This window comes from Sprattus sprattus (assembly GCF_963457725.1).
Source record: "Sprattus sprattus genome assembly, chromosome: 4".
Taxonomy (NCBI): Eukaryota; Metazoa; Chordata; class Actinopteri; order Clupeiformes; family Clupeidae; genus Sprattus; species Sprattus sprattus.
In genome coordinates this window covers 39,059,233-39,190,660 of record NC_137923.1, presented here as the reverse complement: position 1 = coordinate 39,190,660, position 131,428 = coordinate 39,059,233, and the positions used below count along the sequence as shown (strand labels likewise).

Sequence of the window (131,428 nt, the reverse complement as noted above, 5' to 3'; positions counted from 1 at the left end):
TGTTTGCATGCTTTGATGAAGCAGTAGCAGCAGCAGCACGGTAAGGACCAACCAAAACGAACACACACCATTTGGGTTTCTCTCAGGAGAGGCATCACTGCCCATACACACATGAACAAACACCATTGCTGTTTTGTTTCCTTACTTCACAATGTAAAAGTCGTTCCACCATTGCAATCAGGCCTTACTCCTTGACCCACTCCTGACATTGGGATGAAGGGACACCAAAGAGAGTGGGTGCTGGTGGGTGGAGGTCCAGTTTGATGTGTTTGATATCACCACAGACCTTTCTTTCCAAAGAAACATCTCCTGATTCCATCTCCCGTCCCTTTCCCCCCCACAGCCTCTGCAGGCCATTCCGTGAATCAGCGCCCCCTAGTGTTCAGCAGCCCACCTCCCTACCAACCCCCCCATCAGGCATAGGTGTCTCCCAGCTTGAGGGCCACCAGCTCGCTGTCCTCAGTGGGCCTGCCATTGAGCTCTTCTCCAACTCCACCAGCACCTCCGCAGTCGTGGTGGTACATGAAGCCAGGCACCTCTGTGATGGAGGTGGCTGTATAGGAGGTGGACCGCATGGAGCAGTGCTCTTTCTTTTGCTGGCCCCACTGCATCTTGTACTGCATCCACTGCCTCTTCACTGCCGCCTGGACCTACAGACAGAAACATGGAGGTACAGTTGGGTTTATACCAGAGACCTTTTGATGGAGACGACCAATCACAGAGGGAAAATTAATGGGGGAGTCTTATACATGTACAGTTACATGCTGAATCTGTAACTGTGAGTCGTGCCCTGTAGAGAGCCAATCACATTATCAGAAAAGGCATAACTGATGTTTCGCCTCACCTGAACATTCTGTTTATTTCCACCGTCACTATAGCAATAGCCACAACATTTGGGTAGCACAGTCGCCTTCAGCCTGGTTTTAGCGACTACTGAAAAGTAGTTTTTGCCGTTTATATCAGATTTAAACAGTGATTCCAGTGATTCGGTTTGACCATTTTATGTGGACTTATGGTCTCTCCCCATTCATTTAGATGGGAGCCTGATCTCTCCCCATTCATTTAGATGGGAGCCTGATCTTGTTTGCCAGAAATAGCTGCCCAGAGGCATTACCACGATTGCTGCCGGTTGGTGACACTTGCCTATAAGGACTTTGGTTATATAGCCTAAGATCAGCTGGCAAAGAAACCAACACACACTCAAGGTCAAGGACCTATATGCGAAGGGTTTTGCATTCATCAGGATATAATGCTATACATAATGTTGCATACAGGTAGGACCATGTGTATTTGTGTGTGTGTATTTTCCTGAAATTCAATTCGAATGACCCCAGCCAAACTACTGACTTGGGCTCTGCTCTGCACTGCAGATAAGAGAGCTAAGTGTTGAATATTTAAAGGGCTCAGGGAGGAAGACTCCCCCATGTTGCTGTACCAAAATACATTGTACAGCACAGCATTTAGCAACAAACAACTGACTAAATGTGTGAATTTCTGAACACCCATAAAACACTAAGATAAAGGTAAAACGCACACACACACACACACACACACACACACACACACACACACACACACACACACACACACACACACACACACACTCGTCACTGTTCTTTGAAAAGCGCAAATACGTTTTGCTTGATCAAGCACTTCAACACAGTTCTGTCAGGCATGAAGGCAACCGGTCAAAACAGCCAGTTTCATGCATGTGGTTGTCAAGCTCTGTGTGGACATGCTAGGATAGGACAGGCTGTTTTAGCTCTGAGTTCTCATCTTGAGCGCACAGGTGCCATGTCTGACTAAGCCACGATTTAATTTATTTCTCAAGACTCCCCTCTGAGACCATTAGTCATGTATTTGGTTGCTTTGATACATTCATCTTCGAAAGACTTTGATCAAGAACATTTCTATACTTTCTACATCTTTGATTTATCACTCATTCTGTTACAACCCACTTGTGCAGTCAGGCTTTGGTTAAATGTAAAGGGGTAAAATTTGTTAAAAACAAAATGCTTCGAATAATGACTGCTTTCAACTAAGTATGTCTGTGATATTGCACCTAAAAATATATGACAAACATTGACAACAAATTTCAGTTTTTCACTGGGCCTTAACATCTCAAACCATGTCATCAACCAAAAGACTGACCTATAACCAGAACAGAACTATAAACAATAAACACTATTCCGAAGTTTTCACACATGAATCAGAGTTTGTACAAGGCACAAATACTAAACACAAAAACCTTCATATATCTCTGGATGCACCATGTGCTTGTTTAGTAAGCATTAGCATTCAATATCATTAGCTTGAGTCATAACAGGTCGAACCCAACTAACACAATACCCTGGGTGGAAACACAAGGGGCCCTATTTAGACGATCAGAAACGCAAGTAGGACAGCGCCAAACGCAAGTACCTGTGTGGGCGGCTCTATGGTGCATTTGCTATTATAACGGCAGAAAAAACACACTTTCGTCCGGCGCAAATGTCAAATGGGTTGGTCCAAAGGAGGTTACTCAGCCATAGGTGTGGTTTGGGCGTAATATGCAATAAACCAATCAGAGTGTCATCTCACATTCCCTTTAAGAGCGAGGAGCGCATATTCCATAGCGGCTTGTTATTATAATGGCGGAATTACCTGGAGGAAGACCGGAAAAGTTCACAGCCGAGGAGACCGACGTGAGATTTACACCAATTTTTTGGCAAGCCATATATAATTACAAGGAAAATAAAGTATTTACCACATGAGGAAATCATTGTGATATCCATATCCAAGATATTTAAAAAATAGGCATACATCTAGCGTACACATTGACCCAAATGATTCAGGTTAATTGAAGCTGCGTGACATTTGATTTATTGTATGGCTTTGTAAAAAGCCGGGAGATAGATATATATGGGGATGCGAGAAACCCTCCAAAAGTCAGCAAAGTCAAGCAAGCATGGGAAGATATTGCCGTGATAGTTTCTGCTACGGGGCACCCGAAAACGGCTACACAATGCCGAAAACGCTATAATGACGTCCGGAGATGTGGGAAATCCAAGCAGGTAACACACGTTCTCGTGGCCTCACAGGAGGTGGATCTGCCTCGACCCAGGACCTGACGGCAGCAGAGGACATCGCCACGTCATCCCTCACGCCTGAGAGCGTGCAGGGATTTGGGGGCATGGAAATCGGCACCCAACCCAGTGCACCAGCTGACCAAACCCAAGGTACATAAATAAAGTCCACATACACAGAGATGAGTTTACAAGATTTATAATAATACTGGCATGAAATAAATGCAACAAAGCCATACAATAAATAAAATGTCACGCAGCTTCAATTAACCTGAATCATTTGGGTCAATGTGTACGCTAGATATATGCCTATTTTTAAAATATCTTGGATATGGATATCACAATGATTTCCTCATGTGGTATATACTTTATTTTCCTTATAGTTTTATATGGCTTGCCAAAAAATTGGTGTAAATCTCTCGTGTAGACGACAGAAGTAAAGTGTAGCCTATAGGTCCTATACTGTGCGGCCAAGCACGCGCCCTTAAAATAGCGTCTAAATACGCGCCACAGACTCTACACAATGCGCCTCTGACATTAGACTAGTTTTTTTTTGGTCTACGGTGCACTGTCGTTTTGAAACTGCAAGATACCACAAGGGAAGACTTGCGCCTGAGAAACGCCTTCTCTGTTCCGCCCCGCCCATGTCGGCGCAAGTTCATTTCGACGCGCGCCTCTGGAGGGAAAATCCCGCTCTGCGCCGGGTGCAAGATAGGAATGATACATGCGTCGGTGACAATGACAATTGTGCTGGGTGCAAGATAGGGCCCTAAGAGTTCACACACCAATCAGAAACTCAGTATAGATAAAAAAAAAGGGCAATGAGGCAGTTCACTTGTTTTGGAACTCAATGAACCAATGGATTTACAAAAACCTCTCTTTATGTACAAAGTGTTGGTTAATATTGGTAACTGTTGACTGTATTTTTACAGTGCATTTATTTTTTCATTGACTTTCACTGAATACATGGTTTTGAGAGAAGACTTTGGTTTTGACACGTTTAAGGTTGAAACCTTGTGAAGATGAGTGTCTCGGCAAAAATTTAAAAAAGTTGCATTTCAAACTGGCATCACAGCCAAGTTCAAACCATTGGTCTCTCCCAATTTATTTTAAACTGAACAGATCCAAATGTGTGGATAAATTCAAGACAAAGCCAATAGCCAATAGCCAACTACAAACACCGGGTAAATGAGGGCCAGCAAAGGGGAACCAGACAAACAAACATTTTTGCTGAAAAAACAACAAAAACAAAACAGCATAAGTCAAAGCACGCCTTGATTCCCAAGAAGCTGGAACTGTTTTCGTAGACGCGTCCAAATTGTTTACCAGGCTGCATTGACGCTGATGAGGGGCGACTTTTCATTTATGAGCTAATAACTGACCCACTTCTCTGAATGTGCCCGAAAATAATCCCCATGTATAAAACATAATTTCTCAATGGATCCTTACTGAAAAAGCTGTTTAATTCTGCACGCACCTCTCGCCGAGCCAGAAACCTCATGCTGAGGACCCTAAATTTACTTTTATTTGTTTTTTAGCGGTCCCCGCATTACCCTTAATGTCCCAGGCGAGTCAAGAGGAACACAAAGGGAGACTGTCTGGTCTTTGTTTTGTCTGGGTAAATAATTTGTGACCGGCACTGGCTGTACACAAGCACACTAGCAGAACTGGCACAGGTATAAAAAAGAGGGGTGGGGGATTAAAATGTGGGGTTTGAGTGGACTCACACTGTGCCCCCCTCCTTTTTTATAGACACAGGCACCTTTTAACAACAGGGGTCTATGTGAGAGATGCGTTGGTGTTGCATGCTGGCTGCCTCGCGTTTTGTGTGCTCTGGGTGTGGCTGTGCTTTTGCGGCCTTCACAGCCCAAGCGCCTTGAGGTGAAAAAGCTTTGACTTGACACAGCTTAGCAGCCTACTTCAGACCTGAATAAGTGTGCAATAAGATGAACTGAAAAACACAAGTCTTTTTGTGGACTGACCAATATGATTTATGGAAATCTGAAGTCCAGTATTAGCACCAAATCTAAATTGTCACGGCATAGATTACATCAATAAATGGTTTCCTTGTATTCTACACAACTGTCAAGCAAATAGTAATGGTCTGATGGTAAATTCACAACTATTTCCTTGGCAATAGGTATGATCACACCCAGAAATGGCCCTTAAAATCATGAGAACACATGAAAACAAAAGGTGTTAACCCCCCCCTCCCCCCCGAGCCTATGTGTGTGAGTTGGATTGTGTGTGTATAAGAGAATACATTGAATACATGGATGTGAATACATTTGAGTGATTTGAGAAATGATTGTCAGTGTGTGATCATGTGATGGTGGGTGTGATTTGACAGCATGTGAACAGACATGTGTGTTAATTGTGTACTTGTGTGTGTGTATGTGTGTGTGTGTGTGTGTGTGTGTGTTTGTGTGTGTGTGTGACCATGCGTGCTTGTGAGTGCATGTGAGTGTGTGTGTGTGTGTGTGTGTGTGTGTGTGTGTGTGTGTGTGTGTGTGTGTATGTGTGTACCAGCACGTCCCTCTGAGATGTATGGAAATGTATGGTCCATCTGCGTCTATGAGTCACCCCCCGATCCCCACCCCCTGGTCGCTGAAGTTAAACCAAGTGAACCTCGGTGCTCGTTTGCCACAACATGATGTCACCATGGATTTGAGCCTTCCCCATAACAACCGATGACACAGGTATGCCAGCCGGGACAAGACCTGACCCGGAAAAAGCTGACTGAATGCTTGACTGACCACTGGCTTCATGCATCAGCAGGGATCTGGTTCAGCGAGGATTTTCGCCATGTGAGACTTGGAGCACGGCATCCACCCACACACACACACACACACACACACACACACACACACACACACACACACACACACACACACACACACACACACACACACACACGTGCACGCAAGCAATACGGTTGAGCAAACTTACACGTAGTCGGTTAGCGTCTGCGTCTCTAAACTGCATCAAGCTTATGTTGTGTTGTGTGTTGACATATTGTATGTTGTGTTATTCACTTCAGCATATACAATCTGCACTGTCAGTTTGCTATATATAGAGCCACAAAGACTGTGTTAGTACACTGCATCGAGCCCATATTGTACCGTGTGTTCACATCGGCTGTGTTATTCACTTTAGTATGCATGGAGTTGCTCCTTGGGGAAATATAGTTTATGTGATATTTTATTTACTAGATCTTTATGAGTCTGCCATAGGCAAACAGTCATGCTTACCTCTCCATTGAAAAAGCAGAATATTGTTGCCACCAGCAATCCCTGGGTAGAGAATAAAGCAGAAGTGTGATTACTAAGATGAGGGTTTGCTTAAGCAGGTCTTGGGTGTTTCAAAATGGCAATCTGAGAAGAAAATGATTTTCCCTGATACACAATCACAGAACTAACTAGTGAAGAATGCTGCAGAACTTTCTTTTTCATCAGCAATAGCAAGAGAGGGTACAGTGCTGCTGTAGCCTTAGCTGTTTGACAGTTATTCATGGTTAGGGCAAACGCATTCGGCTGACCAGTTACAAAACAAAAGTTTACTGTACAGCTGTCAATGACCTCTCCTCTGAACATGTTATGCTTACAATAAAATCTTTGGAAAGCTGCCTTCTCAGTCTCTCTCACTACCTCTTAGTCTGTCTGCTTTTTTCATTTATTCCTTCTCTATCCCTGTATTTCTTAACAGTGACTGTTTTCATTCTCTCTCTCTCTATCTCTCTCTCTCTCTCTCTCACCTGGTAGTGCATGAATATGTTCATGACGACGTCGTAGATTTCGCCGGCCAGCCGGCTCTGCAGTCGCCACGGGAGGATGACAAACTGGATCCCCAGCAGCGGCACCAGGATGAGGAAGGCCCGCACCGCCTTCATGTACATGTTGGATTCGGCCCGGTGAGTGTCCCTCAGCTTGGTCACCAGAACCCGCACAATGTTCAGCAAAAAGAACAGATTCACCTGGGGTAGGGGAGAAAAAGAGGAAAACCAAGAAAATTAAGAGGAAGAGGAAGAAGAAAAAGCAAAAAGAGAAAGAAAATGAATAATAAGAACAACATGAAAAGAAGAAGAAGAAGAAAAAGAAGATATATGACTGTCTTTACAAAGCCCATTTACGTCTGTGAGACCCCATTTGAACAGGGATATTCGCCAACTATAAAAAACACACCTGCATCTGAAAATGATTTATGAGGGTGCAAACAGTACTCTAAGAGGAATCCATAAAAGCTGGATAAGTCATTAAATGCCTTCTTTTCCCTTCCACACAAACTTCAGGTCAAAGCCATTAAAGATGCCACAAAAAGAATAATATGCTGGTACTACCAGTGAGCAGTTTCACACTCATACTAGAGGAGCCATTTCAGACAATGGATTTACCTCAGCATTTGAAGCGAATGGAAGATAACGCACAAGAGGTCTAACTCACCACCAGTGCTGCCATAATAGGGCCGTGCACCACGTAAAGCAGATGGGTGTCTGCACTCAGCCAGCAGCTAGATGGTAAGGAGTGAAAACAAACATAGACACAACAAACAAACATAGACACAAACAAACAAACTTGATTAACAATGAATCATGCCTTGGCTCTCTCTACTCTGTGCTGTTAATGTCTTGCCTTAAAGTTAAATTATACTGTATTCTATTATTATTATTATTATATATTTATTTTGTCTAGTATAGTGGTAGTTGTGTATGCATATCGAAATAAATATATATACTCTATATGTTATTCAGTGTTATGTCTTTTTACCAATCTCATTGGGTTCAGCTTGTATTTACTTTTTAAAAGACAAAACTTGGGGGGGGGGGGGGGGGGGGGGACTCACTTGTCATCGAAGTATTGCTTCCTGGCAACAGCATGGATGACTGTGGGGACTAATGGGAATCCTACATTGGGAAAGAGAGAAGGAGGAGGGGTGGGAGACAGAGAGAGGGGAGACAGAGAAAGAGAAAGAGAAAGAGAGAGGAGCAAAGAGAAGAGTGAAGGACAGAGATCTTGTTAGTGTGACACTCAGAGCATCAATGTCACAATGACCGGTAAAATCACGAGCCGCCACCACCACAATGTCAAAACAGCGGGCGCACTGCCCAGGTACAAACTAAATTTGCAGCAGCAAGGTATGCACGGCGCAGTACAACAAAGTTCAGCAAAATTGTACTGTGTGAGTTACTGTGGCACAAGTAGCGTTGCTGAACCGCAAAAAGTCAGCCCACTGGAATAAAAATCCAGTTTCAAACAATCCGTGTTAGGATGTTGGGCTGTTCTTTTTTGCTCCACTGCCGCGCTCCAACAACCCGGCAGCACTCCATTGATGAAGAGAGTAATTAATCATCAGTGGGGCGGACACCATTTATGCTAGCTCTTTTATTTGTAGCACCAGCCATAAACAGATGAGAATGGGCGTCTCGGTTTTAAAAGCCAATGAGGCTTGGCGGTCCAGCAGACTGTTCGCAGATGTACCATGGCTGCCCTTCGCTCATCCTCCTCCCTGCCTCCCTCCCTACCGCTCTCTGTCCCGTCGGAGCTGTGACTGATACTGCCTGAGGTTATCGCGCCATCTTGAATTCCAGCTCACCACTGGTGGCTGATACTGCCCATTTATCTGAAGGGCAGTGGCAGTGGCCAGTCTGGCCACCCTTGGCACATCTCACTTGCAAACACAGCGGAAGTCAGCTAACATTTATTAGTGGGTTTCCCTGTGGCCTAAATGGATAGTGAAGCTGAGGCACGTACAATAAACAGCCATGGAATAAATACTGAGGCAGAGGCGTGAAGTATGACCTCCAAGGGTGGCCCTTGGATATCGAATCGCTATGGTGACCGTGTGGTATGTGTGTCTCCAAGCTGATTTAGCAGCTATATCCTCATTTGTTTGCTTTCCTTTGCTGTCCGTTGTGTATTTGATCTGTATGTATGCATGTGTGTGTGTGTGTGTGTGTGTGTGTGTGTGTGTGTGTGTGTGTGTGTGTTTGTGTGTGTGTGTTTGTGTGTTTGTGTGTGTGTGTGTGTGTGTGAGAACACATGGTGCGGAGCAGTCTTCTGAGCAGTAAATTAGACAAAGCAGGAGGCTTGCAGATGCAGGGTCAGAGGAGAGGGCCCGTCGGATGACTTAAGTTGCAACAGCGAGCTTCACACATGCTCATGATTATATTGGATACGTGAGACAACACTCACAGCGGGATTTTATGGGGATGCTAAATCAAAGCAGAGCTCACTTAAAGAGAAAAAATGGCAGGGTAGAGATGGGAAGGGAGTCACCCATAGAAATGTGTTGGAAAAACTGTCACTGTGTGTATTTGTGTGCGTGTGTGTGTGTGTGTGTTTATTTGTGTGTGTGTGTGTGTGTGTGTGTGTGTGTGTGTATGTGTGTGTGTGTGTGTGTGTGTGTGTGTGTGTGTGTGTATGTGTGTGTGTGTGTGTGTGTGTGTGTGTGTGTGTGTGTGTGTGTGTGTGTGTGCCTCACCCCATCCTAGGAGGTAGTACCAGTGCAGGTGTTGCTCCTCTGCGAACACAGCCACCACGATGAGTGTGTGTAGGTATACACCTTCGCACAGCATCCAGAAGTATGTGCAACCCAGCATGTACAAGTGCAAAATCTGCAGCACCTTGCAGCCCACCTACAGAGAGAGAGAGAGAGAGCGAGAGAGAGAGAGAGAGAGAGAGAGAGAGAGAGAGTTAGGAAGAAAGGAAAACAGGTCAGAATCAGTGGAAGTGTTTTGAATCTTCTGCAAAAGTGCACAGAATTTAGTTTGGTGTGCTGTCAGCTTCTGCTTTAACATAGTGATCCCAATATGTTGCGAGATACATATTTCAATATCATGATAGGATTTATGGGGCTTTTTAAGAGTCATGATTAAATATAATTGTGAGGTCCAAATCTCCAAACCCAATTTATAACAATGTCATCCAGATTTACAACTACCCATCTTCATTAACCTGTAATCACAGCTGTGCCATCCTTAAATAAACTATGTACAGATTCCTGAGAAGGTTTATCACATTTTCACCTGAGACTGAAATTACAGGATGTGTTTTAACAGTTAAGCAGTTTATTGACCTTTAGTTTAAGCACCAGTATTTGTCTACCTATTTAAATGTTCATGGTAACACCAGCGCTGTGATAGGGTTCAATTGTTTTTTCGTGGTCACTGAATTTAATAAATAGTCTGCAATAGTCTTCTATCATAACCCCCCCCCAGTCATTTTAAGCCTCATCACTGCAGTAAATATTGGCATCTGGACTTCCGAGATGTTGCTATAAAACTGTCTTTAAAAGCATTTAAAACCGAGAAATTTCACAGTCTCTACAAGGTATTTCTCCCGTGTTGCGACTCATGTGATCTGCAAGGCCGAGCCTGGCGCTGTTCCCCCTTGGGAGGCTGTGTGGAGATTTAATGAGTGGTTGCTGTGAAGGGTATTAGTCCAGAGTCCCTGAGGCCAGGTTACTGTGCTCCCCCCTGTGCTCCATCAGTCATTCAGCAAACTGTTCCGCCATATGGTTAATAAGCAAGTCATTAACGTGTTTCCCCCATTTAGCTTGCTTGTTTGTTTATTTACCACTAGAAAATGCATTCAGTTCTCTTCGTTCATTAACTATCTCTTTATGCTATCTCAGACAAAAATGAAAATTCCAACATCAGCTGTGTAACCCTTGTAACCAGAGCTGTGAATCAGACTCATTATTCTTCGGAATCTTATATGCAGGTGTCTCTTATAGCTACAATTAGAGTTAAATAGTTATTAGTTTAACATGTTCTCCAAAATGAAGGTGTTCTTATTTAGACTGTCAGGAATGTGTTCTCTGATCCCGTGACTGACATCTGGAAAAGGGCACTTGACGAAGGAAAGACACTTGAGGCAGTGGTCTTGGGAACTCAAAGAGCTCAAATGATCTTGTCTTGTCTTTGTTTCCCCGTCATGCCAGTTGACCCAGGCCCTGAGTGAGTGAATGTGTAAGAAATGGAGTTAGAATGTTTTACCAGGATAAGAAAACATCAAGACAAATACATCTGACCATTGACTTTTTTGAAAGGGGAAATTGTTTGAATTGGTTTTAATTGACATAGAGGAAAAGTTCTCGGAAACCAGACTTTGTCTTTCTGCTTCCTGCTGGCTACATGCTATCTGCCTGCTCTCTGCTTGCTTCTGGCTTTTAGTTCTTTTTCATCTTTCATTTCTTAAGTGTAGACCCAAACAGCAGACGTTGACCTCTCGACGTTGAGAGGCACAGAATTATATAAAACCAGACATTTTTATCAACAGCCATTTGTCCACCAGCCATCAAAACGACAGGACCCATGCACAGCACTCAAGACTGCTGTAAAGGGTCTGCATTATATTCACAATTTCCATCTATTGTGTGGGTGCGGAGATTTCTTCAGGGCTGATGGTGCCCATGTAAGCAAGACTGGAGGGAAAGCACTGAAGGACAAACTTCTCCTTGCTCTTTGCCACTGATCTGGTTCAACACTACACAGGTGCACCCACAGCCTCCTCCGCCTGCCTCTGACCATGATGAAGGATCACCAAACACCTCCTCACAGGTAGAGACATAGCATATAGATGGCATAGAGCCGCCACAATATCCAGCACTGGTGTCACAGGCTGAGTGTCTGGCAATGGACAAGAGATATGATGACCTACATTATCTGTTAAGGACACCAACAGAATCACAGCAGTAATCTCTGTCATCCCCCACCCTCTCTTGCTCAACATTCTCCCACCCACATATGGATTTCACAGAGAAGATGGAGGAACTGGTGTGTCCTAGGACTAAACTCTCTCTGTCTACCTCAGCCAGCCCATGAGTTCTACCCCCAAAAATGCAGGGCACCCCCTCTCTCCAGTTCCTCGCTCGGTAGGCCGGTAATGTTCTTTATTCCTGTGTTAATTAGAAATAGAAGGAATTGAGTACATTCAGCTTATGAGGTAAATTGGTCTGATCTGTTACCTGTATCATGACAACCTCCGACAGACCCAGGGGCTCATATTATCTCCACAAAACTAGTTCTACTTAACATCAGATCTCTAGCCAACAAATAATCCTGACAATATAATATCCTACAATTGAGATGTTCTGTTTATTACTGAGACATGGTTAGCAGAAGGCAGCAGTGCTACTGTTCCCACAGGCACCAGTCAAATTCAGTTCATTGTCCGTTAGTCTCTTGCAGCATGACAAAGAGCCTATGCACACCAAGCCACACTTTGGATCTGGTTATCTCTGAAGGTCTCTACATTTCTTCTGTTATGGATAAATCCTTGGCCCTTTCTGACTTTCCTTGTGTCTTCTTTGATTTACTTATCACTCCAGAGGTTCAAATAAGCACAGTTTCAGTTCAGAGAAGACACATAAACAAGAGTACTAGCGCTTAGTTTATGGAAGCCATAGCTTACTGCAGGAGTGCAAAGACAGTTGATATACTCCTGGGTAACTTTAACTTGAAAATATCAATTGCCACGGATATTGATGCACCAGCAGTGGTGGACAGTAACGAAGTAAATGTAATTCGTTCCTGTACTTAAGTAACATATCTATGTATCTGTACTTTACTCAAGTATTTCTATTTGGTGAGACTTTATACTTTCACTCCACTACATTTCAAAGTGAAAATTCGTACTTTTTACTCCATTACATTTAGTAAAGCCTCTCGTTCCTTTTTCCCAAAGCGAATCAAATAATGAAAGGTCAGAGTGAGTTCACAATCACACCAATCAGGGATTAGCGCTATTTGCTCTGAAGTCCTTTCGGTTTTGTCAGTTTGGTTCGTTCGTTGAGCGTGAGCTACGTTGAATTCTGCTGCATTTTGAGGCTGTTTTATGCTCAAGCTTAGCCTACGTAACGCTAAATGATGGAAGAAACATACACAATCAACGTAGTTTCTGCTCAGGCTCACATTTAAAAATGCTTGCCTTTTATAAGGGCACAAGATGTCGCAAACTTTTATCATGCAGTTCTTGACAAACTCCCTCGGTAAAGGTATCACTACATACTTCTTTACAGTCTTCGATGCAGACCGGTATGCTCTGTCATTTTGTGCAACTTCTGCAAAAACTAGATCCTAGGTCAAGTGTTTTGTTTTTGTACCTAGGGTTGTGTAGGGAGTATCACTGCTAACAGTCTTCAGCACAAACTAGCATAACTAGGTCAAGTGCTGTTTTTGTACCTAAGGTTGTGTAGGGAATATCACTGCTAACACTAGTCTCCATCACAAACTATTACAACACCACATTCTCTGATTTTGTGGAACTAGTTCCTGTAATGGTATTTATCATACTTTGAAACATAAATCAGGAATTATGAGTTTAAGGGTAACACAGACCGACAGATGTGATATAGTAAAGGAGCTTATGTTTAACTTCACATTTTTGTATAATTAAATGTGCAACTAAGTTACCAATAAATGTCAAATTAAATAATTGTTCTGTTGTATTTCATAACCACTTTGTCTTACCTAATGGCAAAAGATAGCTTTCAATGTTTTGTGATTATACTCTTTTAAATAGACAGTAGTATATTCCTCTTATATCAGTTGATTGACCCGAGCTTTGATGTGAAAATGATAAAAGGCCATTAGAACCATAATTAATTAAGGTACTTTTACTTTTAATACTTAAGTATATTTGAAGGCAAATACTTTTATACTTCTACTTAAGTGGACATTTAAAGTGCATACTTCTACTTTTACTGGAGTAATATTTTACACCAGGTATCTATACAAGTACATACATAGTTAGTGTACTTCGTCCACCACTGTGCACCAGTAAAAGTCAGGAAAACTTTGAGCGAACAGAAAGCACCGTGGAGAAACACCATAATGGTAAGAGCCCTGAAAATAGTAAGAAGGAAAGCTGAATATAAGTGGAGAAAAACTAAACTTTAAATCCACTTTGACCTCTACAAACAAAGCCTCTATTAGACTGATCATCACCACCACACAGTCAAACAATGAAACTATGCTGTTGCCATGACCACCTTGAAATAATTTGATTATTTTGTCACAATTTAATACAACTGACCAAAAAGATGTTGAGGAAACAGTTTGGCATCTTAAATCATCAACATCATGTCTCGGCACACTGTTGCCTGACTTCTTAAACTATTTAAGTATTTTTCAAACTATTAACCCTGTAGCAATTGCGCTGCAGCAAATAGTTACTAGCTCACTGCTATCAGGCATTTCCCCAAGTCACTAAGAACAGCTGACATTCAGCCACTCCTAAAAAAGAGAACTCTGAATGCCTCTGTGTTAAACAATTGTAGACCTGTCGCAAACCTTCCTTTTAAAGCTAAGATCCTTGGGAAAGATGCGTTTAATCACCTTTGCAATTTCCTGGACATAAGTGGTAATTTTGACAAATTTGAATCAGGCTTTCAGCCTCACCACTGTATGGAAACAACTCTTATATAAGCAGCAGGATAATTGGGCTTTTGCTCTGTGGTTCTGTATCTGGTGTTCTGAAAGAGATAAATACACAATCGGGACTACTTCCACTCTGTTTTATATTATATTTATGTATTTTCAAGATTTGTTTCAGCTAATTTAGCTTTCTTTTATATTGTATGTACTTTGCACTTTCTTTTAATTTAAAAAAGATATATTTTTTATCTTTTTTTTTCAATCTTAAGACCCTCTCCAGTGTAAATCAAGTTTGTCACCTTGTGAGCATGTTCATATGGTGTTTTTAACCTTGTGAGCATGTTCATATGGTGTTTTTAACCTTGTAAGCATGTCCATATGGTGTTTTTAACCTTGTGAGCATGTTCATATGGTGTTTTTAACCTTGTGAGCATGTTCATATGGTGTTTTTAACCTTGTAAGCATGTCCATATGGTGTTTTTAACCTTGTGAACATGTCCATATGGTGTTTTTAACCTTGTGAACATGTCCATATGGTACTTTTAACCTTGTGAGCATGTCCATATGGTGTTTTTAACCTTGTGAGCATGTTCATATGGTGTTTTTAACCTTGTGAGCATGTTCATATGGTGTTTTTAACCTTGTGAGCATGTTCATATGGTGTTTTTAACCTTGTGAGCATGTCCATATGGTGTTTTTAACCTTGTGAGCATGTTCATATGGTGTTTTTAACCTTGTGAGCATGTTCATATGGTGTTTTTAACCTTGTGAGCATGTCCATATGGTGTTTTTAACCTTGTGAGCATGTTCATAAGGGGTTTTTAACCTTGTGAGCATGTCCATATGGTGTTTTTAACCTTGTGAGCATGTCCATATGGTGTTTTTAACCTTGTGAGCATGTTCATAAGGGGTTTTTAACCTTGTGAGCATGTCCATATGGTGTTTTCTAAATGATACACAACATAACATTGGCGAAATAAGCAGTCAACGCCATGGATGAGTATTTCCACCTTGGAACTGCAGTGTACCAAAGAACTCAGACAGCATTTGTTTGAAATGTCACAAACCTAAGGAGCCAATACCATAAATTTGCCTGTCAGGAAGTGCGGATAATGTCAGTGTACATTTAGTATGATATTACTTATGATGAACTAGATAGCCTTCTTCAGAGACTTTCTAAAGTGTAAAATGTTTTCTCCCTAACTGCACATCTGGATGTTTATCATTTTAACCTAGCTAAGTCCGAGATGGCGATCGGGACCAAGTTTATATTACGTCAGCAACAGATTATTAGCTGTTTGATAACGTAGTTATCAAGCCGAAGGCAGATCGATGGAGGCTGGGCTAATTTGCATATTCATCGGTCTGCGAATACTAAATGAGGTAAAAGTGTAGAACTACATCGAAGCCATTTAAGGGCATGAAGGGATAACTTTCATTATAAAAATGTATGAATGTGTAATTTTGAGGAACAGTGATGAGTTTTGGGGGGTTTAATTATCACCATGAGAGAGACTTCTAGTATTGTGTCTTTGTTTTACCGTTGGTTGTTCTTTTGGCTTTGAGTTATTTAAAGCACACTGATTGCCCCAAAATTGAATCTCGAGAAGAAAAGTTTATTTATATAGCACGTTTCATACACAGAGAGAGACTTCTAGTATTGTGTCTTTGTTTTACCGTTGGTTGTTCTTTTGGCTTTGAGTTATTTAAAGCACATCGAGAAGTCTCTCTCTGTGTATGAAGTGTGCTATATAAATAAACTTTTCTTCTCGAGATTCAATTTTGGGGCAGACCCTGTGAAGAGCGGTCCACAGTAGGTATTGACATTATATACTGTGGCCCTGCACACACATCTATCCCTATTGACCTCTGGGAGTTGTGTTTTATTTTCCATTTGCAAAGGGATCTTGCATCCACATGACACACACTGTCGGGAAAAAGAGGGGACTTACAGTTGTAAATTGAAGAGGACCTTAAGAGGAACAAGGGCTGGGATGAGGGGGTCGCCCCCTAGTAATAGAGCCTCCCCTAGGTATGGTTGAATCACATCGCACTATAGGCCTTTTATGAAGAGGCGAAGCGAAGAGGGTTCCATTATATGTTCCTCTCTCTGAGTGCTATTGCTCTGATATTGATGTTGATCTTTGCAATCACTTATTGTTGCTGTTATTGACACATTTATAATGAACCAATCATATTACCAATTATTTTATTAGGTGATTGTACATGTTTTATTGCAGAATGGTGGAACTTATTTCATATGTTATCCAAGTGTAATCATCATAGTTTTATTTTTTGATAAGTCACAACTTGTGGAATGTAGGACTGTCAAAGCATTGTTTTGCCCTTTCCTGTGAGTAAGCGTTAGGGTTTGAGGTTAAATTCCTTTATTTGAGCAACTCAGTTAAGTCATTTTTTGTTCAATGCTCTGATCTTGGTGATTTAGTGTTAAAGTCATTATGACTTTAAAAGCGGCACTCATCATCCATATGTATCTTATATTCATGTCTCTTATGGCTAGAATTAAAGCAAATTACACAAACTAATCTAACATGATCCCCAAAATGTCTTCTGATCCTGTGTCTCACATCTGTTTAGTGCCTAACTGTCTGCCTGCAAGGTAGACCAGTAATTGAAGAGTTCTTTTACCTCTTTGCAAAGATATGTTTTTCATATTTTTATGTCTTAGCCCAGATACGTCTGTCTCTTCTACAGAAAACCGAGATATCTAAGACGTCAAAGATACTTTCTCGAGGATACAAATGTTGTCTTCAGCTTAACAATTCCAAAACCGTAGCTATGTTTTTTTTCCCTAAAACCCTAAAAAGTCTCACACTGAACCCAAAGTGTTTATTTCTGATCAAAGAATCAAGATTAAATATCTTGGTATCTTGATTGATAATCAAATTACTTATAATATATGAACAAATTTAAAATTCACCTTGGCCAACTTTAGGCATCTTAGAAATCACATGTCCATGAGGCTGCTAAAATGTTTATGTTCTAGCAGATTTTATCTCACATTAACTACTGCTTACCCACCTGGTCTAATGCCAACTCCACTACTACCAGTCATGTCTCTTTACAATCAGGCTCTCAAACTACTTGACAAAAAACCTAAATCACACCATCACTGTTCAGTCCTCCATAAGTACAGACTTTTAAGTTGGGACAACCTGATCACATTTAAGAACTGCTGTTTAATGTAAAAAATTCGGTTTAACCTGACCCCCCCACCACTATGCAGCCTAGTCAAGTTTAGAACAGCAGCAACCAGTGCTACTCGAGGTGCAGCAAGAGGAGACTGTGATATTCCTTTAAAAAAAGTGTATTTGGACAGTCGGTTTTCTCAGTTAGGTCAGCCCAGGAATGGAACCATCTCCCACAGAACATTAGAGAATAAACCTCATTCAACAGCTTTAAAAGAAATCTTAAAACATGGTTAATAAATAACCAAAAATCTGATCATTAGTGGGTAAGCAGTAGAGCTTGAATATTGGGATCAGAGGTTCCGCTAGAGAAAAATGTTGCCGGTCAAAATGACTGGCAGAGTTTTAATTTGCCGGACATTTTAATGATAAGCCGGCCAAATATCTATTTCTGCTTCTAAATTAGCCTATTGAAGAAAACTGACGGCATGCGTAGCTTAAATAATAATATAATCAGGTAGTTTAGAATGCAACATGTTTATTTGCCTAAGTTTACAATGGGGGAAAAAAAACATTAATGTCTGATGCGCGTCGATAAGTGTCCGTTAATCGCAACCTGCTGTGGCGTTAAGTTGAGCGCGGCAACATGGTCATTGCTCTGACTATGTTCATTCTAAAATTATTTGACCCTCTTGTGAATCCTTTGCGTCGCCTTTTTCGCAGTGCTAACAGAACATTTCACTGTGACTATCAATTACTTGTCACTCCATAACGCTAAACGCCCGACATTTCGGCCTTTTCTCTGGTGAAGCTGTTCGAACATCTAGGGCTTCAGGTAGTCATTGTTTGGAAAGTTCACTTTCTACATGAACTAGTTCAGTTCATAATTTCAAATTCAAAAGTTCACAGCTCCAAAATATTAACTTGTTCAGTTCGTTTTTTCAATATGCTGCGAGCTATAATTTTTCCAAATCTCTATCTGTCTGCAATACCGCTCTCGGATCCTACACAACTTCGGCGCGCTCACGCACGGGCATAGACAGTAAAATGAAATGAAACGCGTTCAGATGCAACACTGCAGGTATTACAGGTTCACCCTCGTCAGACGGTTTACCCTCATCAGTTGCGTTTGGCCTCTGAAAAAAAGCTTTAGTCTGCTTGGACATGTTCACTCCTTGTTTGTTACCGACGGTTTGCGCTTTATTTAAAATGCAGCATATGCGTGTTGTTTAATAACTGCAGATTAGCCTGTTCCTTTAAGACATAATAAGGGCAGTGCACGTTTGCTTTATAGGCCTTAATATTAGGATTGTTGCCAAATTCAGATTGTGTTTGTGAGACGTGATTTTTAAGAAATTCCAATCAGACAATTTGACCGGTGAGCTCTAATATTTTCGGACATTTCAATTTTTTTTCTGACAATGTCCGGTGATTACCGGACAACGGAAACGCTGATTGGGATTTTATTTTATTTTATTTTTTTTCGTCAATGTTATGTTTGATATATACGTTTATTCCTTTTTTTTTAGGTTGTTTAGCCTTTTTCACTCTGCCAATGGAAACTAGCCTTTTGGCTATAATTGGGTGCATTTACATTTTAATTTTTATTAATGTACACTGTCCCTCTCGAACAAATAAACAAACTGAAACTGAAACTGAAAACTGATTCTTAAACTTTTCTTCTTAGAATTAGAGAAGTCATTCCTCCCCCTATCTGAATGCGCTCAGTTGAACCAATAAAGGCCTGACGTTTCCTGATTGAACACCATTTTTCTGACTTTGGTTCCAAGTCTGTGGTAGCAAAATTACCATCACCACCTATAAACACTTTCCCACTAAAGCACATACAAATCCTCTAGCAAAATGTAATTCATTAGAAGAAACTACCCTTATTCATCTCAAATATATGAAAGCAGCACAACCATATAAGATGCAATGCTTTCCAAATTCTTTAATGTACCACGGAAGAAATATGGCCAATATTGCTTCCACTGGCATGAGGGTGTGTAGATGACAGAATCTGCACACATCAATCACACTCCCTAGTTCGTCCTGGACTTGACTGTAGTCTCAGAGACATGTTCCTGGTGACCAGCAGGAGCTGAATCGCATTGAGAGAGAGAGAGAGTGAGAGGAAGAGAGAAAGAGAGAGAGGGAGGGAAAGAGAGAAAGAGAGAGAGGGGGGGGGGGGGGGGGGGGGAGAGAGATAGAGTGGTCTGATGGGCAGACCAGATACATAGCCATGAATCTCATTGCACAGAAAGGGATCCAAGCTTCCACATGGAGAGAAGGCACATGCTTCCTAACATATCAAGCGCAGAATACGAAACCAACAACACTCATAAAACTATTGATCCAGCTGAAATGGCTAGATGAGTAATTCTTCAGTTTGACTACTATTAAAAGCTAAGATTAACGAGGGGGATTCTGCATGTCATGTATTTTCCTAATCAGGTTTAGATTTGTCTAAATATTAGGTTAGGTAATACAAATTTAATGAAATACTGATTCAATTGTGACCATTGTCCTTTTGTACTAGCTAGCTCTTGGAATCCATTTCAGGCATCCAGAAGCAATTTGTTCTGTGTAGCTTGGCCATATTGTAAAACAAAAAAAAGCACACACACACAGGATACATTGGCAGGGGCCATTTCCAGCGTTCGTGCTGATACATCTCTATTTGGATTATTTTCCACCCCAGTCATTCCTTTCTGTTCTTCTTGCGGAAAAATGGGATGACAGATCTGAGCAAAGACAGGGGTCCCACTGTGCCAGAGGGATTAGACGTGACGTGAGAAACGTGACAGTATCAGCCTGCGAGGCAAAAGTAATAGCTGATCAGATCCAACTGGGATTTTTTGTTATTCAGATGGCTACTGAATAGCACAACAAGCAATCTAATTATAAACAGAGATGCTCAAGCAGAGCTGGCACGCACAAGATATCCCTTATTTGTGTGCTTCACTTTGTTCATTTTTTTTTTTTAGACTAGAGAATGAATTCAAATAATTGTGAATAAGGTGTGCTGTTGTTAAATGCATGGTAAGCAGAATCTCACAGCGACGTGCACAAAGACAGATAGCTCCAAGTAAAAAATACACAAAGATAAGAGCACTAACCATATTGGGACCATTTCGGAATTGGAATTCCAGGCCATAAATTTATTTCAACAGTAAGGCCTATTTAGACAGGAACGAAGATCTGCTTTGGGAAACATCAGGACAAACTGAGATATGTGCATTCCATTGTGACAGATTTGTACTTCCATGTCAGACTGTGAATCAAAAGATTGTTTTCTCCTCCTTCAGAAGCATATGGTACTGGGACTAAAATATGTCCATTGTCCTCCAAACCTTTGGAAACTAGTTTTAAAATAATATAAGTGTAGTTCACTGCCATATCTTAGCCTTAAATGCATTACACTTGAATATACCAAATCAAACTTATGTCAGCTGTGATGGTCCGGGACTGCATTAAAGTTAAATAAGGTTTTCTACAGAAACTTTGGTCACCACACCTAAAATACATTTACTGAATGATTACCAATTAAGAGACAATTAAAAATGCCACATCACTTGAGTATACCAGGAGACATAGCAACAGTTTGTGCTGGACATAAGACTTCTTTGACCCTTTTATTGCAGGTTTAGTGTTTCTCTGGTTTCTGCAGCTTTCCCTGGATTTTGAAGCATGTAATTCTGTGATTTTTTTTCGTGGGGAAGGGTTTTTGACACGACATACAGCCGAAAGTGATAATAAAATCCAATTTCACAATGGGACAATTCTACATTGGACCTTGAGCTGGTGAGCCAATTTGTAGGCTAATGTGGATAGCCTAATGTAGATAGCCTAAATACCAAACACATTAGAATAAAAAACCTTCATTATACAAACCAGTAATTATTTTTTATTTTATAAAATAACCTGACTGTAAAAGTAGACTACCTAGAGTATGGGAGACGACCGGAAGTTTGTAGTTTTTAGTGTTAGCATTTTAATATGGAAAAATTAATGGGTTTTCATTATAGTTATCACAACATTTTCTTACAGTAAAGTTATTTCATAAAAGTTGGCTAATCCTACTCGGTAACTGTTATCTCTGAATAAGTTAGCAAAGAGGTAAAAAGCAGATATAAAACTTTATTTTGCAGTCGGGCTGTTTCCCCGTAAATGTTGCAGACAGCTTCCGAGAGAATCAATGAATCATTTTTAACAAGCTGTCATAGAGCAGGTAAAAAACTAAAGTTATGCCACTGCTACATGTCGAGAGCCTGGTTATAGCACACTGTTTGACACAAATTAAAAGTTATGTAAAACTACTACGCATTTGGAAAACAACCCAACAAAATAACGCAATAGCTCTATCTCAGCCAGTATTGTAAAGTGCACAATTTTCGTATTTGTTCCATTCCAATTATTTTCTGCTACTGTCAGTTCAGTTTGGTATTACCGATTTGGGCCAAATCAGCATACCGTCTTGTAAACACATCATCTGGGCTTTCTGATGATTGGTGTAAAACGAATCTGGGCCAAATCAAGAAGTCGGCAAAAATACTGCAAAGCTGAAACCTCCGTCTGGCATGGATCTGGGCCTCGTTTCCCGATAACGACGTATCTTAACGGCCTACGTGGATTTTCGCGACATCGTAGACTAAGTAACACTTTCTATTTACGTGCGTTTCCCAACCATCAACTTAAAGTCAGGTGCACGAGCGCAACGTGCACGAGTTCTTAAGTAGCTCTTAGGAGCTGTTTACGTCAGGTTAACCTGTTTACGTTAATTGCTGTGAAATTAGCTAGCCTATGCGTGCATGGAACGTGCAATGTGCACTGAATTCGGGGCGGGGATAGTAACGCCATCTCCAGCAGAGTAGCCTATTTAAACTGTGTTCCCATTGTAAGGACATTTATTACGATCTGTCTGAGAGTGGGCTGTCAAAGCTAGCATCATCGAAGTCATACAGTACATTAGGCTACATACATTCAATAAAATGAACCTACATTTGAGTCCAACTGCATGACCATTCTTACCCTACACTTACCCTTACAATAAAGAAGTGATCCTATTTCAACCATAACTTCATTTTAAATAATGTCTTTCTTTATGACATTTAGTTTATAGTTTAGACAGCAATGTTGACATCTACAGTATATTCAACTGCATCCACTACATAATCTCAAACTTTATTTGTTGGTAACTCTCCAAAAAGGCTACCATTAACACATTTCTTAATGAAAAGGAAACATGCATCACAATAATACTTCAGTGTAACCTGTACCTATGTGGAGTGCAAATATGTCTTGCCATTACACTACCCAACAGCTCTACGTCTGCTAACACTACAGAATGCATAATTCCTACGGGCACTGCACTAGTTTTGTATAGCCTAATCTTTATTTTCAAATACTCAATATTCTTTATTTCTATTTTGATGGGAATAGGCAGGTGAAACAATGACATTCTCATGATGTGCTATACACAGAAACATCGTTTGGATTTCTTCTACAATAGGCCGAACGACACCCCTGGATAAGGTGTCGAGGGGGTTGAAGCGTACGTCATGCGTGACTGTATGAGCTATGAAACTAGCGATTTAAAAAAAGTTTCAATGAAGAACATGGTTGCAAATATACATGTATACAACCATCTAGCTAGAAAGCTACCATATAAGCCAATGGAGTGGTGGCATAAGCGCTAATTGTGCCATAAAACTACTGTTTGAAAGCTTCAGTTAAGACCTACATACTCTCCATTGGTCGCGTAGCACATTTCAGATCAAACCGAGTCATTACAAACATATGAAAAGTTGTGTAGATAGCTTTATTAATGTAAAATATTCCTCGCTTCAAGTAGCCATGTTTTTTTTTTTAATTCCCCTTTCTTCCGAACGACGGTCGAACGACGCCCCTGGTGGATTAAATCGCTAAATGTGAAGTTACTACTGGTCCTGACCACACGTAGAATTCTTCTCAACGAAAGATACACTTAAGCTAAGTGCCGCGTCGGGAAACCCGTCTGCAACGTAGGATTCCTCTTACGAACGATTTCAAGTGCTTTTTAGGCTAAGTGCGCGTTCGGGAAACGAGGCCCTGGCCCACAGTCAGAAAAAGTTCTAAAGGACGGATCTAACGTTGTTCCAGGCGGATCTGGCCCAAAGGTCATTGTTATCTGTGTTCCTATGAGCTCCCTCATGGCTACAGTGCAGCAACACCAGGAAACGCAATAATCTGTAAAACTATTCGAAACAAAAGTGCAGGCAAAACTGTGTAGTAATAGCGCAAATTTGTTCCGTTGACTGAAGTTTGAATAGTAACAGTTAAATGGGCAGTCCATTCTAGAAACACCTAGCTAGACAATAACTGTATAATAATGCATGTACTCTATTTAGTTTGATAGGTGTTTGGTTAAGAGTTTGCATTAATGTTTTGGCTGCTATGGTTATTTCCTACGCTGTCTATTTAATAACCTGTTTTTAATGCATAAACAGCAAATATTGCATATAGCTAATATGGTTTTTCAATTCTCACAATGTGCAAAGCTTAAGCATAACCTAGGATGTAGCCAGGTCGGGTTTGTGCGGTATCTGTCTGCTTCAATTAACTTTCAGCTATGATGTGGTTTGTCTCAGCACATAAAGCAAAGCAGAACCTTTATGATATGATGAGTAGAAAGCTCTTGGTCTTATCTTACCAATAGTCAAGTATAGATGATATTTTAAGGTTAGTTACCAACATTCTACAGTAGCCCAAGATAGACAACTCAGTCAACAAAGTGGGTTTTTTCAATTGTGTTCTTCAAAAGTATTTTTATTGTGTTAAGGCCTACACATAGCGACTGTCTTTTGTGTATTGAGTGATACCCGGTCATTACTAAACTGACCCGATCTGTCTGCACAAAACCTTTATCACACATTCACAAACTTTTGAGAAGTTCACACATTCAGATACGTGCATACTTTTTTTCACATGCACACAAACGTTGCAACTGCAGGTTGTGAAATTATTTGTGGCCCCACCTAAGCTACTGTAGGAGGACACTGTGTTCAGTGACAGGGTCCAACCACTGTAACTAATCTTTGGGCTTCAGTGGGTTTGGAAAAATACATCAAGTGAATAAAAAAGACTGACTCTTAAGATGCCTAAAATATGCAAAGCTGTCGTAGCTGCTAATGTTTTCTCTTTTTTTGTTGAATCCAAAGTTTAAGTTCTTTTCTATTCTGGAGATTGACTTAATTGTTTCATTTAATACAATTATTCTTCCTAGTTGTGTTCCTTATCTTTTTTATATATAATTATTTGTATTATTGCATACAAGAGGCAATACAGGTATCAGCATACTTTGTAATGTTTTATAGTTTATACACCTCCCTATGATTTTAACAACACTCATATTCGCACATTCATACGTGGAGCACAGACACTCACCCGCCCCCATACACCCTCCCACCACTCACACACACAGACAAACCCTCCCCCCTCTCAACACACACACACACACACACACACACACCCACACACACACACACACACACACACACTTGGTTCCCAGCTCTCAGCCACCACACCCATTCCCTATTGCTTGGCTTTACAAGGCTTCATATCAAGTCCTGCCACACCTTATTGAATTGTTGCCTTCTGTTCCGGTCTTCGAACATTGATCTTTATCTTTATATACTTAAATAGTATTTCATTAGACCCTTCCATTGCTGTAATGATGGGGCCTCGGAACCCTTCCAATCCTTCAGAATTAACTTTTTATACACCAAAGAGGCAAATATGACCATCCATCCAATGGGATATTAAAGTGTGTCTGTATTTTGGACAGTTGTGTTCCTTATCAATGCAATCAAAAGAGGCTGTCAATAGAAAACTGTGCAAAATTTGTAAAGTGTTTCCTAACTTTTGGATTGCAGGGGGAAAACAGGGGGAAAACAGAACCTTCGACTCCTACAGAAAGAGACCATGTGTATGGGCAAAGAGTGTGTGGACTCTTCCAAAATCTACAGGAACTCCACAAGGCTGAATTACTGACGAGTCTGCCAGCATCATTAAGTTAACCTAAATCCAAGCAAAGTGACTAGACTGTCACAATGCCGATTCAGATGTGTATGTTATCACAACATTGTCATTATGTTATTCAGTGTTATTACAAGCATTATATGTCTCATGATATAACAGTTCTATCTGGCCTCGTGCCTATAGCCAAATCGCAGTCATGGGGATATCCTTTAGCCCACTCTCACTTGTGTCATATTTCTTAATCTCACAAGAACAAAAAAGTGTTACTCCAAACAAATTGTAAGATAAGTGTACCCTGGGAAACCCGAGGACATTTTCTATTGTATACTCCGCCTAATAGTTAGAAAAAGAAGTGTAAGTAATTGTAACTTATACAAGGGTTTAATTTCTAGAAAAGAGGGCAACTCACAGGATTTTGGTGCACCACTTTGGGATTGTTGACCACGCAGATGAGATAGATAATGGTGATGGAGGAGTTGAGCACGTAGGAAAAAAAGAGGTTCTTGTGAAGTGTAATCCTCTGACAGCTCAGACTCCTGAAAAAGACAGATAGACAGATAGATAGAGAGAGAGAGAGAGAGAGAGAGAGAGAGAGAGAGAGAGAGATGTCATGATAGTGCTGCCTGCCATGTGTCAGATGTCTCAAGGTACATGCTTAATGAGCAATTTTTGGGATAACTGCCAGACATCCTTTTCACTGCAGGGAAGAAACGCGTTAGAACAAAATGTCTTTCTTGAACTAATTAAAGAAAAAATCTGCAAGACAATATGAGAATATCATTGGTCAGCGTGCAAACTGTGTTACTCTTTCAGATATTTATCGATCGCACTGTGTGGTGCAAGAAAAGCTCATCCTTATTGAAAATAAATCCTCAACGACAGATGACCTCACCACAGCGGATAATCAAAATGTTTTGTGTCACATTAGGGTAATTGATAGATTTCCGTCTGACATTGAAAACCTGTTTATTTATCGCATCACTTTTTATCCAGAGACTTGCATCGACTTGAGAGGCTTTGGTGAAGTAAACAGAACGATAAATAACAAAATGGACAGAGTGAGTCTGGCTCGTATCAGCATAATGACATTATCAGATGCAAACGTCTTGGAGTATTGAGGAAAGAGATGAAGCGTTAAACAATATCCCTAAACCTGATTTATAAAGATGAAGGAACAATTCTTAAGCGAGAAGAGTTTTCTCTCAAAGAAAAAACACAACTCAAACATATATTCTTAGTAGGTTAGAGGGTCGTGGAGACAAAGAATGAATTGGAGATTGTGTTGAAAGAAAATAAATCTTTTACATGGAGACTGCATTAAACAGAGGCATATACAGTGCTTCTATCATCAAAACTCAAGATTGTGTTTAATACATAATACATATACATAATAGTGGTGGGAATCTCTTGGCACCTCACGATTCGATTCGATTCCGATTCATAGGTCAACGATTCAATTCTAAACCGATTATCTATTCTAAACCGATTATCGATTATCAATTCTAAACCGATAAAACAATTATCGATGCACTCGATTTTTAAAACATTTCAGTTTGCTACTCAGAGTCTTAAATCACTTCCTACTTTGTGTTTGAATGAAAATCAACAGATGGATTACCTTCTCTATTTTTTTATTAGAGAAAAAGCTTTTCCTTGTCACAACTATGACTTTCTATGAACAATGCAATAATCGATGCAACTTGCATTTCAACACAAAATCAATGTGTTTAAAAAAAATTATAATAATTTAAAAATCGATTATAAACTTTTCTGAATTGAGACAGAATCGTTCTAAAGAGAATCGAGACAAATTGAAGAATCAATTCTCCCCCACCCCTTATACATAAATGCCATATATATGCATATGTAGCTACACATCATTGAATGGTTATATCTTGAAACCTATTGAGGACTGAAAGTGCCAAAATTCAATAAATAAATACACCATCAATAATTATTTAAATGTGTCATTAATTAATTTAAATTGGAATTAAATAAATAAATGTTTCAATAAATGTGTCATTAATTAATTCAAATTGGAATTAAATACATAAATGTTTCAATAAATGTGTCATTAATTTATTAAATACCAATTCATTTTATGTAAAAAAAACACATTTAATTATTTCACTATTTAATTAATTATGTCATGGTCCTGTGTTGCAGCGCATCAATAATTTATTTTATCTGTCAAACTCACCCATCAAAGTCAGTGGGCGGGGCTAACGCTGATTTAGTCTGATCCATTGCTTTAGTCTGAAGTGCCTGGAGAGAGACATTTTTCCACCGGTTCCAGCACCAAAACTTAACGTTATGGAATCTTGTGACATGTTACTTTGGATAAAATTGTGAGTTATTCACGAGTGGTCTTCTTCCAGCGAGAACGCAAATTCATTTCGATAAAACTTAAATTTTGTTTAACTTTTTAATACCATGTAGTACCATACGACCTAAAGTTAAAGTTCTGTTTACTTGATCACTTTAGACTACAGTTTTTGAGATGCTCCATGGACCAGCTCAGCAGTAGTTAATTCCTCTGAAATAAACCTTTCAGCATATTCACACCTATTTGCCTTGAGAAGTTTCTTGAGAACTCTTAGAATTTTCCACGACATATAAAAGTTCTGTTTACTTGGCCATGGCTTTCTATATTTTCTCACGTAGATCAGACGAGTGGCAATGCAGTTCATGACGGGAGTTGACTAGCTACTTAACAACTGTAGCAGTAACCTACAGCAGCTAGTGCTAGTTACTACACGAACGTGCTTAGTCAAGAGCTTCTTTTTTTTCAAGTGGCAAGTCTTCTACAGTACACACAATACAAAACCAGCACTACATCACGGTCTCAGTTAATGATGCAACTACGGGTTTTCTACGAGCAGGCAATGCAGCTCATGATGGGAGTTGACTAGCATAGTACCTCACGACAGCTAGCAGCTACAAGAACTTGCTTAGTCAACTGTTAATATCAAGTGTAATATCACACAAAAACAACAAGCCAGATTGAAAGAGATAATGTATACAAAGCAGACAAACCAACACATTTTGATGGATGAAAGCCCTCTTTATTATTTGTAATGTGTTTGTTATTAGGTCTGTTTTCCTTTTGAACCCTGTCCTTTTGAATCCAACTCTCCTCGTATTTCCCCATACATTTTAGCTTTCCTTACTGACTTTTCAATTTTGTTTTGCATTTCTGTTGATGGCTAAATTGCTTTCGAGGTATTTAATCCATGGTCCACTACTGGATCGATTTTCCGTTTTCTTCATCTCGCACGCTCTGGATTTTTAGCGTTTAAGAAAAAGTTTTGTTTGACACAGCGTTTAGGAATGAGGCCCGGTCAATCCAAATATCTTGAATCGGTAAGCCTTGACTTGATGTGCAGGGTAACCAATCAGGTTTTAGGAATCCGCCCACTGACTTTGATGGGTGAGTTTGACAGATAAAATAAATTATTGATGCGCTGCAACACAGGACCATGACATAATTAATTAAATAGTGAAATAATTAAATGTGTTTTTTGACATAAAATGAATTTGTATTTAATTAATTAATGACACATTTAATGAAACATTTATGTATGTATTTCCTATTTGAATTAATTAATGACACATTTAATAAAACATGTATGTATTTAATTCCCATTTTAATTAATTAATGACACATTTAAATAATTATTGATGGTGTATTTATTTATTGAATTTTGGCACTTTCAGTCCTCCATAGAAACCAGCCCTGTGTTTGAACAAATGTAAATCATAACCTCAACTCAGTTCTCTAACTAATGTTTTTGATTGTGAGTCTTTCAGAGTATCACAGACTACTAAGCAACCAAAGGGAGTGATTTTCTTTAGGAAACACACTCCCCTCCTTAATCTTTAAGAAGAAGCCGCGGAAAAAATGTACCACTTTAGAGACCACTTTAAAGACCACTTTAAAATTATCCGTTTTTCTGGTTTTTCTATCTATTGGTGTATGTTTGAGTACATTTATCATTTTTGTTTTATTCTATTACAACTGACAAGAAAAATTACAATTTGTCAAAATAACAAAAAAGATGCAGTGTTTCCAGATATCGAATAATGCAAAGAAAACAAGCTCATATTCATTTTTAAACAACACAATACTAATGTTTTAAATTAGGAAGAGTTCAGAAATCAATATTTGGTGGAATAACCTTGATTTACAATCACAGCTTTCATGTGTCTTGGCATGCATGGTGACGTTATGCTACTCCTGGCGCAAAAATTCAAGCAGCTCGGCTTTGTTTGATGGCTTGTTGTGACCATCCATCTTCCTCCTGATCACATTTCAGAGGTTTTTAATGGCATTCAGGTCTGGGAATTGGGCTGGCCATGACAGGGTCCTGATGTGGTGGTCCTTCATCCTCCCCTTCACTGGCCTGGCTGTGTGGCATGGAGCATTGTCCTGCTGGAAAACCACTCCTCAGAGTTGGGGGACATTGTCAGAGCAAAAGGAAGCAAGTTTTTCTTCCAGGACAACGTTGTACTTTTAGAATTGGTAGAAATGTTGTCAGTAGCTTATAGAATAAAAATAAATGTTCATTTTACTTTAACTCATACCAATACATAGTAAAACCAGAGAAACTGATCATTTTGAAGTGGTCTCTTAATTTTTTCCGCGGCTGTATATAGCCAGTGAGATAAGGTCTGCCAAATAATGTGTTATTTTGACCACACCCTAATAAATACACTCTGAAGCAGACACCTCTTTGGGGAGAGATTAGTCAATTCTGAAACAGAGGCAGTGTTTTTCCAGGGCAGGCAGAAATATTTTTAAACAGAATCTTCTGGCCATGTTTAAGTGGTGCCATAAATAAGACAGAAACTTGCAGCTGTATACGGTCATACCTCTGTAAACTTCACATCTGGAGACAATTAGATCTAACATTTAAACCCAGGGCAATTTAGGAGACTGGGCCTTCAATATCAGGCCATTGTCCATAAAAGTATGCGCCTCTGAGACCAAAATGGTTGCCCAGCAATGTGTTCTGATATTATAAGCAGGACTTGTTTTCTGCGCACCTCTGCATTTTGGGCTTAACACTCTAAGGTCCAAGGCCTTTTAGACTTTTCTAAGTTGTCTGACATGCCTTGATGTTTTGTACATTTTGCTTAACTAAAAACATTGATGCACAAATGGAATATATGATTCTATTCTAGAAGACCTCAGCAATAATATTAGAAAAGGGTTCAATGTTTCCGTGGTTGTTCTTTTTATGTCTCTAAGACGAAAACTCAAAAATAAAAATATCCCGGACGAGGGATATAAACCAGCGGAAAATTGTGTCTGACAAATGGAGTGAGTATATTGTTACACATCTTTTGGATTATGCAGCTGCTGGGCTGTGCAAAGGTACATCTGTACCTTGCCTTTGAGCTATATATTTATGAGCTGCTATAAAATGGTGGCTGATCCGTGCTGAGATTCAGAAGACTTAGGGTCTGGCCCACGAACACACCTGTTACTCAATCCACCAACCTTTAGTACAAGGGGAATGTTACCAAGGTGAAATATCAGAACACAGTGCAAGAGAAGTGTGGACTTAAAACAGTGTTTTGTTTTGAACATTTTAAAGACATGACCAAGTATGCATGTGATGCCACACATGCATACATGGCAATCCCCCCCAACCCCCCCCCCCCCCCCCCCCTTTTCGGCTCATTCTGAAGTGCAGACTAGAGCAAGACTTTTGATGAATCTGAATGCAATTTGCAAGCCCCTCATTAGCTTTGATGTGACTGACCTTCAGAAAAAAATTATCTGCAGCTGATATTTACGGCCCAATACCTCCACTTCCAATTCCCCTTTTCCGCAATTAGATAAATCCATCAGATAAATATGTTTATAGTGATCAAAGGGCGGGAAGTACTAGTTGTTTAGCAGAACAGGTTTTTCAACATCCCGTTTCCTCCAGTCATTAGACAATACCATGAAATACCTTAAGCCTTCAGAAATATGCCTGAGGCAGGATGCTGATGGCTTTTTGAAGGCAGAACTAAGCTGGCGAGAAATAGAGGAAACAGAAACCTGTCACCCACTTTCACCAGACCAGCAGTGACCAATTTAATTCTCACGGACAGTTCCAGAGAGCCAGAGGAACTGGTTGAAGTATACAGAACATGCTGTTTGAAACATTCAGGAGAACAGGAGAAACCAGCTTAAAAAAATACACACATAATGAATACACAAAACATACAATCTTCTTCATCTCCTTTATGTCTATGCATTGCAATGAAAAAAAAAAGCCCTCAATGCCATTAGAAAGCTTATCTAATATTTCCGGGGACACTGTAGACATTCTACATGCATGCACGCTAAGTCATTTAGAAGAAGACGAGAAATGGAAATCATTGAGGCTGCGCAGAAATAATCACCAGTCGTAGCCATAACTTGACAAAAAGAAAATGCACTCTGCCTTGCCATGGAGATTTCATTTCCACAGGTGTGTGTGTGTCGCCACTGGCGCCTCAAAGAAAACGTCTATCCATCTTTTCAATCCAATTTCAATTGAGTTTGGGTGATGAATGACAATAGTTAATGCATTGTGGTAAATCAAGCTGCCGCAACGCTGGCAGGCTGAGGCCGAGAGCTTTTGCACTTTGAATAAAATCATTCACCATTCACCCCCCACACACACACCCTTCATCAGCCATTGCCTCTGAAATAGCACAAATCAACCATCGGTTGCGTGAGGGCAAGAGAGAGATGTCATCATGATGATAACATCAAGTCACCAGCCGGAGCGATGCAAGTTGCATGAGACAAGCCGGGCCACCATCACTTTTTAATGACCTCTGATTTGAACAAACTCAAATACAAAAGAAGGCGAGGTAGAAACCACGTGTGTAGCCTGCAGGACGACGCTTTCCTTTGCATAATTCAAGCACAACTGTGGGCGAAGCGTTCAGTGTTCCTGGGAAATTAAACATAAATATTTACCTGAAGTAGAAAAATATGGCCAGGGAGATCAGGTGGGACACCAGGGAAAGACAATGGCCCACGATTGCCATGTAATAGAGAATGTGAGCATTCTGAAAAACAAAGAAATATAACTAAGTAGAAATAGAGGATGGATTATCATAATTTTAGCCGGTGGCAGACCCTTTTTAAATAAGTACTTGCACATAAAGACAACAGGATCTGCACACTGTGGCAGGATTTTTTTTTAGCAGGTGCAACTATTACAAAAATTCTCTTCAAAAGAAGAAGAGAATCGTCCAATAGTGCTGTAGATTGATAATGGAAGTATTTGCACAGAACGTAACATCACAAAGAGCTCCTCTTTCATTTTAGCCTTATACATTCAGGAATCTGGCTTTAGGTCATTTTCACATAGCCTCATTTTCACATACTCAGTCTGGCCCAACCCCGTTGACAATCGTCTCCAGGACTCAAAATCCTGTAGGACCAATCAGCGAACAGTTCAGAGCTGTGACGCAAAACTCGCCTTGGAGGAAAAGACACGAAAAGCTATCGGAAAAGTTGTCTCAACTCTCGAGAACATCAGAAAATTAAAAGGAGAACAAGAGTATTTTCTTGTAAGTTTTATGATTGGAAAGGACGTCGTAGCTCTTCTCCCAACTGGCTTTGGGAAGAGTTTAATCTACCGAATGCTTACTAAACGTTGCTGATTGGTTAAGGGAACTCCAATGATTTTAAACCCCAAGCTAAGCACCCGCTCATCTCGGAAACGAAAATGCATAGCGTTTTGCCAGACTGAAAGACGGAATGAAATGGAGTCACAGGCTGGTAATGGCCAGGCTAATTTTCACATGGATCTGTGTTAAAATGTATCTCTGCAGGTAAAAAGCAAGTAAGGACAAGCCCAGTGAAATCTGCATGAGAGGCACTTAAGAGGCTAAAAGGTTTTTCGGCTCAAACAAACGTAATTAGTGGCAGGTGTGTGGCATCAGTGCATCAGGGTCGACCAACAAAGTTAGCTGCAAATTACCCTCGTGAGCCACTTACCTGGTAACCAAAACGATATGTAACCATGTCACAGGGTTGTCCAGGTGATTTTAGTCTGATTAGACATGCATGCATCCAATTAGCTGTGTGTGTTGCAGCAATTGAGTCCATTGTCTGAACATGAATATAAAACCGTGCTGATGGAAAGATAATATTGTAGTAATTGATAGTTTAGAAGCAAACTGGCTGCCTTAACAGCTGTGCATACCTAGCTGTTTGCCACATGTTATTACAAATTATTTTATTTTATTACTGCAAATGATTTATCTACTTAATTAGGAATAGTAGTCACATCTGTGTTGTAAGGGGATTTGTAGTTCCAAAACACAAGCTCACAATCCACTTCTTTGCTTAATTTAAAGGGAAACTATTGACTCCCTGCTTCTCCAGGTAAAGATGATGGTGAATTTAGTTTTGGCAGATCAAAATCAGATGAGACAAATCTTAGCTTGTACACTGTTGGCAGGATATTGCTGAAGTCAGGAAAGGTCATCCATAGAGATAGTGTAGGATTTAAAAATTGGGACCTCTTAGTGGTGATGGAACAGTGCCCTACTGCCGTTGAAACTGGGAGAAAGCATACTACAGTTGTCACCAGGGCCTCAAACTGGGAGAAAGCATACTACAGTTGTCATCAGGGCCTCAACTGTTTCAGGGAATGAAAACAAAAAAACAGATATGGACCATAGTTTCTAAAAACAAAGACACTATCGCTATTAGTTGTTCTGTAAATTATTGTGCCTGTATTACAGTGTAACTACAAGTGTAGGAACATGCACGTGTAATAAGCATGTTATAGAAATCTACAAATGTGGTATTGCACTTTGCTACAAAAAAAGGTACACTGTTCTTAATAGTGTAACGACACTGTAAAACGGGAACTGTAATTCAATTGCTACATATTCCATTAGCCACAGGTATCTTCAAAAGCAACCTCAACATAAAATCTCAACTATGTTTAGTTACCATCACACTACTTCCACGTTCCCACCATCACCCAGGGCCAGCTTTTCCAAAAGCCTTAGTTGTCCGTAGAATCCCTTTCACAAATCATCTTACATGTTCAGAGCGCTTTAAAATTCCAACATTAAATCCCCGTCCTTTTCCCCACCTTTTTCTTAAGCTAACTATATAAACTATAGACACATAATTGGAAAGTCATGAAATAAGATATTGGCAGTGTCGTTAGTGATTCCATTTGTCTAAACTTGTCTTTTTTTCCTTTTTCCTCAAGAGGTTGGGAAACGAAGTTCCCTCAGAGGAAAAAAACGAAAGAATGAATAACAGAGTAAAATATTAAAAAAATGTAATTACGAAAGACACCGGTGGAGTAGAGTAAGGCCTGTATTCATTTTCTTATTTCCTCATAATCTTCCTTGACCTTTTCCTAATTTTTTCAAATTCCTTCTTCAAGGATACCCAAAAGTGTTCTTGCTTGGGCAGCATGCCACTCACTGTAGGCCACTTGCAGGTGGCATAGAGCAGGCTTATGATGGACGGCTTGAGGAGGCCTAAAATGTTGACAGGTCATGCAACAAACAAATTGAATACGGTGTCGTATTAACATTTTTTAACCATTAGCATTATTTGTGTGTGTGTCATATGCCTCCTCAGCAGCGACGGCGCTACACCGGGGCTAAGGGGTGCTATAGCCCCGGCAAAAAAATGTGTAGCCCCAGTTAAGCCCCTCTAGCATTTAAGCACTGTTTTGCAAATGTCGAGGATGATTTGAGAAATGTACCAAGGCGACTGAGAAAAACTATAAAGGTTCATACGTAACGTATGCATTCTGTTCCAATACAATCCATGCTTGCGTGTTTGTACTGCGCCTGTACCCCGTTTGCCCTGTGCTGTGTGTGTGAGAGAGAGAGAGGGGACAAGAGGGGGGAGTAGGCCGTAAGGTGAACACTGTTTTCGTTTCAACCCGTTCCACTGTCTGGCATCTACACAATCTTTAGCTCATAAAAAAGAACGAGTCCTGCTAACCTACCAAAAAAAAGTTCGTTGCTGAAGTTCCAGTCGATTGTCGATACGTCTTTGTTTTATGCAGAACTATAGTCTTCAGAGCGTAATACGATTCTGGATGTCCAGAAGATCCAGAAGATCATGGACTCATTTGCACTTAACCACAGCAACAGACGCATTGTCCTAGCCTACTGTAAAACAACTCTGGTGATTTTTTTTTGTTTGTTTTTAATCATTCAAACAAGCTGTTCGCACTTCTCGTTGCGGCTGCACTTGTAGCCTATGTTATGAGTTTTACTATTAATGTAATGTAAGTTATGATGTTGTGATCCGAGACAATATTGTCAATGCATAGTTGTTTGTTTTCATTTATTATGCATATGGAATAAATACTTGTTGCATGTTGGATGTATTGTCTGGTTATGGGCAGGCGCATGGTCGCTGTCCGGAGCTGAACCTTTGCACGCACGTGAAACATTTCCGCCATTGCCGCTTGTATTACATTCTCGTGCTGTGTATCATAGCTGCTTTTATTGGAAAAAAAAACAAGAACCTCTTAATAAAGTAAGTGACGTCATGAAAATAAATAATTTTCTTAGCTACCCCACGTATCGGTCAAGCCCCCCCTTAGCACCGGGAGAGAAAAAATCCTGCCGCCGTGCATGCTCCTCAGAGTTTATACTAGGGCTATCAAGCGATTAAAAACATGTATCTAATTAATTGCAGGCTTTGTGACTAATTAATCTAAATGAATTGCTTATATCACTTTGCCCTGAGAAGATTTTTTTTAACTGTCAGATTTGAAGTGACAAAGTAAACAAGCCTTGGCAGTTTGAAGTTCACCACACATTAATGGCAAACAACAGATACAATTAACTTTAAAGAATTAAACAAACTACTCTTGTCTTTTCTAAAACTAGTGCTCTGACTTACTAAGGTAATGTAATACTACATCAACAACTAAAGCACTGATTAAATCTTGCTAGGTTGCGAACAAAACATGCGCTTTATAACTTTGCTTTTCCTCTGTCAAATGCAGTGGTGTTTTCAAATTATTTAGGTAAATAACAGTTTGTTCGTACAGTTATGGTTAGAAATTGTTTACACATTTTCAAATGGTTTTGTACAAGCGTTTCTTTCTCATTCCCCATTCCTCTCGATCTCAAAAACAAGGTTATGTATACAAATAATTCCAAGATGAGGCTGTATACCTGCTATCCAACTACTATTACGGCCTAAAACATAGATGCTATCTCAATACAATCTATGGCCACAACGCAGACGGACCACTCTATCCATCCAATATGGCCACTGTTGAGTGGTGCACAGTGACGGAAGGAGTCAAGGGGCGTTATGGAGTGCACTTAATCAACTTCATTTGTCTATAATGAATTAATTGACAACCCTAGTTTATGCTTACGTTACGCTGGATATGCAGATGTTAAAGTTTATTCGCCTTTAAGTCAATTAGCATGAAGGTTCAATGAAGTTCGAAAGGCAGCAGTGATGTTACCTGATATCATCAAATTAGTAGCTATTTCAGCACTGTTAACGTGAACAGTGTCCATTAGGTACTACTTAAGAGAAAGGCACACACATTCATGTAATAAAATTACGAACACCCGACCCATTATATAGATATCCTGAAAATGCATCGTTTATCCATAAAATATTCAAACATTTCTACATCACATCATGGATGCACAGTAAGTCATAGGTAGAACTCAATCAATATTGAATTGATTCCTGTGTCTGAATCTCTTAAAGATAAAAATCATCTGTCAGTCACACACAGACTGTCACTAATCCTCTGCCACAACGATGTGGTGCGATCTCAGCTCTATCTCTTGTGTCAGCTCTCCGTCTTGTTTCCTCTTTCCCCTTCTCCCTTCTCTCCCCCAAACCCCTGGGGCCATGCATCTTTTCCCATTACCATGTCTTTTTACAGACGCTCTGAGGAACACAAAGTTATTTGCCTCTGTCGCTGTACTTTATTTTAGAGGTTGTTCTTTGTTCTATGACAAAAAATGGAGGGGCGAGAAATATTGTTGTGCCTTACCCTCAGTTTGCTGGCTGTGTAGAATTGGCACAGCGTGTAGTTGGACCAGGTTCTGTTCGTGTCAGGGTGTCGGAACCAATTCCCTGTCTCGTCGCAATATTTGGTAACCCTTTCTGCATAATCAAGGAAAATAAAGGAGGATTTTACATTGAATTATTGTTTTTCTTTGGGAACAGTTTAACTTTTTCAAAATAGCAGTGTTATACCTCCTAGTATAACAGGCATAGATTGATCAGGGTCAGAATTACCTGCATTAATGTTAAATGTTTCCTATATTTATAATAGTAATAACCAAAGTAAGAGACAACAGCACTCCAAATATCCTAACCATGTGATTAATTAGAAACAAACAAACTAGATTGGATAAAATATCAAACCAACACAGGAACCTGTGGGGTCAAAGTCCGGAAAGTGGTCGGGGCAGTTCTGAGTGCCGAAGGATCCTGCTGGAGTGTCATCCCAGCACATCCACCCATCCCAGGTCCGGTTGCAGTACAGTCCTAAACCACCACCAAAGTATGCAACCGTCAAGCACCATACATGCCTACAAGTGCTATTGGGAAATGAAACTGGAGACACTGAAGTTGTTGCTGTGTGTCCTGTGAGCATGGGTCTGATACCTGATTTATTGTACGGGAGGTCCCTGTCCATCTTCTGAAAGCATTTGTATTGGGCGTCCATGATTTTCTTCCTTTCTTCCCCAACAGTTGTGCCGGGCTCCGGTGAACCAAGGGTGGATATCCTCTGTTGCAGTTTACAGCCCAATGAAAGCAAGACAACCATATGAAGACTGACCACATTCAGGCAAGTCTGAAACCGAATAATCTAAGACATCCATGAAAACTGGCAAAAAGTACCTGCTGAACTTTGAGCTGGTCTTTTGGATGGGCGAGACAATAAGTCCAGGTTTTGTTGTCGGAGGGACTCTGGAGCCAATAACCAGATTCATCACAGTATTTTGTAACTTTTTCTGCACAAAAGGACATGATAATAATATAAGTATATGATATTATAATATGAAATCCACATAATAGAGAAATAAACCCATCATTGTAAAAAGATGAAAAAACAAAGTGTCCTGGGCCTCGTTTCCCGATAACGACGTATCTTAACGGCCTACGTGGATTTTGGCGACATCGTAGACTCAATAACACTTTCTACTTACGAGCATTTCCCGAACATCATCTTAAAGTCAGGTGCACGAGCGCAACGTGCACGAGTTCTTAAGCATCTCTTAGGAGCTGTTTACGTCACGTTAACCTGTTTACGTTAATTGCTGTGAAATTAGCTAGCCTATGCGTGCATCGAACGTTCACTGTGCACTGAATTTGGGGCGGGGATAGTAACGCCATCTCCAGCAGAGTATTTAAACTGTGTTCCCATTGTAAGGACATGTATTACGATCTGTCTGAGAGTGGGCTGTCAAAGCTAGCATCATCGAAGTCATACAGTACAGTAGGCTACATACATTCAATAAAATTAACCTACATTTGAGTCCAACTGCATGACCATTCTTACCCTACACTTACCCTTACAATAAAGAAGTGATCCTATTTCAACCATAACTTCATTTAAATAATTTCTTTCTTTATGACATTTAGTTTATAGTTTAGACAGCAACGTTGACATCTATATTCAACTGCATCCACTACATAATCTCAAACTTTATTTGTTGGTAACTCTCCAAAAAGGCTACCATTAACACATTTTTTAATGAAAAGGAAACATGCATCACAATAATACTTCAGTGTAACCTGTACCTATGTGGAGTGCAAATATGTCTTGCCATTACACTACCCAACAGCTCTACGTCTGCTAACACTACAGAATGCATAATTCCTACGGGCACTGCACTAGTTTTGTATAGCCTAATCTTTATTTTCAAATACTCAATATTCTTTATTTCTATTTTGATGGGAATAGGGAGGTGAAACAATGACATTCTCATGATGTGCTATACACAGAAACATCGTTTGGATTTCTTCTATAATAGGCCGAACGATGCCCCTGGTGGATTGCATCGCTAAGTGTGAAGTTACTACTGGATTGCATCGCTAAGTGTGAAGTTACTACTGGTCCTGACCACACGTAGAATTCTTCTCAACGAAAGATAAACTTAAGCTAAGTGCCGCGTCGGGAAACCGGTCTGCAACGTAGGATTCCTCTTACGAACGACTTCAAGTCCTTTTTAGGCTAAGTGCGCGTTCGGGAAACGAGGCCCTGTATGGTTCTTGTTGTCATTCATTCTTATAGCTGGCTGCCTTATCTAAAATGGTCTTACAGTATCATATGACAAAACTCTAATTGTGATTCTATATTTTAAAACGAAAAACCTGACGTTTGAGCTAATTTTACAAAACCAAAAAAAAAAAAAAAAAACATTTTTCTTTGTGCACAGATTGTGGACGAAGTGTGGGGAGAAAGTAAAAGATCGACGAAGACAGATAGAGAGAGAGAGAGAGAGAGAGAGAGAGAGAGAGAGAGAGAGAGAGAGAGAGAGAGAGAGAGAAAGAGACAGAGAGAGAGAGAGAGAGAGAGAGAGAGGGAGGGAGGGAGGGAGGGAGGGATCAATAGAGAGGGTTGAGTTAAGGATGTTCCCCTTTTCATACTTCTCCCTCATGCAGCTGTTCACCCTCTGCCTTCAGCTAATAAATTGTTTCGAGTTGCCAAATAAAGTCGAGCTGAGCTTTGCCAGAAGCTCAGAGAGCGCAGAGAGAAAGGCCAAAAATCGCCTCTTTTTCACTTAGAGGCTCCTTTCATCATGTGCATATCATCCATGGTGTCCTTTGGTAACCATACTCATATTTTAATGGATAAGGTGCGAGACGGAGTCGCTGAGGAAACAAACATGTGGAAGTAATCACACTAGTGAAGAAGCCTGGATCACAGACTTCTTCACGCATTTTTACTGTGTAACGTAGCCTTCTAGTCCTTCTGTTGGGGTGACTGCTCAGTTGTTTTGCTTTATTTGGTCAGGCAGGTAGCCCTGGTGTGACGAGAGGGGCTTACTTGAGCTCTCGAAACCGGGGTAGTCGGGGCAGTTGAGCGTGGCATAGTCGCCTGCGGGGGTCTCATCCCAGCACAGCCAGCCATCCCAGGTTCGATAACAGTAAAGTCCTGAGTCCGTTAAAACACAGAGTATCATGACAGAGAGAGAGAGAGAGTGAGAGAGAGAGAGAGAGAGAAAGAGAGTCAAGCTCACATTGTTTTACTATTAGACAAACCAAACCTTAAAAAAAACTGCTCCACAGCAAAGAGAGCAACAATTTACTTGCAGAGGAGACGACGTCTGGAAAAGGTCACTTGACCTTTGGCTCAAAAGGAACCAGTTACAATGGCTCATGCTGCTCCTTCCTGTGATTTGTATAAAATAATTTTCCACTGTGCAGTGCTTTATCACTGAATGGCTACGATAACAGCGAGATTTTTTTCTACACTGATGTCAGCTGAGAGGGGGCACAGGTATGTGCGGCGGCAGGCACCTAACACCGTGTAAAATAAAAGCAGCAGGACCAACATTGCACTCGCATCGCTTTTCCCCCTGTCAAAATGTTATGAAAAACTCAACACTCCTCTTAATTACACACACACACACACACACACACACACACACACACACCAACGCAAACATCCAGGTGCTGTTTTCTCGCGGACTGTGAATCATACCGGTTCTGTTGCGTGGCGTCACCTGGCCCATCTTCTCCAGGCACCTTTGCAGCCCGTCCGACATGGTTTGCCGCTCGCTCTCCATGGCAGCCAGTGCGCGCTGGAGAGACAACTCCGGCAGCAGCGTGGCTTCCGGCTTGGTCTCGTTCGCTCCTGTGACCGTCGCGCCCTGCAGAGACAGCCATTTTGATGCAACCTCAATTGATCAGTGAGGGGCTACATGCGGGAGAGGATGTTTACTGTCTAGCAGCCAGATGTGAGCCGTGTTGCGTGGGGCGTGCGGGCTGGCAAATGCGTCCTGTGAGTTTAACGGACACAAAAGGCCTCCCTCTGCACACGCCCCAGTTTCCGGATGTCCATGAGCGATTCCTCAGATCGGTGGTGTGTGAACGCCACACTCCACCGCCTGCACGCAGGGGCTTCCGAACTCTGTGTCTCTCTGTGAATTTGATTTGTTTGTGATTTTTACACTGGAAGTGGTCCTAAGTCATCACTCAAAGATGGCGAGAGGAGAGCCTCATCACTCTCTCACCGATTCACCCCAGCATTGTATAGGGTTTTTCAAGAAGCTTAACAAGAAGACTTGGCCGCTGAATAGCAGTGAGATAGATTGTAAGAAGGAAATGGAGAGAGAGAGAGAGGGAGAGATAGAGAGAGATAGAGTGGGAGAAAGATAGATAATGTTCCTTTAGAGCACTAAATAAATCAAGATTGAAATAAGTGTTGCTAGTATGGCTCATCTCTCTAATGACTCGGTGGGGAATTATAATATCTCACCCTTTTACTCCCTTTCCTCCCTTTCTCTCTCTCTCTCTTCTTCTTTCTTTTTCAGAACCTTTATCTTTACACGATAATGCCTCCTTCATTAATATTAATGCAGTCACATATCGTGAACCCAGCACCCGCCTCTTCTTTTCTCTTCAGAGTCTTACTATCCCCCTCTCACTCTCATTATTCTCACATGTATCATTGTCATCCTCCTCTAGTGCACTTCTTCACATCACACTCTTCATCAGCACATGGCACAGAGTTCTTCCTTGGTAACTCATGGCAACAAGAGGCATTTAGGAGACAGGGGTGGACGCAACCGTCAGAGCGGGAGGTTATTTGGAATGATGACGTCCCTTGTAGCAGTTTAGCAGCCGTACATATGATGTCACTCCAAACATTGAAGTAAATGACGTCATACATACGACCACCAGGCCACCACCCATATCGGCTTGGTTTTGGCTTTGTTTGTTTGTTTGTTTGTTTGTTTATTTGTTTCTTTTTCTCTTCGATTAGAGCTCTGACAAATGCATGAAAAATCATTTACTCGATACTTTTCTTCCCAACATCATTTTACATTGAAACTCAGCATGTCACAATTCACATTGAAAAATCTGTCAAATCAGCACATTCTACCTAAGGAATAAAGGCCTGTTGCCCTCTACAACTCTGTCCAGCACTTACAAATATTGTAATCATAATAAAATTGCAAAATTGTAAAATGGAATGCAGTACTGTTGGCAATCAGATGATCACAAGGTCAGGCATGGTATAGGATTTAATTCTTTAGTTCATTCTTCCATGCAAAGGTATAGCGTTGTGCTCCAGCAGTTCTTCTAATTTCACACTTATACCAAGGCAGGTTTCTTTTGCAGGCATGTTTAGGATGTTCATGTGGAAATATAATTGGATGTCATTTTCTATTATCTACAAAAAGTAGATTCCATTCCAAAACCTCGTATTCAGCGCGTTCCACATGCAATTAAGGAAAATGAATGTGCATTCACGTAAAACATCTATCTCAGTTAAGGTGCGAAACATTAATTGTGTCTTGAGATAGTAACACTCCCACGCAAAACATACACTAACACAAATGAATACTACACAGGAATATAGATCTGGTATTGAACACATACACACAAACACACAAACACACAAACACACACACACACACACACACACACACACACACACACACACACACACACACACACTAAGCTCACTCAAGCACTGATAGTATGGGACTTTAACGTCATGCTTGAGAGATTTTCAGCTTTTTTTAGTCATTCAGGCTTTTAATTACCAAGCTCAGTAAATGAATGGTTAATGGACTACTGGACCTCATCAAATTAATCTTTCCCAAACGTTTTACAATTTCTTAAACAGCCACAAGACCTTGACTTAAGAAGATACAGTGAATATGTATCTCCATTTTTACAAAAGGTTATGCAAATAAGCTTCCAAGACATGAAAGAAAGAAAGTCACCATGAGAATGAGAATAACAATATGTAAAATAACAGAAACAGCAGAAGAAATACCTCAATGAAAGCTAAATATACATTTCCAGACTCACCAAAATGAAGGATAGCAAAAACAAGTTGATCGTTCTGTCCATCCTTTTTGATTCCAAACTCTTCTAAAAAACAACAGAGAATGGGGGTCAATTCAGTATAGATGTTTTATCTCTTAGTCAAGACGACACTCACGACTATAAAACAGGGGACACTCAGTACAACCTCTGGTAAGTGTACTGACCATTGAGCGAGCCAATCAAAGTGTTAGCTTCTTCCCTCGTAACAGTGAGGGGAGAGTCAAGAAAAAAGAGTTACCAAGCTCAAGTTTGTCTTCCTAGGTCGGCTGTTACAACACTTTCCTTACCATTCCCCCTCTGTCTCTTCGACCTGAGTCCACTTTTGTGATACAATGACTCCTCTGAGGTTTTCTGTTCTCTGTTCTTCCCCTGGATGTTTGCTCGTCCACACCTTTGGCGAGTCTATGTGTTTATCTGCCAACAGTTAGGCACTCTGACAGACAGACTCGCTAATCACTAAACACCCATGCCTTCCTGTCGCATCGAAAAAGATGGGCTTTTCGTGACTGACAGTGGCTCAGACAATAAGTCCAGGTTAGTCATTCTTCGCTTTTTCACAGGCTGCACCCATTGCATGAGTATGAGTGTGGAAAGAGTTTTAATGGCGGGGTGGGAGGGGGGGACATTCTTTTGCAAATTGCTGCCTATCTCAACTTATTTGTCACTTTATGGACGCCTTGTAAAGGCAATTAGGTGCTTACGGTGGTTAGTGTGTCCTTACTACTGAGGCTGATGTGGACCATAAAAAGTTAAGAGGCACTTTTGATGTGAAGTACTCAACAAATGACAAACACACAGCTTCTGATTAGCACATGATAACCTGGGACCACGCTTTGGATCGGGGAGAAGAGGGCAGCGTCTTTTTATATGATGGAAGCAGGAGTGGCCAGGGGAGGCCACATTCCTTTCCCTTAAAGTTATTGACTTTTCTGAATGTTCGAGTGATTCGATTTATCCCACAGCTGAACAGGAGCATTCTGACACACAAAAAAACAGCCTGTGTTTAGAGGAAAACAATAACGGCTGACGGAGGTTGAGGGGGGGGGGGGGGGGGGGGGGGGGGGTCTGCCACCTCTATCTATTAATATGATAAAGTGCATTGGCTGGTTGTGTGTGTGTGTGTGTGGGGGGGGGGGGGGAGTTGAGTCATCTAGTCATCTCACTCGACTATGTTTGGGTCTTTGGCAGATGGCAGCGCCAGTCGTGCCCGGTGGCAGCGTACTGTGGCACAGCAGGGATGAGGAACTGGACCCTGCTTGCCCTCCAGTGAAATGATGTTCTTGGTACCGGGACAGTTTGAGAGATAGAGAGGAAGGGTACCAGGGAGGGATTCAGACACCCACATGGCTCTCTGTGGGACTCTTTTTTTCCTCTCTTTCTTCTTTCTCTCCCTGTGTCTGTCCCTTTTCCTTTCTTTCTCTTGCTCCCATTCTCTCTCTCTCCCTTTCACATTTCTGACACTGAGACAGGAGGTTTTGTGGGGAAACAGCAGGATCATTGGAGTTCCAGAGTAGCCCAAACAACCCATGGCTATATTTACACATTTGTCGCTTTTATTGGAGCATTACTATTTTTCACTTTTACTTACTGAATTTACTTAAAACAAAAATGTACAGTGCCCAAACTCTGCATTCATAAATCTATTGACCTAGAATTCGGGCAGTTGGACAAGGTGGATAAATCCACCGTTAAGACCGACTTGGGCTGACGAGTGGGAAAAATAAATAAAACAAAAAATAAAAAAACACCCAAGAACACCCAACTGTCAGGACACATTGTCGGAATTCACACCCACATTTTGAGCCTCCATCAGGACACTCCAGGGTAAGGGGACTCATTAGGGACAATCTACCGTCCCTGTCTTTCTGAAACACAGTTTTCTACAAGATGGATGGCTGTGCTTTCCATGTCAATATCGTCGCTCGCTTACCAAAATGTGTTGTAAGTGAATTGTGAGCAATTACAGTCTGCCATGATAGAATGCCTCAGTCACAGCAAGCCTGAGAGGCTCACACATACAGGGTTATTGAGACCCATTTCCTTCATGGATTGATTGATGTAATACTTTTATCTATGGTCCAGATTGCGAGTTCTTTTTTTTCTGATTCAACTGCTCTATGATTGATTACATCAACTACTCCTGTCAGTTTTTCACATTCTAAAATTATACAGCTGCTGGATTATGATTAATCTTAAAGCAGTTTACTTTATAATAAATGCACATTACACACTCTCACCGAGAATATTTATACAGATGATTACATCATTTGAGGGGTTTTGGGTTCTTTTGCACAGCGCTAGGATCATCAAAGTTTCCTTCCATCTTCCATTGGTTCACTCAAAAAAGAAATCCTTCCTCTCCAATTTGAAAAATGGGCTTGAAAAAAAGGGTGTAATTTTGAACCGAGGACAGCGAAATGCACTTTTTGATAAGCATCCATAATTCAGAGCTTCTCCAGCGCAGCGTTTACAGAGTGGTGCTGCAGGCGGTAACGCAGGTACTTGAGCCTGGATGTCCTCCATGCTAATGCAGATCAAGTGGAAGGTACAGGTGTTGTGTGCCGATTAAAGACTTGTTGTAGCGCCTCCTGGGCCCAACTTTGCTCTTTTTCCACTATTACGGCTTTCAGGGAATCTGTGTGTGTGTGTGTGTGTGTGTGTGTCTGTGTGTGTGTGTGTGTGTGTGTGTGTGTGTGTGTGTGTGTGTGTGTGTGTGTGTGTGTTTGTGTGGTACTTTCGGAAAAGGACTCTGCTGAGTGGAGGTCATTTTCAAACAAGCTGCACATAATGAGGAAGCCACTGGAACAGAAGCCCAGAATTGTGTGAAAATCCTGTGCTGCTTCTGCATATGTTATCTAATCTAATGAACTTACAAACACCACAGTGAACTGTAATAACATCCACATGGGGGATGGTTGTTAAATGTGTGTTTTTCAGGTCTTTCCTGAAATACATTTTACGACTTTAAAGCAGCTCTTCAAAAACAAAACACCTTTACACTCTACATTGTAAATCTTTGGTACGGTCAGTATGTTTCACACTGTTATATGTTCTTTTCTATAGAAACCTGTGCCCTAACTGCTTAACCTCTAGAAAATGCACATCTTTAAAGTTAAAACGCCTGTAAGGATGTGCTCAGGCCTTCTCTCATGCAGCAGTAAGTCTCTCCCATCTGTTCCAGACCACCACTGATCCTCGGGGATCATGCACAGCCTCTAATTTGTGATGACTGATTTGCCTTCACCCGTCGTAGCCTAGGCTAAAAGGGTCCACAGTCATCCATAAGGAGTCACTCCAAGAAAGTAACTCCTCCATCTTCTCTCATGGTTTGGCTGTGGAGTAGCAGAATGGCATGTCGCAAATTCTGCTAACCCCGATTTTTTTATGATGACTTCTAAGTATCTAGAGGAGACGAAATATGTGGTGTTTGGGTGTGGGGGAGACCACATGTTTTCTTCCCATATTCAAATGTTCTTTTTCTGGGGTGATTTTCCAGAAAATTACGAGTTTCAGTTAGCTTAGGAGACTACGTGTGAAACAACAGCAGGTCAGAAAAAAAGTAAGGAAACCACAACCAAGGGAAAAGCAATAACACTGGTTTTGTTACAGCCTATCACTCCTGCTCTCCTCAAGCCTGTGGGGTTCTGGTCAGGTATAGAGACAATGAGTCACCCCAAGTGGAATGCAGACCTTCATCGACAATTTCACACTTCTTAACCCCACCGTCCACGTTGACCCTCATTTGTTCTGATCAGGGTCTCCTCTATTTCACACCTGTCCTTTTTTCTCTCTCTTCCTCTTCTTCTCCTCCCCTGGTCCCCTGTCCCATTCCTGACACGCACGCACACACTCACATATACACACACAGACACTCACACACACACACACACACACACACACACACACACACACACACACACACACACACACACACACACACAGTTGCCAAGTGGAGCTCCACATGGTGACAAGTCACATTTTCACTCAATTCGTCTTGGCCAGTGAGACCCGAGACGGCCTCGCTCCCACATGTGCTGCAGCTGCGAGAGGCAGCCCTGAAGAGAGACTGGGAGACAGAAAGGCAGAGGGAGCCCACATACACCCCCGTGAGGTAAACTGGCTGCAGGAAAGGGGGAAAGAAAGTGGAAAAAACACCTGAAATAAAAACACCTGCAATAAAAAGATGTCAGAGATTGAAATTAAAAAAGGAAATACAAAAAATACCTGAACACCATGTTGTCCTGAAAATTCAGTTCCATTAGTTTACAAAATGACTAGTTCCATTTACAACATTTTCTGACGGCAGCAGCACAATTATGCTTAGCGACTTTCATCTTCGGATTCTGTTTGCGCTGCACATCTCTTTTTCTGTGAAAATATTGATCTTCTAAGTGTCTCGGCAGCTCTCGGCACTCACTGCTTGCCCGTATTTCGCACTAGCTAGCTTGTTGGGTCATTTAGCTTGACTGCTCAATGGAAACATGGTAGCCAGGGGGGGTTTCTTTTCTCCACACGCTTGCATAAGGGGATACTTACTCAAGCTAGTCTCTTAAGAAACTACTCACAGGCTATTACAGTTTTTTACAATCGGATACACAAAAATCAAAAGTATTACACAATTATCAAAACCTTCACTCAAGGAGCAAAACAACGGCTCAGATCTGCACAACTATAAGCACATTTACAGTAAACATCACACTTTTTGCGAAACCATACACACAAGTGATTTGCAAAGCACTAAACACACTTTTATACTTTAGACACAGACGTAGGTCACTTCCTTGCAATTCCAAAACACTCTGTCAAGTTACCACACCTATGAGCCGGTCAAATAAACACAGCCATCAAGTGCCCAAACACATGATTGCTTAATTGTAGACACAACAAACAGGTTTAAGCACTATAGAAATGCAGCAGATGAGTAACTGTAATCTGTCTTCAACCAAAATGGAAGGAATCCACAGAGGAGGAGAAGGAGGAGAAGGAAGAGGCCGAGGCCATGAGGCTGAGGTCAAGGTGGAAGTAGAGGAAGCGGAAGACCTGAAGCAGGAGGAAAATGTGCTCAAAAAGAAGAAGACCAAATGTATCAAATAAACTTGAAAGGAGGACAGGCCCATATTCAAGCAAGAACAAGATAGAGAGATCATAAACATGCTTTTGGCAAATACATAATGCTATCAGGCTCAGAGAAATTCAATCGAACATTACTGTATCGGTGACCATGCCATTTTCAATACAGTAATGTCCATCAGGTCTCTCAGTCAACACTGGCGACACTGACAAATCCTAAAACTTTATTTGTACTGTATTTTCATTTTTTTTCTGATCTTTTTTTTTACTGTAAATGGAATTGTAACCTGTACTGGAAACATCTGAGCTTACAGTGTTATGCACACTACTGAAGTAGTATGAAAACTGGGACATTTTGCAATGGATCTGAGGTGTTTTGCTCATTGGGTGTGTGGTTGGGTGTGTGTATCCGATCGTAAAAAACTGTAAGTCTTTCGGTGATTGTTTGGGCGGATAAAACCAGCTTTCCCTAGTGTTTGTGGGCGATTGTTGACACTTTAGAACTCACACATTTGTACCGTTTGTATTCAACATGCAGTGAAGCTTTGATGTTGTAAATTGATTTGTCTGAATTTTCTGATGCATATCAACCTATATTGTTTATACTAGCTAGCTAATGTCTTGGATTACTTGTCAATCCCTTAGCACTGAGTCTTATTATTTGCTGCTTTCCTATGTTTCAATAGCTAACTAGCCTAGGCTACTACTTGCAGCTGACTAAAGCAAAATGTCTGCACGCTTCAAAATCATATGGGCTTCTCAACATCAACATTTCATACTGGGTTTCAATTAATGGTAGGCTGCAATATTCATTCAAAGATTACAGTTTTGTTATGATTAAAGGTGGGTTAGATCTTGGCAATTCAGTTTTAAGCAGGGATTAGAAATGGTTTTAAAGAACGAAAACGAAAACCGGTAAAGAACGACATTTTGTGATGAACGTAATCGAAAACGGGAACAAAAACAATTTCAGCTGTTCCGGAGTGAAAACAATATTTTCAATTTTAAATAACCGGTTAATAACGTTATTTTTCGTTCAAAATAACCTTTCTTGAAATATTGTGGAAATAAAATGATTGTTAAAATAAATCTTGAAATAAAGTTTTATTCCGGAAGTGATGGGCTTGGCTACCTGCCCGCTAAATGTTACCCAGACCGCCTGGCTGAAGTGAAACTACTGTTGACACTAGCGAGTAGCCTAAAGCGGTCCGCATGCTTATCTGACCGTGCTCTCCGATCTCACGAGGCACGCCCTAAAACGCCCTCCTTGAAGTGGGACAACACCTTTCAGCTCCTCGGACAGCCTTCCGAGGGTCTCGGATGGCCTCTGGCCTATACAGCACCGCCGTTTTTAAAAACGATCGCTGGGAACCTGGGACTGGAGGTCCAGGAGTGCATTAGGAGTTGGAGGAAGATCAGGGACAAGTTTGTAAAAATTAAAAAAACTATGAAGGGCACCAGCGGCGATGCAGGAGGAAAACCGACATCTCCCTTCTTCCTTGCTCTATCGTGGCTCTCGCCGCATATAAAGCATAGGGAGACGTCGTCTAATTATGGCAATAATAAAAAAAAATCTTGGTTTTCGAACAGCCTCTTTGTGTTTGAGCTAGCAGAGCATGCAGTGTAAATGATTAAATTGTAAAAGAACCTGGGCCTCGTTTCCCGATAACGACGTATCTTAACGGCCTACGTGGATTTTCGCGACATCGTAGACTAAGTAACACTTTCTATTTACGTGCGTTTCCCAACCATCAACTTAAAGTCAGGTGCACGACCGCAACGTGCACGAGTTCTTAAGTAGCTCTTAGGAGCTGTTTACGTCAGGTTAACCTGTTTACGTTAATTGCTGTGAAATTAGCTAGCCTATAGGGTTAGCGTGCGTATGTATGCGTGCATCGAACGTGCACTGTGCACTGAATTCGGGGCGGGGATAGTAACGCCACCTCCAGCAGAGTATTTAAACTGTGTTCCCATTGTAAGGACATTTATTACGATCTGTCTGAGAGTGGGCTGTCAAAGCTAGCATCATCGAAGTCATACAGTACAGTAGGCTACATACATTCAATCAAATTAACCTACATTTGAGTCCAACTGCATGACCATTCTTACCAAACACTTACCCTTACAATAAAGAAGTGATCCTATTTCAACCATAACTTCATTTTAAATAATGTCTTTCTTTATGACATTTAGTTTTTAGTTTAGACAGCAACGTTGACATCTACAGTATATTCAACTGCATCCACTACATAATCTCAAACTTTATTTGTTGGTAACTCTCCAAAAAGGCTACCATTAACACATTTCTTAATGAAAAGGAAACATGCATCACAATAATACTTCAGTGTAACCTGTACCTATGTGGATTGCAAATATGTCTTGCCATTACACTACCCAACAGCTCTATGTCTGCTAACACTACAGAATGCATAATTCCTACGGGCACTGCACTAGTTTTGTATAGCCTAATCTTTATTTTCAAATACTCAATATTCTTTATTTCTATTTTGATGGGAATAGGCAGGTGAAACAATGACATTCTCATGATGTGCTATACACAGAAACATCGTTTGGATTTCTTCTATAATAGGCTGAACGACACCCCTGGATAAGGTGTCGAGGGGGTTGAAGCGTACGTCATGCGTGACTGTATGAGCTATGAAACTAGCGATTTAAAAAAAGTTTCAAAGTAGAACATGGTTGCAAATATATATGTATACAGCTGTGTTGAGCACGAAACAAGCAGCTAGCTAGAAAGCTACCATATAAGCCAATGGAGTGGTGGCATAAGTGCTAATTGTGCCTTAAAACTACTGTTTGAAAGCTTCAGTTAAGACCTACATACTCTGCATTGGTCGCGTAGCACATTTCAGATCAAACCGAGTCATTATAAACATATAAAAAGTTGTGTAGATAGCTTTATTAATGTAAAATATTCCTCGCTTCAAGTAGCCATGTTTTTTTTTTTTATTCCCCTTTCTTCCGAACGACGGTCGAACGACGCCCCTGGTGGATTAAATCGCTAAGTGTGAAGTTACTACTGGTTCTGACCACACGTAGAATTCTTCTCAACGAAAGATACACTTAAGCAAAGTGCCGCGTCGGGAAACCCGTCTGCAACGTAGGATTCCTCTTACGAACGATTTCAAGTGCTTTTTAGGCTAAGTGCGCGTTCGGGAAACGAGGCCCAGAATTGTAGACGTAAAAAAGCAGAACTGTTTGTGTGGTATAATAATAGAAAATATTCGGCAATAACCGCCAGCTTGGTCATTGTCGTTAGTAATTAATTTCACAACAACAGCCTCTGATCATTAACGGAAAATACACGGGATAAAAACAAACGATTTCTTATTTTATAGTTCTACTGTTGTTGTTGATGATGATGTAATGGCCTTGTAACATCATAATAAGCCGATGGTAATCTCCACAGCCCCTCGTAGAACCATGCAGGTAAAGGTGAGTCGTACGATCATCCGATTAGAAAGGGCGTGTCTCTCGTGAAGTCGTACGAGGTGAGTTGGATAACCATGCAAAAGCCTTAACAGATCCATCCAAACTTGCAATGAGTGTGCTGCCTGTGCCCGTTACCCAGGTTACCCAGGTCTATGGCCCGTTCTGGACCTGGCCATAGACCTTGCCAAACTTGTTTATTGGCTCGAATACTCAAGGCAAATTTAAAACTCAAACTCATGAAACCTTGATTGGTCCTTTTTTAGTACACATTGGGCCTCATTCTCGACCTTTTTCTGTAATTCTTCAGAAATGTTTCTTACACGACTTCGCAAAAACAACGTAAGAGAAACGCTTCCGCTGCATTCCCGCACGCTTGAAAATGTGTTCATAAGCAGCCGAAGTCTTCTCAGCTGGGTTCCTTCCGATTAGCTTCTTAGATTGATGCGCGTTCTCGTGAAAGTGGATTTGCATACATACACGCCCTGCCAGCTCCTTATTAGGAGACGCAATTTTAGAAACGTGTGCTGTCGCAATCTCCCGAATCCACCTCGTAACAGGTGTTCATTAATAAGGTGGAGATATTGTATAACGTTGAACGTCCGAAGTCCGTAAAACACATTTAAGTAGTCACTTTTTTTTTTTTAAATCGAAAACTAAGCACCATAGGTGTGAAGACCGGTCCCAAGTAAGAGTATAAATTGTTGTCCGTCCTGCCGTTCGAAATGGCCACCATAGGAGTGAAGACTGGCCACCAGTAGTAGTATAAATTGCAATGAATTCATCCCTTAGTTCTTAGAGATGGAGCTTAGTGTTTATTTATTTATTCACTTACATTTGCAGTGTTCATGTCATTCACAATCAGTCTAGCAGACGCGGCCTTTATCCAAAGTGACGTACAAGGGAAAGAACAGTCAAGCTACGAGCCATATAGACCTAGTGTAACAATAAACACTAGGCCTACCTCGTAAAATTATGACTATAAATGTGAAACGTAATTGTTAATGATACAAATATTCTCGTATTTATTATTATCATAATTATTTTAATCCGAGGATGTCTGTAGAGTTGACGTGAACGCAATCACCAACGGGTTCTCACAAATTCGCCCGTTAACCCTTTTACTGTAATACGGAGTTTTTTCAAATGTCATTCCTCAACGCGATTCCTCAAATAACCACAAGATGGCCCGTGGAATCCCATTTGAGAAGATTCCGGTAGAGTTACGACTGCTATTTCGAGTTCTGAAAGTTGTCTGAAGTTCAGAAGAAAGCACAGAAGAAAAAAATAACGAGAATGCAAATGTTTTCATAAATGTTTCCGAAGTGGAGTTCCTTCTGAAATCCTTCGGAAAGTCTTCCCAACTGCTGTCGAGAATGAGGCCCAATGTCCCTATTTCTGCTCCACAACCCTACCGGCCGCCTCGGATATCTAAAACCACTGAAAGGAAACAAGCTTGTTTCTCAGACGATAAGTGTCTCATCCCACAAATCCCCCCAGAGGAATCGGATGAGGTTTTCTAACTGGACGTTTTACACCGCCAGTAGCAAAATGCACAACAAGCCGGCCAACCCCATCAAAACTATAAATTGGATTTGTAAAATCTGTGCCCCTCGGCTGATTCGGAAGAATGTAACACACCGGGATAATCTATTTTCATTAGACCATTTAAAGACAAAGTCTTTATAAAAGACCCATCACACTTACAGTATATTGCCTCATTGCATGTAATGTGCTGCTGGCTCAAAGGTGTTTTCTACTACTTCTTTTCGCGCCAACGGAACCCATGCCTAAGTTCGACTTCATAAAGTGTAGAGAGCGTTTATTAAATCAAGCTCATAAATTCAATATGCCTTTATTTAATATCTTGAACTGAGTGGGTGAAGATACTAGTGTTGAAGTATAGGCTATAGGGCTATGAGAGAGAGAAGATGAAATTATACCCCACAAAATAGGACTGTGAACATGAAATCCCAGGGGCATTGGATGAGGAAGTAGTCATTCTCCTCTCCTCTTCTCTCACGATGGTTGAGGCAGAAAGAAATACCCTCTTACACCGCAAAAGCCCAATGAACTGTTATTTTACGTCAACTCAAGTGGAAGTTGGAGGATTCAGGAGAGGGTCGACTTTGGCGCTCTGGTATTGATTTGCTCTCTTGAAGAGTACACCAGTCATAGTGCTGGGAGAGTTGAGAGACTCAAATCCACAATGACAGGAGTAAGTGAAGGCCAACCGGCCTGTCCCCCGAGTGCGCAACGTTTTCGTAGACTAACCCCGACCTTCATTTCAAACAAAGCTTGCTCCTCAGCGTGGTCCAGGGCAGGTCGGTCAACCATGTCAAGTGCACTGGTGCATCGCTCCAATATGAGTGATATGTGTGTAGCCAAGTACTTAATTTCTATCTCATTCGGCCTGAACCCTCCTGTTCACCCCGCAAGTGATCGGCAGGAGCGCCAACTAACACTGCCGCGGATCGGAGGGGGGCTGAGCACAGTGTTGGGCCCTCGTTTATTTCTTTAAACATGATAGAAGTGGAGGTGAACTCCAGGATGTATCACTAACAGTTATCATAATATACGACAGACTGAGTGAAGGAAAGGAGGGGGGGTGGAGAAAAAAGGGGGAAACTGAACCAGAGATGGAGGTGTTTTCTTTTGCCCACTGTGGAAGGGTTTGGGGTTTTCGTTTAGGAGGGGTGGTGTTGAAATAGAGGTGCAGCATGCTTCCTGAGGCCCTCTCTCCGGTGTGGCCCTGTAATAATGTTCTTCCCCCATGATCGGCACACCAGCCGTGCTCCGAGGATAGGACTTAAGTGCTGTTTTACACCACGGCCACACATCACTGAAATTACATGTTCTTCATCACGAGATTACAGCACAGAAAGTGTGAGAGAGAGAGAGAGGGGCTCAAGGAAGTACTTCACATTAATGGCCTGGCTCATGCATACATTCACATTTATTTCAGACACAGAGAAGAACATGCACTGAACGCTATGGTGTGATTTAGAATGTTCTAGAAATCCCAGTGTTTTCCCCACATGCCTCAGCTTTCCTTTTCATCTCTCCAAAGTCAACAATCTCCCTGTACTGGCAGTAACTTAAGTCATGTCATTCTTAGTGGAAAACATCCTAATTATTCATATGGATACATCACTGGAGGAGATCAAACGTTTGTGTATTAGTATTGTTTGCCATAATTTATAATTCACATACACATGCATGACTTTGTTGTAAGCATCTCTTTTGTGGGTCATTTAACTTCAGTCACGGTACAAATTCCCTGTGATCAGGGGGCAGATTGGTACATTTCCCTCCTTCACTCCAAGTAATAAAAACATGTGTGTTAGGCACAGCAAAGTGCCCAAACGAATGGCATTTATATGGCTAATTTTCCAGAGCGCCTTGCTCTGAGTTCAAATGCAGGTTACATGCAGGAAAGTCCTGAAACATATTATCAAGTCAATCGGATGTTTCTCAAAATAGATGACAGGCCAACTTGGGTTTCAGCTTGCCTGAAGGCGCTGTAGGGACAAAACAACATGTGAGTTGGTGAAGCAGACAGTGTTTTTAGAGGTCAAGCAGCTACCTGCTGTTTTGGTTTCAAAACAGGCCTTTTGTTTTGGGGGATCAGAGACGAGAAACCTAAGCAGTGGCAAACATCCGCTCTTCCAAATTGCATCCTCTCAACATCCGTTGGCAGCGGTTTCACGTCATGGTGATGGCAAAGCCAATCTGCTGATTACCTTCTCAGTCAAAACCTCTCCATCTGCCTGGTAATAAAATGCATGATCTTTTTAAATGCTGTTGTCAATCAAGCATTTGTCTCTCATCTCTCACAGAGCCATGTTCATTGTGATGCAAACAAAATTACAATCAAACCCTTCAATCAATTGAACATAGCAGCACTAAGGAGATGTCCCCCTCTGGTAGCATTAATATTTGAAATCCTTTAGTGAGTCTCTCTCTCTCTCTCTCTCTCTATCATTCCATCCTTCCCAATGGACACATCGATTTGTTGATTTGTGTTGGTTCTGCTAACATGCACACGGGTGTTTTGCGGGGAGAAAGACCGGCGCCATTTCATCATTGCATGTTCGGCCACAGAGAGCCGGCCCTATCCTCTCCCCTCCCTCGGACTTCTCAAAAATCCCCCCCTTAAATCTCAAGTCAGGAATTTGTCAAGACAGCAGCGGATGGATTCAGAGAGGCACCAGTCCTTTATTTCCTCCTACATGGCCATAATGATATGCTCTACCAGCACTTCAATGTGTAACATGTTAAAGGCTTAATTTGAAAAATGGGTCTTCCTCGAGGAACAGCGAAGCTACTGTTCAGGGCAGGCAATGCGAAGCAGATAAATTAGGAAACTGTAAGTTAGGAATAGGGGCATTAACCAACTCTGGGGTCTGAGGTTACTGGACACATAAATCAGAGGCACGTTTTTTTCTAATAAGATAAGCCATTTGGAAACTTGGGGAAAGAGGAACTTGGAATTACTCACAAACTACAGTATCCCTTTAGGGCGGTTTGGGTGTAGGGATGAGTGAGTGGACAAGGAAAGGATTTGACTTTATCCCACAAGTCGTCCACAGATTTCAGGCTGGAGGAAGCCACCAGAGACGGCGGCCACAGTTAAATGGTACGTGTGAGTAAGAAAAAGCTTAGGCGAAAGCTTATGTGTTCTGTGAAACACACATTACCGTAATGTACCCAACAGACAGGAAGAGAGGAGGAGGAAACCCAGAAATAGCTTCCTGAGATCAGATGCAAGGGAGAGCACCAACAAATCAATGAATGCGCTCGGGATATATCAATCCTGCAAAAGGAATAAACTGAACAGATAGAAATACTGCAGTCTTTTCTTCTCTTCGTTAACTGACTTTTGAACCTAGAGAAAGCCGTGACAGATTTCTAAACTGAAACAAGATTAAACTGTACCCATTTTCCACCAAGATTTATATGGCGTATTTGTGTATCATAAAACCCAATTGCGAGGTGACCCTGGGGGGAAGTCTAATCTAATCTTGTAGTTCCTTTCTGTTTGTTGTTTTTATTTTTTTTATGGCACTAAGAAATGGCGTAAATGTCTCTGAAACACTATTTCGGATGCAAATGCCATATCTTTGAGAACATTATGACAATCACAAACAGAAGACGGGTTTGAGTGGGGGCAGCTGTTGCTAAGCAGACAGAGGAAATGAATGTTGAACGTTATCGCCTGGCTGCTGTCCGACCCCACGCCAAGTGTCAATCAGCTCACTTTCAGCACATTTGTTGCCCAATCCCTCTCTCTCTCTCCTCTCTGTGTCTCTCACTATGTATCTTTATGTATCCCTTTCACCCCATATTTGTGATATTGGACCTTGTTTTCCGACCCTGATTAGTTTCAGACAACTTTGCTCCACAGTGGTGGTAGCCCATTAAGACACACCAGAAACTGTGTTGCTTGCTGTATGCTTTTGAACCCTTACCGCAGGACTGGAAATACTTTGGATACATAGCTTTTCATTCATTAGCCTTGACACAAAAGGGTTTTCACAACTAATAATCCAGTCCTTGTGCTCACAGCACAGCACATAAATTCACTAGGAACAGCTGTCTTGGCAGTAGGGTGAAGTCATGCAAATCTTTGAAAGAACTCAAATCTGATCAACATGGCTGTCGGCCTAATCTCAATCATTAATAAGGTCCATAAAAGACACAAATTTACGGCCTCACACTAATCTTTTAGTACACGATGTATACGCCACTCTTCGAGAATTAATGCAGTCCCCTAAAATCAGGAATGATTTCTACATTACTGAAGTTCCGTAGAAGACTTTTCCGACAAAATGACTTGCTACAGTAGGTTAGAGAAGGTTGAATTTTTTTTTTTTAAATAGCCATACAAGAACATTTCCCACGCTATAAATCACTATTAAGCGTGGGTTGCATGCTCACTGGCACAACTGTTCTACTCTGGTCATTATAGTGTCACATTACGGAGCGCTGCACTGAAGACTGGGAATGGCAGGCCCTTGACTTGGAAAGAAAGTGGTCACCCAAACAATAATCTAGAAGATGGAAATACTCATCACCTTCAATGTATTATTTTTCTCGTGGGAGATTCCATCAAAATTTTCAACGGTAGCTTATTGTAAGACACCATGGCAATGAATACATAATATCAGCGGAGTGCAGCTGACTTTAAATGGCCTGTGAGGCCTCCTAAACAGCAGGACCAATACGCAATAGCCATCTTTTTATTGCATACTACCACATACGCACACAATTGAAAAGACGAGTCTCGTTAAAAAAAATGCCCTGGCTATTTTATTACGTGTCAAGACATGATTTTGCTCATTTCGTGGCCACTGGTCCATTGACCCCCGTGGATTTATGCCTCGTAGTGGAGTATCCGCCTTTGTCTTCTCAAACTGACCTTTACAGATGTTTTAGCAAACCACTTGACTCCCAGCGCTATGTTAACAACAGAGTGTCCTTTTATACCAAAAAAAGGCAAAAAAAAATCAGACTGACGAAAGCACATTATGAGTCCAGCAGATGCTTAGTTTAGGGAATTGAGGGGAACAGAAAGCTTCTTTTTAATCTGGAAAACATTTAGTCAAATGCACTCTAAATCTGCAGGGACTGTGAGTGTACCCCAATGCTCGGCTGTACAGTAGAAAATGATGAATTTATGATAGTCAGATCTGTCAGCTTGACAAACAAATCCCAAAGAACATGGATGGAAGTCTGTAGAGGAAGTTATGTGACTGTGAAGTAGATTCAGCTGGGAAAAAGTCAGCCGCAAAAATACAAGAACAAAACAAACACGGATAGAAATTGCCATGCCAGTTTCCATTCTCTCATAAAGCCGTCTCTCATGTCCGTCATAATTATTTTAATAGGTGACGCTATTTGGATAAGGGGAAACTAAAGTAAGGTGTGATGTCCAGTACCGCTCGAAGAATGGTCTGTGCCTTTTTGAAGCATTTTTCACGTTTCTAATAGGAGCTGACTGAGCGAACATGTGCTCTTGCCAGCAGGGAAAATATGCTGTTTGGACACACACAAACACACACACACTCTCTCTCTCTCTCTCTCTCTCTCTCTCTCTCTCTTTCTCACTCTCTCTCACACACACACACACACTCTCTCACTCTCTCTCTCACATTCACATACACATGCACACACACACACACACAGGATAGCATTAACGAAACTGGCCTTGTAATAACCACTTAGGACAAAGGGACTGGCCAGGCTGGTAAGTGTAGTCTAAATTACCCCACTATTAACGAATCAGCAGACGAGCGAAAGCTAATGCTTTTTATGGGCTGCAAAACCATCCACAGAGACTCTCTCCAGCTAATGTGTTCTGGTCCGCACAATATGGGGTACACTAGGAGAATGTCACCATATGGACTGTGCTTCCATCTCACAGCACCATCTATGCAATGCATCATAAAAATTATATTACTTCTCATGATTTTAAATGGGTTTGAAATGAAAAGATAAAATGGTGTGAAAGGACAAATCGGTTGAATGGCAAGTTCTTAATTAACTTGTCACTTGATGTGATTAATAAGAAGCTTCCATTCAAGTTTACAGAGTAGACATGAGAGACAAGGGAGAATTACTACAGAATCACAGGGGATCAAATATTTTATCACTCGTCAGACGCAGGTTTGTTCCTGTAGTAAAACACTGTGCGTCAGTGACTTGTATTTTATTATTTTCCTTCAAATGTTATAAAAGACAGCCTCTTGTCTTCCTTGTTTAAAAGAGTATGAGTGAGAGAGAGAGAGAGAGAGAGAATAAAAACAGTAACTGGTGATGTAGAATGTTTTGATGAAGCTTTCATGGTTATATATCTCTGACTACACAGGTAAATTTAGAAGCAAAATCCTCCAAAGTCGTTCCTCAGTATAATTTAATGTTTTTTGCAGGGGCCCAGAAGCAGTAAATACTTCAGATAATATTTTCAACAGAAAGCTATGAGAATAGTTTGATAAGAAACATGCCTGAAAGAAAATGTGCAGTGCAGAGAAAAGATTTACCTCTGCAAAGAACTTGTCGGAAGCTACTCGGGTTCTAGGGAAGTTGGATGAACTGACATTGAATTAGAACGAATTTAATGGCCCGAATCAACATATGACAAGTTTCTTGTGTATATTATATTTAATATGTATTTATTTGTTTATTCATCTTTATACTTACAATGAATTAGTTTATTTTTTACTAGAACATTCAATAGATCTACTACTGGTACAGATATCATTGCCCTTCAATTAAAATTCTCAATATAAAGATTCAATGCCTCTGAATATCCTCCCAACTAGGTATAATATTAGACTATTTTTAATGATGTGCTTATATGAGTTTGGCAGTTTGCATTTAATAAAGTGTAGCGTTTTTTATGGGAACTATGTGCTGCCTTGCAAAGGCATCTCGGAGCAGCCGTATAACTCAATGTCTGCCTCCTGTCTTGTCAAGAGGTAGACTTTTTGCATTCTTTTCAAGCATGCTTCCAATTATAGCTGAGAGGACAAATCTGTCAAAAAAGATCTCTCCCTCTCCTCACTCTCACACTTTCACTCTTTTTCTCTCTCTCTCTCTTTCTTTTTCTTTCTTTCTTTCTTCTTTCCGTTCTCCTGCTCAATCTCTCTTGCATCTAAAACCATGCCTTCATGTGGATCCCTCTGAGAGCATAGTAAACACGAGCGACTACATTACATTGTACCGCTGCATCTCATTGTTAATCAAACAACATGGCATCAACAGTCTTACAGCACTTAAACAATGGGTGAACTAAGTTTGTCTCTGCCGCTGTGTATCATCCCTATTTTATGCACGCTGTTGAAAATGAACTAATGAGAGGACTCTTGAGTGGTGAGTGCTGATGAAATTGTCTTGCAGAGTTACACACTCCATTAATGCAGAGTTGGGGGCTAATACATTTTAATGAAAGGGGTAGTTAAACAGGCTGAGCCCGAACACAATAACTAGCACAGTAACCATTTAGGTACCTCTGTGACAGCTGGGTGACACCAACAGACTGTGCACAGTAGCACTTAGTAACTAAATCTCCAGGAATAGACAACTAAAAAGATGGGTATTTAAAGGCCATATGTCAAAGCTAGCAACCCACTATGGCAGTTGAAATCCTACAGTTATAAGCCCTGACTGTCATGGCAGATATTTCAGCAACCAGGAGGTCTTATCGTCTGACACATTTTTCTAACAATGCCAATCTCTCATCACAACTTGTTCTGTTCCCACGCAGTGAGAATGAAGACACGTTGTTGAGTGACAGAACAACAATTGAACAAAAAAAAAATCTTCAGCCTGCATACACACACAACCCCCCTCGGAGGCGAGATTTTCACTCCACGCAGTGGGCACGAGGCTTGCAGCCTCCAGCTGAGAGCCTTGCTGAAGGAACAATTCTCTCGGATTGGGACAACCTCCTCCATCCCTCCCTCCCTCCCTCCGCTCCAGCAAGAAAAACGGTCCGACAGCTCCGCCGAGAACGAGAATAGACAACGGCAGTGTTTTGTGACAAATAGCCTACAGATATCACCCAGTGCCCAGCGGCAAGCCACAGCCGCCACACGGGAGCCATTTTCAGGTTTTTTGAGGAGCCGCATAGGTCACCGCCATTCCATGACGAGTCTCTTGGTTCTCATTTTGGGAACTGAAAACGTAAGCTGTGGCTGCAGTCAGCCATGAGTGGGATAACCATACACCATGTTCACAGGCATTTATAGGCGAGAGGTTGAGTGTTCCAAAGACAACAAGGCCTCCATATTACAACATGTCAACTGTCCTCGTCCTTTGATTCATTGATCTCAGTCTCTCTGACATTTTGTTGTTCAGGCTTGTTACAGGCTTTCACAGTTGCTTTAACCTTAATGCAGAAAAGGACATTTTGGCAGCAACAACTCATGATGCATTTTTTTTTCACACTTACAGTAAGTGTTCAGTTAAGTGTTGTAGCCATCGGATTGGCAGACAAAGAGGTGGGAGTATACATCCATTCTGCTATTCTCAGTATCACCTCTGTGTCTTGGTGATTGAGATGCATCTTTACTTGTTTTCTTTTTTTAACATTTATATTTGAATGCAGGGATAAGTAGACATCAAAAAGCAAAAGAGCGGAGTTACAAGGATAAAAGCCAAAAACCAAGGCTATTGATTTCCCTCATCAGGCTTCCTCTTCAGGCCCTCAGAGGGACAACCCCCTGGGTCCACATTCAATTCGTGAACACTGATCACAAGTGATTGGACTTAATAGAGGACTTTTTGACTTGAAAAAAAAACAGTCACTCAGCCAAGGGCAAAAATACGTAAGGTCACACAGCAGAACAGCAGCACATTCAAACTCTCTGACATTGTTTTACGCTTTACACTGTAAACCCCACTGCTGCAGTTACTGTTGCTTTAGTTTTTATTCAAAATAAGCCCCGGTTTACCCACAGCGGCTCCAGCGTAGCAGCCTCAGGGTGACGCCGAACGCAATCAACAAACACCCATTGCTCAAAAGGCTTTATCAAACAAATCTCACTGTCAGACAAAGGTCTGAAATGAAAGTCATTTCAGCTCTGCAGGGGAAGCGATAGGATCTCGCAATGAGTCATAAAATAACGCAGATTGTATTTGTCTATCAATCAATGTAGGCGCCCCGCTACTTTGAAAGTCAGCTGAAATCATTTTCACACATCAATGGATAAACTCTTTCCTGAATAGATTAAAAGCGGTAGCCCTTTTCAAAGACAACACAACAGATGTTTAGCTTGACATTTATGAGTCCGAAAGGGACCTGAGAAATGGGAATTGAGATGGCCATCAGGTCTTGTGCGTGTTCGAGCGACAACATTTATCCCAGTCCTTAATGAAAAATCCATACTAATCGTGTCCAGACCTGACATTCTACCTCAGGTTTTAATGATTAATGGCTCCAAGTTGGAACAACTCCACAAATTACACATGCACAACCACTTACGACCGATGTCTTAGCTGACAGACTCCAGGGCTCAACTGGGAAGACACAGGCGTTGAAAACCATGGGTTCGTAATCCCTCTGTTCAGATAAACCTTCAACGGGAGCTTTCACCTTACACCTGGACCTGGAAGTAATTAAGAATGGCTGTGGCACTCCACAGCGAGAGGAAAAGCAATCAACTGTCACTGACAAAGATGGGAGCACTGGTCTAAAGATAGAACTGAGAGAATGTGCTCCCAAAACAGAGAGAGAGAGAAAGAGAGAGAGAGAGAGCGGGAAAGAGAAAGACAGTTAGGGAAAACGAGAAAGAGGGGGCAGCTCGATGCACAACCAATGAAGCATCCTCTTGTCACACAATGCATGTGTCTAAGTGAAGAAATAGACTGAATCAAATAGGATGCAATAAAACGGGGCAACAGTGCCCAACCTGGACACAAGAAAAGTGACTGCATTAAAGGAATGCGAAATCAACTGCACGGGAAGGAGGCGAGCAAAACAGGCAGCACATATGAAGAGGTAGGAAAACAGACTGCAAATGAGGACTGAGCCTGGCAAACCACTTACGATTATGCAGTATCCTGCTCCTGAATCTTTTTATTTATATGCAAACGCCCCTCTGAACAAAACAAAAACATACTATTTATAGGTTCAAGGAGGCTTAGTAGTTCGGTTGATTAATTGAAAAACAAACAACAAATATCACTTTAAATAACTTTAGACACAAAATGTAAGCACATGAGATGCAATCATCTCTTTAAAATTACAATTTGAAACACAAATGATGAATCATTACTTTGATGAGAATCGTGAAATTGCCTCATTTGGAAACATTGTCAATTTATAAGAATAGCACAATGGAATAGCCAGCTGAACATGCAGGGCCACACACTGGTAAATTAATGTAATTGTGTTAAATAAGGCATATGATATTAATCCAGAAAATGAGAGAACCGAAATTGCTTTCATGTAAAATGAAAGGGCAACTGGACACAACTGGATCACCCTGCCATTTCACAAGAAATATACATGTATTTAAGAAGCATTTTGGAACATGAACAAACCAATCGTACACTTTAAATTGGCACCAAGCATGAAATAATATTCTAATTTACAACTCAAATGCACCATGTGTTTTTTTGGGATGTATACCACACTCACTGAGTTTTGATACGCATGAAAACACCATGTTCTCAGTCTCTCAGTATTATGCTGTAGCTCCACCTATTGATACTTGGTGTTCAATGGCCTGGTAGCTGAGCACCAATCTCTGTGGCCTCTCTGCTACTGACTGGAGATCTGTGATTTAACAGGTCTAACAAAAGAGACTGAGAAACAATTTTGCCAATGTACACAAGTCTCCAAGCAGACAGTCAGAACACGTTGTGTTAGTTATATGGCAGATGTGTTTCATTGGAAGTGTTTCAATATAGAGAATGAAATGAAGTGCTTCTCATATTGATCAAGTCAAGAAAAGCACTTCAATCAAAACCAAAACACACTGTAATGATCGTTGGCTGTTCAGAGTTATACAAGATCTTGCTACCCATTCAATTCACTCTGTTTGACACGATGAACAATTTAACAACCGCAGTGGAAAACGACACATGTAATAGAAACAGCTATGTTACAGCATCTGTGAGATTTAGACTGCACCCAGGGTACCCATTTTCTTCCTGTTATAGGAGAAAATACACAAAATATTGAAGTCCTAATCTATTTTGCCATAGCAGACAGGAGGAACAGGGAAACCACTGCATACATTCAATATTAATCTTTAATCTTAATGCAGGCTGTAAGAGCAGTAGGTTAATCTAAAATGTTAACTCCGGTTATCAATCCAGTCTTAAAAGAAAAATGTTACTCTGCATTCTGGATAGACTGTTTGCTCATTTAAAGCCATTAGTGGCCACGGCAAGTATCATTCTTTTGCTAAATTACCTTCACAGTGTATTAAGTGTATTAAGCACATGTAAACTCATGAATATTTCATGAGTCATTAGCTGGATTAAGACCGAGGCATGGTAAAAGTCTATCTCCATGACCTCGACCAAATGTGGAGACACTCAGCAATATGCTTCCATTCTCCTCGTAACCAACACGCACGCCTCCCCTCTCCTGAGAAGATGGATGCTCATAGTTCAACATCTGCTCCGTTTTTCTCTTCTTTTCTTTTTTTCTTGCTCTTTCTCTCTCTTAAATGCTTAGTCCAGTGGAGCACTCTTCTCCAGCCTGATCTCTCTGACATATTTGCAGCATGGCTGTTGGTTAACGGACAGTAAGGGATGACAAATGGCTCTAAGCCTCACACACACACACACACACACATACACACACACACACACACACACACACACACACACACACACACACACACACACACACACACACACACACACACACACACAGACGCCATCCACAAAGACACACAAAGACACAAACAAATGCAACCAAACAGATTTAACAGGACTGACTGCATGTACAGCCCTGAGCAGACTCTGTCTGTCTCCTTCCATCCGTGGATTTAAACTCAGCACCCTCATCAGCCTTATGAACTGTCAACTCGACTCCCAAATTACATTATGGGGAAAAAAAAGAGTTACCAGGCTTCTCAGTAGGAGGCCTACATTTGTAAAAATAAAGATTACTGTCTACTGGCTGGTAAGACTGGAGCGCAGTCACTGTCATCCTTATTGGTTATGTGAAATCCCCATCTATATGCCACACAGTATTCAAGACCAAGGCAAATTCAGTGAAATGACAGCACTCCCCCTAGTATTTCTAAATGTTTTGTTCGCCGTGACTGAAACAAAGCAATACTATCACATCCGACAAGGACATGCATTTGCAGCAGGTAAGCTACTCCAGATATATCTGTAAGAGCCTGCAAGCCATGATGTTCATGCCTTTCCATGGGCTCAATGAGAGTTTCACCTGGCTCTGAATGAGTCGTGCACCCAGCTATACTCAATTCACACATCCTTCTAAATCTCTGACCAAGGGAGCATCTGGAAAATGATCCATAAACAGCAAGAAAATAGCCTAACCTGCTGGTACACGGATATTGATCTCATTTAATCCCAGATAAGAAAATACTATAATATATGCAGAAAAAGATTGCAGAACAGATGATAATAGCATACTTGATTTGTTCTATCCATATTACTCCTAACTTGGACACTAAAGAAAGAGATTCTTGTCTTTCTTTCTTGGTCTTTTTCTTTTTTTACTGTCTTCCATGATAAAGTGGATTACCTTGCAATTTATCAATAATGTTCTAAGGGCAAAACGATATGAATTAATTAGCTCGTAATTAAGCTGTTCTTCGTTGCTCAGAAAATGTTATCGTTTGATAAATGTTTGTTTATCAAAAGGTTTACGATCGAAACACTGTCAGAACGCCTACATATATAAAGGAAAACATAAAACAGCAAAAACATTACATAGTTGATCACAATATAGAATATTTGGGTGCACTTACTCTTCACGGTCACGGTCAATTGTGATAAACGAAAGAGTGACAAGACCAACAAAAATCAAGTTCTGCGCCTGCAAATTCTGAATTGTAGATCACGATGATCTTAAAACAATCAACTGCATATTTTCTGCGAGGAGAACCATTTTGGGATGGGCAACTACAACTTAAATACTGTCATCGAAATGTAAAACAGAGCTTACCTTAAGTTAAGAAGACGTTGTCTGAACAGTCTCCAAACCCGTTTTTAAAGAGTTGGACCAGGGTCAATATGGTTACCACGGAGTGAACTGAAAATTTCAAATCTGAATTCCATCGTCTGCGTTCCGGTTAAATGCCAGGGAATGACACACGGATTTAAAATGTCTCTATATCATAATATCCGCCTTGTTCAATAAAACAATGTAATTGCTAACTTATATCAAAAGCGGTAGCCTCTGCTAAATTGAGTATGGAAATAACCTACTTTTTATGACGAGCGCTCGCTAAACCTTAGTAAGCGGTTGTTAACGTTGTTTCAGTGCACCAACCGGTAATCCAAGTGCAACAGCCTATCGGGGCATGATCATTCTTAAATACATAGGCTACAACATATACGCTACTGGATGGCAATGTGCGCTCGTCTGGGAGTCTGTTCCATGACTGTGGTGAGAGACGACCCTACTGTCGCTGGCTGACAGTGCTCACCCGTGGGGTGTGGTAATATACGTGCAACCCAATAGAAATTTACATCCATACCGCTCTGAAGTGCGTCGCTGTAGTCGTCATCACCTTCATCATTCTCCTAAGTAGACAGCTGACTCTTGTGAAGGAACATTTGATTAAGTAGCCATAGGTTACAGTTCCTCGCCTTTCATTCATGCAGTAAACAATAATCAATAAGCTGCGCGTAAGAAGTGGGAAATCCTGGCTGCACTGCGCCGTTCGAGGATTTACACGTTGTGAAGTGGGCAGGCATAGATTAAAATATGCCATGCATTATATAGGCTACCCAAATAGGTATGCCCGTCTTATTGACCATTATTCGCGTCAACTCTTTCAACTCAGAATTAGGTCCAGAGTCAATTTAAGTGAGATGAGAGCACCACACAGTGGTACATAGCCTACTGTGTGCGTATAGCCTTCAGACCGGTTACAGAGTCTAAGCCAGGGGTGGGCAAACTGTTTGACTCGCGGGCCACAATGGGTTCTAAAATTTGACTGAGGGGCCGGGCCAGGAACAGATGGATGGAGGGTTTGTGTGAACTAATATAAATTACATGTAAAAATCATCACATGAAAGGATTTGGCCTTTAACAGGTAGCAACGCATTTATTTGCAAGGCAATTTAACAAATTGCACTAACATGAACAATACAAAAACTTGTCGTAACGTGACTGATCAAACATCATGAAAACATCTGAGGCCTGCGCCCAAACCAATTACCTCACTTGAACTTCTTTATTATTTACATTAACAGGTTAGAGCAGCCATGCAGGCTCTGTGTGGCATAGAGCTGTAATGATAAGTCGACAAAATCGACGACGTCGATTGTGAAAAATGGTCGACGGGGATTTTTATAGTCGACACGTCATTTAAAGGCACCCAGTGCAACTTTAGAGGCTGAAAAATAAACATTCAATTTCTAGTCTTTTTTAAACGTAGTAAGTTTCAATAACTCCATACCATTACATATCGACATTCAAGGAGCAAAGATGAGACGTCGTTGTGTGGTGAGAACTGATAGAAAATCGATAACAACAACAATCGCCGCCATTTTCTTTATTTATTGGTGCCACCAATAAATAAAGCAGGATTCCAGTCAATGGAAAAATGGCCTCTCCCCACCGACGATTGTTGTTGTTTACGATTTTCTATAAGGTCTCACCACACAACGACGTCTCATCTTTGCTCCTTGAATGTCGATATGTAATGGTATGGAGTTATTGAAACTTACTACGTGTAAAAAAGACTAGAAATTGAATGTTTATTTTGAATTTAATGTTTATATAAAGTTGCACTGGGTGCCTTTAAACAAATAAAATAAATATATATATATCATTTTTTATTTTTTTTTTTAAGTGGGGCCAGACGCTAGGGCCGGATTAAAAAGCCCAAAGGGCCGTATTTTGCCCTTTGCCCATGCCTGGTCTAAGCTAATGTTCGCTTTCGCATTAATGGAGTTCAAATCAAATCAAATGGAGAGATGAGCTTCTAGCGCCGACCAAACTTCAGCGTATGACCAACTCCATTGTGCATATTCACCGCACCATATCCACCGCAAGCACAAAAGATCCCTGAAAATATATATAACTCTGAAGCTGACATTGCTGATTTTCAATACTGTTATGAAATAATTAGACTAAGTTAAACCGTCTTGTTCATCCTTCATTGGTTGCCCTCCAACAAAGCAGAACATCTCCATAAAATGTTCCGTGAAGCTCTTTGTTAAAGATTCTGCTTAAGGATATTGCAGAATGTATTGTGCACCGGGTGAGTTAAGGTGAAACCCTTTCCTCCTGATACTATTCAATCATCCATAAGTTTTAGGGTGTTGCTACACATTGTCATTTTTAAAATAAAAATAATAACTTAGAATGGAATAACGTTTAAAATATAAATTTCACCATTATATTTGAAACAAAATGAACTCAATATGTCATATATTGCCCACACTCTGCTAAGCTAAGACTTCCATTTGCAGTCCCTTAGTCATGGAAGCATATACAAACCCTTAGTCAGTGTTTAGGAAAAAAACTATCTTTGTTGCACCCGCTGCCATGCAGTCATGGTGTGTGAGTTCATGTTTTTGAAAAGTCAGCAAGGCACAGCTCATACTCTCTTCCTCTTCCCCTGTGAAATATCATGTGAGGAACAGGAGGGGAGGGTTTCCAATGGGCATGAACACTTTAAAGGTTACATGCGGCATGCAACACAAGACATCTGTCCTCAGCCAACCTCCCAGACACCTGCTCAGAGCCTACCAACGAGGACAGAAAATGACCTTTTACGGGTTCCTCTGAGGTCACCAGAGAGGAGTTCATCAAAGATCTTCAGTGAGCCTCTTTTTCAGAATGTCATGCCTGTGCTTCATAAGCATTATGCCATTCAGTATGTTTATGTATGTTAAGCCCCTTCCTTGATAGTTGTGTGGTGCCCCCAACCCTCACCACTACCCCCCATTCCTAACTCTCCAACAGGACTGTAAAGAGATAAATAAACATTACCCACTGTGTCTCACATAGTACATCGTCTGAGGGGGGGGGGGGGGGGGGGGGGGGGGGGAGATTACATGAGCATCGGATATTGGGAGTTGCTGCTATGTACTGCTGTAGGTAATGTAGACGTAATGCACATCTTTCTTCACCACAGACAACCTCAGAGGCACAGTGCTCAAGGGCATTTGTCTACTCATGGGGAATGGATCCCTACACGTATAAATCCCCGGTGGGATATAGGTTTTACACTCTAATATAGAATAATCTATAGATCATCTATAATAAAGTGTCATGTCTAGGTTCTTCCTGGGGAAAAACAATTATTACATTTTCGGATCCTTTTATCTCTCTTCACTCCACTGGAAAGCTTTGACAGGTCCACCATATGCAGGCATGTCTCAGAAATAAAGTCGGGAAAACCATTGATCAAATGAGAATCACATGAACAAATTGCAGCCCTAAATCCTAACTACACAGTTCTGTGCCATCATTTCCTCTTCTTCAATTGTTATCCACTGATTCCCTCTGTGTGCTCTTTTGGCACTAGCCATTTGTGACAACGAGACCACTCTGCCTGCTCTCACTTTCCCTTTCCCCTAACTCAAGCGTAAACAGAACTGCCTTCTCATTTGCCTCCACTTGGAGCAAGGGCACAATTAAAAAGGCAGAAAGACGGGAGGGGTCACACTGTGTCCACCTAGCAATTTCAGGGTTCAGAGAAAAACTGCAGTATTTTTTCCATCTATTCTTCATCCTCTGGCTGGTGATTACAGATGAAAGTAATTGGTTTCATCTGAGGGTTAAGTGTGTGGGGGGGGGGAAATGGCATGGCAATGTGACCCGCTGCTACATTAGGTGAAAGCAGAGAAGACTGAACAGAAATATGCGTCAAGGAAAAGGACAGTGCAGTTTGAAAAACAGTCACCAATATAAAAAGAGCAGATACAAAAGGTTATTTCCCAAGAGTTGTCTGCCTTACTTTCAGAAAAAGGCCATCTGATTAAGTGGACAATGCCAAAGTAGACTGGCAATAAGAATTGGACAATGGACGAAGTAGGCAAAATAACATTTCAGCCCACCACAGTTGCATTTCTCTTCTCCTTCTCCATCAATTCTCCTCCATTTTCCTCAACAGGTAGGTCAGCCATACGTACATGAGTGCATAACATGAGTACTCATCTGCGAGCAGGATTGCATGTTGATCTTGACCTTGGTTGTATCAAGTATTTGAGGAACCTTTCTTGATGGGGCATCAAGTATAATAGATCTGTTATAGTAGACAGAACACATTCTGTGCTACAACTTGCATCAATATGTTACGGAACCATGTAACAACGCAATGCATTTTGTCCTAGAAAAACAAGTGTGTTATCATTGTGCCATTAAATATTGAACAGGTTACATTCTTTTGTGCACAAAAAAAAGGAAACAGATTATTCATGGCGTGCTCTGAATTGTCTTTGGTGCTTTTCATTTTGTGGACAAAAGCCTGACTGCCCTTCTCACTTTGTGGGCAAAATAGACTAATTTAAAGTACAAAATTAATGATTTCCATTTGCTGTATTACTAAAAGTATTATATGCAGGAAAGGTCTTTGGTCCGATACATTCCAGAGGTGGGAGGTTACCGAATGTGTTCTGCCGAGAGTTGCTTAAACTTTTAGGCATCAGTGGCAGTTCTAAAGTCTGCAAAAGTTTACAGATCCCCTGGTATCCCGTAAGGTCATATTTTGTATCTTGTGTGCACACAAGACCTTATGGGACCTTATGGGTTCTGTAGCCTTCACTGGACATTTGTATACACCGTCAGGTGGACAGAATTACTTTCATGAAATGAGTCTGAATCTTTTGTCCAAGAAGTGCATTCATTCTTATATCCACAACATGAACATCAAATGAAATGCATGACATGAATCATCCATTTTGTATTCTGTGCACAAAAAAATTAGCTCTCTTCAACATTTTGTGGACACAGTGCTGTTATGTTTGTTTTTGTTTTTCATGGACATAAGACATTACGTTGTTACATGGTTTGTAAGAAATGAATGCATTGCACTTATGTCTAAGAAATAAGGTCTGTTACACTTGCTCCCTATGGGTCTACCCATCAGAATGACCTACAAGATCATGGCAGACCTTTTCTGAAGGGCAAGTGTGAAGTGAACGTGTGCTTGAATAGACCCCTGAAGTGAAAGGGTGCTATCTAGGGGTTCTCATCACATTTTTCTACTACCACTACAAGTTATATTAGTACTCTTCAACATTTTCTTTCTGTTAAAGTTATTGTGCCAGCCATGACTTCTGAATTATGTTACCCCTGATGTCTGTACATTGGGACTTGTCACATCATGCATTCTGATGCAGTTTGTGAGTTTGGAGCATGCTGATACAGCGGCATATATGCAACGGTTGTAGAATTGGGTTCCCTTGTGAGTACCTGTCACTTTTAATTTTCTGGGGTAATTGCAAATAAAATGGATTCAGTGAGAACACACTTCGCTTATTTGCAAATGTGAGCGCTGGGTTGATCTCAAGAGAAAGTAGAGCAAGCTTCAAGGGACCTCACCTCATGTAATTTCACAAACACCAAAGATTCAATTGTGCCAATATGTTTACTTGGCAGATATGCCACCGCATTTCTTTAAAATATGAATCCATTAACCTTTGCAAAGGTAGGCCTGTGCACGGGGCTGCTACTGCTGCTGCAAAAAAAGAAAAGCTGCGATTGACGGGAACAATCATCCTGAACAAAAAGGTATTTGCATGCAAAGGTTTGCCTAGTTCTGTTTGAAAACACACAACCATTCCATCCTTTGTGTATGCCGTATTTGTAGCCTATGTCTCAAAATGAAAACGTTTTGAATGCAACATGGCACATCCGGAAAACAATCAGACGTTATGAATATCAGAATTGTGTTGATGATGATGAGCACTTACACAGGAGGAAACAAATCTGTATCTGTCTGTGTCCCAGGCCATTGGAACAGTGTAGCTAATTGCCCTGGAGAGAGGCATGCAAAGGGCGATGCATGAGCATGAGTTTCGGGCCGACTGACATCGACACCAAATTCCTTGCAACAGCTTACGTATCTTTTAACTGTGATGGGAAAGCTGTACAGGTAGGCTATGCTATTGGTAAATGCAGGAAAGGGGCAGAATGCCTACGATCCACCACGTGGTTGATGCGTTCTGTCATTATAATAACTGCCCGAGACAATGATGCGTCGAGAAATTCTGCACCAAATATGCTAATGATATTCCCGGCAGGGGGCGCAAACGAATACCGTACCCTCAGTATACATCCCCAGCGATATTGTGCAAACAATTGGTATTCTTTCAGATGTAACTGTAGTACATTATTGTGTCTGTTGTGTAACCGCCCAGTGTACTTTGCCCGTATGAAAAATATATATATATCAATAGTATATAAATATACTTCATTTTGATTTGATTTGATCATATTGTCTGGTAATGAATACTGACGTGTTCCAATGAGATTTCCGAAAACATAATGGGATAGGTGTGAACAAAGTTGTTCCTTAATTTTGCATATAAGTTTCCTTGAATATTTCTGAAATGGACACCTTCCAGGCCATCTAACAGCTCTGAGGCATTTTTTTTTTTGCAATTTCTGAACTAATATGATGTAATGATCATAATGAGCATGTTTCAGAGCAAGGCTGCTTATAGTAATTAAGTATGTTCCAGCTGGTGTTTAGAATCACCAGAGGTTAGGTTGGGTATTTTGTAGTGTGGTCTCCTCGACTTTAATATCTTCTCCTGTGGAGTGATGCAGCAAACACTTATGGCGTATAGAAAGCTGAACATTTAAAATCTTGGGCTTAAATGTATCGCCATCATTGCTGCATGCCTTCCTTTTTTATTGTGTGAAGTTTACATACATTATAAAGGCAAAGTAATGTAATATCAGTCTGTGCTGCAAGCAGTTGAGTATGCCATGCTTTTATATACAGCCGCGGAAAAAATTAAGAGACCACTTCAAAATGATCAGTTTCTCTGGTTTTACTATTTATTGGTATGTGTTAAAGTAAAATGTACATTTTTGTTTTATTCTATAACCTACTGGCAACATTCCTACCAAATTTCAAATAAAAATATTGTCATTTAGATCATTTATTTGCAGAAAAATGACAATTGGTCAAAATAGCAAAAAAGATGCAGTGTCTTCAGATCTCAAATAATGCCAAGAAAACAACTTCATATTCATTTTTAAACTACACAATACTAATGCTTACACTTAGGAAGAGTTCAGAAATCAATATTTGGTGGAATAACCTTGATTTAAAATCACAACTTTCATGTGTCTTGGCATGCTCTCCACCAGTCTTTCACATTGCCGTTGGGTGACTTTATGCTACTCCTGGCGCAAGAATTCAAGCAGCTCGGCTTCTTTTCATGGCTTGTGACCATCCATCTTCCTCTTGATCACATTTCAGAGGTTTTTTATGGGATTCAGGTCTCGAAATTGGGCTGGCCATGACAGGGTCCTGATCTGGTGGTACTCCATCCACACCTTTACTGGCCTGGCTGTGTGGCATGGAGCATTGCCCTGCTGGAAAAAACATTTCTCAGAGTGAAATGAGTTGGGGAACATTGTCAGAGCTAAAGGAAGCAAGTTTTTCTTCCGGGACAACGTTGTACTTTGCCTGGCTGAGGTTTGTAAAAGACCATAAGGATTGAAAAAAGCGGACTGGAGGGTCTTCTAGTTCGTCTTCTCTGATGAGTCCAATTTTCAGCTTTGCCCAACACATGGTCGTCTGATGGTTAGACGGAGACCTGGAGAGGCCTACAAGCCAGAGAGTCTTGCACCTACTGTGAAATCGGACTCATCAGAGAAGACGAACTTAGAAGAACCTCCAGTCCGCTTTTTCAATCCTTATGGTCTTTTACAAACCTCAGCCAGGCAAAGTACAACGTTGTCCCGGAAGAAAAACTTGCTTCCTTTTGCTCTGACAATGTTCCCCAACTCTGAGAAGTGTTTTTTCCAGCAGGGCAATGCTCCATGCCACACAGCCAGGCCAGTAAAGGTGTGGATGGAGTACCACCAGATCAGGACCCTGTCATGGCCAGCCCAATTTCGAGACCTGAATCCCATAAAAAACCTCTGAAATGTGATCAAGAGGAAGAGGGATGGTCACAAGCCATGAAAAGAAGCCGAGCTGCTTGAATTCTTGCGCCAGGAGTAGCATAAAGTCACCCAACGGCAATGTGAAAGACTGGTGGAGAGCATGCCAAGACACATGAAAGTTGTGATTTTAAATCAAGGTTATTCCACCAAATATTGATTTCTGAACTCTTCCTAAGTGTAAGCATTAGTATTGTGTAGTTTAAAAATGAATATGAGCTTGTTTTCTTTGCATTATTTGAGATCTGAAGACACTGCATCATTTTTGCTATTTTGACCAATTGTCATTTTTCTGCAAATAAATGATCTAAATGACAATATTTTTATTTGAAATTTGGTAAGAATGTTGCCAGTAGGTTATAGAATAAAACTAAAATGTACATTTTACTTTAACACATACCAATAAATAGTAAAACCAGAGAAACTGATAATTTTGAAGTGGTCTCTTAATTTTTTCCGCGGCTGTATTTTAACAAATGATTTATCAGTTCAATCAATCAGCTGAGCTCTTCCCTAGTTCAACATTTACAACTTGAGGAAATAGGCTGGCATTCATTTTTCATGTCCTCAATAAACTATTGTCATATACAAACTGCATTACTTTTCCCGCTTCAAAGAGCAACTACCAACTTTGTGCCTTTTTTTCCCTTTTCTTTGTCTGAGCAATAATGACGTGTGGGCTGTGCAAAAGGTGCTGCGTTTCACTATTTTATCATTTGCAAGGGAGTAACAGGGAGAGGCTGGAGTGTGCTGATTTCAAGGGCACAGCTGAGGGATGTACTTCCACCCACCAGACAGTATTCAGGACACAGAAATGATAAATGGGAAGTACAACAGCAACAACTCCATCGAGCAAAAGTTTTTGTTTATTTAAAGGTTGGTGACAGTTTGGCACATAACTGGCCAGGTTCAATTCCAGTGACAATAAAAGCTCATGTGTCAAACAACAGCAAAATCTGGCAAAAGCAAACCACTGCTTTGGTCATTGTCAAATATCACACATACATAAACACAAAGTACAAAACATTACTTATTAAAAATATCTTTGACAATGTAAGTACAACAATGATACAAGTATGAACCATGAGCTCTAAAAATGTTGTGGCCTTTTTTGCCGTGGTCTGTGCAGTGAATTATAGGAGTTATACAATAGTATACAAAATTAGTATATTTTTGATTTTAGTTATACACAGGAAAGGATCTTAAATTCCTTTTTTATTATTGGTTGGGGACTTTCCACGGCGGCCAATTCTCTCACTGTCACATGCATAAAAAGCATATTCACATTTTGATAAACCAGAAAACTTCTGATGGTGCTCTTATTTCGGCACATTTCATCTGGACGGCAACCAATACCGGAGTGGATTTGGCCCTGAAGCAGGTCCCTTCTGGTTGACTGGTCCTGTAAGTGCAAGCTTGGTGACAACTTTTCAAGACATCTTCTGCAAGGCTGTTCCTTCAAACTTTATAAACCAGAGGTTTGGGTGACAGCAACATATGCTTTTGCATTTTTTTTTTATTTACGGTCGGCGCATTTGAAACCTCTTCCTAGGTTTCCTCGGCTTGCCCCCTGAAAAACAGACAACCCACACATGAGTACATTTAGATCTATTACAGCTTTATGGAAATTTTGAAAAGATTTAGTATTCCATTTCTCTCTGAATTTGCCTTGGTTAAGTAAAACATGTATTCATACCTTTACCACATACATCAATGCAACTTTGTCTGGAAACAAAGTTGTTGTTGCTTCCTCCACAACCAGAATACTCAAACTCCTCACACATCTTGGTGACTGAATTAAAGTAGTAGCGAGGTATGGAGGCAGAACACCGGCCTTTGTCCAGGGGATCCAGACAGAGCAAGGGGACAGCTGCAATCAGAGGGAGAAATCAAACATTCTTTATGTGAGGTTAAGTAGCCACGTTAGAGAGACATGCTAGAGAGAAGTCAGGTGAATGGTGTGTCAGATACTTATTTTTTATCCTGCAAATAATAACTTTTAGCTTTTTGGATTTAGCAAAATACTCCAAACAAAAGATTGGTGGATGGATGGATGGATGGGTAGATTGATAGATAGATAGATATATAGAGTGTTCTATCAATATCAAAACGCTTCTAGGTGTTTATGAAGATCTTCTACTGCTGCACATAATAATAATAATAATAATAATAATTCATTTTATTTTTAACGCACTTGGTCTTATCCTAATGGAGACACTCCATTCTCATTTTCTAACAGCTTCAACACTTTATTATAAATGAGGTAGGCCTATTTACATTTTAAAATGACACATCGCTCCATTATCAGGTGAAATGACATCAATCAAAAAGTCAATTTTAAACTTTTCCCACAAAGCCATTTTGATTAAACTAAACGTTGAGACATCGTGAAATCGACCCTTCAGTTCTTTGTAAAAATACAAAAGCGTTACACACTTTTCCGAGGTTTGCAGTACTCCAAGCAGGACTCCATATCCTCGAAACGGTTCTCGTTACCACCACAGCCACCGTAAACGAATATTTCGCACTGCATAGAGGTCATGTTAAAGAAATATAAAGAAATATGGGCTCGACACCGTCCCACATCACTTGGAAACCTGCAGATCTGAGGAATCTCTAGAATAAGGGGGAGAGTGAAAACATTAGAATTACGACAGGTGAAAAATTAAAATGGTGCCTTATAACGCAGTCAGCGGGGTTAGTGACGTCTCGTACTTGGTATCATCCAGCATGTCTTCTGACATTCAGCATAACTTTTGAAGTTGTTGTTGTTTCCCAAGCAGCCACCGTAGCTGAATTGTTCGCACCGCTGTGTGATTCTGTTGTAAGTGTAACGCGAAATGTCCTCCCTACAGGGCCCCTCATCTTCTTGAAGAAAGCACACATCTGCAAAGGACAAAGAGTTGCGTTGACTATAGCTCTTCTATAAATCAAAGAGACAACGCCCTGGGGCATTGTAGACTATGCAAGAAAAACATCACAAACGCAATATAGTGTTTTTCCTATTAATTCATTGAGGTAACTTTGTTAGCTGACGGTTGCAAAGAGTGTATCACTTGTACAGATAACAATGCAAATGATCTTACATAGTCCTCAGAAGAAGACATTACTTGTTTACCTGTTGGTTTCCGAGCGAAGGCATTTTCAAGCAACGGCATGAGAAGAAAACTTAAAAAATAGTATTCCATTTTGAAGATTTGTCCTCGCAGAGTTGGCTAAACAGTTAAGAATGACAACTTTACTCTGACTAACTTTGGTTAATTTCAAACGGTCTTTTATACTATTGTGTGAGATCTCTCTTGAGGGTTGGATGGGCGGGCACGCTGACTCATTTCCAATACAGGCCTACTATGACACTAAACTGGTGTAAGGCGGAGATTTGTATGATAACCTATATCAAATGTTTAAACGTATTACGTTGTGGTGCACAGATCACGATCTAAGATTATAAAATGATATAGATAAAGTAATTACGTTTTTGAAGAACAACACTTGCTTTTGATTTCAGGAACAAAATTGTGGTAGGCCTCGGATATCAGAGAATTCGTTTTGAATGTAGGCCTACACAGAAAAACTATGGAGGACTGAAAGTGCCACAACTCAATAAATAAATACACCATCAATAATTATTTAAATGTGTCATTAATTAATTCAAATTGGAATTAAATACATAAATGTTTCAATAAATGTGTCATTAATTAATTAAAATGGGAATTAAATACATACATGTTTTATTAAATGTGTCATTAATTAATTAAATAGCAATTCATTTTGGGTAAAAAAAAAACATATTTAATTATTTCACTATTTAATTCATTATGTCATGGTCCTGTGTTGCAGCGCATCAATAATTAAATGTATCTGTCAAGCTCACCCATCAAAGCCAGTGGGCGGATTCCTAAAACCTGATTGGTTACCCTGCACATCAAGTCAAGGTTTACCGATTCAAGATATTTGGATTGACGCAGGCCTCATTCCTAAACACTGTCAAACTAAACTTTTTCTTAAACGCTAAAAATCCAGAGCGTGCGAGGTGAAGAAAACGGAAAATCGATCCAGTAGTGGACCATGGATTAAATACCTCGAAAGCAATTTAGCCATCAACAGAAATGCAAAACAAAATTGCAAAGTCAGTAAGGAAAGCTAAAATGTATGAGGAGAGTTGGATAGCAGGGTTCAAAAGGACAACAGACCTAATAACAAACACATTACAAATAATAAAGAGAGCTTTCATCCATCAAAATGTGTTGGTTTGTGTGCTTTGTATACATTTTCTCTTTCAATCTGGCTTGTTTGTGTGATATTACACTTGATATTAACAGTTGACTAAGCAAGTTCTTGTAGCAGCTAGCTAACTAGCACTAGCTGCTAGCTGTCGTGAGGTACTTGTCGGGAAAGGAGACGCGATGCCAGAGAAAGGGTGATGAAACCGGAAGTCGTCACTTCTCTGCGGTATCTGGTTGGTTAAAGAAACGAACCCGGGACCTTTGTTTTATTCTTGTGGAGCTATGTGGAGCTGTGTATATTGCCTGACGTTTAATGGTGTGTCACGTTGTTACAGTTCAAGTTCAATATTAATAGCGGTTGAATTACCCTTGTGACGGTGTAATCCCTAGCGGTAAATAAACGTTAATACCTTGAATGACTGATTAAGGATATATGTGACACATCTCAAACACACGTAATCGATGTTTTTTTGGAGAAATTAGATAATTGGTTAGCTTACAGTTCAGTATTTTACGGGAGCTGATGGACCTAGCTAGCTAGCAAATGAATTACACGTGTGTGTCGGTGTAATCGCTACCGGTAAATAAACGAAAACGTATTTAACCGAATGACTGATTAAGGATATATGTTACATATCACAAACACACGTAATCGATGTTTTTTTTGGAGAAATTAGATAATTGGTTAGCTTACATTTCAGTATTTTACGCGAGCTGATGGACCTAGCTAGCTAGCTAGCAAATGAATTACACTTGTGTGTCGGTGTAATCGCTACCGGTAAATAAACGAAAACGTATTTAACCGAATGACTGATTAAGGATATATGTTACACATCACAAACACACGTAATCGATGTTTTTTTGGGAGAAATTAGATAATTGGTTAGCTTACATTTCAGTATTTTACGCGAGCTGATGGACCTAGCTAGCTATATGGTGTTTAGGAAGCTCAGGCTTGTTATACTTTGTGGATAGCTCAAGCCAGCACAGACATAATCGATGGTTTTAGGGGAAAATTAGAGTATTGGTTATCTTAAACTACAGTGTTTTACCCGAGCTAATTGGCCTAGCTGTGTAATATGTTTGTATTGTTTTCCGCGAGGGTGTATGGATGTATTGTTTGTTTCCTAGACATTACTATACTGTGTTTAGGTTAGCTAAAGCTAGCACTGTCACAGGCACAAACGCACGTATAGGCGCACACACACACACACACAGCCCGCAAAATGCAAGCTGTTAATAAGTCATTGGGATGGCCCTTAAAAGGACCGTTGGTTTGCTCAGAGGACTAATATGCTAGGACTAATTTTACATGTTCAATTATATTAGCCATGAGCAGGGCGTTACCAGATGGGTTCAAATGAACTCCGTCCTTACGGAATATAGCCATGGAGCGGCTAATGTTTTTATGAGTTATAAAACTCATGCCCAATTGCCGTAAGAATGACCCCACCAATTTATTAATGTTTCTCCTTGACTTGTCGAGCAGACCTGGGGCGTCACAGGTACCTCTCATCCACACTCTACGTTCGCAGATATCCGAAAAAACGATCTGGGTAACTGGGAACATGGACATGACTAACGATAAATCATTAATCACCCGGCGTATTAGTCCAGTTCCCAGATCGTTCCCTCCGACGTGAATGACAAGTACCTGTGGTGCAGTCCGTTTGCATTTCTCTGCTTCAAGCAAAGGTATTAGCTGGTCCCACTTCATACCCTTACGACCAAGCCAATGAACTTCACCGAGAAGAGAAAGCTCGGGAACCGGTACGGTCTGGCTATGTCTCTCGAGCCAGTGAACCCAAGAGTCGCCAATCAACCAAATTGTGGGTAAAGCCGTCATGATGTATGTTTAAATGAATAGAAAATTCTTGTGACCTAGACCTTTAAAGTCCGTTGTGTGCATTCGTGGACATAAGAGATATGTACGATTGGATTAAATATTGCGCGTTTAATAGTTATTGGTGTAGGTAGTGTTCCAAGGACTGTCATTGGTGCATACAATGTCACACATTTTATATAACAAACTGTTGCTATCGTATCTTTCCACTGTACTCTTCACTGTACTCGAGTCACAACTCACAAAGTTTGAAAGACTTGAAAACTTGGAGACCAGAAGACCAGACAATCCTTTTTGAAGACAAAAGCCTCTGTTGAAGTTACCCAACTTCAGCAGCTTACACATCCTCCATCCAGCTAAGGTAAGTTAATTTACTTGATTTTCATTAAAACTGTTTCTTAATAGTAACAAGTAAACGTAACGTTAGCGCACAGTCGCATAGCCTTACCACAGGGAAAATAAAGCACTTCTTTTGAGCGCCTAAACATTATGGATGAAATTTAGCAACAACACTAAGTCAAGTAAATGCAGCGACACGGGGATTTAAATATATCCTACTGTAATGAATATTTCCGCGAGGGGGCATTATCGCTTTTTTTCCTGTTTTTTTTTTTTTTACGTCGTTGTGTGTCAGACATTGTACATTGTAGCATAGCCTCATCTGCTGTCAAACCGTTAGTGGGCTGCGCCTTACGTTACCACAGGGAAAATAAAGCACTTCTTTTGCGCGCCTAAACGTTATGGATGAAATTTAGCAACAACACTAAGTCAAGTAAATGCAGCGACACGGGGATTTAAATCTATCCTACTGTAATGAATATTTCCGCGAGGGGGCATTATCGCTTTTTTTCCTGTTTTTTTTTTTTTTTACGTCGTTGTGTGTCAGACATTGTACATTGTAGCATAGCCTCATCTGCTGTCAAACCGTTAGTGGGCTGCTCCTTACGTTACCACAGGGAAAATAGACGCGCCTTTATTTTATGGGTGATATTAAGCAGGTTAAATGCAGCGCAACAGGGATTTATATCTCCCCTTGCTACATATATATATACATATGTATATATAAAGACAAATATTTACAAACTTTGTATAGGTTCTCATCACTAATGCTATTATGTTCTCTCTCCTTCTTGTTTGTGACAGTGTGCGTCATTGTGTTTCGTGTTTTTCACTACCTTCAGTGAACGCATAGCTTCATTTAACATTTTTATTAGTTAGTAACATTATTAGTTCATAATGGAGGGTTTTGCACGGCTGGCGGCAATTCGTCACTACGTTGTTACTGGTTTCCACACACCAGGGACTTCTGCGTTGCAGAAGTCTTCTGTTTGGAGGGCAGCAAAGAACTATGTATTTGAAATGGATCGCTTGTTTTATATTCGTGCTGGTAGGAAACGTGTGGTTGTACTTAGCCCTGAGGAGAGGGACAAAGTACTGGTTGAGTACCATGACCATCTATCCACTGGGGGTCACGGTGGTATACAAAAAACCATAGCTAGGATTACTGAACGTTATTATTGGTTAGACATAACTACGGATGTAGAAAATTGGATTGGTTCCTGTGAACCGTGTCAGAGGCATGACAATATTAAGACTGTAGCACTGAAGCTACACCCAATTAAGGTCTATGGACCCTGGGAGGTCATGGGTGTAGATTTAATTGGGCCGCTCGCAATGACCCCCCGGGGTTACACTCATATTTTGACTTTTACAGATTTGTTCTCCAAGTGGGTCATAGCTAGGCCTCTGATGGGCAAGGACGGTCCAGGGGTAGGACTTAGTGTGGCAAATGCTCTATTGGAACATGGTGGTGTACGTAAGATTATAACTGATCTAGGTAGAGAGTTTGTGAATAAATGTAATGAAGCAATTCTTAAAACTTTAGGGGTGGAGCATGCAATGACTTCAGCCTACCACCCACAGAGCAATGGGCAAGATGAGCGCTCAAATCAGAATATTAAGCGGCATCTTGCAAAGTATTGTAATAAGGATCAGAGTAACTGGGACATTTATCTACAACACGCTGTCTATTCAATTAACACCTCTAAACAGCGTTCCACAAAGGTGACCCCGTATTTCGCTATTTATGGGGTTCATCCCGGTAGCAGCGCCGATCCAAAGGTGGATGACTATGAGATAGACAACAGTGAAGAGACGCTGCAGAGGAGGGCAGACTTACTTGCAGAAGTTCATGCAAAGGTTCAGGAGAACATAGCAATCGCCCAAAGTAAACAGAAAGCGTATTTTGAATCCAAACAGAATCATAAGGTTAAACGTTTTGATGTCAAGGAGGGCGATGAGGTCCTCTTGGCAGTTAACAAGAAAGCGGTTAAGTTAGGTAATGGAATGAAGGAACGTTGGGGAGGACCATTTAAGGTTGAGGCCATGTCAGACAAGGGAGTGACCACTCTTGTTGACAGTATTTCAAAGCGACGTCAGAAGGTTAATGTTCGCCATTTGAAGCCGTATGTCCGGCGAACAGACACGGCTAAAGATGTCGACATTGCCTTTGACGTCCCGGAACTAACAGTTTTGTGCGACATCTCGGAGAAGGCTGTCAATGGTGAATGTAGGTATTTTTGCATTTATACGTTTCTCCATGGGTAGTGTCATGTCAAGTGAAATGTAATTGGAATATGTGTTTTGTGTTAATTTTTCCTAAAAGTTGAGGTTGTTGGTGATCACACATACAGCAAGACAGCAGACATTGGTAAGGGCACAACCTTGAACAGAGAGCAAACATATACATGTATGTATTTAGATGTTTATACAGCAGATGCTGAATTTTTTTGTCTTTGTGTGTATGATTTTTTTTCCAGTTTCAGAACTTCATACTGTCTCCGCAAGTTCAGAGGACGAGGTACATTTTCTAAAATGTATTGTGTTCATGTCAACGCATTCATTTTCTTCTGCGTTTGCTCTGTTGGTTATTTAACTCATTCACTGTTTCTCTATATGTAGTCTCTAACTTTGGAGGAAAAGTTCCCTGTACCCATAGCTGCAAAGGTAAAATGGTCTTTAGTTTGTCACCATCTTTTCCAATAGGTAGTGGTTTGGGGTGGCCATTATGTGGGCTAACTTCTGCGCACATGCTTCCAATCCATCAGGTACTGACGCAACAGATCCGCAATGCTGCCAACAAAGACGCGGTTATGCTGGAATTCGGAAGATGTCGTGCCACGTTTCGCGACTTAGACAGTCTGGCAGGTCCAGATTTCACCTGGCTGACCGATGATGTAAGTTAACTTGAAAATACATTTTTATTTGACTTTTTTCCCATTATGTTGTCATCTGATCTGCTGTCATCTTTCTTGTAGATTGTGAATACGCGCATTGCAGTGATTGTTGCAGATCACAAACAACGTTCCACTGTAAGTAGTTTTCTATTTTCGGTCTAGTCTGACAACCTACCAGTTTCTGATATTGTTTTGTAGATGTTTATACTGGTTTTTCTTTGTCTTCACAGGACAAAGCAGTGTTCCACAGCCTAACCACAGACGCATTCACGTTGTGGTGGCGTGACTGGAATCAACATAGTTGTATTAGCGATAGAGTTTTAAGGGAAATCAATGGCATTAAGTCAGATGGCGTGGTGCTACTGCCACGTCTCGTTGGTTTAGGCTCTCCTGAACGTGGCAACCATTTTATTTTATGGGTAATTAATGGTACCCAGAAAAATATCCACATTTTTGATTCACTAGGAATGTACAATAGTTTAGAATCACAGGACAGATTAGTCTTGGCCAACGCATTTAGAAATGTGTTTGTTGATCTGTCCCTTTGGGACGTTGTGCTACCACCAAAGTGGATACAGACAGACAGTACTAACTGTGGTGTTTTTGTCTGCACAGCAGCAGAGTCTTTAGTCAGGGGTATCAAGATGGAGAACGAAGAATTAACGAAAGCACAGCTCTCCCATCTCAGTCTGTACCATGCAGCACAATTATGTAAATTTGCGTTAAAATAAATCTGTAGCTGCATAGGTTCGGTCAGCCAGCGGACACCTGGGGTTGTTAAAATGCGTGGTACGGTAGGTGTACAGGTTCGGTCAGCGGACACCTGGGGTTGTTAAAATGCGTGGTACTGTAGGTGTACAGGTTCGGTCAGCGGACACCTGGGGTTGTTAAAATGCGTGGTACTGTAGGTGTACAGGTTCGGTCAGCGGACACCTGGGGTTGTTAAAATGCGTGGTACTGTAGGTGTACAGGTTCGGTCAGCGGACACCTGGGGTTGTTAAAATGCGTGGTACTGTAGGTGTACAGGTTCGGTCAGCCAGCGGACACCTGGGGTTGTTAAAATGCGTGGTACGGTAGGTGTACAGGTTCGGTCAGCGGACACCTGGGGTTGTTAAAATGCGTGGTACTGTAGGTGTACAGGTTCGGTCAGCGGACACCTGGGGTTGTTAAAATGCGTGGTACTGTAGGTGTACAGGTTCGGTCAGCCAGCGGACACCTGGGGTTGTTAAAATGCGTGGTACGGTAGGTGTACAGGTTCGGTCAGCGGACACCTGGGGTTGTTAAAATGCGTGGTACTGTAGGTGTACAGGTTCGGTCAGCGGACACCTGGGGTTGTTAAAATGCGTGGTACTGTAGGTGTACAGGTTCGGTCAGCGGACACCTGGGGTTGTTAAAATGCGTGGTACTGTAGGTGTACAGGTTCGGTCAGCGGACACCTGGGGTTGTTAAAATGCGTGGTACTGTAGGTGTACAGGTTCGGTCAGAGGACACCTGGGGTTAGATGCGTGGTACTGTAGGTGTACAGGTTCGGTCAGCGGACACCTGGGGTTAGATGCCACCCACTTGGAGTTAGACGTGCCTTGCCTCTGTCACCGGTCACATGGGTTAGACGTGCTTTGCTGCCCTTTTAGTTGTGTTTCACTTGCTAGTCTGTGCCTTAGAAAGATGTGCCTTGTATTTGTTGTCTTACAGGTGTGGTCAGCGAGCAGTGCGTGCGTTGCGCTTGTAGGAAGTCCTTTACGGTTCCCAAGTGCGGTGTGCAATCTGTCAGCGCGCACCTGGGTTTAGAAAGATGTGCCTTGTATTTGTTGTCTTACAGGTGTGGTCAGCGAGCAGTGCGTGCGTTGCGCTTGTAGGAAGTCCTTTACGGTTCCCAAGTGCGGTGTGCAATCTGTCAGCGCGCACCTGGGTTTAGAAAGATGTGCCTTGTATTTGTTGTCTTACAGGTGTGGTCAGCGAGCAGTGCGTGCGTTGCGCTTGTAGGAAGTCCTTTACGGTTCCCAAGTGCGGTGTGCAATCTGTCAGCGCGCACCTGGGTTTAGAAAGATGTGCCTTGTATTTGTTGTCTTACAGGTGTGGTCAGCGAGCAGTGCGTGCGTTGCGCTTGTAGGAAGTCCTTCACGGTTCCCAAGTGCGGTGTGCAATCTGTCAGCGCGCACCTGGGGCTAGTTGAAGGTTTACTGTTTAGATATGTTATATGTATATCATGTTATATGTATGTCACTGTGAAATTTGTATGTCTTTGTCACATGTCCTTGTCACATACATATTTGTCACAAAATGTTAGCATGCTTTTAATTTTCATTAACCTTGTCTCTCGTCTTGTCCTGTCTCACTAACACCCCACCCATAACCTGTACCTTGACGTGGTGAGTGGGCTTTCAACTAAACAGGTTTTGCTTTGAGTAGTGTTAGTTAGCAGGTTTTTAAAAACAAGTTTATGTTGTATTATCTTGTATATCTCCACAGGTCTCCACAATTAAACACATCAAGACTCAGTTCATTTTGACTGACCACAGCAGACCCTCCACCTGAAGACTGGAATATATCTTCCTTCAATCACCTACACTAAATGTCTTACATTGAAATAAAAAATAAATCCTGTACATTTGCATAGTTCTGCAATATTGTCTATTGAATTTTAAGTAAATTGTGCATATATGGCATCAGCTCCAGTGCTATATGAACATTGCTTGTTATATCTGGGGCATTGTGGCTCTCTCAATTTCCCCCTTAAAAAGCAAGCAAGCAATGTGAAACGTATTGACATGTCTACTGATGGCTGTTATGTTTTAGTATGTCAGTACATAACTTCAATTTCAGAAAGAATATGGCAAGATTAGATTTATTTCAAAGACATCAATTGAAAACTGTTTGATAATAATTTCGATCTTTGACAAGCTGCTGCTGGGAAGTGGACAGCCAGATTGTAAACCAATGTTACGATGTAAACTTGAGGAATAGTGCTGTTTTATTTGCAACAATTTCTGAATTAAAGAAATGTTAACATGCTTCAGTGGTCTGCTTGTTAAAAAAAACAAAAATGTTAATTTTCGGGAACTCATTTCAATAACATGATGCATAGGAGGAGGTGTAACGCTACCTTGTAACTATTAATAGCTTATTTGACACGGTGTTAACGTTTGATTAGCACACTAGCTTCGTAAAAGTTCGGTCACCAAGTCAATTGTGTGTTTAGTTGTATGACTTCGTAAAAGTTCGGTTAACACGTCAGTTGAGTATTGAGCCGTATAACTTCACCAAAATAATAAATAAATAAATAAAACGATCGTTTAAAGGTCAGGCAATCAACGCAAGTTCTCAACGACAAAGTAAAGGTCCTGGTATTAGCCAATCAAAACGGAGTAAATCACCCACTTCCGTTTTCATCACCCTTTCTCTGGTCATCGCGTCTCCTTTCCCGACAGTACTACTACAGTATGCTAGCTAGTCAACTCCCATCATGAGCTGCATTGCCTGCTCGTAGAAAACCCGTAGTTGCATCATTAACTGAGACCGTGATGCAGGGGCGTAGCCTGACGATGTCATACTCATAATTCTAGTCAGAATATGAGTCTGAGACCGGACCACTGGGCTGTGATTATGGGGCGTGTTTCAACGAACCAGGAAAGAAAATTCCTCTTCGCTGAATTGGATACCTAGAACCAATCAGAGCAACGTAGTATTATTACCATCTGATAGATTAAACTTTTACCTGATCCCGTAGGAAGGACGGCAAAAACATCTTTTCAATCGACAAATGCCTTGATCGCGTTTCTCTGTTCCTCTTTCAAAATGAATGCGCTGTCAATATCTGTTGAGAAATGCCTGCTCACGTTACTTAATTAGCACTCAAGGCTAGAAGCTACCATTCGTTTTAATGTTTTGTTTGTCTACGCTGTTAGCATAACCTTTCAATAATGGTCTAGAGTGCATAAGTTAAGACCTACAATCCTAGGCAACATTGGTGTTGCGTATACACAACTAACCGAGTCAATGTAGACATAAAAAAAAGTCGTGTAGATACCTTAAATCATATCAAATATGTCCCACTAAGCTCCCGAGACGGCGCCATCTTTGTTCGATGTATACCGGTATTCTATCTATGTCTGTCCATCAACGTATAAAGCCCGCCCTTACAATTTGAATGGTCAGATCCCTTTTCGGGGCCGTTTAAACCCTCCCAACTAGCTCGACTCCAGACTGAATCTCCCAGAACAAAAATTTTGTGGGCGGAGTTCAGGCTGGTATCCAGTGATGTAGTGCTGGTTTTGTATTGTGTGTACTTTAGAAGACTTGCCACTTGAAAACGAAAAAAAAAAGCTCTTGACTAAGCAAGTTCGTGAAGTAGCTAGCTAACTAGCACTAGCTGCTGTAGGTTACTGCTACAGTTGTTAAGGCAACTGGTTAGTATCAGTGCTAGTCAACTCCCGTCATGAACTGCATTGCCACTCGTGTGATCCATAGACATCCTATTATTACGTAATAGGATGTCTATGGTGTGATCTACATGAGGGAATATAGAAACCCGTGGCCAAGTAAACAGAACTTTTATATGTCGTGGAAAATTCTAAGAGTTCTCAAGAAACTTCTAAAGGCAAATAGGTGTGAATATGCTGAACGGTTTATTTCAGAGGAATTAACTACTGCTGAGCTGGTCCATGGAGCATCTCAAGAACTCTAGTCACATGCTAAAGCGATCAAGTAAACAGAACTTTAACTTTAGGTCGTATGGTACTACATGGTATTAAAAAGTTAAACATAATTTAAGTTTTATCGAAATGAATTTGCCTTCTCGCTGGAAGAAGACCACTCGTGAATAACTCACAATTGTAACCAAAGTAACATGTCACAAGATTCCATAACGTTAAGTTTTGGTGCTGGAACCAGTGGAAAAATGTCTCTCTCCAGGCACTTCAGACTAAAGCAATGGATCAGACTAAATCAGCGTTAGCCCCGCCCACTGACTTTGATGGGTGAGTTTGACAGATAAAATAAATTATTGATGCGCTGCAACACAGGACCATGACATAATTAATTAAATAGTGAAATAATTAAATATGTTTTTTTTACACAAAATTAATTGCTATTTAATTAATTAATGACACATTTAATAAAACATTTATGTATTTAATTCCCATTTTGATTAATTAATGACACATTTAAATAATTATTGATGGTGTATTTATTTATTGAATTAAACTATAAAACCTAAACTAACCTAATATACCTATATTAACCTAACGACAAATAAAATGTGCCTGGTATCAGGTAGTGCAATATTACTGTAGTGCAAACAATGGAAAACTGTAACATGTAAAGTGAAAGGTGCAAGACTATCACTGTCCATTTAAAAGCCTGATGGCCCTTGGAAAGAAACTGCTCTCCAATCTACAGGTGCGAGATCGAATATTTCGGTAACGCACACCAGATGGCAAAGGGGGAAAAAGTTTATAGGATGGATGGTAGCTGTCTTTAAGGATCCTGCCAGCTTTCCTGATGCATAGTGTATGGAAGATGTCCTGCAGGGCTGGGAGGGCAACTTTCACTCTCAACAGGGGGGAGATTAGAACTATAAGTGTGCTCACATGCAGGTGTCAATTTGAAGAGAGAATATTCTACCAACAGAGAAGGGCCGTAGAGAATAGATTGGCAAGGGGTGGAATCCTGAAAGACGCTGGAACACTGTTGACCAAGGGCCCAGAACGATGTCAGATAGTGTATATAAAGACTGTTAGGTACCCCCCTGTTTATAGGCTGTCATATGCACTTGGGCCGATGTCTTGTGAAGTCATGGAAAAGGGCATGTAATATTCATTCATAAATAATTTACATGTTAAGGCTAAATTTGCTTTTTACCGGGAGATACTATACTTGTCAGTAATACTTCTTTCACCTTTAACAGTAATGTATTAAGATAGTGTTACACATTTTTTACAGTGTTACACACATTTTTTTACGTTAAAAGAAAAGAAAACGCAAGAATGGCGTAATACACCAGCTCCACAACATTGCCTGTTTCTCAACAGGAGTGGTTGACATGGTTTTCTTCCCTCTCTGCTTATCACTGTTGTAGTATTTTTGGTTACAGCATAATTTGGCTTGATGGGATAGCATTCCAAGAACATGATAAGGTGTATTAAGGACTATGTGAACTCCAACTATGTAAACTATGTCTGGAAATCTCAGTGAAAATAAACTTCTGACCTACCCTCCTTATATTTCCTAATTCATCACTGTAAATATAATCCTTAAAGGGAAGTGCAAGTGTCTGGCATATTTCTTATGGGATAGACGAACAAACTGATTTATAGCATGAACAATCACAAAACACATTCATGGACAGTAATGTGCCAGACTGAGAATAGTAACCCCTAATATGACAGGATGAGGGTAAACACAGATTAGCATTATCATAGTTACCTGTAATGCTTTGCTTGTCCCCTTGACCCACATTAGCTTCACTGCATCACTGTTAAATGTATCAGTCTATTGTTTCACAAACATAAACACAAGTCTATCTCTCTCCCAGACTCGCACACCAAGTTCGAAAATAGGATGCTTGTAGTGATTCACTTTTATTTTTCAGCGCTAACTAATGTTCAATGATTTCAAATAGGATAGTTTTTTAATCAGATTAAGAGATTACAGTGGTTATACAGATTGCTTTATAAACCGGATTGAGTGAGAGGAACAGGATTCTCAGAGAGTTTTCAGAGGTGAAGACAACACACCATAAGCGGCAGTAAGTGAAACAAGAATTCTGTTTTTCTTGTTGCATTCATGAATTTTTGTGTTTATTCACAGAAAATTATCTTCATGACTTGTTTAAATGCCTCTGATGTGAAGAATATTTGATGTAGTATGTATCAAAAGGATTGCAGAATAATTGGTTTGCTTAGTTGATCAATTAAGGCTTCAGTTTCAACAAATTGTGCATGCAGATTTCAGAAATCAGAACAGTTGTATATACATTTAGCACTTATCCAAATGTTTATTTTCTTGTTTATTTTAATGTTTTTTTCTTGTGCTACAGAAAATGCCGATCATAGATGTTGAAAACTTAACAGACTTGGAGAAAGCCAAGATGGAGGTAGAACAGAAAAAAAAGGAAGTACCGCTCGAGAGAGCACTGGTATGTTTCTCAAACAAATCAGGCAAAAAAAAAAGCATAATATCTACATGCAGAGTGGGGTGCAGAGTAAATTACCCACACACAAATTGTTGCTGTTCCCTCTTCACCACTTTTTAAACCATGGTACTCAAAAATGTGTGTTTACTCAGACAGCCTTGTTCTTGTCAATGGCATAGGGAGGATTTGGAACAATAATCTGAATCTCGGCATGTCTAGATTATAGGGTTTGCCGACTCAGTATACTGTCCACTGAGAGAAAATCAGATAAAGAAACAAATCAAATAACATTAGGCTTCTTCAAATTACCTCAATTTCTAATATATGGTATTCTTTAAATTCCTCTAAATGTGGTGCTGTCGATGTGTAATTGCAGCTGTCAAAAGGCTGTACTGAATTTATGGAAGCAGTCCAGGCTACGGCTGACGAGGATCCCCTTGTGAAAGGCATTCCAGAGGCTACTAACCCATTCAAGGAAATCAAAGGTGGATGTGTCATCTGCTAGAGTGGACTGAGGAACTGGCTTCCTTCGTAGCCCTACTTCTAGTGCCCTTTGGAGACATGATGCCACCAATAAATCATAGCTGGATGAGCAGTATACATTAGATCAAGGATTGATATGCAAACAGATTTGAAGGTTTTTGTCATGCCTTTGTAAAAATTACTTCCCTGGATCAAAGACGTCTCTGATTGTACTGTTGTGTTTCCCCTTGAAAGTGACATAATAAATCAAAAGCCATTTTGTGCAATGATTGCCCCTGTTTTGTTTGATGGATTCAGTGCCTTAGCCTACTTGTGTCAGAGTATTTTGTGTGAGAGTAACATTAACATTTGATTCTTTAGTAGGTCATTTTACTTGCTGGTTGTCCTTGTTTGCTTTACCTGTGTGACATGGAACCGTTATAGCCAATATGTTCTTAGTTTATTTATTTCATATAAATAAACCCAATTGATGTTCTGTATACAACAAATGAAACTTCCTGTTCCAGTGTATACATGTGTGAATGCATAAGAACTTTCTACTTGAACGACTTTGTCAGCTGGTTTCCAGTTTCTTGCGCACGCGCACTAATGAATCGAAATTGACAAGACATGGCGCTTTGGGAAGGAGCTCGCCGTTTGCATCTGACTGCTAATCGTGGCCTTTATCAAGCAACATCAATTTGTATTAATAGACAGTTATCAGAAAATGCATCCTTCAAGGCCAAGGTCGCCTCCAGTCCCGAAACAACTGAACACATACTTTACACATCGGAGCATTTTGCACTGAAGGAATCCCTAAAGAAGGTAGCTAAAGCTAGCACAGAGAGCTAGCTATCCTAGTGTTGTTGACGTTTAAACTTTCTCAAGTGTATTTCAATAAGTTAACTTAATTAAGCTGTATTCCAAATGATGTATTGCTTGCAAGCACAGTTCCTGCAAATGCGTCTAAAGGGAATGTCATGGTCAGTCAGATGACTGAAATGAACAAAGTAGGTGAGAGGTCATTTTTGAGTAATGTCAGGACACACGCTTAGATCTATCGAACTCATGGTTGTTACCTAAAAGTTAGCCAGTGTAAATACAACCTGCACTATGATTATCTTCCTTATCGACGATGTTTGTTTTTTTCTGTCCAGTCCAATTGAAGCGGAGAAAAAATACGTTGCACGTCTGTTCTGTGACGGAAATGTTTTGTAGTGTCAAAATCAAACCCCATTGCTGAATTTTGTGTCATATTTGACGTAGATCTCATGGAAGTTGTTGCAGAAAAACGTCAGTCAAGCAATTATTCTTTGGAACCTTTAAAGATGGTAGCATGCAATCATAATTGTAACTCTAGCTACAGGAAGTCATACAGGAATGTTGTTGTCAGATTGATAGAAGTTGTATGCAGAAAGAATATGATTCAGTATTGTGCTGAACGTGTCCAGCCTGCCCAGTCGCTGCCGATATCTTGCTGAAGTTATATATGCATGCAAAAGCAGCACTTAAACATGAAAATCAAACCAAAATATCCCATGGGTACTCAAGGGTGACAGAGAAGCACTTAACAATTTAAAGAAATAATCCTAATGAAATGCAATGTTAAGGCATATGAACATTTGAACTGAATTGAATATTTGATCATAGAATGAATTCATGTATTAGTCAGCCATTTGGGGTCAGATGCCTCATTCATATAGCCTGGGTGCCATCCGTTTGTACGCGTTCCACTGATTGGTGCCTTCTCGCTGAACAAACGAGATCAGTGGAACGCGTACAAACGGATGGCACCCAGGCTATCATTCATAGTCCTTAAGCTATACTTAGACAACCATTCAACACTTTCCCCCTGTGACAACCACATTACCGCAAAATAAGAATAGATGTCCTTCTTAACCTTCACGCCTTTTCCTCTGCCAAATAAACCCAGTCTAGACTCATATGGTTATAAAGGATCTAGGCTAAGTATTACAAGCATCTCAAAATAGTTCAATATTGGGAAGGGGCATGAACAGTGGGAAATAGGAAGTGTAGGGAAGGTGTTCTTATTCCGCTGCCACCCTCAGAGGATGCTGGGAGATTAAAATAGGCTTGTGTGTGTGTGTGTGTGTGGTGTGGGGTGGGGGTGGGGGGGCTCCAAACACAGAGGAAAGGGGATGCTGAAGACAATGCAGCTGAGAATGGAACTGAACGTTGAGAGACTGGAGTCTGTGATTCACCTCTACTATAGCACATACTTTAAGGCCCAGAGGAAAGTGTTCAGAAGCTGGCAGGGGTGGGGCGGAAGGGGACGCTGTAGAAACTCCTGTCCTCCTTTGCACAGTGCCCCCACCACCATTGCCATGGTTGGTTAGTGATATCCAGCCAATCTGCACAGCATGGTCATCTTATTCGGTTTGAATGCAGGGCATAGTGCTGCGGTTTGTTGGTGTCGAGCATCATCATTCCTTGATGTGCTGGACAGAGACTTGGTCATCTTGGTTTGCAGAGTGCTGTTTCACTGTACGTCATTGTTGCACTTATCACTCTAACTGTGAGATGCTTTATCAACAGCTTCAATCAGGCAACAGCATCAACCGTGAATGTTACTGGGAAACATCCCTTTTGGATGTGAGAATGTGTTCAACTTATCCTTGGCATTGCTGATTTGTTTAAAGATGTATTGTCAATATCTGCTTAGCGAGTGGTGCTCTGTGGTTTTACTCTTGTCATTACTCTTGACCTTAAATTGCCGGCCCATGATAGGAAATTCCTCTGGATGCAATAAGGAAATTCCTCTGGATGCAATAAAGAATAATCACAATACCATAATCTCTTGAAAAACTAGATAACAGATTTAAGGCCTCTAGAGACGAAAAGTATTTCCCTTTTCCAGGCTTGGAGAAACCTCCCTTCCTTTTCTGTGCTATCCATGAGTATTCAAGTGTTATTTTGCTTTCTTACAGAAAGAAAAACTACTCCATATTAAACTCTCTGGCTGTTGACTATGATGGTGTGTTTTCCTCAAGCAGTGGAGGGAAACTCTTACAGTTCGGTAGTTTCCCCAGATTCGGGACTTGCCAAATAATTGTGTATGCAGTTCACACTGGTTTTACAGAGAGTACATTTGTGTTGGCTTGCCAGTGAAGCCTTGGTTGTTTTTCTTGGAAGAGGAAGTTGAAGTTCCCATCTGTCTCTCACTATCTCTCAGGCGTTCAAAACACATGTTGCTTCAGTGGAGAAGTTAAAAGCACATGCTGTGAAATCCTCTTGGTTTGTAAGGACATTAGGCTATGCACTGAGAGGTTTTCAGCTTGTTACTAAGGTAAACAGTATTCTAATTCAAGCTAATTGAATAAAGGTGATCAGGAAGCAAAAAACATCTGACTCAGGTTTTCATAAGGGTTGATGGATTGGATGCAATTGAAATCATTCTGCTTCAGGTATTAATTAAGCTTTAATTCATACTTGTACATGAGTTCAGAACACTCATCCTCTCATTTCGAGTCCCAGAGTGTTCTACCACAGGAAAAAAGCTATGCTTTGGTTAGGGGTGGGCGACATCTATCGTCTGCGATAATATTGTCATTGTTGTTCAAACGATATACAAAATTACATTATCGAGTATTTAAATGACTTCGCCAAAAACAATGACACGCACAGGGAAACTATTCACATCATGTTCTTAATATAGCCTACGGCGCAGCAGCGCTCCCCACAGCACTGCACTCACGACTAATGGGCCTACGTGATCACATGACATGGCTTCTCGCATCCACTTTGCAACAGGTTAGCAGAGCATGGTGATGTCTGTTGTGCCTCCGTTGGTGTAGCATAAAGCGTTTTATTAAAACATAGCGTGTGTAATGTGTAGCTAATTAATTCCGTTTGTTAACCTTTCCTGCTGTCTGTCTCTGAACGTAGTTGGAGATTGCAGGGGAGTAAAATGCTCCACGGCCGAAGTAGATTGCATGTTTTTAACTTCGGGGTTAATTCCCTTTCCTTTACGTCTACTGCTGGTTAGTAAATACAGACAGCAGGAAAGGTTAGCAAACGGAATGAAATAGCTACACATTACACACGCTATGCTTTAATAAAACTCACCTTACTCACATACTGGTTGACGGGTCGGTCAGATTGATGCGTTGAAATGCGTTGATGCGTCAGGGTTAACGCATCCCCATTCACTTTGAATGGGGTGACGTCATCCTTTGCCGAACTGAATTGTGGCTCCGTTTGGTTCGCGTGCGTTGCGTTTCATGCTTTGCTTGCGGCAAGAGTTGAAGAATGTTCAACTTTTCGAGAGGCAATGCATGCGTCAGCCAATCATATTGCCTTTTATGCATAACTGACAGCACAGGCGCGAGCCAATCATATCCCGTAGATGCTCACGTCTACAGAGCGGCAAGCTCAAACAAAAAAGATGGCTGACCAAACTCTGTAGATGGTCGTATTTGTACCTACAAGTTTTTTTTTTTTTGTTAGATTTTTTTTAAAGTTACCGAGAAATAGACACTGTACAATGTAAAAACCAGTTTATTGTAACTGAAAAATACGTCTCATAGGATTTGCGAGGTGTCTGAGCACCCTATCTAATGATAGCATGCTACTACTCACAGGGTAAAAGCTTGCTAGTGACGTGATTGGTTTGTTGACCTGTCAATCTCATTATAAAGTCTAGAAAAAGGGGCCGACACATGCAAGACGTGAAATGACGCGCAAGGGGCACGCCTGTACGTGCTCCTCTATAAGGAGCCGCACCATTTTACTAAACGTTCTTGCAATGTGAATCATTTAATTTAAATATGCTTATTGGCCTTATTGTGTACGCTTGTGCGTTTAACAGCACTTTGTGAGAGAGAGCATTTAACTGTTGATGCCCCAGTTTAATAAAGCCAGGCTATTCATAAAAAACGTTCGTCAATGTGGCATTAGTACTATGAACAGTTGAGAAATTGATTCCGTCGGGCTCGGTTTGGATTCGAAAAAAATATATTTTAATGGCTGTCGGACTCGGTCCGTGCTCGGACAGAAAAATTTGTCCCGATCCATGCTCTAATGCTCATGTATTTGTATTTTTGTACTATCCTGGACAGAATTTTAAGTTTAATAAGGCCATAAGAACTGCTGTTGATGTGCAATAATTATCATGGTTGCATGGAGCACTTTATTAGGCTACAGGAGTTCAATATTTCTGCATTGCAGTTCAATTAAGTTATTTTTGTTTAAAGACAATAAAGAAGTTTTTTCCTTAAACATTGTGCCCATTATTGTAATCTCCAAGAAAGTATAACTATGAGAATTCCAATCATTTTTTTTTTTAAATGTCGTCTATTATCATTATCGTCAAAATTAAAAAAAATATCGAGATATTCTTTTTTTGCCCATATCGCCCACCCCTAGCTTTGGTTTATTTAGTGAAAGGTTTTGGGGAGACAGTAAACTTGTTCATTAGTACTCCAAATTGAGTGGAATGGAACACATCCATTTTTAGAAGGGGGCTGAAGTTATGTTTTGGATTTTGTGTCAGTTTTTTCTTTTCCCTCTACTTTTTGTTATGGTAAATATGTGTACATATACAGCAAGCTTATTTTGCCAATTTCAGAACTGACCTTTGAATCCTGTGTTATGAGCCACAAATTAGAGTTATTGCTTTCTATGACTTTGCCATGATTCAGGCACAGGGAACAAAAGTTCCTTGGTGGTCAGATGAAAGTGACTTATGGCATTCACACTTGTAGCCTGTCTCTCTAGGGTGACATGATTACTGTGGTAAGGAATCCAAGGAATTGCGCAAGCAGAGGTTTCAGCAATTCCATAGACTTTTTTTTAAACCCCTTTCCAATTAATGTGCTCGGTCTCACATAGAAACAATAGGATTATGATTCATAATTCATCGTAACTCAGTTGCGTAATTGTCTCAGCATTTAATCTTCCATGGCAAGCCTACGACATAGGAAATGGGAATTGGATGTGCTAACCTTGGTAAAAGAAATGACTGCTTTGCCACTAGAAAGTTGTCTAAAGTGTTAGGTATTCAGATTTAGCTCACCCTTGTCTGTCAGTGGCTTGGATACATTGCAGCAGGACACATTCATGACCAGGTCAAGAAACACACGGGGCCCTATCTTGCACCCAGCGCAATTGACATTGTCACCGACGCTTGTATCATTCCTATCTTGCACCCGGCGCACAGCGGGATTTTCCCTCCAGAGGCGCGCGTCGAAATGAACTTGCGTCGACATGGGCGGGCCGGAACAGAGAAGGCGTTTTTCGGGCGCAAGTCTTCCTTTGTGGTATCTTGCAGTTTCAAAACGACAGTGCCCCATTGACCAGAATAAACCTAGTCTAATGTCAGAGGCGCATTGTCTAGAGTCTGTAGCGGGTTTTCAGACGCTATTTTAACGGCGCGTGCTTTGCCGTACAGTATAGGACCTATAGGCTACACTTTACTTCTGTCGTCTACACGAGAGATTTACAACAATTTTTTGGCAAACCATATATAATTACAAGGAAAATAAAGTATTTACCACATGAAGAAATCATTGTGATATCCGTATCCAAGATATTTTAAAACTAGGCATACAACTAGCGACACATTGACCCAAATGATTCAGGTTAATTGAAGCTGCGTGACATTTGATTTATTGTATGGCTTTGTTGCATTTATTTCATGCCAGTATTATTATAAATCTTGTAAACTCATTTCTGTGTATGTGGACTTTATTTATGTACCTTGGGTTTGGTCAGCTGGTGCACTGGGTTGGGTGCCGATTTCCATGCCCCCAAATCCCTGCACGCTCTCAGGCGTGAGGGTAGACGTGGCGATGTCCTCTGCTGCCGTCAGATCCTGGGTCGAGGCAGATCCACCTCCCGTGAGGCCACGAGAACGTGTGTTACCTTCCAGCTTGGATGTCCCACGTCTTCGGACGTCATTATAGCGTTTTCGGCACCGTTTTCGGGTGCCCCGTAGCAGAAACAATCGCGGCAATTTCTTCCAATGCTTGCTTGACTTGGGTTTCTCGCGTCCCCATATATATCTATCTCCCGGCTTTTTACAAAGCCATACAATAAATCAAATGTCACGCAGCTTCAATTAACCTGAATCATTTGGGTCAATGTGTACGCTAGTTGTATGCCTAGTTTTAAAATATCTTGGATACGGATATCACAATGATTTCCTCATGTGGTAAATACTTTATTTTCCTTGTAATTATATATGGCTTGCCAAAAAATTGTTGTAAATCTCTCGTGTAGACGACAGAAGTAAAGTGTAGCCTATAGGTCCTATACTGTACGGCAAAGCACGCGCCGTTAAAATAGCGTCTGAAAACCCGCTACAGACTTTAGACAATGCGCCTCTGACATTAGACTAGGTTTATTCTGGTCAATGGGGCACTGTCGTTTTGAAACTGCAAGATACCACAAAGGAAGACTTGCGCCCGAAAAACGCCTTCTCTGTTCCGGCCCGCCCATGTCGACGCAAGTTCATTTCGACGCGCGCCTCTGGAGGGAAAATCCCGCTGTGCGCCGGGTGCAAGATAGGAATGATACATGCGTCGGTGACAATGTCAATTGCGCTGGGTGCAAGATAGGGCCCCGTGTGTTTCTTGACCTGGTCATGAATGTGTCCTGCAACAATGTATCCAAGCCACTGACAGACAAGGGTGAGCTAAATCTGAATACCTAACACTTTAGACAACTTTCTAGTGGCAAAGCAGTCATTTCTTTTACCAAGGTTAGCACATCCAATTCCCATTTCCTATGTCGTAGGCTTGCCATGGAAGATTAAATGCTGAGACAATTACGCAACTGAGTTACGATGAATTATGAATCATAATCCTATTGTTTCTATGTGAGACCGAGCACATTAATTGGAAAGGGGTTTAAAAAAAAGTCTATGGAATTGCTGAAACCTCTGCTTGCGCAATTCCTTGGATTCCTTACCACAGTAATCATGTCACCCTAGAGAGACAGGCTACAAGTGTGAATGCCATAAGTCACTTTCATCTGACCACCAAGGAACTTTTGTTCCCTGTGCCTGAATCATGGCAAAGTCATAGAAAGCAATAACTCTAATTTGTGGCTCATAACACAGGATTCAAAGGTCAGTTCTGAAATTGGCAAAATAAGCTTGCTGTATATGTACACATATTTACCATAACAAAAAGTAGAGGGAAAAGATTGTGGTAAATACTTTATTTTCCTTGTTATTATATATGGCTTGCCAAAAAATTGGTGTAAATCTCACGTCGGTCTCCTCGGCTGTGAACTTTTCCGGTCTTCCACCAGGTAATTCCGCCATTAAAATAACAAGCCGCTATGGAATATGCGCTCCTCGCTCTTAAAGGGAATGTGAGATGACGCTTGGATTGGTTTATTGCATATTACGCCCAAACCAAACCTATGGCTGAGTTACCTCCGCAAGTGTGTTTTTTCCGCCGTTATAATAGCAACTGCGCCATAGAGCCGCCCACACAGCTACTTGCGTTTGGCGCTGTCCTACTTGCGTTTCTGATCGTTAAAATAGGGCCCACGGTGTTCAAAGTCATGTTGAAACTGATAGGTACATGGATTTTAACTAAATCTTTAAATTATTAAGATTGGCAAGACACAGTCCAAAAGTCTCTGTGTTGAATCAATACTGAAACACATGGCAGCTGACAATGGAAACGCACCAAGAGTTTATTTAATCCTCTTAATCCTAATCTGATAACCTCCTGAAAATAACTGCACAACTTTTGTGCATTTAAAAAAAAAAAATTGCAGAAATTGCCATGTCTAAGCAATCAGCTATGAATACCTCCTACAACACAAAGGGGACCCTGCAGTATGAAAGTGTAACATGTGTACACAACCTGACCTGCACTGTGGTTGTTGTGTCTGTATTACCTGTGTTTTGTAGATTGTGGACCAGGAAATCAACCCCCATGTGGACAAGTGGGAGGAAGAGGGACTGTTTCCTGCTCACAAGATTTTCAAGATCCTTGGAAGCGCTGGGTTTCTAGGAGTCACCAAGCCCGTTGGTAGGTAGACCAATTTTAGGTGCATCCCAAACTGTTATTTGCATGCTTCCTCTGTCCTTGGTCCTCAGTCCTCCAGCTAGTGCATAGGAAATTGTTTCAAGACCGACGTCATGTAGGACGTCTCAGTTTGTTAACTGCTCTCCTAGGAGAGAGGACACATTAGGCAGAGGAGTGGTTTATGAACGAAAATAAATTATCAGTCAAACCAAGCAAACACTTTGTTGAGCTTGAATTGCCATCAACTATACCAACTTTAATGACACATAGATGATTCTGTTGCCTACAATACATTCATAAGAATACCACACCTCGTGAGCAGGATTTGTTAATGGAGAATTCTCTGTGCGTTAGTGAATTTCAACAGCTGTAGGATGGATCGATATTGTTTACCATTTCCACAGACTTTGACACAAAGTAGGCCTAATTCAATTCATAGTTTGTTTAAAAAATGTAAGCTTTTCCTTCTTAACATCTTGTTAAAAATGCTTGCTGGTGTGGGGTCATGTCTTTCCTTTGCACTTTAACTTATGTTCTACTGTACTGTGCTTCATTCACTTGAATGGGGCTTCCCAACGTTCTGCGGTCAATTAATAACCGATATTTGACCGTTGCTATGCACTAATGACCGCTGTCATGGAAAGTGGCCTTTTTGCCTCTGATTCGAGTCTTACGTAGCACTCTGCAAGTAGTCCGCTCACTTATTTCAGAGTTTTAGCGGACGGTTGAGCAGCTGTGTTCTAAAGAATGTTCAACGTCTTTAGCAAACTATTTCTTTGCTTTTTAACACTACGAATGGTAACAAATACATTGTAAAAAGACACACTGTTTTAAGTTATTTTCGTTTTGGCAAGTAGCTGTGTAATAAGCGGGTCATTATCGGGTAAATAAGCCCCTTCAGGGTGAAGCAACACCCTTACATAATACATTTGGACTAGTTTATAGATTTAAATGGAGACCTCTGCAATTGTGATGTTAGCATTTGGTATAACAGACAAAGAATATATTAATAACAAGAGCAATCCGAGATTTCTGACCTCCAGCAAGGAGGTACACAAATTTCATTAAAATCCGGTCATTGGTTTGCGAGAAATGTCACTTTAGGTGTCCAGATCCGGATCACAGACAGACAGACAGACAAACAGACGGACAAATAAATAAATAAATTAACGGACCCGATCGCATAACCTCCTTGCTGAAGGTAATTAAGCATTAAATTAAAAATAGAGGTGTGTCAATGTACACATTTACAGTAGAATTTATGGTTTAATTTATCCTAAAATCCTTAAATTCTTATATGCTGTATATAACGATAGGTTCCCTATGTAGCAAGAGGGGATCCTGTGTGTCATCAATAATTGACCTCTCTTAAAAGTGATGTGTGAGAGAGCAAGCACATCTCATTTCTCAAGTCTGTCCATCTTCATTGCATCCTGCCTTGTTTCCTTCATGTATATTAGAGGGAGGGGGTAGAATGTGAGAAAGAAAGGAAGGAAGAAAGGGGAATTTGAATCAAGCTTTATTTCATTAAAATTACTGAATGTGCATTATTTTATTATCAAGTTTTACCTCTTTTTGGCTCTCACAATGGGTGGAGGTTGAAATACTTCAGCAAATATGACAATCAGATAGGTTGCTTTAATTAAAGAAATTCCTCAAATGAATAGCCATGTAGATAAATATATAAATGATAGAAAATTATCTCAAGAGTAAGGAGCGGAAATCTATTGTGTCCGTAAGTGCATATGCATTGGGCCTTCTGAAAGGATTCAAAATGATAATAACATAATAACTGGTACATATAATTTATACTGTGCAAGGCAATGCTAATGTAATATGTCAGGAATTTACATCATCCTCTAGTAAATCTAGTCTGATATTGGTACAAAAGTTATAGAGGGCAGAAGAAGCGAGTGAAAAGAAAAATAGCCCTGTATTTCCTTTTATGGTAGAAGCAGATTTAATTTAAAAGTAAGTTTATTTAAAAAAAAAAAATGTCATAGCCATTAACAAGAGCCTTTGCATTTGGGGTGAATACTTATGGTCTATTGGACATTTAGGGACCCACTCTCTCACTCTCTCTTTCACTCACTCAGAGAGAGACACACACACACACACAGACTCTCACACTCCAATATAAAGGCAGTAGGGGATCTTAATTTCAACTCCCCCCTTTGGAATTACTGCTCCTTTGACGAGGAGATGAGATGATATTTGGGAAAGGTAGACAGTTTTTCCAGAAACATCCATGTGAATTTCCAGCCTCCCTCCGTAACAAAAAGAGAAAGCAAAACAGTATGATGAAGGGAGAAGAGATAAAATAATTCACAATCGTGAATGGGAATGATCGCGTGGGCCCCAAAGGGGGAAATGGCTTCATAAATCTGTAGGTCAGAGCGGGGGAGGCCGGGATTAGAAACTGCTGACGACTGGAGAGTTATGCATTAGCTTGTCTGGATTATAGGGCAGCAAGGGCTATTCCTGATACGAGATTACCGGACTGGGATATTAGATAACCTCAATAAAAGAGGGAGCCTGCTGAAGGAGCCTCGGCACAAAATATAAAGTTGTAACAAGGATGCTCATCTCACGTAAGGGGTGACAGGGGAACTTGCTTTTCAATTAACATCTGTGTAATTAAGTTTCAGTAAGTGAGTCATTAGGGAATATTCAATATTACATGGGTTTATTTCCTTGTAGCTATAAACGGGCTTATTTATTTTGTTTGATTTTTTGGGGATCTTTGTGGTGTAATTGTAAGACGCTTAGGGCCTGATTTACTAATATGCGAGCGCTTCTTAATCTGCGTTCGCAAATTAACGCACAGTGTTTTTGCGCATTTTACTTGGTATTTATCAAGCCAGATCTGCGCTGGGCAAACTGTGCTTACTCCGCCCTTTAAAGAGCCTGATTTACTAAGATTGATTTGCGAACGCATCTTTGCCAGGCGCACATTAACGCACGGTGATTCCCCGCATTTTCCGTGATATTTATCAAGCCAGATACGCGCTGGGCAATCATTATTTAGCGAACCGTTAAAAGACTGGAGAACTTGCCAGCAAGTTACTGCCACCATGGAGATTCGAGGAAGAAAAAACTAAGGTTCAGCGAATAGATAGCGAATAGGTAGCGAGATAGATATATTGGTTCACGTTCGCTCAATCACTGAACCTGATTCAATGGGTTATATTGTTGTTTTGCCCGCCATCATCTACAGCGAGATGTTTAAAAGAACACGATTATAAATAATATGCTATTGGTGGCATTAATGCATAAACTCTCTATTATAACAATATATATGTGTACATGGCGAGATTAATACGTTCTACAAGGGACATGGGTTCACTACAATATATCCCCACTGAAACAAATACATTTACAAATACATCACCGTTGCTCAATCATGGATAAATGGCACTATTCCGAAAGATAAAACTGTCATGGACAGACCACTTCCACGTAAGTAATGGTCATGTTGGCATCACATATGACCTGGACATTCATTGAATATGTGTGCTTTCTGTTTCGGTAAACGTGTTCGCGGATTGAAGGTGGGACTGTTTGCATGTGGGTGCGATCAATTTCTCCAATTACGTTCGGAAAGTTTAATTTCATATATATGAATATATGAATTATACGAGTTGAAACAAATATTTCTGTTCGCTGTCTCTGTCTATGTCTTTGCCTTGCTGCTGCCATATCAACGTTTTCAGACTCAGTGGAAATGCGCTTGGTTAAGACGTGCTTTTATGAGGCGGAGAATTAGCCTGCAAATCAGAGATGTGCGCTCGCCGGGCAGTTTAGTAAATACCACGCAGTTCATCATTAGGCGCACTCCTCCCATTAAATAGCGCTACACGCCTACGTTACCACCCACGTTTCCGAACCATCCCACCTGTTTGCAGGTACACACCCTCAAAGCGTTAATATGCGCTGCGCCAGCTTAGTAAATACCGTTTTTCGTTACGACCGCTATTTTACGCCAGAAAATGGGCGCAATCCTGTTAGTAAATCAGGCCCTTAGTGTGCCGTATTCCAGGCATGCTGTGTTCTCTATTAATCAATATACGACAGAGGACATTCAGTGTGAATCAAAAGGCTTTGAGTAAAGCTATTGAAATGAGAACTTGCCAATAATACCAGGTCAGTTTCCCTGCGTGATAATGCTGGGATATTCAGGATGACGTTCATTTCAAGAAGTCAAATATGAAAGACCAACATCCTGCATCAACAATTTAAGGTGAACCAAGGAAATAACTTCGTACAAAATAAACCGTTCGTATGTTGTAATGTGTACAAATGCAACACCCCCTGCGCTCTTACACACACACTCAAAAGGCTGCTTGGACTGTGCAATACGCACTTACACAATATCACAGAGAAAGATATAATGCACTAAGAACGCCAAAGTGTCTGAAAGTTTGCTGTTCTGTGCTCTGAGTTTGCTAAAAGTGGAAGTGTATTCCACCCTGCCAGCACCGGGCTCGGGTGTAACACCGCTGACCTCCCCTCCCATGCCCAAGGTCATTATTCAGTCAACAGGGAGTTTTCACAGTAACTCATCCACATCGTGAAGAGTTGGCAGTGAAAGTATTTTCCCCAAATCTTGTTTTTTTTCCCGCTCGTGTCTTGAAATGCCATATCAGGCAGATGGGGATAACATGGTAAATTCAAAGTTCAGTCTGTACTCCTCAATCTGCTCTGATAAGTATTAAAAAAAATACTCAAGAGCTCAGACATTTTATGTCTTTACAGGCCAAGAATAGGTGATTAATCCCAATGACAACAGTTTTTACCACCAGAACCTCTTCTAAAAGAAATATCACTATGACTAAATTATTTTTTGTTATGTACGTATCTAAGGAAATGCATTTTAGTCATATGAGGCATATGGTCCTCACCCAACATATAAATGCTGTGAATTTTTTTGTCAAACGATTAGACTCGACTCACTCTAGATATGGTTACATTGGTAACAAGTTTTTTAAGCCGTGTTGTGCGTTGACATCATAATCTTATGTGCCTCACGTCACCCATACTGTTTAATGAGCCAGCATGTCGTTTAAATAGATTATCTACATGTGTTAATTATTTGCTACTGCGGAGTCAGAACCGCATATAAACACACATCTGAAGTTATTAGTGTATCTCTCCAAGTATCTGCCACAGATGTGATGTTTCTTTTCATTTTAATGAATTGGTCTCTGACTTTGGAGGCCTTGTTGTGACCTCCTTTCTTTTGCTGGATGTCGGCTCTTAAGTTGAGACAGCTGTGTCGGTCCTCGTCATGGTGTTTCCCCTGTTGGACGTCTCAGCGCTCGTTTTATCATGTCCGCAGCCAACTGTTGCTGTTTTGACAGGCAACATTGACCGTCCCTCATAGATGAAACAAGCACTTTATTTGCTGTCACTTTATGATTTGTTTTTCCAGATCACACCTCAACAGGGTGTCAGTGTGTCGGACCTCGGATCCGCATAATTGGACGGGTGTTTTTACAATCGCCTGTTCAAATATTTACTTGACCCACATGCTTTGTCAGCTGTACGACATTCTCAGTTTCCGGTCTGTCTGGGTCCTGAAAATGGCTGGACAGATGACTGCAAACAGATAGACTTTCATTGCATTTCACTAGCTGATCGTCTTTTATAAGCTTGAAAGAAACACACAGTGAGCTGTCTTCCTAAAAAGCATGCAAAACCTTGCAAATACCACCCACAGCCAATTTGGCACTGATAAAAACTTGCCAACATGTTAGTAGATGTCTTTTCGCAATATTGTCGTCGATTTCACAAGACCATGTATCATCAAAATTAATTTAAAGATTATATAAAAAAAAGTTGCACATAAAAGCATACCTCAAATAGTAGCAACTTGTTGAAACTAGCTGTTTCATGCGTTCACTTCGAAAAGTACAAATGCAAGCAGTCACATTGGTGGTACATTAGGTTAAGTGTTAATTGTGATTTCAGCAGTTAAGGTCTTCTGGATTCATTGGAATCATTTCATGTGCTGTCACCACGCATTCCCAAATAAATGGCCTGAAAAGGCTGTAGTGGTGAGGTCTCTTCAAAATAATTGTGAGCAGAATAGAGATGGGTGCAGTTTTAATGTACTGTCAAAAGCTACCGCTTTAAAACTTTTGTCCTGAAATGATCTCTTGTAAGCCTTGTGCTCTTGACGTCTATCGCAGCATCAAGGAAATGTTTTTGACATTACTTCTGCATGATAAATGTGCAGTGCAGTGCCACGATTCAAGAGCAATGTGAGACTTAATAAAATACATTAATAACCCCCCTGCTTGTGAAATTTGTTTCTAAGAAGATCCATATGACCTCAAACAGCTGCATTGACTTGGCATGGTTCTAATGGCTTTGTAAATTATTTGCCTCTTTTTTAGTTGAAGCATGTCTGGATTGGCTTGGCATACATCAGATACCAGGCGTAAATCATTGAGGTGAAAGTGAAGGTCAAGGCAGAGTAGAGAGCTTACTCACAATGTAGTCATGGAATCCCAGCTTGTAAAAGGAAGGCATTACTTTATCCATTTAACATTCCATGGAACTGCATTAAATTGTCAGTGTACATCACAACAGAAATGGTTGATCTGGTAATATGCTGTGGAGAGAGGATGGAGTGGAAAGATGTTAAGAAATAAAGGGTGAACTGAAAGGTTTATGTGTGTCATTGACAGAGTATGGAGGCATGGGACTGGACTATAGCTACAGTATTGCCGTCGCAGAGGAGCTGGGCAGCATCAACTGTGGTGGGATCCCCATGGCCATCGGAGTGCAAACGGACATGGCCACACCTGCACTGGCCAGGTGAGGTCTGCACACGCAAACAGCATGGGGAGTGTAATATACAGTGTGGTCCGTGTAAAGTCCTGCTCACCATTATTGGCACCCCTAGTGAATATGAGCAAACAGGCTATGAAAAAATATGTCTTTGCTGTTTATCCTCTTGGTCTTCCACTCAAAATATTCATAAAAATCTTACACTTTCATTGAGGTAAAATAATTGAGAAAAATATATATATATATATTTTATTAAATAAATAAATATATTAAATAAATATTATTCTTCAAAACATGTGTGCCACAGTTATTGGCACCCCTTAATTAAATGTTTTGTTCAGCCTCCCTTTGCCAAGATAACAGCTCTGAGTCTTCTCCTATAATACGTGATAAGGTTGGTGAACACATGGCACGGGATCTGACACCATTCTTACATACAGTATCTCTCCAGATCCTTCAGATTCTGAGGTCAACGCTTGCAGACTCGGCTTCAGCTCATTCCACAGATTTTCTATGGGGTTTAGGTCGGGGAACTGTGATGGCCATGGCAAAACCTTTATTCTGCGGTCGGTGAACCATTTTTGTGTTGATTTTGAGGTATGCTTCGGATCATTGTCCTGCTGGAAGGTCCAACCATGGCCCATTTTAAGCTTACTTGAGGGGGCTGTTAGGTTTTCATTTAATATCTGCTGGTATGTGATGGAGTCCATGATACCATGCATCCTAACAATATGACCAGGGCCTTTGGAAGAAAAACAGCCCCACAACATCAAAGATCCGCCACCATACTTCACGGTGGGTATGGGGTGCTTTTCTGTATGGCTATCTTTCTGTCTACGCCAAACCCACCTTTGTTATTTTTGCCAAAAAGCTTTATTTTGGCCTCATCTGACCATTGAACGTCTGACTTCCGTTTGGCAAACTGTAGGCACTTTAGTTTGTTGTTGTTGACAGCAGAGGCTTTTTTCTGGCAACCCTCCAAAACAACCTTTGGTGATAGGTAGCGTCTGATGGTAGTTTTGGAGACTTTCTGACCCCAAGACTCAACTAATGTCTGCAATTCTCCACCTGTGATCCTTGGAGATTATTTTGCCCATCGAACCATCCTCCTCACGGTGCGTGGGGTCAATATACACACAAGTCGTCTTTCAGGCTGATTCTTAACATCTCCTGACACTTTAAACTTCTTTATTATTTCCATGATAGTGGAAATGGGTATTTTCAACTGGTACGAGATTTTCTTCCATGTCCATTTTCTTCCAGTGTCCATTTCTTGATTTATGCAGCTCAACAACTTTTCATCGCACATCGTCACTGTGTTCTTGGGTCTTTCCCATTGTGATGAATGACTAATGGGATTTGGCCTGTGTCACCTCATATTTGTACGTCAGTGGAACAGGAAGTCATGGTTAACCTCTTAAGAGTTCATAATTAAACAGGTGAACTTAAAAATGTAAAACATGACTGGAAATATCCTTCAAATACTGGAAATAGATTTCAATTATAAGATTTTTCTAGGGGTGCCAATAATAGTGGCACACATGGCTTTGGGAAAAATATTTATTTAATCTCAACCGTTGTTTTTTATTACAATAATTTAACTTCAATGAAAAGGTAAGATTTTTTTTTAATATATTTTGAGTGAAACAAAAAGAGGATAAACAGCACAGACATATTTTTTCATACCCTGTTTGCTCATATTCACTAGGGGTGCCAATAATGGTGAGCAGGACTGTATGTAGCTCACGTGTTCGTGATCATACAGCACCTACAGCCCACAGCATGTGTAGCGCGTACATACGGCATACTGAATGGAAATCAAATATACATTTTGTGCATATCTGTGTTTATAGACACCATATATAGGCTTGCAGTGTATAAGCAATACTGAAACATGTACGGTGGCTATGAGAGCTCAACACACTGCAACCTTAGAAAACACGTGCATAAAACATCATCAATTTGACAACATGCGCAAAATACTTGTTTTATATGTATATGTGTTTTGTCTATTTTCATGTGTTGCAAGTTGCACTTGTTGAACCCTCAGGGTCACCATAGAAGTTAAGAATTTACTGACAGAAACCAAACAAAAGCTGTAGTTGCAAATATAACTGAAAATGAGTTCTCATCTGGATCAGTTTTGTTCCACCCAAAGGACGTGTCTAACAGCTATGCAGAGACTGGGTGTTCAACCTCTCATTAAAACCACAATAATGTGCCACAATGCGTTATGCATGTTTTATTATGTTGTGCTGTGGTGTTGCTGTTCCATGAAAGCAATTGGTCCTGCAGCCCTCACCCTCTTTGTGCTTCTTCCCCCTCCTCCTCTCTGGCCCTCCAGATTCGGCTCTGCAGCGCTGAAGACAGAGTTCCTGCTGCCATCCATAATGGGGGACAAAGTGGCGTGCCTGGGGGTTAGCGAAGTTGGGGCCGGCTCCGATGTTGCAAGTAGGTTTCTGCCTAATGACACAAAAGTCATCGTAAAAGAGAACTGTTTTCCTCCTTAGCCACTCTCCCCTGGGGCTGTGTCACTGCAGCAGAACTTTAACTTGGAATCAGAAAACATGTTGCAGCACAAACTTCAAAGCACAAGTGATTGCAAGATAAAAGAGCTCAAATGGTTTGGTGCAATGGTTTAGAATGTTTTTTTTTTCGCTCTCTTTAAAAAGTGTACCATCATTATTTTGTTTTCTGGTAGAAGACAGCAAAGGATCACTTGAGTCCTTGAGAGCCGACAGGAACTTCCTTATGTAGAGAAATGTGCTTTTCATCTCTTAATTGCTAATTTCAGGGTCCTGATTTTCAGTTCATCAACTGTCCTGCAGCATTTTAGTGCTTAGTAGTCTGGTGAGGACAGAATAGGTGCTTTTCCACTGCAGGAACTCGTGGGCTATTCTAGGGGAGGGCGGCACCTTTAAGTGGTTATTCCGGAATAGGTGCTTCTCTGTGAACCTTAAGGTGACGAGAGTGGAAGACGACAAGTGTTATTTTTAAAACCAGGGGTTATATGGTGAATACAGCTAAATAAATTATCGTTTACATAGATAGTTTGTTGAGGTTACAGACAATGAATTGACAAAATGTCAGCTGAAATATAGGTTTTAAGGAATCATAATGGGGCTGGTATACTCATTTATCAAGTCATTTAAGCTATCATGTTGCAATTTCGTTGAGTGTTGAGAACTTTATAACAAAATTCAATCCTAATTTTATCTAGAAAATCTAGTATTTACATCGTAATGGATGAGCAAAATATTAGGCTCACTTGTAGGTCCGTTGTTCCTGAACCACAATGGAAACAGAAAGCCAGGAAGGAGCGATAGGGGTCTTTATTCCTGTAACGTTCCCGTACATGTTTGCATGACCTACAAATGCCCTGAGTTCCTGCGGTGGAAAAGCTAAGCACCTAATCAAAGGGAAGGGGAGGTGATGCAAGCTGAGGGGCTGACTGGCTAAACCACATCTCAGTGACTCAGGGAGGTTTTGTGGTTGCTCATGGGCGAACATTTAGGCCATCTGCAAAAGCAGACCACGCTATGCATGCAGAAGGACACGTAGAACTCAGATGTTTCAATTTTGTTCTTTCTTTATTCCTTTCTCTCTTCATTAGGCATCAAAACAAAAGCAGTGCGAAAGGGGGATGAGCTTGTTATTAATGGAGGCAAGATGTGGACCACTAACGGGACTCAGGCCGACTGGATGTGTCTGCTTGCCAACACGAGCGACGGCGCTCCACACAAAAACAAGTCCCTCATCTGTCTGCCAATGAACACACCAGGTGACAAAACCATACTTGAACTACAAGTCAGTACAAGAAAAAAAATGACATAGTATGTACCATGTCTCTCTCTGTAAAAATGTACACAGATTAAAACGTGGATTCAGTCCAAGTTGACTGAGAAGGCTAGATTTGTAACAAATGCTCTCTCTGCCTTTAAAAAGAGAGGGCTAAAAATGCTTTTAAAGTCTACTCTGGCTATATTGAACTTTGCTGGCAATGTTGTTGACATAAACCATGCTGAACATAACACAGGTTATTCGAACCAACCACCCGACCAACAAACAGACCATACGACACTCCAAACACATACGTAGCTCCAAAAGCAAAAGTCCAATATTTGCATTAAGTGGCTTAGCGCCAAGTTTTTTTTTTAGTGAGTACAAAAGACACATTGTCATTTTAATGGGTGACCATTGCAAATTCCTTGATGAAATACTGTATTAACCATATCTCTCGCTGAAAATAAGCCATAAAGACTGTGCGTTTACATATTGTATTAATTTGCTTGTTTCCAAGGGGTCCATATTGCCCGTAAGATTAGTAAGATAGGGATGTGGGCCTCGGACACAGCGGAGGTGTTCTTCGATGATGTGCGAGTGCCGTGCAAGAACATCATTGGCCAGGAAGGGATGGGCTTCACTTACCAGATGCTGCAGTTCCAGGAAGAGAGACTGTGGGCGGCGGCCAGTGGTAAGTGTGCAAACCTTAAAGGAGCTATATGTAAGCCTCACTAGCTGTCGAATTAACAAACACTGAAACTGCCATTATTATAGCCTCTGAATTTAAAAACACCATTCCTGACAGGGTGGGCTTATGCCAGTGACTGCAGTCTTGTTGCTGTGCCTCGCTGTTTCACTACATTGACTCACTAGCACCTCTTAAGGTACAAAGTGTTATTATGAGAGAGGATGAGCCGGGGCTAGCTAGTTAGCATGCTAACTGTATTGTATATATGGTCAACACGGAGACGGAGTATAGGACATTATGTAAAAACGGTTATTTCTTCACATCCTGTTGCTATTTCTAGTTCATTTTGGAATGTTTTAAACTTAAATTCTTACATATAGCCCATTTGAGCTCAAACTGGCTCCACGGTGCTCCTTTACCTCAGAGCAGGAAAGACATGTCATTTGTACCCCCCACTGTACACCTGTGCCATTCAAGGTAATCCAAAGAGTCATCCATTCTTCCACATCCGTCACTAATAGACGTATTGAGACGAAGGCCATATCACTCACACTCTCACCTACCCTGTGACTCCCGCCTGCCCAGTTGAAATATAACACAATGGTCTGGCTCATTGTTTTATGGCCGGCTTGTCCCTGTAGCCTAAGTGGCAGCTTAGCACTAACAATGCCAAGGCCATGTATTTGAAGATGTGGGAGCCGACATAATCAGACATGCATGTGATTACCTTCCTGTATTGTTTGTGTTCATATCTACCCTCTTAGTAATCAGTCTTGGGATTAAGGCCACTATTGAGTGACACTAAATGCTAATGTATATTCTGGGTCATGTTTCCCCTTAGTGGGTGACTAATAAATGCTAATGGTGTTGTGCTCCTCCAAACAGTCCTGTCTATGATGGATAAGGTGATCCAGGAGACTATCAAGTACACCCGGCAGAGGAAGATCTTCAACACGCCCGTGCTCTATCACCAGGCTGTGCACTTCCGGCTGGCCGAGCTGGAGACGGAGTTGGAGCTGCTGCGCTCCCTTGTGTACCGCGCCACAGGTAGGCCCGCAGGGCACTGCCAGCGTTGTCAGGGTAGCTGAGTTTAGCACAGGTAGGCCCGCAGGGCACTGCCAGCGCTGTCAGGGTTAGCTGAGGTTATCTTAGCTGAGTGTGGATCAGGAGACTGATGCGATCATATCTGGCACCATGTTTCTGAACAGGTAGTTGTTCCCATCCACATTCTGGCCGATTATACCCCAAAGTTGCCCCCAGATGTGAATTGCAAAATGCCTAACTGCAGGAAACTAGCCACTGACTGATTGATTGAATTTCTGACATGCTGTTGAGCTTAATTTGGGACTACGCTGATCCTCTGGCTTCACCCTTAAATTTGGCCTGTTAGCCTGCAGTGTGTGCCATTTGATGCAGAGCAGGACACAATCATCCCGAGTGGTGGTTGAGAGTTACGGCCTGTTTGCCTTAGAGATAAATATGTGTGGACGAAGGAAAGCATGATCTTATTGGGCACAACACTTTATCCGCACCTGGGTTTCCCACCAGCATCACCCTCAAAACTAGCACGCCTTCTAAACAAGCGGAATCATGTTACTTGTTATCTGTATGACATCTACTGCGTAGATGATGATGCTGGCCAAGTCCTAAGAATTTTGCTGTGCTGAAGCAATTTGGTGCATGCAACAATAAACACTTTGACTTTGACTTGACTTTGGCTGTTAGAGCCACAAATGACTAACACAAGCCTCAGGTACACCTGAGGTAACAGATACCAGACAATCAGTTAAAGGCGCCCGAGGCAACATTAGAGGCTTGAGACTCGAATAATAAATGTTCAATTTCTAGTCTTTTTTACACGTAGTAAGTTTCAATAACACCATACCATTACATATCGACATTCAAGGAGCAAAGATGAGATGTCGTTGTGTGGTGAGAACTGATAGAAAATCGCGCTGCCAGCACCGTCGGTGGGGAGAGGCAATTTTTTCAAATCTTCCGATTTTTTGGTGGCACCAGTATATAAAGGGCTACGCTCTTGCGACTAGTTTTAGCGCTCTTTTTAACGCCCAAAGTATCAAATAATGATGCAAATGTGCTCATATGGTGAAGTAAATGTCAATATCATAAAGATTGTCTTATCCAGAATATTTCCATTTTGATGCCCTAATGTTGCTTTGGGCTCCTTCAAGCAATGCCACATTTGTTTCATGTCTGACTTTGTGAGCAACTTGATCAACCTTTGTGTCCTGTTACATATGAGTATGATAAAGCTGCTTGTATTTGGAATGGTTTACCTGTTTAACCTGCTCATTATCCCCCATGTTTAAAACACATAACCTCTGATTATATTAGAGGGCAGATAGTTTGTTTAGGTGTAGGGATAAGCATATGATGTAGGGAGATCTGGCCATTGCTTGAATTACATTAAACTACATTTAACATGTATTCATTTGGCTTAATATTGAGGAACAATAATCAAGCTTGAATAAGTTAGACCTTTGAAGAAAGCGCTAATTTAAAAAAAAAGCCACAGCTGTCTTTTCTATCATTGGTTGGCAGGTTCAGAACAATGTATTCTAAGAAGAAGTAAGGGCTGCTTGGAATCTTCTGTAAGATTCCAATGAATCCACTTGGTAAATGATGAGATGAATTAAGTCCTCCTCCAAGTGTCATCTACATCTTGTTAATTAAAACACCTACAAAAAGTAATAATTCTTGTGTGACAAAGAAAGCAAGAGCAAGGGATTTAAACGGAATGGAATATGTTGTGCATGACTAACTCTCCTCTGCTTACGGGGACAGGTGGGTACATCAAGGGCCAAGACGTGACCAAGCTGGCCTCCATGGCCAAGCTGAAGGCAGGCCGGCTGTGCCGGGAGTTGGGCGACAGCTGCTTGCAGTACTGGGGAGGGATGGGCTTCACCAGTGACGTGATTGTCAGCAGGTTCTACAGGTAAGCCAGTCCTAGCATGCTCCACTCACCTGGTACCCTGCCAGCAAAGACATACGCATGCCAGTTTCGTGCGCACCAGACACACACACACACACACACACACACACACACACACACACACACACACACACACACACACACACACACACACACACACACACACACACACACACACACACACACACACACAGACACACAGACACACACACACACACACACACACGTCTGCTGTCGTCAATGATCAGTAGTGACACTTAGTGACGTGGTCGATTGAGTAAGCAATTTATTAGGAAATTGATAAGAGGTTCTCACTGGCATTAGTAGTGATATATTAGTAACCTGCATAATCGCAGAATTATGTTTTAGAGATTTAGAGTTTTTTTGGCTTATTGTTCCATCTTAAGTGCCAAAGCACCCAGATAAGGAGGGTGGATTTAATTAACAGGATGATGATGAAACTTGTATGAGGACTTGATTTATGTCATCATTTTAACCAGCACACTGTAGCCAAGTGGATTTTTTGGAAATTTACAGCATAGAAGATTCCAAGCAGCCCTTACTACTCCTTATAATACATGTATTGTGCTGGAATAAGTGGGTGGGAATAAATGGAGTGCAAAAACACTCACACATAAACTGCCAATTCCAGGCTTGCATCTTTAATTTAATCATAAGTTGACAGTCACTGTAAAATCATTGGGGAAAAGTATCTCACGACAAAAATGTTTTCACTAAACCAGGGACTCCAGATTATTGTCTATCGGAGGTGGGGCGGACGAAGTCATGCTGGCCATCATATGCAAGTACATGGACACCCTGCCCAGGAAATGAAATCACAGTATTCACTGCTCATTTTCATAATCAATAACTTAAGTGCACTTATCTAACAATGTTTATAAGATGACCATGTTTCAGTAAGAATGGTTAATTCAGTGCCTGAACATTTTTATTTGTATATAATTAGAATTATCTTTGCTCATGTTATTCTTAGTAAAGATGCAGTGTGAATATTTGTACAGCCTTAGGAAATTGTATCATGAAATGCTTCTGTATTTGTTTTGCTTATAACAGAGGTAAATTCATTAAAAACAAGGGACTTCATATATACACATAAAATGTTTAATGAACTCATTTTTACTCTTATGTACAACTTGAAATTTACAGAGAAATTCAACAGAGCACATCCACTGTGCTTACAACTCATTATTATGCTTTTAAGAAGAAGAGGTGTTATGGCAAAAAGAAGAGTTCAGTCCCTTCAGCTGCTGCAGGGCATGAGTCCCTAAGGTATTCAGCTGCTTAAATAAACCTAAATTAAAGCTAAGGTATTTGTCAGAGCCCAACACTTAAATCTCCAAGAGAAACTGTAAAATCTGATGACCTTACAGAGTGGAGTATCCCTTTGCACAACACCCTCCTGAGCATGTATTGAAAGCTCACTATCAAAATAGTATTGAATTTCTCGATTTTTAGCAGTATGCTAATTCATTTAATTTAATGGACTTCTATCAATCTCCTTGGGGTACATCTGTGTAGTTGCACTACGCAACTCTTCTTTTCCTTATATTAGCCCTTACATATTCATCATTTCACAACGCTGATATAAAGGACAATTTGCTTAGGTTCCACAAAACAAAGTAAAGAATCAACTTGTCACAATATGTTAATCTCTGTAGCTGTGGTGAGCCTTATTCACAATCTCCCTAACTTACATATCAGTTTAAGAAAAAGATGAGCATTTTCCTATTGACAAATCAACGGTTATCAAAAGACTGACCAGTCTGAGGTTCTACGGCGCTCATTAACCAGTCACCCTAAAGTGAGCATATGTGTAGCTCAACCTCCAAAACAATTCCATCAAGGACATGTAATCTACAATGTGGAAAACTAGACAGGGCAGTGTTAAGTTACACTTCATATTGGCAGGGTAAGACGCTTTGCATCCTTATATTGCACAGTTTCGCATAAATGATTCATTATGATAAACACTCATGGCAATTTGTTATTGGCGCTATCTGTCCTTCTATTTTTTAGTTGTTTTTTGTGTCCTTGAACTGATCCAGAGCAACATGGCACGTACAGAGAGCAAAATGAGCAGAGAGAGGAGATGTGGGGTCTCCGTCGATCATCTTAATTTAATGACCCAATACAAAATGGTAAAGACGAACAGGGCAAAGAGCAACATGTAGCAGAACACTTTGGTTTGACTTCCTCTGGACAACAGCTTCAATCTGCCCATGGTGGCCCCCAGTATACCTCCTGTTGAGTCAAAATCTGAATCCTGAGGAGAAGAATGTTAAAGGATTTGTCAGGTGATGATCAATATGAAGGCTTGAACAAAATGAAAACAGAAGATTTAGAATTTTAACAGGTTTGTTCGTTCTACTACTAGGCTGTGGGAAGGACACTTACCATATCTTCCAACATCTTATTCTGATGCTTTACTTCTGTCCCAATGTCAATAGACAACTAAAGAGAAGGGAGAGGGAAAAAGAGAGTAATACATCACTCACACGGTATCTTCATACATTCATGGCGGCGTTATGAGTGTGAGGGACCCAATCCTAATATACCAAGTTTTCTGCAGGGGGTACTTACATGTTTCAAAGCACTGACTTTTGCCCTCAGACCTTCTTGTAAATGTTCATTCTCCTCCTCATATACACTGTACCCACTAGCAACATAGTTGCCTTGAGAACCTCCTTCACCTGTTGACAATAAGGAAGAGACATGTAGCAGTGCTGAGAGGCTTGAAAGCTACAATTATATCACTGAGATGCCAACCTATATAATCATGTTTCTTGTTGCGATTCTAGGGCTCGGTGTAGAGGACAGCATTGCTATCTTTAGAAGAATAGCCCACGCCGTTTTCCATAGTTTCAGTAGATGTGAGGATAACGTGATTGTATAACAACATTATCAAGGCCTAACAGGTTCTCAACATTAGCCATGTCCCTAAAATGATCTCACACTGCTGTATGTTTAGCCTATACTCGATATGTGTTTTGTAACAAACACATTTAGTTTGGGGTGCAAATAGCAGATAGCTTGCACCGCTTAACGCTGGCTAACTATTTCAGTTGAGACTCCAGTTTACAAACTGTTGTAGATGGCTAACATAAACTGGCTAAACAGTCTAACAGTTGCTAAAGTATATGTTAAGTATATGGTTTGCCAGCGCATGCTGATGGGTATAGCTTGTTGCTAATGTAACGGTAGATCGTTATAACATTTTTGCAATCAGGATAACAAATTTAACAATCAAGCCAGAATAGTTTGTTTCTGAGAATTAATGTTAACTTGGGCGATAGCAAGTGAGCCGGCCACCTAGCCAGTCTGCTAACGTTAGCTAAGATAGCTGAGCCTGTCCAACCTGATAAAATGAAAGCAAAACCTTCGTACCCAAGCCTTGCCGCCTCATCGTTGATCCCTTAAGGCAATTTCAATGTCACGTACTTTGATGTATCACTTAATGTTGTTGATTATTGATCAATCCTTGGATTCGAGTACCTAACGTTTTCAATTTTGCTCTTCAGACCCAACGCCACGACACCATACGGAAGCCGATTAGGAATATGCTGTCAGAGTGCCGCAATGATAACTGGGTACGTCAGTTTATGAAGTGATTATGTACCCAGAGAAAATCTTCTTTCCCGTCTCACACGTTTAGTGATGAACTCATGGTAGGGGAAAGCACAGTAGGCCTACCTATACATCACAGTAATATTTGTAGCTTTTCTAATCCTGTAGGCTAGGCAGACACATGAATATGTTTTGTAAACTACTTTGGACGAAAGCATTTGCCAAAGTCCATAATTATAACCACTGCATTGATAGATTATTAGGAGATATACAGTCCTGCTCACCATTATTGGCACCCCTAGTGAATATGAGCAAACAGGCTATGAAAAAATATGTCTTTGCTGTTTATCCTCTTGGTCTTCCACTCAAAATATTCATAAACATCTTACCTTTACATTGAGGTAAAATAATTGAGAGAAAAAGTTTTTTTGACTTTAAATAAATATTATTCTTCAAAACATGTGTGCCACAGTTATTGGCACCCCTTAATTAAATGTTTTGTGCAGCCTCCCTTTGCCAAGATAACAGCTCTGAGTCTTCTCCTATAATGTGTGATAAGGTTGGTGAACACATGGCACAGGATCTGACACCATTCTTACATACAGTATCTCTCCAGATCCTTCAGATTCTGAGGTCAACGCTTGTAGACTCGGCTTCAGCTCATCCCACAGATTTTCTATGGGGTTTAGGTCGGGGGACTGTGATGGCCATGGCAAAACCTTTATTCTGCGGTAGGTGAACCATTTTTGTGTTGATTTTGAGGTATGCTTCGGATCATTGTCCTGCTGGAAGGTCCAACCATGGCCCCTTTTAAGCTTACTAGAGGGGGCTGTTAGGTTTTCATTTAATATCTGCTGGTATTTGATGGAGTCCATGATACCATGCATCTTAACAAGATGTCCAGGGCCGTTGGAAGAAAAACAGCCCCACAACATCAAAGATCTGCCACCATACTTCACAGTGGTTATGGGGTGCTTTTCTGTATGGCTATCTTTCTGTCTACGCCAAACCCACCTTTGTTGTTTTTGCCAAAAAGCTTTATTTTGGTCTCATCTGACCATTTAACTCAGTCCCATTGAAAGTCTGACTTCCATTTGGTAAACTGTAGGCACTTTAGTTTGTTGTTGATTGACAGCAGAGGCTTTTTTCTGGCAACCCTCCAAAACAACCTGTGGTGATGTAGGTGGTTTCTGATGGTAGTTTTGGAGACTTTCTGACCCCAAGACTCAACTACTGTCTGCAATTCTCCAGCTGTGATCCTTGGAGATTATTTTGCCAGTCGAACCATCCTCCTCACGGTGCGTGGGGTCAATGTACACACACGTCGGCTTTCAGACTGATTCTTAACATCTCCTGACGCTTTAAACTTTAAACTTTATTATTTCCATGATAGTGGAAATGGGTATTTTCAACTGGTACAAGATTTTCTTGTGTCCATTTCTTGATTTGTGCAGGTCAACAACTTTTCATCGCACATCGTCACTGTGTTCTTGGGTCTTTCCCATTGTGATGAATGACTAATGGAATTTGGCCTGTGTCACATCATATTTGTACGTCAGTGGAACAGGAAGTCATGGTTAACCTCTTAAGAGTTCATAATTAAACAGGTGAACTTAAAAATGTAAAACATGACTGGAAATATACTTCAGTTAGATTTCAATTATAAGATTATTTTAGAGGTGCCAATAATAGTGGCACACATGTTTTTGGGAAAAATATTTATTTGATCTCTACCGTTGTTTTTTCTTACAATAATTTAACTTCAATGAAAAGGTATTTTTAATGTGAAACACCAAGAGGATAAACAGCACAGACATATTTTTTCATACCCTGTTTGCTCATATTCACTAGGGGTGCCAATAATGGTGAGCAGGACTGTATGTTGAAAGAAAAAAGTACAATGTAGTCAATCATGATCCTTTCCTATGACAGAATTATCTTTTCATGTGATATTGTATATTAAATGTTTGTTGGTCAAGTAATACTTTTTATATATAACAGGTAATGTCTGTGGAAATCCAACGCCTAAAATAATTATTCTTTGATGAGAGGAAGTGGGGTGGGTTGGGGCACATTAATCCTCCGCTAGTGGGAAGCCCAGATGCTTGGAACATTTCCTTCTTTAAGTAAGTCTTGTGAAACAAATGTGTGACCCTGCTTATATATCTGGATGAAAAGGTCTAAATGACATAAAGGCTATGAAGCAATAAAACACATAAACAAACAGGACATTTCCTTATGGTAGCAGTGCCTCGTTCGAAGCAGCGGGAATATTATATGACCGTAGACTGTTAAGACTAACACTGTAATGCCTGACTTAATCCTCTTTGTTTTTTAAATGTCTTTTCCATAACATAATTATTATGCAAATGCTCACTCCATTCTCATCCTATATCCAATGGCTATAATTTTCTCCTGCAGAGAATACCATTACCTTGCATGCCATTTGTGGTTGGCGCCTTCACAGATTGGCTTTTTGTGTAATTGCAAGACCATTTGTATGTCCAGTATCTCACTCAGTAGTTTATTTCACTGGATCAAAAGCTTTGTATAGTGTGAAAATGCCTTGGCCACCCCTGGGAGGCAGAACAATAAGATGATTTTAGTCATGCTTTGCAAGAGTGCTTTGTGTGGGCTTTATGAACTGACACTGGAGAGTGTTCAGCTTCAGCATCAAAAACATCCTAGCTAAAGATCCCATTTACATATGTTCACCATATGCAAGAACTGTACTTTCATAGCCATTTGATACTTAAAATGTCCGAGTGTACATGGCTATTGTTACGGGCACAAGTGTTTTGTGTTTACCACTTCCTCCCCTTTCTGTAGCTCCGCCCAGGTTGTGATACCTGATTGCCGGATGAGATGCAACTGGCCAGGTGATTAAGCAGGAGTTAGAAACTCCAGTTTCCTACTGCAGAAGAAGAGGCCTCTATCTTGCGGCCTCTCGCTTGTAAAAGGGAATTTCAGTAGTTAATTTGGGTCAGTGGTTAATTTGGGTCAGTGGTGGAGTGTTGTTTGCCCCATAGGGCCGGCAAAGGTTGGGGCATAGCAGCTATCTACTAGGAACTGTTTCATAAGGTGCTTAACTCATGGTCAGACTTACTGGTCTTCCCTGCTGAAAGTGTAAGTATTGTGTTTATGCTCTTAAGATTTAAGACAAAGACGGGAATGGAAAAGAACCCTTTGTTTTGTTGTGTGCTCTTTGGCAGTTAGTCTACTCGACTACAACAACAAGGAGACAGCAAAGTCACAAACAGAAGGGCTGAGATTTTTTGTCATAAAACACATTCACAAATAGTTCAGTAAATATGCCATTTAGTTACAGTTGATCATAAGTCTTCTGTAATAAAACATTAACTGCCGTAGTCCCAAGTTGGTTTTAAAAGTTTATAGCAGGACAGTTGTGTGGTTTGGGCAGCTTTGAGGTGAAGGCTGAGATGCAGCTTGAATTGTACTTAAGGGGCTCATATATATTGTGTCCAGACAATAAAAGCCTGGGCTTGCCAATTAAATATGTGTTTACCCACTGGCATATTGTTAGACATTTATGTCATCACAGAGGTTGAAGTCAAAGACCAGACATTCTGCCAGAGAATTCTTACAGTGATGCTCGTTTAAACAAACAGACATTGTGATGGTGTGGGAGGCAACATGTATTAATGAGAAACAGACACAGGCAGGCAGACAAACCAGACTCACCTCGGCATCACGATTTTAATTAGGACCTTGTGGCATACCACCCCACTGATTAGCACCGTTGGAGGATATGGGCATGATTCAGACAGAGCTGTCGGCTGTTGCTGTTTTTGTTAACACAAAGCTCACTGTAACATCACATGTTTCTCATCAGAGCAAAGGGTGATCTTTGGCATGAAGACCAGGGCTTTGGCATAAAAGAATACAACCACCAGCAAACATTCAAAGAGGCTTGTTGGGGCCCCTTTGGGAGAGTGCGAAACCCACGCTGTGTTTTGTAGTGTAAAGCAGTATGCTGCCAGCTCATATTCGCTTTATTCATTGTGGTCTGGACGTGTTCCTTTGGTAGTCCAATTTGGCTGGAGCCATAGGTAATCCAAATTATACTTAAGCAATTAGGTTCGAGAGGCAGTACGGTATCGTCAATAATGTACTTGTTCGAGGGTGTTGTTAGGCCCGACGCGCAGCAACGATTTAGCCAAACAATTAAATTAGCTTTAGATCATGTATGGCGCACTTTGCTCGTTGCTCATCGCTTGCTTGTTGCCAGTTGCTCAGCAATGAAATGTGGGCCCATTGAAGCAGCTTGTAGTTCGTGTTATAAGTGCAGAGCTCACAGAAAAGGCTTAACAGAGACAGCAAATCAAAATGAAAGTATTTGCTAGGGAGATGAACAACATCATCTTCTCCTTCAAGAACAGCTCATACCACTTTTTTGTTCAGTCTTCCACAACTTCAAAATGTGGTGTCTTCTCTCACCTCCCTGATGGCAGCCAGGGGCGTAGCCAGGACATTATTTCTGGAGGGGCCAGCTCTGGCCAGTCTTTTATTTGGGGTGGCACTTAATTGTTAAAAACTACTATTTTAAAACGCACACACATGCTGCGAATATGGGGCTTGTAGTGTAAGTGACAAATGACAATATAAGACCACTTCATAAAAAAATGCTAATGCATTTATTTCAGCTTTATACCGTTTACCGTCACCGTTTTTTTTTTTTTGCCAAGCTGTGAGGTTGAGGGGGGCTGGCAAGGTGGCCATTCTCTGGCCAATGGTGGCCGTGGCCCCCCCTGGCCACCACGTGGCTACGCCCCTGATGGCAGCAATACTGCCCTCCCTTTTGCCATCACCCTAAACTTCACATATGACCTCAACATATGGTCCAACAAGCGGTCCTGTCCTCTCTTAGTATTTCCAGACCATAAGCCTGGCAGAAAACTGAAATGAGAATTTGGCAGTGCCAGGCCATTATGCCATAGCATTCCAGACAGGAGATAGGAGTCAGTCTACTCAGAACATAAAATACATGAATAGGAGTTCTGCTCATGACATATTTAGCATGAAAGGGTAACATGGTCTTTCATTCATGGAGGCAAACAGGAAATAAGACAGCTGCTTAAAAACTAATATCTCTACTTTTTCTGAGAGAAACTGAAGTGTGATTGTTGTAATTTACACTGAGGGCAGGCGTTCACCACCATTCAATACACATGGCCCATTTCATACAGGAGGTATTCATTATTTCTAATGATTCTGTTAAGGGTTACCATTTAAAGCAGCATAACGGAAGAATGGCTAATCGCTAACGAGATGCTTGCGGCCAAAACTAGGGAAACCTCTTGAAATGTGCTTATTTTGACACTATGACAAACTAGTTAGTCAACAACTGTCCTAACACAGTCAATCAAGCAAGTGCAACACAAGACAAAGCAAGACGGCAAATAAGCTACTTACTAGTTCGGCAGACAGTAGAAACCGGGCGGCTTCAGGCAAACCTACATAACGCAGTAATATGCCTACAGACCCTGGTATTGCAATGGCACGGAAGTGATTCTCCATATTAAAAGCCATTGTAGCACCCCAATTTTTTTGAAGCTGTTATTTTTAGGTAAAACTGCTTATCATACCCCTAACCCTGAAGTGCAATTACTGCATAATGCCACTTTAAGTCTCCTTTCATTTTTGATTCCATTTTCTAAATTCAGCAGTAAATGACTAAATGGCTTTACCAGAGTCAGAGAACACCTTTAATAGATAACACACCACAAGAAAGGTTATGCCAGCCTGAGGAGACTGATGCGTGCACATGTTTTTCTCTTACACACTGGATTGAGATATGTCATACTGACAGTATATGCCATCTTGAAAGAACATGCATTGATTTTGACCATTGTAACTGAACAGGGAAGGTTAGCCTGATCAGAGACATGTCTACACAGAGGCTCTACCAACCCTTGGGTGTCTGAATCTGTCAAAGTCTAGGACAGTATTGATCACCCAAAGAGTCTCACCAGAGTAAGTTGATTGTCATAGCATGGATTGAATTCTGCAGTGGTTTTCTCATTATCGAAAGAAAATAAGTATGGCCCACACACAGATTGTTGACCAAAGGGCATTTGTTAGATCGTATCGGTCTTTTGTGAAAGTGATATGATCAACAATTTTGTTCTAATTTGCTTTGTCTATTTACTTGAATGTTTACCTACATTTTTAATGGAGAAGAAGTTACAGTCTGAATCAGACTGGAATGAAACTGTATTAAATATTTGATCAGTCTTAAGAAAGGTCAAAAAACTGAACACATTGAATAATTTCATGAAGCTTCCTAATTCATCCTGTTTTAAGATGACTACATATGCTCTTGCCTTTAAGAGTCCATAGGATTATTCGGCTCTCCGAGCTTTGAAAAAATTACATCTTACTTGAGTTGGTATACTGAATGGCACTCAATCTTTCCACCAGATCTCCTTGGTGTAAAGCATGTTCATTAAAGACATAGTACAATCAATAGTCTCTATAGCAGTTTCTGGTGTACGAGCTGTGTTTAATCAAAGAACCTGCTGCCTATCTGATACCATGAGGTCAGCCTTTGTACCGTATCTCGTATCTCTGTTGGATGAGCTCCTGGAATTAGAACATTCAGCAGTCACTCTTCACTTCATTAATTTCTCTGGAGAATGCATTAATCTCTCGTGATTGACTGAGAAACATGCAAGGAGATGAAAAAGAAACAGCCCTGAGAAGAGAAGCACTCTTCGTTTTTCTCCGTGAGAACAAGACATCCACTCCTTGGCACGGCTTTGAACAGCACTTAAAACAACCTTTCGACCTTGAGCTACTTTAAAATTCATAGCCGTTTGTGGAATTCAGAAAGGTCTCGAGGAGTTCACTAAAGCAGTTAACTATCAGTAGGCAACTGAGCGAGCAGCATAAAGTATTTCTTTCGGTTGGGGTGACAGATTTGTGTCTCAACTGGGCCCTCTGTTGCACCTGCGGGTCAGGTGCTATTGGCAGCAGGACAGCCTTAATTTCCTTAAGATGTGGAGGAAGGCAAACGTTTGTGTCACCACCTCCCCCCTGCTCCTGAGCGTCACCTACTGGTCGTTTGGAGACACTCAAGGTAAATACGGAAGACCAGTTGGTGAATCTGTTCTTTTACGCATGTGGAATAACAAACAGCTCTGATGTCAAAATATTTTGACCTTAGACATTACAGTGAGGTTTTATCTGCGCAATGAGAGGAGCCAGCAAGAAGGAATGAGGCAAAAACCAGGTTCTGTAGTTTTGTTTATATAGGCCATTCTACCGAATTGGTGCAAAGTGCGGCCCCTCAACAAGAAAACAATTTACAAAACTATTAAGTATTTATCCATAGATATTTACTAAGAATATGTTATGGTCTATTTAAACCCAAGGCATTAAATTAGAAAGTGATAAGCTAAATATATACAAAATCATCATTTATAGGGTACTTTCTATTTGGAAGTAGCTGTCCCCCACCCTAACATCTAAATTTCAATTTCTGTAAATAACACTAAACTAAATAACAATAACTATAGATTTTTTTTTAATATTGTTATTTCAAAGATATTTATGATTAAGTTTAAACAGAAGTTGTAAGATTTGCATTTATTGTGGGTTTAATTAAAAAAAAAAAAAAAAATCATGTCCCCAGTTTTCATGTCACTATGAAACACAAGAGTTTTAGTCCATTTGCTGAGCCTGTGTTTTAGCCACGACCCTGCATTTTTGACCATGCAGTGACACTGCATCCCTGTCCCTCATAGTTGAATGGTAAGTAGCTAAATCCCATCGTTTTGATATAAATGTGTTGTACACTGACATTCTGTGCCTTGTCACCTTCGATGAAGCATGGTCCTCCTGCCATTTGGGCTCAACTTCTACTAGTACTTCAGTTCCTGAAGAACCATCCTAGGATTCAAAAGCTCTTCTTCATCAGCGATTGGCCGAACGTGATAGAGGAAAGAAGAATTTCTATCTCTTGAGCACCATTCCTTTCAAGATGGGATTTACCGCTGTAAACTAGAGTTTCCTGGAAGCTGGTCACGGGAAAGGGCCTGCCAAAGGCGTTGGAGCCACCATGAAGAGAACTGTTTGTACTTTAAATGGTTCTGGATGAACAATTGTAAAATTAAATTATTCTATTGACCACAAAACATTTGTGTTTGTAAAATTCCCAACCTAAGGCATGTTATGAGTCAATATTAAGCAATAAGGTTGAGGAAATATGATACAACCTTGCAAACAAAATACTGTACTCACTACCGAAAACAGACCAGTCACTTGGAAACATTGGATGTTTTGTAAAAAAAATAAGTATATTGAGTTATCAACTAAAATGTTATGATACTGATTGGATAAATGTATGTTCAATCATCAACTCTGGAATCAATATGATCAGTATTTTGCATTTTACAAGGAAATATTGCACTTAGATTTTGATTGTATAAATTGAACTTTGAAATTTGGGGAAAATTAAATTTTTATGGATTTAATAGTGAAAACCTTCAAGAAATATTTGAAGAAAATACTCGTCAGAGAAGGGAAGGAAACAAAATCTGAACAGGTTAATAATAATACTTTTTTTTACTTAAGTGTATTACTATGTTTCAGTAGTGACATTTATATTAAATAGAAAATTAAAGCTTCCATATTTGATACAGCAGGTGATATTTTGACCCTAAAATATGGGTCAATCTTTACTTAAACAGAACTTTTGCCCACTAAATGTTAATTTCAAATGGGTGCTAAATGGTTGAATTGAATTCTACCCAGTAACCAGCCCAGCTTCACCCTGAAGAGTCATGGCATGATCTTCTTGGAAAAATCCTGGTACCAGTCTACACCATTTAGTTGACTAATTTCGCCAAATTTGAGTTGCGTAATGACCTTTTAATATATTCATGTGCAATTTGTTGTGAAGTGGCCTTTCAGTCAGAGTGTTCTTGGAGAGGAGCGCTTGTTCTAGCATTTTGTTTTGCTGTTTTGTTCCCATTAGAAATGTACTTCATTGATCTATTTGCTCCTAATCAACCTGGGTTTCTGCCTTATATCAGGCTATTTTGAAAAATAGTAATGTGCTTAAGTATCATTTAGTAGTCTACAGTAATGACTTGCCTAGCATTTTACCTTAATATAAATTTATATTATTTTTTGCACACAATCATGAAATGTCACAAACAAATGCTGTAAATGGACAAATGAGATTACATTGTTGTGTGAGTGGTTATCTATGAATGGAGGACTGCATATCTACAAAATGTACAGGGACCATAATGATTAAATTGTTGTTCATAAACCCATTTTACACAGGAGATATTACTAATAATGTTGTGCTAATTAGTTCTTCATTTGGAGTACCTTGTTTTCCCCATTCAGGCACTAAATGCCTGAACACAACTTTGAAACTGTGAGAATTCATATGTGTGGAATAATTTGTTCCAAGGAGATTACACTGATTAAATCACAGCGCTAAATTTATTTTTTAAAGCAAAGTCAATGCGAAATGAAATAGTTTTTCTGACGTCCTAAAGAAACTGCCTGTTGAAACTGCCTGCCAAAATAACTTGTTTTGCATAGTGTGTGCAATACTGTAGCCCTGAACGTCACATTTAAAATCAAAATGACATTTAGCGAATGCACTCCCATGCTGACCATGAATAAATATTGAATTTTGATATTGCTCTTGATGATGCCTTGATAATGTTCTCATCTCTGCACTGTGTATTCTGTAGTGATACCGTCAACATCGCCAAGCCTTTGTCTAATCACTAGAGGTGAACTCATTATCCTTACCAACACTATTTCAATAGCACACAATCATGTTTGTGTACATTAGGTTTCAGAGTGTTGGCTCTGCATGTAGTTAGGCTTCAAACTGTTGACTTTGCATATTGTTAAGTTTCGAACAAACATCGAACAGAAGAGGGCGAATGAGGGTTGTAATCAAACATGATTGATTGTTGCATTTTTAAAGCTCTTCTGCTCTCTCCCCCTTTCTCTCTTTCTCCCTTGTTATCTCTCTCTTCTCTCTGTTCTGTTCTTCAATAGACCACCACCTGAGATCTGCTATCAGAGAGGCTGTAAGGTCTTTATTAAACGTATGCAGATTAATGCATCCTGTTGGTTGTCTTGAAAAACAGAAATCTAGGCCATATTAGCATATTTTGTTTCCTTCATGCAATGCTCTGCGCTCTCTCCTGTTGGACTTTTTAAAGGCAGGAGTGATCAGAATCAGAATCAGCTTTTATTGGCCAAGTTAGTTTGCACAAACAAGGAATTTGTCTTGGTGCAGTGGCTCTCACTGTGCTTACATATTACTCAAATATACAACACAACACAAAACAATACAACAGTGCAAAACAATACAACAGTGCAAAGGTCAACAATCCAATAAGTCTAAAAAAGTATATGGGCCATTCTACCGAATTGATGCAAAGTCATGTCGGATATATTTAGAATTTTTGTATGTTTTTTTCCCAAAACTTTGTCCGTATGTATATTGTACCATATCTAAAGTACACATATCTAGTAAAAGAACTGTCAAGTTTTATATTGTATTTTCAGAATGTGTTGGAATGTTTTTCCTCTTCCAAAAATTGTCACTACCGAAACATCACATTTACTATAGTAAAAAAGTATTATTATTGACCTGTTCAGATTGTGTTTCCTTCCCTTCTCTGAAGAGTATTTTTACAAATATTTCTTGAAGATTTTCACAATGAAATCCATAGAAATTAATTTTTTACCAAATTTTCAAGGTCAATTTATCTGTTTCGGTAGTGACTGCACTGTTTCGGTAGTGACTGCACTGTTGGATGGATGTTCATTTCTCTCCCAAATTCATCCAAAAGGTGCTCTGGGCCTCCCTTTAGTCCACACAACACATTTATTTAAAAATTATGGGATTGAACTACTTGCCATTTCATTTTGTCACTACCAAAATCATCTGGTCACTACCATATGTTTCGGTAGTGACTGTTTCGGTAGTGACAATTCTAGCTAACTTTAAGCATAAATAAAGAATTCTTGCAAACACATCTTTGAAGAGGTGTACACACATACAAACATAAGATTTTCCATGAAACCCCAAAAGGTTTACTTAATTGAAGAAAACATGCGTTTCGGTAGTGACAATTCTTAAGGTTACACGTCGATTTTCAGACTTTGGAACACATTTATATAAAAACTATGGGATTTAGCTACTTACCATTCAACCATGAGGGACAGAGATGCAGTGTCACTGCATGGTCAAAAATGCAGAGTCGTGGCTAAAACACAGGCTCAGCCAATGGACTAAAACTCTTGTGTTTCGGTAGTGACATGAAAACTAGGGACATGATTTTTTGAGTATAGTAAATTGATTTAAAAATTAAACCCACAATAAATCTAAATATTCCAAGTTCTGTTTCAACCCAATCATAAAGATCTTTGAAATTAAATCATTGAAAAAAAAAAAAAAAATGAAAAGTGTTATTTAAAGGCATTGAAATTTAGATGTCAGGGTTGGGGACAGCTACTTCCCAATAGAAAGTACCCTATAAATGATGATTTTGTATATATTTAGCTTATCACTATCTCATGTAATGCATTGGGTTTATATAGACCATAACATTTTCTAATTTAATATCTATGCCTAAATACCTAATTGTTTTGTAAATAGATTTTATTGTTGAGGGACTACATATTACACGAATTCGGTAGAATGGCCCATATACAAGGAGTACATATACAATAGTGCAAAGTGGAGAGTCCAGAGAGAGCAGGAATAAATAAATGCTATGCGGTATGTGTAGGACTGTTATACAGTAAGGGTGAAATAAATAGATATGGTTGCGGGGGAAATTGAACATAGGTTATTTTTTACAGTGCCACAAAGGGTTAGCTGTTCAGAAGAGAGTTTCAGTTCCAGTGTGATGGAGATGCAAGATCAGCTGTTGTAAGTCCTCTCGAAACTTAAAGGCTGTCCTCTGTTTGACTGCATTTTTTTCCCTTCACAACTATCTTATGCAATTTGTCTGTAGAATATGAGAGTATTTTTAGAATGCTGAGCTGAATCTCACCAGCTCATAGTTCACTGGTGTGTCCCCCTCCCCCTTTAACTCTACTCTGTACTCTGTACCTATTTTCAGCTCTGCAGATTTACAGAAGGAGTTTACTATGGCTGTATCTTTGATCTGCTTTGAAATCATCGTGTTGTTTGTTTGGGCCCAGCAGAAATAAAACAGTATTGTGCAAATACAGAACCTTTTTTAGTCTTAAGTGTACAGAATAACAAACACAGACAGTTCTCGAAAGATTATGCAGAAGCCTCCACGAGTAGCAGGCTTATCATAAGAGCCAATTTTTGAGAAGGGGCCACAGACATGGCCACCTGCAGCTGGAACATACCCCTCTTTGAACATATTGATCATCGTGATGAATGACAGTGATCTAAGCACCATCAAGATCATTGATTCAAAAGGGAAGGCTGAAGCTGTTGTGCTTGTCTGGCCAACTGGGATCACTCTCAGGTCATTTAATGGCTTTCTAAGAGAGTGGCATAAACCTACAGTTGACAACAAAAGTGAACTGCAGAGGAAAGAAAGATGAAAGCTTTAAGAAATTGCAGAGCAATTGCTGTAATGGTGATAAAGAAGAGATGCGGGAAGGAAGTGAACCCCGGGTCTGAGCCACCGCTTAAAGCTCAGAAGTGTAATTTTAGGCCATTTTAAAACTTTCCACAAAAATACTTATTACATCTGTGCTGG

General features: G+C 40.6%; 5 protein-coding genes across 6 annotated transcripts; 2 read left to right on the top strand and 3 right to left on the bottom strand.

Moving 5' to 3' along the window:
- Positions 1–413: 413 nt before the first annotated feature.
- Positions 414–66,938, bottom strand: calcr (calcitonin receptor; the record flags this gene model as incomplete). 2 transcript variants are annotated; one of them, XM_080837871.1, is made up of 16 exons in its annotated part: positions 66,833–66,938; positions 43,633–43,695; positions 41,291–41,459; positions 40,634–40,741; positions 38,482–38,594; positions 38,245–38,368; positions 38,014–38,124; positions 37,625–37,737; positions 32,572–32,663; positions 26,017–26,143; positions 9,543–9,696; positions 7,905–7,965; positions 7,505–7,571; positions 6,820–7,038; positions 6,317–6,358; positions 414–650 (listed from the first exon to the last, which is right to left on the bottom strand). In XM_080837871.1, exons 2-16 carry the CDS (start codon positions 43,672–43,674, stop codon positions 414–416), a joined length of 1,779 nt encoding a protein of 592 aa, XP_080693997.1. In that variant the 5' UTR covers positions 43,675–43,695; positions 66,833–66,938. The 2 variants fall into 2 exon arrangements, with proteins under 2 accessions (XP_080693997.1, XP_080693998.1); XM_080837872.1 differs by lacking the exon at positions 66,833–66,938 and adding an exon at positions 63,158–63,170.
- A 9,152-nt stretch (positions 66,939–76,090) lies between these two features.
- On the bottom strand, positions 76,091–78,205 carry tfpi2 (tissue factor pathway inhibitor 2). The gene is made up of 5 exons (XM_080836512.1): positions 78,090–78,205; positions 77,687–77,857; positions 77,408–77,587; positions 76,668–76,841; positions 76,091–76,541 (listed from the first exon to the last, which is right to left on the bottom strand). Exons 1-5 carry the CDS (start codon positions 78,157–78,159, stop codon positions 76,492–76,494), a joined length of 645 nt encoding a protein of 214 aa, XP_080692638.1. The 5' UTR covers positions 78,160–78,205; the 3' UTR covers positions 76,091–76,491.
- Positions 78,206–91,315: 13,110 nt separating this feature from the next.
- gngt1 (guanine nucleotide binding protein (G protein), gamma transducing activity polypeptide 1) lies at positions 91,316–91,913 on the top strand (the record flags this gene model as incomplete). The annotated part of the gene is made up of 2 exons (XM_080836314.1): positions 91,316–91,411; positions 91,785–91,913. 2 exons carry the CDS (start codon positions 91,316–91,318, stop codon positions 91,911–91,913), a joined length of 225 nt encoding a protein of 74 aa, XP_080692440.1.
- Positions 91,914–92,484: 571 nt separating this feature from the next.
- Positions 92,485–116,213, top strand: LOC308364650 (putative acyl-CoA dehydrogenase 6). Its single transcript, XM_080837852.1, has 9 exons — positions 92,485–92,695; positions 100,758–100,878; positions 107,568–107,697; positions 110,015–110,121; positions 111,284–111,451; positions 111,971–112,144; positions 113,027–113,188; positions 114,947–115,097; positions 115,838–116,213. The coding sequence occupies exons 1-9, from the start codon at positions 92,501–92,503 to the stop codon at positions 115,926–115,928; spliced, it is 1,299 nt and encodes a 432-aa protein (XP_080693978.1). The 5' UTR covers positions 92,485–92,500; the 3' UTR covers positions 115,929–116,213.
- On the bottom strand, positions 116,209–118,642 carry bet1 (Bet1 golgi vesicular membrane trafficking protein). Its single transcript, XM_080837853.1, has 4 exons — positions 118,500–118,642; positions 117,696–117,805; positions 117,510–117,566; positions 116,209–117,378 (listed from the first exon to the last, which is right to left on the bottom strand). The coding sequence occupies exons 1-4, from the start codon at positions 118,516–118,518 to the stop codon at positions 117,223–117,225; spliced, it is 342 nt and encodes a 113-aa protein (XP_080693979.1). The 5' UTR covers positions 118,519–118,642; the 3' UTR covers positions 116,209–117,222.
- Between the last annotated feature and the right edge of the window lie 12,786 nt (positions 118,643–131,428).

What these genes read in the sequence shown, in the direction of transcription:
- tfpi2 (XM_080836512.1), bottom strand. Translation starts at nt 78,159, where the DNA reads ATGGAATACTATTTTTTAAGTTTTCTTCTCATGCCGTTGCTTGAAAAT. An exon ending in CTTCGCTCGGAAACCAACAG is followed by an intron (nt 77,858 to 78,089) that starts GTAAACAAGTAA and finishes TGTCCTTTGCAG; the next exon opens with ATGTGTGCTTTCTTCAAGAA. An exon ending in CATTGATGTATGTGGTAAAG is followed by an intron (nt 76,542 to 76,667) that starts GTATGAATACAT and finishes TCTGTTTTTCAG; the next exon opens with GGGGCAAGCCGAGGAAACCT.
- LOC308364650 (XM_080837852.1), top strand. Translation starts at nt 92,501, where the DNA reads ATGGCGCTTTGGGAAGGAGCTCGCCGTTTGCATCTGACTGCTAATCGT. An exon ending in AGGAGTCACCAAGCCCGTTG is followed by an intron (nt 100,879 to 107,567) that starts GTAGGTAGACCA and finishes TGTCATTGACAG; the next exon opens with AGTATGGAGGCATGGGACTG. An exon ending in GCCACACCTGCACTGGCCAG is followed by an intron (nt 107,698 to 110,014) that starts GTGAGGTCTGCA and finishes CTGGCCCTCCAG; the next exon opens with ATTCGGCTCTGCAGCGCTGA.
- bet1 (XM_080837853.1), bottom strand. An exon ending in AAGTCAGTGCTTTGAAACAT is followed by an intron (nt 117,567 to 117,695) that starts GTAAGTACCCCC and finishes CCTTCTCTTTAG; the next exon opens with TTGTCTATTGACATTGGGAC. An exon ending in ATAAGATGTTGGAAGATATG is followed by an intron (nt 117,379 to 117,509) that starts GTAAGTGTCCTT and finishes TCTTCTCCTCAG; the next exon opens with GATTCAGATTTTGACTCAAC.